The sequence below is a fragment of the Jaculus jaculus genome, chromosome 5 (genome assembly GCF_020740685.1).
Source record: "Jaculus jaculus isolate mJacJac1 chromosome 5, mJacJac1.mat.Y.cur, whole genome shotgun sequence".
Taxonomy (NCBI): Eukaryota; Metazoa; Chordata; class Mammalia; order Rodentia; family Dipodidae; genus Jaculus; species Jaculus jaculus.
In genome coordinates this window covers 58687617-58826809 of record NC_059106.1, presented here as the reverse complement: position 1 = coordinate 58826809, position 139193 = coordinate 58687617, and the positions used below count along the sequence as shown (strand labels likewise).

Sequence of the window (139193 nt, the reverse complement as noted above, 5' to 3'; positions counted from 1 at the left end):
GAGAGAGAATGACATAAAAATTATAGCATAGGAAAGCTAGGCGTGGTGGCTCACACCTTTAATTCCAGCACTCAGGAGACAGAGGTAGGAGGACCACTACGAGGCCACCTTGAGACTAAATAGTGAATTCCAGGTCAGCCTGGGCTAGAGTGAGACCCTACCTTGAAAAACAAAACAACAACAACAAAAAGTATAGCACAGGGCCAGGCATGGTGGTGCACACCTTTAATCCCAGCACTTGGGAGACAGAGGTAGGAGTACTGTTCTGAGTTTGAGTCCAGACTGGGACTACAAAGCAAATTCCACGTCAGTCTGGGCTACAGTGAGATCCTACATCAAATAAAAAAAAAAAAAAATCAATCATACTCCATGACTGAATAACTACCCTTATAATCATACTATAAATGACAATACACTTGGAATTCAATCCGAAAATGGCAGTATATGTTAGTAACCAGATCACCAATCCAACCTTACCCTCTGCAATGTCTGAGCACGATGTGCCAATGGCTGTGTCCCCACTGTCAGCTACACTTGAGCAACGGCTGTAATGGTTCCGAAAGGCATCTGAGATAACTGGTGTCTGCCATTCAGTGCCCAGAGAACTGCCTTTCTGAAGCACACTGGGACCTGTATGTAACAAGAGGCATTTTCTATCATTAGTATGCACAAGCTAATGTAATTCCATGAAGCAGTTTTTAAAAAATCATTTAACCCTACAAGAAAATAGTAGTAGTCTACATCCTCTCTCTCACACTCATTTTAGGTCAGCCTGGGCTAGAGTAAGACCCTACCTCAAAAAAAAAAAAAAATTTAGGTTGGTTTGAGAGGGCTGAAGAGATGGCTTAGCAGTTAAGGTGTTTGTCTGCGGAGCCTAAGTCCCAACATAAGCCAGACACAATGACGCAAGCACACAATATTGCACATGTGCACAGGGTACACACATCTAGAGTTCATTCACGGCAGCTAAAGGCCCTGGTGCACCTGCTTTCTCTCTCTGCCTCTTTCTCTCTCAAAATAAACAAACAAATAAATGAAAAAACATGCGTGTGTGTGTGTGTGTGTGTGTGTGTGTATATTTTTTTTTTTGCCAGGAGTGGTGGCACATGCCTTTAATCCCAGAACTCAGAAGGCAGAGGTAGGAGGATAAATTGGTATGAGACTTCGTAGTGAATTCCAGGTCAGCCTGGGCTACAGTGAGACCCTACCTCCAAAAATCAAAAAGAGCCAGATATGATGGCATACACCTTTAATCCTAGCACTCAGGAGACAGAGGTAGGATGATCACCATGAGTTTGGGGCCATCCTGAGACTACATAGTAAATTCCAGATCAGTCTGGGCTAGAGTGAGACCCTACCTAAAAAAACAAAAATAAATAATAAATAAATAAAATTTTTAGGGCTGGAGAGATGGCGTAGCGGTTAAGCGCTTGCCTGTGAAGCCTAAGGACCCCGGTTCGAGGCTCGGTTCCCCAGGTCCCACGTTAGCCAGATGCACGCGTCTGGAGTTCGTTTGCAAAGGCTGGAAGCCCTGGCGCGCCCATTCTCTCTCTCTCCCTCTACCTGTCTTTCTCTCTGTGTCTGTCGCTCTCAAATAAATAAATAATTAATTTAAAAAATAAAATAAAATTTTTAAAGTGCATGGTACATAGCAAACATCCAATTAACTACTTGCTGAATGATTACTAAATTTCTCTAAGAAATGCTTGCAACAGTGTATACTGTGTACAAGGCAGCAAGCCTAGGGAAATACCAGAAATACCAGGTGTCCACATGAATTAGGCAGTGAGAATTTAAAGTCAAATAAAATATGTTTACTTGTGGGCTGGAGAGATGGCTTAGCGGTTAAGCGCTTGCCTGTGAAGCCTAAGGACCCCGGTTTGAGGCTCGGTTCCCCAGGTCCCACGTTAGCCAGATGCACAAGGGGGGCGCACGCGTCTGGAGTTCGTTTGCAGAGGCTGGAAGCCCTGGCGCGCCCATTCTCTCTCTCTCCCTCTATCTGTCTTTCTCACAGGTCTGTCGCTCTCAAATAAATAAATAAATAATTTAAAAAATATGTTTACTTGAATAAAATGTCATTTATGGTCAAATATCTCAAAATTCAAAGTTACTTTGCTAAATGCTACTGATTTGAAATTTTCCTCCCCTACTAAATGTCTACATATATATTTATCTATGCTTAATATACATACTTAAAATGCCTATATTATGTATCTATTAAAAGTTTTCAAAAGCTTATCATTCTAAATTCCCAAGACTCTGAGACAGTGTTAAAGACTACTGGCATCCAAGATGACTAACCTATCCAGAGGACTATCAAAGACAAGACAGATCAAAGTCATTTACACTGTTTTGGGACTCCCTCCCACCCCCAATTTCAAAAAGACCCATATTCCAAAGTCACTAGGTCACCTCCCCCATCCTTTTTTCCTTTTGCTTTTTGCAGTGGTAGGGATTGAACCCAAGGTCCTGCCTATGCTAGGCAAATGATCTATCATTGAGGTACACCTCCAGCCTTACTGTTTTAATTATTTGTATGTTCTCCCTTCTAAAACACATCAACTTGATGGAAGCCACTGGGACTAAAGATATAGTTATTTCCTTCAAAAAGGACTATTTAGCCAGGCGTGGTGGCGCACGCCTTTAATCCCAGTACTCGGGAGGCAGAGGTAGGAAGATAGCCATGAGTTCAAAGCTACCCTGAGACTACATAGTGAATTCCAGGTCAGCCTGAGCTAGAGTGAGACCCTACCTCGAACCCCCCCCCCAAAAAAAAGGAATTAAAAAAAATAATAAGGGCTGGAGATGGCTTAGCAGTTAAGGCACTTGCCTGTGAAGCCTAAGGACCCAGGTTCAATTCTCCAGGTCCCACATAAGCCAGAAGCACAAGGTGGCACACGTGTCTGGAGTTTGTCTGCAGTGGCTAGGGGCCCTGGTGTCCCCATTCTCATCCTCTCTCTCTCCCTCTCTGTTTCTAATAAATAAAAAATAAATAAAATAAAAGGACTGTTTTTATATTCAATGTAGCTCCATGTTGTTTCTGTTCTTTTAGTATCAGCATTTCATATATTTTATTTATTTATTTAAGAGAAACAGAGAAGAGAGAAATAGGCAGAGAGAGAGAAAGAGAGAGAGAGAGAGAGATAGGTACAACAGGGCCTCCTGGCACCGCAAATAAATTTCAGGTACATGTGTCACTTTGTGTATCTGGCCTTTTGTGGATACTGGGGAACTGAACACAGGATGTCAGGCTTTGCAAGCAAGTGCCGTTAACTGCTAAGCCATCTCTCTAGCCTGGTGTATCAGCATTTCAGTGAATGCTTCTGTGCTCGGTATATCCTTTAAAGAATATCTAGTAGCTGGGCATGGTGGCACATGCCTTTAATCCTAGCACTCAGGAGGCTAAATTAAGAGGATCCCGGTGAGTCTGAGCTTAGCCTGGGCTACAGAGTAAGTTCCAGATTAGCATGGACTACAAAGAAGGAACTAGAAAGAAAAGAAGGGAGGAAAAAAAATAAATGGCAGAAGCCAGACTGTAATCCAGATGACTACTCACCTGGTGAAGTGGCATGAGAGGACCTCTCACTTGGGTATTTCTCTTGCATGGACATCACAAGTTATCTGAGACAATTACAGAACGAAGGAATAACCAGTCAGATCTCTCCAATACCTCTTAAAATTTTCTCTATAAGTCAGTTCCCCTTCAGTTAAAACTGTTAAATACTTTGATGTTGGATGATATAGGAATAAAAACTCGTTTCCTCCTACCATTCTTACTTAACAACATACTTCTGATACCAGATAGTTGGGAATTCCCCACATACATCAAGACAGCAATTCTGCAGAAGTTATTACCTGAGCGTTCTACAAGTGAATTCAATTCACACTATCTACATGGAGACAGCCTCATATTTTACAGGCTAAAGGTTCAATCCCATAAGAGCACCTCATCTCCAATGCTAATTGCAATCCCTTCTCTCTGTCTGCCTCTTTCTCCCTATCTCATGAATATGTAACTTTTTTAAAAAAGTAATCTCAGGGGCTGGAGAGATGGCTTAGTGGTTAAGGCTGTTGCCTGTGAAGCTTAAGAATGCATGTTCATTCGACTCTACAGTTATGCAAGTGTGCAATGTTGCACATGCACACAAGGGGCTCACATGTCTGGAGTTCGTTCACAGCGGCTGAAAGGCCCTAGTGTGCCCATTCTCTCTCTCTGCCTCTTTCTCTCTTAAAAATAAAATAGACCCAGGTGTGGTGGCACACGCCTATAATCCCAGCACTTGGGAGGCAGAGGTAGGAGGACTGCCGTGAGTTTGAGGCCATCCTGAGACTAGTGAATTCCAGGTCAGCCTGGCCTAGAGCAAGACCCTACCTCAAAAAAACATAATAATAATAATAAATAAATAAGTAAAATAACAATAAAAAATAATCTCGGGCCAAGGGTGGTGGCACATGCCTTTAATCCCAGCACTCAGGAGGCAGAGGTGGAATGATTGCTGTGAGTTGGAGAACAGTCTGAGACTACATAGTAAATTCCAGGTTGGTCAGGTCTAGAGACCCTACCTCAAAACAAAACAAAACAAAACAAAAAAACACAAGCCAGACATGATGGTGCACACCTTTAATCCCAACAATAGGAAGGTCAAAGCAGGAAGTTCATCATGAGTTCAAGGCCACCCAGAGAATAGTGAATTCCAGGTCAGTCTGAGCTAGAGTAAGACCCTACCTCAAAAACCAAAAATAAAAAGAAAAAAAAAAAAAGTAATCTCAGGTTAGAGAGGTGGTTTAGCAGTCAAGGCACTTGTCTGCGAAGCCTAAGGACCCAAGTTCAAATCTCCAGAGCCCACCCAAGTCAGATGCACATGGTGGTGCATGCATCTGGAGTTTGTTTGCAGTGGCTAGAGGCAGTGGTGTGCTCACTCTCTCTCTATATATATATTTAAAAAGTAATCTCGGGCTGGAGAGATGGCTTAGCGGTTAAGCGCTTGCCTGTGAAGCCTAAGGACCCCGGTTTGAGGACTGATTCCCCAGGACCCACCACGTTAGCCAGATGCACAAGGGGGCGCACATGTCTGGAGTTTGTTTGTAGTGGCTGGAGGCCCTGGTGTGCCCATTCTCTTTCTCTCTCTGTCTGTCGCTCTCAAATAAGTAAATAAAAATAAACCAAAAAATTTAAAAAGTAATCTCCTGGGCATGGTGGCACATGCCTTTAATCCCAGAACTTGGGAGGCAGAAGTAAGAGGATCATGGTGAGTTCAAGGCCACCCTGAGACTACACAGTGAATTCCAGGTCAGCCTGGACTAGAGTGAAACCCTACCTTGAAAAAAAAAAAGTCATCTCGAGCCCAGTATGGTGGCTCACACCTTTAATCCCAGCACTTGGGAGGTGGAAGTAGAAGGATTAATGTCAGTTTAAGGCCAGCCTGGGACTACAGAGTGAGTTCTAGGTCAGCCTGGGCTAGAGTGAAAACCAATTCTGAAAAAACAAAACAGACATAAACAATACAGAATAAGTCAATCTTTGACTTTTTCCTAATAAACCTAGATGAGCAACTGGTGAAATTTTTAGGTCAGGCATAGTGTGTACCTATATTCCTAGTACTCTGAATCCTGAAACAGAAAGATGCTTGGTTCAAGGCTGGTCTGGGCTACCTAGCGCAAATCTCATTTCAAAAAGCCAAACGAGGACTGGGATGTGGCTCAGTTGATACAGTGCTTGCCTTGCATGCAAAAATCCTTGGGTTCAATCCCAAGCACTACATAAACTGAATGAAAATGGTGTACAATTGTAATCCCAGCACTAGGGAGGTGCAAGCAGGAAGATTTGAAGATCATCTTTGATTATATAGTGAGTTCGATGTCAGCCTAGGCTCATCACGAGATACTGCCTCAAAGACAAAACAAAATGCCAAACCAAAACAAAAAGAAGCTGGGCATGGTGGCGCATGCCTCTAATCCCAGCACTTGGGAGGCAGAGTTAGGAAGATCACCATGAGTTCAAGGCCACTCTGAGACTACATAGTGAATTCTAGGTCAGCCTGGGCTAGAATGAGACCCTACCTCAAAAAACAAACAAAAAACAAGTTTGAGGGCTAAATGAAGGACATATAGATTCCCTAAAAGTGAGAGAAATATACAAGAAATAACACAAATGACCAGTTACAGGGTCAAAAATTAAAATAAAATGCAAGCAGACAAGAAATCAACCACATCCAGCATTGTTAATTATATCTAAAGCCCTTTCACATCACTAAAAACTTCATTTATTCAACAGATTTACTTTCTATTAAGCTCTGTGCTAACAGTCATTTTCTAGGTATCATATCTTATGTTCACTGCTCATATCAATTCTACAAGTTAGTTGCTATTATTATAGTTAAAAAAAATAAAGGTTTAGGGCTGGAGAGATGGCTTAGCAGTTATGGTGTATGCCTGAAAAACCTAAGGACCCAGGTTCAATTCCCCAGTATCCACGTAAGCCAGATACACAAGGTGGTGCATACCTCTGGAGTTTGTCTGCAGAGGCTAGCAGCCCTGGCATGCCCATACTCCCACTCCCCCCTCCTTTGTATGTATCTGCTTCTTTCTCTCTCTCAAATAAACAAACAAACAAACAAGCTAATTAATTAAAGGCTTATATTGGTGAAGATTATATTACCCAGAAAAAGCTTCACAGGCAAAACTGTGATCTATGCTTTAGTTTCAACAGCATTTTTCTGTGTGACAAAACACCAGAGGAATGAAAGAAGTTCCTAAGGTACTTCAACCTCAGACAGCTAGAACAGCAAGTCTCAAAACAGAAGCAGCCATGTAATTTCTTTTCTTTGCCCTTGTTCATCGCCCAGGCCCTATTTCTCAAGTTGCTACCCAAGAATTCAATTTTGACTGTTAGAAGAATGTCTCTCTTCAAGAATTACAATCTTGGTGTGGAATAGCACATTTAGCAACTGTTAAAAAGAACCACATCAAGACTGAGAGGATTTGGAGGGATATAGACAGCTGACACAGACACATTAAGAATCTCACACCATCACATTATATTCATGGCCCTGATCATTCATTATGCTAGACCTAGTGAAAGAGAAACCCAATCCTTGCCAAGAAGCTACCTTTAGAAAGAACAAGTCCTTCCCAGCACTCAAAAAGGCCGAGGCAGAAGAACTGCCACAAGTTCAAGACTAAGCTAGACAGTGAGTTGCAGGCCAGCCTGGACTGTGTAACAAGACTCTTTCATCTCCCACTCCTCACCCCTGGCAAAAAAAAAAAAAAAAAAAAAAAAAAAAAAAAAAAAAAAAAATCTACTCATGCCTTTAATCCCAGCACTCAAGAAGAGGAGGTAGGAAGATCACTGTGCTTTCGAGGCCAGCCTGAGACTACATACAGGCCAGCCTAGGCTAGATAGAACAAGACACTACCTCAAAAAATGGTGGGGGTGGAGAATGGAGATGGCTTAGTCGTTAAGGCACTTGCCTGCAAAGCCTAAGGAAATTCCCTAGGACCCACATAAGCCAGAGGTACAAGGTGGTACATGTGTCTGAAGTTCATTTGCAGCGGCTGGAGGCCCTAGCATGCCCATTCTCTTTTTCTCTCTCTCAAGTAATTTTTTTTTTTTTTTTTGTTTTGTTTTTTGGTAAGGTCTGACTCTAGCTAGCCAGGCTGACCTAGAATTCACTAGGGTACCTCAGGATGGCTTCGAACTCATGGTGATCCTCCTACCTCTGCCTTCCAAGTGCTGGGATTAGAGGGATGCACCACCACACCCAGCTAAATAAATAAAAATATTTTTTTAAAAATCTAGAAAATAAGTTCAAGATACTGTGTGCTACGTAAGGAGGAATTGGTGATAGAGGATTATGATTACTGGACCTTACTGTTTTCTCTTTCCTTAGGTCTAGTCTGCTTTAAGACTCAAGACTTGTTCTTTGTATTGTTTGATTTTTCAAGGTAGAGCCTCATTCTAGCTCAGGCTGACCTGGAACTCATTCTGTAGTCCTAGGCTGGCTCCAAACTCAAGACTGTCCTACCTTAGCCTCTTAAGTACTGGGACTAAAAGCGTGTACGACCATGCCTGGCTTGTTTTGTTTTCTTTCTTTAAATTAATGTGTTAATGATTTCTTGTCAGTAAAAGTTTGATTTTTGTACCTATATACTCAGGGTCTCAAAAAATTTCTCAGGTAAAAAAGGGCTGAGAGTAGAAAAGTTTAAAAAGCCCTGACTAGCACAGTGCATTTATTAAACCAAAATTTACAGAGCACCTATTATATGTCTGCTTCTGTGCCATGTCCTAGAAATATGCCAGTATAAAGAAGACACTGGGGATAGAGAGATGGCTTAGCTGTTAAGGCACTTGCCTGCAAGGTCCTAAGGACCTAGGTTCAATTCCCCCGAACCTATGTAAGCCAGATACACAAGGTGGCGCATGTGTCTGGAGTTTTTGTTGTTGTTTTGTTTTTTGCAGTGGCTAAATGCCCTGGCGTGCCCAAACTTCCTCTTCTTTATCTGCTCCTCCCCCCCCCAGTAAATAAAAATTCAAAAATACATATATAGTTTTTGCTTGTTTGTTTTTGTTTTTTAGGGGTAGGGTTTCACTTTCACTCTAGCCCAGGCTGACCTGGAATTGATTATGTAGTCTCAGGGTGGCCCTGAACTCATGGCAATCCTTCTACCTCTGCCTCCCAAGTGTTGGAATTAAAGGTGTGCACCACCACACCTGGCCCTAAAATATTTTTTTTTAAATAATACTTTCAATTAAGAAGAAAAAAGAAAGTACTGGTGGTATGGATGCTTGTATTCCCAGCACTTTGGAAGTTAATGCAGAAAGATCATGAATTCAAAGGCAGCCTGGGCTGTACATTTGAGTCCCCAGTCAGCCTGAACTATATAGCAAGACCAAAAATCAGAAAGGAAAAAAGGAAGAAAGGAAGTGATACAGTTTAGGGAGGGAGGGAGTACTTGCCTAGCGTGGAGTAAGGGCCTAGCTTTAATGGCCAGTACTAAATAGTTAAAAACAAAACAACAAAATAGACATGGCCTGACTCTCCTGCTTTATTGGGGTGAAGCTAAGTACTAAATATGCTCTGTTAGACAAACTTGTACACTGAATTTCCAATTCATGCAGATCCTCAATTAAAAAAAGAAAAAGTTGAGGGCTGAAAAGATGGCTCAGCAGTTAAGGTATGTTCCTGCAGTGTCTAATGACCCGAGTTCAATTCCCCAGTACTCATGTAAAGCAGCAGCTGGAGGCCCTGGCACATCTGTTCTCTGTCTCCTCTCACTACTCGCAATAAAATAAATATTTAAAAAAAAGGGGGGGACTGGAGAGGTGGCTTAGCGGTTAAGCGCTTGCCTGTGAAGCCCAAGGACCCTGGTTCGAGGCTCGATTCTCCAGGACCCACGTTAGCCAGATGCACAAGGGGGCGCACGCGTCTGGAGTTCGTTTGCAGTGGCTGGAGGACCTAGCGCGTCCATTCTCTCTCTCTCTCTCTGCCTCTTTCTCTGTCGGTTGCTCTCAAATAAATAAAAATAAATATTTTTTTTTTAAAAAAAAAGGTCTGAAGGGATGGCTTAGCAGTTAAGACATTTGCCTGAGAAACCTAAGGACCCAGGTTCAATTCCCCAGGACCCAAGTAAGCCAGATGCACAAGGGGGCACATGTGTCTGGAGTTCATTTGCAGTGGCTAGATGCTCTGGTGTGTCCATTCGATCTGCTTCTCTCTCACACTCAAAATGGATAAATAAGTAAAATTAATAAAATAAAATAATTAAAACTTTTTTAAAAAGGGGGCTGGAGTAAGCGCCATATGTTCTCTCTCATATGTGGATCCTAGCTACAGATGACTGGGCTTCTGCGTGAGAATGAAAATACTTAGTATCAGAGGCCAGTAAGTTGAAAAGGAGACATAAAGGGTGGAGAAAGGAAGGGAGGAGGATACTTAATAGGTTGATATTGTATATATGTAATTACAATAATTGTAATGGGGAGGTAATATGATGGAGAATGGAATTTCAAATGGGAAAGTGTGTGGGTGGGGAGGGAGGGAATTACCATGGGATATATTTTATAATCATGGAAAATGTTAATAAAAATTTTTAAAAAAAAGGAAAAAAAAGGGGGGCTGGAGAGATGGCTTAGTGGCTAAGGCATTTGCCTGCAAAACCAAAAGGACCCTGGTTTGATTCCCCAGGACCCATGTAATCAAGATGCACAAGGGGGCACAAGCGTCTGGAGTTGTTTGCAGTGGCTGGAAGCCCTGGCTCACCCATATTCCCTCTCTCTCCAATAGATAAATATTTAAAAAAATAAAAATAAAGAAAAAAAACTATTTGAGAGACGGGGTGGAGGGGTGGGGAGGGGGTTTTGCACACCAGGGCCTCCAGCAGCTGAAAATGAACTCCAGACACATGCGTCACTTTGTATATCTGGCTTTACATGGCTACTGGGGAGAAATGAACCTGGGTTGTTAGGCTTTAGAAGCAAGTACCTTTAACAGTTGAGCCATCGCTCCAGCCCCAGATTCTCAACTTAAAAAAATATATAATTTATTTATTTATTTATTTATTTGAAAGACAGAGAGAGAGAGAGAGAGAGCGCACGTGAGCGAGCGAGCCCCCACCTGGGCCCCCAGCCGCTGAAAATGAACTCCAGACAACGAACGCCACTATGAGCATCTGGCTTATGTGGGTACTGGGGAATCGAACCTCAGTCCTTGGGTTTTGCAGGCCAGTGCCTTCGCCGCTATATCAGCAAGTCCAGCCCTCAACTCTGGGCAGCAGTGACACTGCACCGGGGCTGCCCTGCCCACCTTGAGGGTGCTTCAGCCGCCTCTCTCCGTGTCTACAGGGATCCAGAGGGCAGCCCGGGTGTGGAGTCTCCAAGCGCCTGTGTACCCCTCAACCCTAATTCACACCCACCCTTCCCGGGTCAGCTCCCACTCCCTGCCCGCGGGGGTGGCTCTGGGGTCTCTCCGCGCACATCGGCGCCCGGTTCTGGGCTGCGTCGAACGCGTCCTCTCCTCCCGGACGGACGGGGCCAGATGCCCGCGCCGTGTCCCCCCCACCCCCCCGCAGCCCCGGCCACTGGCACAGCGCCGGGTACCCAAGTGTGACAAGCACCGTGGCCAGTGACAAGGGACGAGCGAGGCAAGAAGCGTGGGGTGAGGGCCCGCGACACGAGGGGGCGTGCGGGGACCATCACGTTGAGAAGCTGAGGCGATGAGATCAGGGTTGTTGGGGAAGAAGGGGTACGGCTTAGCCGGTCTACGCATGCGCTCCGCTCTCCCGGGGGAGGGGGTGTCCCCCCCACACACAAAGGTAGGACGCCGAAGCTTTCCCGGGACTACGGAAGGAGGGGCAAGGTCCGCCGTTTCCACGGCAGAGCCCTCCTCTCCTCCCCCCTCCACCCGCCCGTCCCCCAAAGAACTTACACGGGCGGAATCCCTCACTCTGAGGTACTGACTGCGGCCACCACGTCTCCCGCGAGCCAGCGAGCGAACGAGCGAACAACTCCGCTCGTCAGGTCCACCAACGGCCGTTACACGCCCGCCAGGCCGCACGCCTCCGAGCGCGCGCCGCCCGGCTCCGCCGCGGACCAATGACAAGTCAGGCCGCGTGGCTCTCCCGCCCCTTGCTTGCCCCAATTTGGACCAATCAAGAGTCGAGATGCGCCGGCGTCCCTCCCCGCCCCCTGCCCGCTGCCTCCAAGCGCTGGGCGGGAGGATTGTTGTGCGCATGTGCCAGCCGGTTTTTAGCGCCTGCGCCCCTGACGTGGGACCTGCCTGTAGGTGGCGTGGCGCTGTGGCGAGGCCTGGAGTGACCTGATGCAGGGGCCTTAGTGGAGCCCCAGACCCTACCCGACTTGTCAGGCATCCCTCCCCAAGCAGGAGTGACTGAGGCACCGCTAGTCAGGCATCCCTATCAGATTTAGTGGATAATTAAAAAAAATATATATATATATATATGTATGTATATGAATGCTTTAGGGGCTGGAGAGATGGCTCAACAGATAAAAGCACTTGCCTGAAAAGTCTAACGACCCAGGTTCAATTCTTCAATACCCACGTAAAGCCAGATTCACTAAGTGGCACGTGTGTCTGGAGTTTGCAGTGGCTAGAAGGGTCTGGGACACTCATTCTCTCTTCTCTCTCAAGTAAATAATAAATAAATAATAACATGTTGAATAATGAGCCTGGGAATGACATAATAGGTGAATTTAGGGTTTTATCTCTGAAATGAGTCCCGGAAGACTTCGTTCTTAAGTCTGCATGTTTAAATACATTTAGGACTAGAGAGATGGCTCCGTTAAAGGTGCTTGTTTCCAAATCAGAGGACCTGAGTTCCATCCCCAGCACATATCTCAAGCTAGACTTAAAGTGGCTCACACATCTGTTATCTTAACACCACAATGGGGATAATTTGGAAGCTCCTCAGCCAGCTAGCCTGGCCTTCCCAGTGGCAAAACAAAAGAAAACCTGTCCCAAACAAGGTGGAAAGAGAGGACCAACACTCTGGGGTGTACACACAAAGTTTATGGAGTTAATAGGGCAGAAAAATTTTTCTATATTTTGACATTTTGGGGGGAAGGGACAAGGACATGAGGAGGACTGAGAAAAAGAGCTGTTGGTGAGAAAGGAGGAAGAAACCTGAGTGGAAACTGAACTTGCTGAGATTTAAATTTACAAATGGCCCTGGGAGTGGTGGTGCACACCTTTAATCCCAGCACTTGGGAGGCAGAGGTAAGAGGATTGCTGTGAGTTTGAGGTCACCCTGAGAATTCACATAGTGAATTCCAGGTCTGCCTGGGCTAGAGCAAAACCCTACCTTGAAAAGCCAAAAAAAAAAAATTAATAATAATAAATAAAAGTGAAAAGGAGCAAGCAAAGCAATCCTCCTATCTCTGTCTCTCAACTGCTGGGATTAAAGGCATGCACCACCATGCCTGGCTCTGAACTCTTATTTTTTTAATTAAATATTTCTATTTATTTATTGGTGAGCAGAAAGAGGAAGAGAATAAGGGTGTCTGAACACTTCTTGCCACTGCAAATCATCCCAGATGCATGTGCCACTTTATGCATCTGGCTTTACATAGGTTCTGGGGAATTGAACCCTGGCCAGCAAGCCAAGTGCCTTTGACCACTGAGCCATCTCCTTAGTCCTGACCTCAAATTCTTGATCCTCCTGCTGCTTCCCATGTGCTGGGACTGCAGGTAAGCAATGGGCAGGGAACTCCAGGGATGTAGCTTTCATGAGTCACCCGGCGAAAGTGGGATATTTGGTGATGCAGCTGCCTTTGAGTCGCCATGGTCCTGCCAGTAACCCCAATAAACCCTTTTGTTCACCAAACTAGCTTGGGTGGAGACTTAATTTGGTTTGTAGTCGGTACCCTGTCTGGGGTAAATAGAAGGTTGCTCATGTCTCTCCAGGAAAAAATCATGCAAGAGTTATTGGTACTAACATTTTTCCTGGAAAATAAGTTTATGATCATGGATATCAATAAAAAAATAAAACATACTTCAAAAACTAAACATCAAGGTTGGGCATGGGGGTGTGTTGCAGTCAGCTTTGCTTTGCTGGCAGAAAACACCCAACCAGAGCAAAGGTTTATTTTGGCTTACAGACTCCACAGGAAGCTCCATGATGTCAGGGAAAACAATGGCATGAGTAGAGGGTGGACATCACCTCCTGGCAACAGTACAGTGTGACAAACATTGGCAAGGGCAAGTGGGCTATAACACCTATAAACTTACTCCTAACAATACACTGCCTCCAGGAGGCTCCAATTCCCAAATTGCCACCAGCTGGGGCCTTAGCATTCCAAACGCATAAGTTATGAGGGACACCTGAATCAAACCACCACAGGGTGCATGCCTTTAATTCCAGCACTCAGGAGTCAAAGGTAGGAGGATCATTGTGACTTCAAAGCCAGCCTAGGTCTACAGAGTGAGTTCCAAGTCAGCCTGGGCTACGGTGAGACCCTACCTCAAAAAAGGGGGGAGACTGGAGAGATGGCTTAGTGGTTAAGGTGCTTGCCAGTAAAGCCTGAAGACCCAAGTTCAATTCCCTGGTACCCATGTAAGCCATCTGCACAGGTGGCACATGTGTCTGGAGTTTGTTTGCAGTGGCTAGAGGCCCTGGTGCACCCATTCTTTCTCTCCTCTTTCTCTGTCTCTCTCTCTCTCTCAAATAAAAAAATGCACATATATTTTTTGGCTTTTCGAGGTAGAGTCTTGCTCTAGCCCAGGCTGTCCTGGAATTCACTATGTAGTCTCAAGGTGGCCTTGAACTCATGATGATCCTCCTACCTCTGCCTCCCGAGTGCTGGGATTAAAAGCATGTGCCACCACACCCAGCTGAAATATTTTTTAAAAAAGAAACATCAAGAAGTAAAGGCCCTTCCTATAAGCTTTTATTTTTATTTTAATTAATTAATTATTTATTTATTTTGTTTTTTGAGGTAGGGTCTCACTCTAGCTCAGGCTGACCTGCAATTCACTATGTAGTCTCAGGGTGGCCTTGAACTCATGGTGATCCTCCTACCTCTGCCTCCTGAGTGCTGGGATTAAAGGCGTGTGCCACCAGGCCTGGCTTTTTTGGCTTTTAAATTCCTTTTTTGTAATTTTTTTTATGTGAGTGAGATTGAATGAGAGAGAGAAAGAATTGGTGCACCAGGGTCCCCAGCCACTTTAATGAAACTTGTGCACCACCTTGTGCACATGTGCACAATTGCATGCTTTCATCACCTTGTGTGTCTGGCCTATATGGGACCTGGAGAGTCAAACATGGGTTCTTAGGCTTTGCAGGCAAGTGTCTTAACTGATAGGCCATCACTCCAGCCCTTCTTTTGTGTATTAAAAGATATTTTTATTGGGACTGGACAGATGGCTTAGTGGCTAAGCACTTGCCTGTGAAGCCCAAGGACCCCAGTTCAAGGCTTGATTCCCCAGGACCCACGTAAGCCAGATCCACAAGGTGGCACATGCATCTGGAGTTCGCTTGCAGTGGCTGGAGGCCTTGATGTGCCCATTCTACCCCCCCCCCCGCCTTTTTCTCTGTCTGTTGCTCTCAAATAAATAAATAAAAATAAACAAAAAAATGAAAAAAATATTTTTATTATCTGCAGCCCAGGCTAGCTGGCCTCAACATTACGGCAATCCTCCTGCTTTAGCTTCCTGAGTGCAGAAATTACAAGCATGTCCCATCATGCCCAGCACCTCTGCCAATTTTTAAAGGCTGTCCTACTTCACAACATCCACTCCCTGCAATCCCTGTCCTCTCTCTAAAGCTGAAGATTTTTGTGTACTGTACTGACACCTAAATTAGGAACAGGTGTGTAAGAGATTCTGGTTTGGGATGAATTGTTTTATTTTTTTAATATTTAATTAATTTATTTGCAAGGAGAGAGAGAGAGATAGAAGAGGCAGAGAGAATGGGTGTGTCAGGGTCACTAGCCACTGCAAATGAACTTCAGATGCATGCACCACTTTGTGCATCTGGCTTTATGTGGATATTGGGAAACTGAACCCAGGTAGTTAGGCTTTGCAGGCAAGTGCCTTAACCACTGAGCAATCTCTCCAACCCTGGGTTGAATAAATGATAGCAGTACAAATGTCATTCCTCATATTCATACTTTAATAGGAAGGCAAAGCTAATGAGGCCAAAATAAGGGGTAGAAGATGAAGGCTTGGATAATATGCTATAAAGACATTTAACCCTCCTTCTGTCATTGAATAGTTCTTGCCCATTTTGCAGAAAATAAAATGGAGAGGACTTGGGGTCAGCTGGCCAAGGGCCAAGAACTGCTTGGGAATGATTCCCATATTGAAGGTCTGGTGAAACTCTTTCACTTGACATGTAGGGAAACTAAGACCACAGAGGATAAAGTGTCTTTCATGCTACCCTCCACTACCAGTCCTTGAGCCCACTGACCTGAAGCACTGAAGCTTTATGATCAGACTATACAGAGAGCAACTGGAGAGAGCTGAGTAACTTGCTGTTTATTTCCACACATTCTGTACCTTCCACCCCACACCATATAAGCAATCTAACCCTATACCCCACCACCACAACTAAGAGTGCCAGAGATGGAAGAGAAGGCAGGTGAGTGGGTACAGCCCAACACTCAGCAGCCACATTCCTTCGAATGCTTGGGTGCTGCACTGGTCCCATGACCAGCCTCTCTGGGACCTAACAACACAGATCTTTGCCTCTCCCCAAATCTTCCTCCATTCTACTCTTGCCTCAGGTAAGTAGACTAGAAGCCAAGCGTTGGGGTGACGGGGTGGAGGTGGAGGTATCTGGACCCGATTTTATCCCAGCATCTGGCATATCACCATCAGGAAAAAGATGGTCATCCAGGCTCCTGTAGGAAAGTAAGAAATGAATATAAAACAGGATGAGGGGAGTTTGAAAGCCCGGGCAATTTTCTAGACTTCGATTCTTCACTTTGGGGAATTATTTAGAAAGCTATTCTTTATTTCTTTCTTGTCTTTTTAAATAGTTTTCTTGTAAAGATTTTTTTTTTTTTTTTTTTGGTTTTTCGAGATAGGGTCTCACTCTAGCTCAGGCTGACCTGGGATTCACTATGGAGTCTCAGGGTGGCCTTGAACTCATGATGATTCTCCTACCTCTGCCTCCCAAGTGCTGGGATTAAAGGCGTGTGCCACCACGCCTGGCTTCTTGTAAAGATTTTTATTATTTTTATTTATTTGAGAGAGAGAAAAAGAAAGTCAGATAGAGAAAGTGGGCATGCCAGGGCCTCTAGCCACTGCAAATGAACACCAGATGCATGTGCCACCTTGTGTATCTGGCTTACGTGAGTCCTAGAAAATTGAGCCTGGGTCCTTTGGCCTTGCAAGCAAGTCCTGTAACCACTGAGTCATCTCTCCAACCCTTTCTTGTCTTTTTATATTTTGATTTTTGAGATAGTCTTGCTGGACCTGGTGGCACACACCTTTAAATCCTAGCACTCAGGAGGCTGAGGTAAGAGGATCACTATGAGTTCAAGGCCAGCTTGGGCTACAGAACGAATACTAAGTCAGCCTGGCCTAAAGTGAAACCTTGCTTCAAAAAAGAAAGAAAGAAAAATAGGGCTGGAGAGATGCCTTAACGGTTAAGGTGCTTGCCTGTGAAGCCTCACTTATGTTTAAATCTCCAGGTCTCGTGCAGCCAGACACACAGTGATGCAAGCAGTGAACACTGCACATGTGCACAAGACAGCACAAGTGTCTGGAGTTTGTTTGCAGCAGGCTGAAGGTCCTGGCACACCCATTCTCTCTGTCTGCATGTCTGTCTCTCAAAATAAAAATAACAATTAAAAAAAATAATAATAATTTTAAGCTGGGAGTGGTGGTACATGCCTTTAATCCCAGCACTCAGGCGGCAGAGGTAGGAGGATTGCCATGAGTTTGAGGCCACCCTGAGACTCCATAGTGAATTCCAGGTCAGCCTGGGTTAGAGTGAGACCCTACCTTGAAAATCCAAATAATAAAAATAATAATGATAATAATTTTTAAAGTTAAAAAATAGCTAGGCATGGTGGTGCATGCCTTTAATCTCAGCACTTGGGAGGCAGAGGTAGGAGTATTGCTGTGAATTTGAAGCCACCCTGAGATTACATAGTGAATTCCAGGTCAGCTTGGACTAGGGCAAGACCCTACCTCAAAAAACAAACAATCGAACAAAACCTATAAGCTGAGATAAACCCTTTCCTTTCATAAGCTGCTTCTGGTCATTGTTTTGCCTCAGCAACAAAAAAGTAACTTCTACACCCCTATTCTAAATTATTTCTGGATAGTCTTGGATACTGAAGAGGGATAAACCATCAGTCCCACAATGACAGCACTGCCATGTACGCTGAGGAAGCTGAAGTTCAAAGAGGTTAGTTGACTCCTGGGTCACAGATAATCAGCACCTACCAGGCCTTAGCACGAGCCCCTAGACCTTAATGCAACCATCAGAACTTAGTTCATCTCAGCAGTTCCCTTGTACCAACCTGGTGAGCTCCTGCCGCTGGAGGCTTTGGACTCTGAAACCACAGAGAAATAAAGAATGAACTTAAGGTGTGATCCCCCCAGGATATGGCTAGCACTCTCCCATCATTTCATCAAGAGTGGGCAAGGAGTCCGGTTCTTTCTTGAAGCTGGGACTCAGAAGGTGGGAAGATGCGTCTCAATGCCATGGGAAGATGGGCTTTCCCATGAGGGTTAAAGCTTTGGAGGACTGCTACGGGACAGAAAAGAACAGAGTTCCAGGCCAGGAAGGGTGACAAAATAAATAAATAAATAAAATTGCTGGAGTGCTTTGGTGTAACAGCAAGGGGGATCATGCGAGGACAGAGGCTCAGATTTGAATGAAAAGGGTGAGCAGGAGGATCTCTCTGGCGCAGAGGAACAGAGAACGTGGGCTCCAGGAGGAGAGTGGGCTTGGGGGGTGGTGTGGTGGCTGAGGCTCTGGAAGAGGAGCCAGAGAGGCCTCACAAATGATCGGTCCAGTTACCGCTTAGGCGAAGAGGCCCGAACACTATCCACTCGCCTCGGCCGCCATGCTCTACACCGACCGGTGTTCGAATCTCCCAGGGCGAACTCCTCCGGAGCGGATTCTTCGCCTTACAAGTCTGTGGGCGACACAAGCCCAAAGACCCTCAGCCACTTAGTCCTGCCCTCCGGCCGAGTAAATTCACTAATCTACAAGAGCTAGACCTTCAAACTCCCGCCCTTGAGATCTGCCCCCAAGCCCCGCCCCCAGAAAGATAGGCCAATCCCCAGCAGCCGCAATCCTCAAGGCCCCGCCCACAAGACGCCTCCGCCCGCGGTCCGGCCTATCCGGAGCCGAGGGGAGGGCTTCCGGCTTGCTCACCGGTTGGCATGAACGTCCCTGCTGCTTGTCACATAGGCTCACTCGGGCGTGCAGGTAGAGCGTGTCACTATTCAAGAAGCGTTGCAGGGTGAAGGCAAGGGTCACCTGTAGAGAGACCCCGTTGCCCGCCAAGTCCTGGAGCAGCCGGCCGCCGACTGGGCAGCTGTAGGGAGAAGGCAGCCGCAGCCTCTGGTTAGCGGGCCTCCGCAGGGCCTGCAAGCTTTGCAAGCGAGATCTTTAACCACTGAGCCATCTCTCCCTGCCCAAGCACAAACTTTGATTCCACCCCCACCCCCAAATTACCTGTGCTATGGGATTGTAGGTGCCGGATCCGCTGCTGAGCTGCTTTACGTGAATTAGTTTTTTGTTTTTTTTTTTTTGTTTTGCTTTGCTTTTCGAGGTAGGGTGTCCCTCTACCCTAGGCTGACCTGGAATTCATGATGTAGTCTCAGGCTAGCCTCAAACTGCTGGGATCAAAGGCATGCACCACCACGCCTGGCTACATGAATTAGTTTATTTCATCCTAACACCAGTTTGTGTGTGTTTAACAAAAGTTTTTTAATGGGTTTTTGAGGTAGGGTCTCGCTCTAAGCTGGTTGGGTAACCAGGCTGACCTGGAATTCATAGCAGTTCTCCTACCTCTACCTCCCAAATGTTAAGATTAAAGGCGTAGCTGGGTGTGGTGTTGCATGCCATTAGTCCCAGCACTTGGGAGGCAGAAGTAGTAGGATTGTCATGAGTTCAAGACCACCCTGAGACTACATAGTGAATTCCAGGTCAGCCTGGACTAGAGTGAAAGCCTACCTTGAAAAGCCAAATTAAGATAAAATAAAATCAAAGTAAGATAAAATAAAGATTAAAGGTGTGAGCCACCATGCCCAGCTTTTAAAAAAAAGTTTAAAAAAATATTTTATTTATTTATTTGAGAGAGGAAGAGAGAAAGAGGCGGATAGAGAGAGAGAATGGGCATGCCAGGGCTTCTAACCACTGCAAATGAACTCCAGACACATGCTCCCCCTTGTGCATCTGGCTTACGTGGGTCCTGGGGGAATTGAACCAGGGTCCTTAGGCTTCTCAGGTATAAACACCCTAACTTCTAAGCCATTTCCCCAGTCCCCCTTTTTTGTGGTGTTTTATTTTTTGAGGTAGTGTCTCCCTCTAGCCCATACTAACCCGGAACCTTACTCTGCAACCCAGGCTGGCTCAAACTCACTGCGATCCTCCTACCTCACCCTCCGGAGTACTGTGATTATAGGCAGGAGCCAGAGCCACCCTGCTGGGCATCATCCTAACACCAATATTCTGAGGGAGGCAATACTTTTGTTCAGTAAATGGAGGCACAGAAAAGTTAGGTAGGTTACTCAACCAATGCTCTGCAGGCTGTGGCTGCCATGGCGCCAATGCTGGCCCATGCCATTCATTAACAGGTTCTTTTTCCCTGATAAAAGAGGAATTCCTGGCTGGGGGTGTAGCTGTGTGGTAGAGGTCTTAGAGGGCTTTCCTAGCAAGCTCCACACTCTGGGTTGGAACCCCAGCACTGTGGAAATAAAGGAGGAATTCCAGCTGGGCGTGGTGGTGCACACCTTTAGTCCCAGCACTCAGGAGGCAGAGTGAGTTCGAGGCCAGAGTGAATACCAGGTCAGCCTGGGACAGAGTGAGACTCTACCTCGAAAACCAAAAATAAAAAAGGGAATTCCAAGTTAGACCAAATTCAACAGTGGTGTGTTTCAGAACCTAGACTGAGCATGAGCAGCAGTCCTTGATGAAACTCAGAGCCCCTCTTGTTCTCTCATCTGTGAAGCGAGGAAGTAACCTCGTGAGATTGTTTGGAGTGCTAAGATAAAAAGCATGTGCCACCATGCCTGGCTGAGACCCAACTCTTCCTTAGACTGTTTGCAGTCCCTATACCTCAGGATTCTCAACACTTAGCAAAGCCTGCCACTTACTTACCAAGCATATGAACCAAGCCTTAGTTCTTCGTTTGTAAAATGCTAATGGAAACATAACTATGTCATAGAGTGTGTTGTGAAGCTTAAACAAGTTGATAAACATAAAGTAATTCAAACTGCCTGACATGGGATAAATACCATGTTAATATTAGCTGTCATTAGCTATTATATGTAATATGTGTTCAACATATAAGTGTATAGCACTCTGAAATGTTAGTGTTGTTTGTTTTTTCAACAAGTATGGTTTTGTTTGGTTTTTGTTTTGTTGGTTTTGGTTTTTGATTTTTTGAGGTAAGGTGTTAACTCTAGTCCAGGCTGACCTGGAATTTACTATGTAGTCTCAGGATGGCCTCGAACTCACGGTGATCCTCCTACCTCTGCCTCCTAAGTTCTGGGAGTACAGGCGTGTGCCACCATGCCTGGCTCAGCTGTTTGTTTTTGAAAGCTGTTTGGAGGTTCTAGCAGAGAAGCGCAGCTACTCCAATACCCTTAGCCAAAGTCCAGGTCCTCCTCTATTGGGGGAATGCCATCCTCTTTGACCGACTATATAGCTCCAGGAGGGACACAAATGGGAGGAAGGGGACACCCGCCTAGCCAGCCAGATCAGCTAAATCAACCCTGGCGATCAAAGGAGTGACAGATGTCACAGCTAGATCACCCTCACACCCTGTCTGTTTTTGAAGCAGAATCTCACTCTAACCCAGGCTGACCTAGAACTCACTCTGTGGCCTGGGCTAGCTTTGAGCTCATGGTGATCTTCCTACCTCAGACTCCTTAGTACCCACATTAGAGGTCTGAACTACCACATCTGGCTATAGTAGGTTCTTAATGGAGAAAAATGTTTTAAAACTGAAGTTGGGCGTGGTGGCTCACATCTTTAGTGTCAGTGCTTGGGAGGCTGAAGTGGAAGCCTGGTGTGAGTTTAAGGCCAGCCTAGGGCTCCAGAGTGCGCTCCAGGTTAGCGTGGGCTATGGTGAGACTCTGCCTCAGAACAAGAACAAAAAGCACCTGTATAAATAAGCCACAGTCCAGGAGCTGGACTAGCATGGGCAAGAGGTTGCTGGGGCCTGACAGACTCTTACCTGTCATTTACAAAATGGTAGGTGGCCTTAACCCCCGTCTTGGAGAGGTTGGTGCTGGCGAAGACCTCATTAGCCACCAAGGCAAACCTGCCGGGATCACTGTTTGTGGACTTGAGGACCACGTAGAGGGGTGTGCCAATGACAGCTGTTCTGTTCTTGAGTGAGGAGGAGAGCTGAGCATCTGTGAAGACGCTCAGGGTGACGATGGTTTCCCCAGTACTTGGAATGTGGATGGTGCTATATCCAGAGTGACAAAAGTGAGACCTCAGAGAGAAGGACTCTGACCTTCTGCACCACACCCAAAGTCACTGAGCACTGGTAGCCAAGTAAAACAAGGACAACAAATGAGGTGCCACCTTACAGAATCCCCAGACCCTGGAAGCTATTCTAACCCATGGTAATTTACATAAGTGATCCATAATGCATTGCTTCATAGAAACATCTTGGCCAGGTATGGTGGCACACGCCTTTAATCCCAATACTCGGAAGACCAAGGTAAGAGAATCACTGTGAGTTCAAGGCCAGCCTGGGCTAGAGTGATACTCTACCTCAAATCACAATCCTCCCCCTCCCCCCCAGAAGCCCAGAAACATCTTATTTCTCCCTCCAAGAGGTGTTTGTATATGGGGGTTGGACAAAGGGTGCTCAACTTCTTGAGGGTGTTGACCCTTTAGCCTGGATTATAGATAGCAGTGAGAACTCAAGGAGCCTCTCAGGGAGAGGGCGCCAGCAGAATACAACTCACGGACTGGAGTCCACCTGGTTGGAGAGAGTCTGGCTGACATTGACCGCCAGAGGATAGACACAGCTGAAGTTGAGCATTCTGGAGTCAGTGGTGTTGGAGCCAGGGAGCACCTGTTCAAGCTGCACCTCCACAGAGTACAGGGCATGGCTGGTGTTGGTCTAGAAAAGACAGGGAGGAGGCCACTGCTCTCAGTTCTCCAGGGCAATGCTTTCCCCCCTCCTAACTGGCTTCAAGATGTTTATTTAAATAAAAGTAATAGCTAAAGTTCATGGAGCCTGGAACTGTGTGCCAGGTACTCTGGCTTGATCACAGTTCTCTAAGAAGAGCTCCATTATTAGCTCAATTTTACAGAAGAGCAAATTAAAGGGCTGAGAAGATGGCTCAGCAGCTAAAGGTGCTTGTGTGCAAACCCTGCTTGGCCCAGTTCAGTTTCCTAGTACCCACGTAAAGCTAGATGCACCAAGTGGCCATGCCTCTGAAGTTCAAATACCACGGAAAAGAGGCTTGGCACACCCATACACACACATGTGCAAATACATAAATTCATTTAAAAACATTTTTTAATACCAGGCATGGTGGTGCACGCCTTTACTCCCAGCACTCAGGAGGCAGAGGTAGGAGGATTGCCACGAGTTCGAGGCCATGAGTGAATTCCAGGTCAGCCTGAGCTAAAGTGAGACCATACCTTGAAAAACCAAAAAACGAAAAACAACTTTTTAAAAAAAATTCCAAGTGCTTGTTCTCTCTCTCTCCCTCTCTCTCTTTCTGCTTGCAAATAAATAAAGTTAAGATGGGTGTGATGGTGCACAACTTTAATCCCAGCACTCAGGAGGCAGAGGTGGCAGATCACTGTGAGTTCGAGGCCACCCTGAGACTACATAGTGAATTCCAGGACAGCCTGGGCTAGAGCAAGACCCTACTCGAAAAACCAAAAAAAAAAAAAAAAAAAAAAAGTTGGGGGGGATGCTGGAGAGATGGCTTAGCAGTTAAGCGCTTGCTTGTGAAGCCTAAGGACCCTGATTCAAGGCTTGACTCCCCAGTACCCACGCAAGCTAGATGCACAAGGTGGCACATGCATCTGGAGTTCATTTGCAGTGGCTAGAGGCCCTGGTGCACCTATTCTGTCTGTCTCTCTGCCTCTTTCTCTGTCTGTCGCTCTCAAATAAATAAAAATAAACACAACAAAATAAAATAAAAAATAGAAAAAAGAGCAAGTGGGCATAGTGGCACATGCCTTTAATACCAACACCCAGGAGGCAGAGGTAAAAGGATCTCCATGAGTTTGAGTCCAGCCAGGACTACAGAGTAAATTCCAGGTCAGCCTGGGCTAGTGTGAGACCCTACCTCAAAAAATCACATAAACAAGCAAAAAAAGAGCAAACCAAGGCTTAGAAAGGGTCAAAGAGTTGCCCAAAGCAACAGTCCAAACTCAACATCTCTGCTCCAGGGTCTATGGTTTTAAGTTCTAAATCATTTTTTCTTTCTTCTTCTTCTTCTTCTTTTTTTTTTTTTTTTGGTTTTCCAATGTAGGGCCTCACTCTAGCAATCTTTCTATCTCTGGGTCCAGAGTGCTAAAATTAAAGGTGTACACCACCATGCATGGCTTCTAACCTGGTTCTTAATTTCTTTTTTCTTTCTGTCTTTTTCTTTCCTTTTTCCTTTCTTCGCTGTCTTCTTTTTGTGAAACAATGTCTGATATCCCAGGCTGGGCTCAAACTTACTATATAGCCAAACTCCTGATAGTCTTGAACTCCTGATTCTCCTGCCTCTACCTCCCAGGTGGTGGAATTGCAGCCAGCATATTTCATTTTGTTATTGTTTTTTTTACTTAAATTTTTAAAAATTTTTTTTGAGGTAGGGTTTTGCTCTAGCCAAGGTTGATCTGGAATTTATTATGTACTCTCAGGATGGCCTCGAACTCACAGCAATCTTCCTACCTCTGCCTCCTGAGTGCTGGGATTAAAGGCATGTGCCACCATGCCCAGCCTGTTGTTTTGAGAGAACAGATTGCTGGAGTTCCTTTGCAGAAGGTCCAGACATGTCCATACTTACTCTGTCTGCCACTCTTTCTAATCAATACAAATATTGCCAGGCATGGTGGCATATGCCTTTGATCCCAGCACTTGGGAGGCAGAGGTAGGAGGATTGTTGTGAGGGCTGAAGAGATGCCTTAGTGGTTAAGGCACTTGCCTGCAAAGCCAAAGGACCTGGGTTCAGTTTCCCAGTTCCCATGAAATGCCAGATGCACAAGGTGGCACAAGCCTCTGGAGTTCATTTACAGTGGCTAGAGGCCCTGGTGTGCCCATTCTCTATCTATTTGCCTCTCTCTCTCATAAAAAAAAAAAAAAGATTGTTGTGAGTTTGAGGCAAGCCTGGGACTACATGGTGAATTCCTGGTCAGCCCGGGCTAGAGTGAGATCCTACCTTGAAAGAAAAATTCTAAGTCCTGGAGCTGGAAAAATAGCTCAGCTGTTAAAGGTACTTGCTTGCAAAGCTTGTCAACCTGGCATCAACTTCTAAGCTACCCATATAAACCAGACACAAAAAGGGTACAAGCATCAGGTGTTCATTTGCATTGGCAAGAATCCCTAGTGCACCCACCCACACATACGTGTGCAAATTAATTAATTAAAATATATTTTTTAAAAATTCCAAGTTCTGGGCTGGAGAGATGGCTCATCAACTAAGGTGTTTGCAGACAAAACCTAATGACCTGAGTTTGATCTTCCAGTACCCACGTAGGGGAAGATGCACAAGTGGCTCATGCATCTGGCATTTGTTTGCAATAGCTAGAGGCCCTGGTATGCCCATTCTGTGTGTGTGTGTGTGTGTGTGTGTGTGTGTATGTCTCTCTCTCTCTCTGCTTGCAAATAAATAACTAAAATGTATACATTTTTAAATTCCAAGTTCTTCCAGGTGTGGTGGTGCATGCCTTTAATCCCAGCACTTGGGAGGCAGAGGTAGGAGGATCTCCAAGAGTTCGAGGCCACCCTGAGACTACAGAGTGAATTCCAGGTCAGCCTGAGATAGACTGATACCCAACCTCAAAAAACCACACACACGCGCGCGCGCACACACACACACACAATCCAAGTTCTTGGTTTAGGGATATAGTTTTTTTTTAATTTAAAAATTTTATTAATTAATTTAATTGTTTGAGCGAGAGAGAAGCATATAGAAAGGGGGAGAGAGAATGGGCATGCCAAGGCCTCTAGCCACTGAAAAAGAACTCCAGACGCATGCGCCCCTTTGTACATCTGGCTTACATGGGTCCTGGGGAATTGAACTTGGGTCTGTTAGCCTGGCAGGAAAGTGCCTTAACCATTAAGTCATCTTCCTAGCCCTGGGGATATAGTTAAATGGTAGAATGCTTGCCTAGGCTAGTTCCTAGGCTCAATCTCTAGCACTGCAAGAAAAAAAGGGGGAAAGGTTTGAGGGGGGGGGGAGAGAAAAAACAAGTTAGTTCTGGTCCCTGTCCTAAAAGGTATTTTTTGGCTGTTTTGTATTGTATTTTACTATTTACATGAATTTTTAAAAAGTTTGTTCATTTATTTGAGAAAGAGAGAGATGGAGAGAAAAACAGAGAGAATGAATATGGGCATACCTAGGCCTCCTGCCACTGCAAACAAACTCCAGACACATGTACCACTTAGTGCATCTGGCTTTATGTAGGCACTGGGTAATCAAACCTGGGCTGTCAGGCTTTGCAAACAAGCAGCTTTAACTGCTGAGCTTTCTCTCCAGCCCCCGAATAATTATTTTTAAGTCCTTTATATTTTATTTTAACTTTATTTAAAATTAAAGTAAATAATTTTAATTATTATTGCAGAGAGACAGAGAGAGAGAATGGGCACACCAGGGCCTCTAGCCACTGCAAATGAACTCCAGATACATGTGCTACCATGCATCTGGTTTATGTGGGTTCTGAGAAGTCAAACCTAGGTCCTTAGGCTTTGCAGGCACGCATTCTAGCTGCTAAGCTATCTCTCCAGCCCTGAGTTATTTTTGTAAATTTTTTTATGAGAGAGGAGAATTGTCATGTTAGATCCTCCAGCCACTGCAGTCAAATTCCAGATTCCACTTTGTGTGCATGTGCGACCTTGCACGCTTGCATAACCTTGTGCATCTGGTTTATGTGGGATCTGGAGCATCAAACGTGGGTCCTTAGGCTCGCTGGCAAGCTCTTTAATGGCTAAACCATCTTTTCAGAATTAATTTTTTATTTTAGAAATTAGACAAAGTCTGGTGTGGTGGTACAAGGCTTTAATCCCAGCACTCAGGAGGCAGAGTAGGATTGCTGTGAGTTCAAGGCCACCCTGAGACTATATAGTGAATTCCAGGTTAGCCTGGGCTAGAAAAAAAAAAAAAAGAAAAGAAACTAGTACAAGCATGGTAACATATGTCTATAGTTCTAGCATTGGAAGGCTGAGGCAGGAGGATTACCAAGAATTGAAGCTGTGCAGTTTTGGAAAATCCCTCAACTTTTCTGAACCTTAGATTTCAATGGCTTAAGGGAAATAAAAGCCAGGTGTGGTGGCACACACCTTTGATCCCAGTACTCTGGAGGCAGAGGTAGGAGGATCATCATGAGTTCTAGGCCAACTTGAGACTGCATAGTGAATTCCAGTTGAGCCTGGGATAGAGTGAGGCCCTATCTTGAAAAATTAAAGAAAAAAAGAAAAAAGAAAGATTTGATGTACATGGCACATAGTAATGCATAAATAAACACTACTTGTAGCTATTTCAAAGTGTTCATAGCTAACAGTTTGGAAACTAATGTCCTGATCTGTCAAAAATAGTGCCATTACAAAGGGGCAACAAGATGTTTTCCCTCAGCAAGACTGGTCTGATGGTTAAGATTTGAGTCCACCCAAGTTGTGACTTGCCCAACCCCTCCTTTCCCAGCCCCATCCGCAGCCCTCTCCTCCCACGCCCCATCAGGTGCTCTTCAGCTTACAGAAAGGTGGAGTCCACAGGTGTCCTTTTTCTTCTCCAGCCGGAAGCTGTGGACTCGGTGTCCCTGCTCTATCTTCCTGGTGCTGAAGCATCCCTTGAAGGCACCTTGCCTCAGTACCCAGTGGTGAGTCTCCAGGAAGCAGCTTCTCAGAGCCACCTCAATGTCCTGTGGCCAGCAGTGCAGGGTCATCAACTTGCTGGTTAGCTCTGTAGGGGTCAAGAGCCAGAGGAGGGGCCTCTGAGGCATCCTGATGATGCCATGGAGGGGGAACTAGTTCTCATGTGGGTAGAGGAGATTGGAGATAATGGTCCCATCTACAAAGACTCCCTTACTCACAGAGTCTCTCACAGGTAAGTCCCCATGGTCATCACTTGCACTGTGGGACCCTGATCCTTGGCCTTCACTGGCCCACTTAGAATCTCTTCCCAAGAGTTAGCCACTGGACCTCAAAGGAGCTGGCATGAAGCTTGGGAGGGGAGGGGCTCATCTTGTGCCAGGTAGGTTGAGAGGTAGAACAAGGCTGGTGTGAGGGAGAAGGAGCAGAGCAGGTGCAGGGATGGGATGGAAACTGAGAGGGAGTCCCTGCTTCATTCCATGTGCTGGTCCTTGGAGACCCCAGCTGGAACCTGCCCCTCGCCTTGCTGAGAAAATATTTTCTTTTAGTGAAGGCAGTTGGTTTCTGTTACTTGATTGGCAAAGTCAAGAGGCTTATTTGATTTATTCTCAATTTCTATCTCATTCCAAGCGAGAAGCCAAGTGCCACTAGGAATAGGGGAGAGAGTTAAACTGTTTGCATCAATTTTTTTTTTGGTTTTTCAAGGTAGGGTCTCACTCTGGTCCAGGCTGACCTGGAATTAACTCTGTCATCTCAGGGTGGCCTTGAACTCATGGCAATCCTCCTACCTCTGCCTCCCGAGTGCTGGGATTAAAGGCGTGTGCCACCATGCCCGGCTTCAATTATTCTTTTTAAAAATGTTTTATTTATTCATTGGCAAGAAGAGAGAAAGAGAGAATGGGCACACTGGAGTCTTTGCCACTGCAAATAAACTCTGTGCATCTGGCTTCATGTGAGTACTGGGGAGTCCAACCTGGACCAGCAGTCTTTGTAAGTAAGTGCCTTTAACTGCCGAGCCATTTCCCCAGCCCATAAAGTCAACGATTCTTTCTGTCTATAGAGCCTAAACTCATAAAAGACATATTTCTAAGGGAAGAAGGCATCCTCACAGGAGGAATTTTTTTTCTGTTTTTAAATTTTTTCTTTTGCATTTTTTTAAATAAGTGAGACAGAATTGGACCCCCAGGGCCTCCAGCCACTACAGTCGAACTCCAGATATGTGTGTCACCTTGTGCACATGTGTGACCTTGCATGCTTGCATCACCTTGTGCATCTGGCTTATGTGGAATCTGGAGAATTGAACATGAGTCCTTAGGCTTCATAAGCAAGTGCCTTAACTGTTAAGCCATCTCTCTAGCCCAGGAAGAACATTTTTAACTTGTGTGTGTGCATGCACACATTACTGTGAATCAAATGTAGGGCCTCAAGTCAGGTTTGGTGGTATATGTCTTTATTCCTAGCACTTAAAAGGTAACAGTAGGAGGACTGTTGTGAGTTCAAAGCCACCCTGAGACTACATAGTGAATTCCAGGTCAGCCTAGGCTAGAGCAAGACCCTAAATTCAAAACAACAACAAAAATCTAGGGTTTCATACATGCTAGGCAAGTACTTAAATCACATTACCAGCCTTTTTTTTTTTTTTTTTTTTTGAGTCAGTGTCTCACTCTAACCCAAGCTGACCTGGAATTCACTCTGTAGCCTTGTCTGGCCTCCAATTCATGGTGATCCTTCTACCTCAGCCTCCTGCATGAGCCACCATACCCATTTTTTTTTAATGCAAAAGAGAGAAAGGAGAGAGAGAGAGAGAGAGTTGGTGTGCCAGGGCCTCCAGTGCTACATTCAAACTCCAGACATGAGTGTCTCCTTGTGCTCATGTGTGACATTGTGTACTTGTGTCACTGTGCATCTGGCTTACGTGGGACCTGGAGAATCAAATAGTGGCCTTTAGGCTTTGCAGACAAGCACCTTAACTGCTAAGCCATCTTTCCAGCCCCCCCCCCCCCATAATATTTCTTTCTTTCTTTCTTTCCTTTTTTTTTGAGACAAGGTCTCATGTAGTGCAGGCTGACCTCCAACTCATTGTGTAGCCAGGGATGATACTGAACTTCTGATCCTCTTGCCTCTACCTCCTGAGTACAGGTATGTACTGTCATGTCTGTTTTGTGTGGTGCTAGTTATAGAAACTGGGGCTTTGTGTAGGCTAGTAAGCACTCTATGAATTGAACCATATCCCTAGCCCCCATTTCTTTTCTTTTTTTCATTTTTCTTTCTTTTTTGTTTTTAGACAGGTTCTAGTACTCTGCCTTATGAGTACTGTGATTTTATACATGAGTCACCCCATTCCAGCCTAGCCAATAATCTTTTTGTTTTGTTTTTTTGAGGTAGGGTCTCACTCTAACCCAGGCTGACCTGGAATTCACTAAGTAGACTTAGGGTGGCCTTGAACTCAGGGCAATCCTTCTGCCTCTGCCTCCTGAGTGCTGGGATCACAGCTATGTACCATCACGCCTGGTGCCAATAATTTTAATTGGCTTTATTTTTGATTCTAGAATCAGACCGCACTTTAGTTCATAAATTGAAATAAGTGGGGCTGTGATAGGCCATTCACTTAGATTTGATTCTTAGTGTGCATGCGCACACACACACACACACACACGAAAAAGTGTTTTGGATGGTCTAAGCAAAACAGCTTGGTTTTCTAGACAGAAGGACTTGAAATAAACAGAACAAAGATTGGCATTTCAAAGGTATTTTCCTTGTAAGAAAAGAACAGGAAGAAAAAACAATAGAAAAAAAATCTGCTTGGTTAAATCACCAGGTTACACTTTTAGCATATTGATTTAGGCAGAGAGAATTTCATTATTGAGCCCATTGAAACAGGCCTGTTTGGGAAATTTAAGTGTTGTCTCTCATGTCCTCTGGTTTGTAGGAATGTGAGATAGGTAACTTAGTTTCAGTATGGTGACATGAAACACTAGCCTGAGATGATTGCATTTTGAGTTTTAATCTGGTCTACTGGGGCCTTTTCAAAATAATGGCCTTCTATAATGCTTATTTAACAAGTGAATAAAAGCTCTGTGTGTGTGTGTGTGTGTGTGTGTGTGGTGTGCACATATGTGTTTGTATGTGTGTTTGTGCACACGTGTATATATGACTGTGGAGGCCAGTGGTCTTCCTCAATCACTCTCCACCTCCCTCTTTTTTTTTTTTTTTACTTGCTAGTGTCACATACCTGGTAAATTGTGGAATGAGATTCAATCTCAGGACTGTGTTGCCAAAGCCTGGGCATTGTTCATCCCACAGAGGCAGTGAGGTGTGGAAAGATCTAGGCATTTGGTTTGAGGCTGTGCGCTATTGAATGAACTGCCTACTCTCATTGAGCCTCAGTGTCCCCATCTATAAAATGGGAATGTTTGATTCACTGCTAAGGTTTCTTTAAGCTCCACCCACATCCCAGCCCTTCAGATAGAATGTGTAGGAAGGGCCTGGGCCTCATCCTTAAGCTGAAGTCTGTCGTTTGCTCTTCTGGGTGGGTATAGAAAGAAACCTGGGAGGTAGGGCCAGGGTGAGGCCAGTGCCCACCCTGCAGAAAGAGCCCCCATCCCTGATGCTGGATCTTGGGGACTGGAGCAGGATAGGTTGTCTCTCTCTACCTTATTTGCCCAGCTGTCTATTCTCTTACCATCCATCACTTTAATTTTATTTATTTATTTATTTATTTGAGAGCGACAGACACAGAGAGAAAGACAGATAGAGGGAGAGAGAGAGAGAATGGGCGCGCCAGGGCTTCCAGCCTCTGCAAACGAACCCCTGACGCGTGCGCCCCCTTGTGCATCTGGCTAACGTGGGACCTGGGGAACCGAGCCTTGAACCGGGGTCCTTAGGTTTCACAGGCAAGCACTTAACCGCTAAGCCATCTCTCCAGCCCCATCCATCACTTTAGACCAGTGAATGCTAAGGTCTTACCCATCCTCACCCACTCACCCAAGCCCTTTGGACTGGGTCCTTCTGAGCCCTCTCAGAGTTTGATGTTCACTCTGGCCCCTGTCTCTTCTTCAGTTTGTTCACACAGGTTACTCACACTTACCTGAGTGGGCGTAATAGCTGTGGTTGCACATACAACCTTCCGTGCCTGCTGCGTACTCATCCAAAGCACAGGCCTCAGCTTGAGGACTACTATTCTGGCTAGATTTGGGGGGTTTTGGACCAGTCTCAGCCATCGCAGAGGACTTGGTTGTCATTGAGGAACTAGGGACAAGGGCTGTGGGATGATGAGATGTTGCTTTAGGTGCCTGGGCTGTGTCAGTGCCAGCACTTGAGGCTGATTGTGTTGGTGGGGACAGGGTCTGCTGGGCTGTGCTGGGCTGTGAATCAGATGGTTTGCTCGAGGGGATTGTTGCTTGGGTTGGAGGGACACTTGTAGTTTCCACTTCTTGTGTCTTAGACATGGTTGCTTCAAGAACAGTTATCCCAAGAACTCTTGTCCCCAGGGTGGCTATGTTTGGTGAAGAGGTATGGATAACTGCCCTGGTTGTCGTGGATAAATATTCATTCATGTCTGTGACTTTGTCTATAGTTATTGAGGACAGAGTTAGAGCTGACTTCTCAGACCCTGTGGTGATCACAGACTCAGATGGTTTCAGATCATCATCTGATGGTCTTAATGCTGTAGGATCTGTGATCGTGACTACCTTCTCGGAGCCAGGGGACGCCAGTGATGCCATTGCACTGCTTGTGGGCTTTGATGCTGATGGCACTGGAACTGGACTTGTGCCAACAGCGGAAGCTGGTTGTGCTGGAGAGGCAGATGTTTGTTGGGTTATGCTGTGCTGTGCATCCGATGGCTTGCTTGTCACAGGGGTTGTTGCTGAGGTTGGAGGTACAGTTGTAATTTCCCCTTGTGTCTGGATCATGGCTGTACCAGCAATAGTGACCCCCAGCTCGGATGTGGCCTTTGATGCTGACGGAATGGCCGTGCTGGATGAGGTTGTGGCTCCAGACGTCGCTCCCTGCTCCTCCCGTGTAGAAGTGCTCGTGGGACTCAATGGTGGAGTGTCACTGCTGGTTGCAGTAGTAGGCTTTGGAGATGTGATTCTGGATGTCATTTCCAGAGTCTCAGGCCTTGGGGCTGTCTGCTCCGTGGACCCTGTTGAGCTGCTTGGTGGTGGTGATGTTGGAAGAGTAGCTGATGTTGTTTGCTCCTGGGAATTAGGTGTTGTCGATAAGCTGTTGGGTTTGTCTGTGGAGGTGTGGTCATGGGACAGAACTTTGCTTGCAGACGAACATGGTATAGCTTTGGTAGACACAGAACTGTGTGTGGAGTGTACAGGTGATGTGTCCCCACAGACTGCAACATTGCCTATAAAGACAAATGACAGGACACCAATTTACTATTCTTTCCACTTCTTGGATGCTCTGGCTCTCCCAGTATCCTTACTAGGAGAACCAATAGAAATAATAGCCATACTGAGTACACAAGTTCCAGCTCACCTTCATTTATGTACCAACCCTGTCCTGATAGATTTTAACAGCTCCATGCCAGAGAGGCTTTAAAACTAGTGTGAGCAACCATGTCTTGGTTAGCTCAATGTCTACTCTAGAGAGGGTGACAGTCAGCAAAGGATGAAAATCTGTTGTTTTGGTTTTGCATTGCTTAGGATTGAACTTGAGTCTTCTGTATTTTAGACCACTGCCCTACCACTGAGCTACATCCCTAGCCCCTTCATGTTTGCTTTCTTTTTTCTCTTCTCTTTCTTATAGTTTTTTTTTTTTTCCAGTTTTTTGAGGTAGTGTCTCACTCTAGTCCAGTCTGACCTGGAATTCACTACGGAGTCTCAGGGTGGCCTTGAACTCATGGCAATCCTCCTACCTCTGCCTCCCGAATGCTGGGATTAAAGGCAGGGTCTAACTGTGAACTCCTACCTGGCCTGGAATTTGCTAGGTAGACCAGGCTGGCTTTAAACATAAAGCAATCCTTCTGTCTCTGCTTCCCAATTGCTGGGTTACAAGTATGCACTACCATACTTAGCTTTTTCTTTCCATTGTAGCTCAGGTTGGCCTAAAACACTCCCTATGTAGCCAAGGACAACCTTGAACTCCTGATTCTCCTTTCTACATCTCCCAAGTACTGAGATTATAGGTCACCACCAGCTATGGTTCTTTTCATTTCCTTTTTGAGGAAAGAAAGTGAGAGAGAGAGAGAGAGAGAGAGAGAGAGAGAATTGGCACATCAGGACCTCCAGCCACTGCAAACAAACTTTAGACACACGTGCCACCTTGTGCATCAGGCTTATGTTGGATCTGTGGAGTTGAACATGGGTCCTTAGGCTTTGCAGGCAAGTGCCTTAACCACTAAGTAATCTCTCCAGCCCCAGCTATGCTTTTTTTAAAAAACAAAATTGTTTGTTAGCTGGGCTTGATGGCACATCCCAGCACTCTGGAGGCAGATAGGAGGTTGCTGTAAATTTGAGGCCACCCTGAGACTACATAGTGAATTCCAGGTCAGTTTGGACTAGAGTGAGACCTTATCTCAAAAAATAAAAATTTGCCGGGCGTGGTGGCTCACGCCTTTAATCCCAGCACTCGGGAGGCAGAGGTGGGAGGATTGCCGTGAGTTCGAGGCCACCCTGAGACTCCATAGTGAATTCCAGATCAGCCTGGGCTACAGTGAGACCCTACCTCGAAAACCCAAAATAAATAAATAAATAAATGAAAATTTATTTGTATATGTGTTTGTGTCTGTGTCTGGGTGTGCCAGGGTCTCTTGCCATTATAAATGAATGCCTCTATAACTTTATGTGGGAGGCTGGGGAATTGAACCTGGGCTGACAGGTATTGCAAGCAAGTGCCTCTGATTCATCTCCTGACACTGTTTTTGTGGTTCTTTTGTTTTGATTTTTGTTTGTTTGTTTTAGGAGGTAGGTTCTCGCCGTAGCCCAGGCTACCTGGAACATACTCTGTAGTCTCAGGGTGTCCCCAAATTCATGGCGATCCTCCTACCTCTGCCTCCAAGTGCTGGGACTAAAAGCATGAGCCACCATATCTGGCCTTTCATTCTTCTTCTTCTTTTTTCAATTATTTATTTATTTGAGAGAGAGAAACAGGCAAAGAGAGAGACATTGGGCACATCAGGGCCTTCAGTCTCTGCAAATGAACTCCAGATGCATGTGCCCCTTGTGAATCTGGCTTACGTGGGTCCTGGAGAATCTAACTGGGGTCCTTTGGCTTTGCAAGCAAATGCCTTAACCACTGAGCAATCTCTCCAGCCCTTGATTTTTTTTTTTTTTTTTTTGAGGTAGGTCTCCTAACCCAGGCCAACCTGGAATTTACTATGTAGTCTCAGGCTAGCCTTGAACTCACAGTACCAGGGGATTAAAGGGATACACCATTATGTCCAGCCAGCCACTGTTTTTTTGTTTTGTTTCTAAGACAGGGTCTCATACTGTGGTTCAAGCTTTCCTTGAGTTCACAATGTAGCCTAGGCTGGCATAGAACTCATAGAAATCCTCCTATTTCAGACTCCTAAGTGCTGAGATTACAGATGTTGCATCACCACACCTAGCTTTCAGTATTTGGTTTCTTCTTTTTTTTTTTTGGTTTTTCGAGGTAGGGTCTCACTCTAGCCCAAGCTGACCTGGAATTCACTATGGAGTCTCAGGGTGGCCTCGAACTCATGGCAATCCTCCTACCTCTGCCTCCCGAGTGCTGGGATTAAAGGTGTGTGCAACCACACCTGGCTCATATAGATTTTTTAAATGCTAGAAACAAGGGACTGGAGAGATGGCTCAGCAGTTAAGGCACTTGCCTACAAAGCCTAACAACCTGGATTCAATTCCCCAGTACCCATGTAAGCCAGATGCACAAGATGGCAAATGTGTCTGGAGTTTGTTTGCAGTAACTGAAGGCCTTGCTATGCCCATTCTCTCTCTCTCTCTTTCACACACACACACACTCATTGCAAATAAGTAAAATTTAAAACAATATATTAAAAAAAGAAGAACAGGGGCTGGAGAGATGGCTTAGCAGTTAAGTGCTGGCCTGTGAAGCCTAAGGACCCTGGTTCGAGGCTCGATTCCCCAGGACCCACGTTAGCCAGTTGCACAAGGGGGCGCACACGTCTGGGGTTCGTTTGCAGTGGCTAGAAGCCCTGGCGCACCCATTCTTTCTCTCTTTCTCTCTCTCTCTCTCTCTGCCTCTTTCTGTCACTCTCAAAACAAATAAATAAAAATGAACAAAAAATTTAAAAAAAAGAAGAACAAAATGGCAGCTCCCAGTTCAATGAGAGATTTCATCTCAAGGAAACCTGTGGATGAATAACAGCGCTCTGACCTCTGCATGCATGCGCACGCTGTGCACATTTTCACAAGCACTATATACAACACATGCACACACCCCACACAAAACAAACAAAACTAGCATAGCTTCATTTCCATGGTGGAGCCAGCCACTCTCTCTTGGGAGTAACGGCTGAACGGGATCCCTAGGAAACACTCATCCCTTGGGCAAAGAGCAGAAACAGGCCCATCACCTGGTGCCTTGTCATTGCATCCTTAGTCATCGCCAGAGCGCTGACTCATAAGACCGAAAGTGACCTAGCCCAGGTGACAGACTCCTTTGTTTAATTAGCTAGATCTAAAGAGGTGCTAACCTCTGTACTCACCAGCCCCTGCTTGCACCTGCTCCAGCCACACCCTACGTCTCCCTCCCTGTGCAGGGCAGCAGAGCTGGCCAGGGTACACCCGGCCTAGGGAACTGGTCCTGTCGCTGTCGCTGTCTTCTTGGTGACTTTGGGGAAGGCAGTCCCTTGCTCTGGCTTTCATATCCTAGTCAGCATAGTGAGGGACTTGAGCTCAGTATAGTGCAGGAGTCCTCTAAATTTGAACAATTTCTGAGTCTGTTTACAACAAAAACCTCGTCTCACAGAGCAGAGATCTTGATATATGGATTTCTATCTTTCAGCTTTTATTTTCAAGAAATAATATTTCCATAGGATTTGATTTTATAGTTTTTTTGGCTTTTTTTTTTTTTTGAGTTATGGTCTTGCTGTACCCCACACTAATCTGACATTCACTATGTAGTCTACAGCTGGCCTTGAACTCATGATGATCCTCCTACCTCTGCCTCCTGAGTGCTTATATTAAAGGTGGGTGCTACCACGCTGTCTATAGTTTTTTTTTATATATTTATTTATTTGCAAGCAGAGAGAGAGAGAGAGAGAGAGAGAGAATGGGCACACAAGGGGCTCCAGCTGCTGGAAATGAACTCCAAATTCATGCACCACTTTGTGCATCTGGCTTTACATGGGTACTGGGGAATTAAACTGGGGTCCTATGTCTTTGCAGGCAAGCACCTTAACCACTGAGCCATCTCCCCAGCCTTAGGTTTTCTTCAAATAAACTAAAATCTCCATTTATTTTTTATTTATTCATTTATTTTTGGTTTTTCGAGGTAGGGTCTCGCTCTTGCCCAGGCTGACCTGGAATTCACTATGTAGTCTCAGGTTGGCCTCAAACTCATGGAGTCTCCTACCTCTGCTTCCCGAGTGCTAGAATTAAAGGCATGTGCCACTACTCCTGGCTTCAGTTTATTTTTAATCTCTTTTATTTGTGTCTCATGTGAATGTCAGAGAACAACTTTCAGGCTGGTCCTCTCATGTCTTCCTCATGTGAGGCAGGGCTTCTTGCTCTGGATTCTTCCTGCTCTTCTTAGTTGGGCTTGGCATGGGATTCCAGGACATTCTCCTGCCTCTCTCTCCCGACTTGCCGCTGGTGTGAGCATGCTAGAATCACAGAAGCCCACCCCAGCTTCAAGCTTTTTGTGTAGGGTCTAGGGATTGATCACAGATATTCCCACTTGAGCAGCAAGCACTTTGTCTACCGAGCCGTCTCTCCAGCCCCTCTTTGTGTTTTGTAGCGAACCAATCATCTCCTTAGCCAAACAAAACTACTGAATATATCTTGGGTCTCTCACACATATGCCTGCTTTCTGTTTGGCTAAGAAAGAGGTATTTATGCCAGGTGTGGTGGCGCAAGTCTTTAATCCCAGCAATCAGGAGGCAGAGGTAGGAGGATCACTGTGAGTTTGAGTCTACCCTGAGACTACATAGTGAACTCCAGGTCAGCCTGGGCTAGAGTGAAACCCTACCTCAGAAAAAAAGATAGAAAGAGGTATTTAATGTGTCACAATTTATTTCCTACAAAGAAGATTTAAATATAAATATATAAATATATACATATATACATACATATATATATACATATATGTGTGTGTATGTGTGTGTATGTATATATATATATGTATATATATGTGTGTGTGTATATATATATATATATATATATATTTTATATATATATATAAAATTTGCAAGCAGAGAGAGAGGAAATGAGCACTACAGGGCCTTCTGTCATTGTAAATGGACTCCAGATGCATATGCCACTTTGTGCATCTGGCTTTACATGGATACTAGGGAATCAAACCCAAGCTCTTAGGCTTTGCAAACAAGCACCTTGAACCACTGAGCAATCTCTGTAGCCCTGTCCTTTGTTTTTTTTTTCAATGTGAGAGTGAGACCAAGAGAGAGAGAACGGGCATGCCAGGGCCTCCAGCCACTGCAGTAGAACTCCAGGTGTGTGCCCCACCTTGTGCACATGTGCGACCTTGCACACTTGTGTCACCTTGTGCATCTGGCTTATGTGGGATCTGGAGTTGAGCATGGGTCATTAGGCTTCACAGGAAAGTGCCTTAACCACTGAGTCATCTCTCCAGCCCTGCTTATTTATTTATTTATTTATTTATTTATTTATTTATTTATTTCAGAGGGAGTAAAACAGAGTAAAAGAGAGAGAGAGAGAGTGTGTGTGTGTGTGTTTATGTGTGTGTGCCAGGGCCTCTAGCCACCACAAACAAACTCCAGATGCATGTGTCCCTTTATGCATCCGGCTTATGTGGGTCCTGGAGAATCAAACTGGGGTCCTTTGGCTTTACAGGTAAATAACTTAACCACTGAGCAATCTCTCTAATCCTTGTTTTTTTTTTTTAATATTTTTTGTTCACTTTTTATTTATTTATTTGAGAGCGACAGACACAGAGAGAAGGACAGATAGAGGGAGAGAGAGAGAATGGGCGCGCCAGGGCTTCCAGCCTCTGCAAACGAACTCCAGACGCGTGCACCCCCTTGTGCATCTGGCTAACATGGGACCTGGGGAACCGAGCCTTGAGCCGGTGTCCTTCACAGGCAAGCGCTTAACCACTAAGCCATCTCTCCAGCCCTAATCCTTGTTTTTTTTTTGAGGTAGTTCTCACTCTAGTCCAGGCTAACCTGGAATTCACCATGTAATCTCAGGCTGGCCTCGTACTCACAGTAACAGAGGATTAAAAGGATACACCATTATGCCCAGCCAGCTGCTGTTTTTTTCTGTTGTTTGTTTGTTTTGTTTTGTTTTTGAGACAGGGTCTCACATTGTGGTTCAAGCTTTCCTTGAATTCATAATGTAGCATTGGTCCTTAGGCTTTGCGGGCAAGTGCTTTAACTGCTGAGCCATCTCCCCAGCCCTTCTTTGGTGTTTTGAGATAGGGTCTCATATTGTCCAGGTTGACATTGAGACCCTAACCCTTCATTGCCCCAGTGCTGGGCTTAGAGGTGTACAATAGCACATCTGATCTTTGTTTTTGCAAAGTGGTTAACCAGTTGTCTCTGGCCCATATGCCTCTTTCCTCTACTGATTTGTCTTGCTGTCTGTCATTCTGCATCCAGACTGAATTCCATGTTATCTTTTGTCCCACTGTTTTACTTATCTGTCTCTGCACTGAGACCACTTTATAGTAACTACCACTTCATAGTAAATGACAGTATTTGGTAGGGCGCATGTCTTCCCTATCCTTAGGCTCCCATCTTGCTTTTCAAAATTATCTTGGATATTGTTGTTCTTTCTTTATTTATTTAATTGACTTATGTATTTTGTTTTTTTTCAAGTAGGGTTTAACTGTAGCCCAGGCTGACCTGGAATTCACTATGTAGTCTCAGGGTGGCCTTGAACTCACAGTGATCCTCCTACCTCTGCCTCCTGAGTGCTGGGGATGAAAGGTGTGCACTACCACGCCCAGCTTTTTAAATTTATGTTAAAGAGTATGAGAGTGACAGAGACAGAGGCAGAGAGAGAGAATTGGTGTGCCAGGATCTCAGCCACTGAACTCGAATTCCAACTACTTGTACCACCTAGCAGGAATGTGCGACCTTGTGCATACCTCTCCTTTGTGTGTCTGGCTTATGTGGGATCTGGAGAGTTGAACATGGGTCCTTAGGCTTATCGGGCAAGCACCTTAACCACTAAGCCATCTCTCTAGCCCTGTTGTCCTTCCTTTCTTTCTTTCTTTCTTTCTTTTTTTTGTTTGTTTTTTGTTTTTTTGAGGTAGGGTTTCACTCTAGCTCAGGCTGACCTGGAATTCACTCTGTATTCTCAGGGTGGCCTTGAACTCATGGCGATCCTCCTACCTCTGCCCGAGTGCTGGGATTAAAGGCATTTGCCACTATGCCTGGCTCTTTTCTTTTCTTTCTTTCTTTCTTTCTTTTTTTTTTTTTTTTTTTTTTGAGGCAGAGGCAGAGGTGTATGTAGCCCAGGCTGGTCTTGTCTCCACCTCTCAAGTGCTGGGATGACAGGTATGAATCACCTTCTATGGCTCCCTTTTGTCCTTTCTTACATATGAGAATCAGTTTATCCCAGTCCATAAAGCCCAGTCTGGATTTTTGCTGGCAGCAGGTGGCAATTACAGATTTGATGAGAAGTCACATCTTCGTGATAATTGTCATTTTCTGCTCTCAATGGAGTATGACCTTTATGCTCTGGAGTCAGACCTGCGATGGAATCCCTACATTGTGACTGGGAACACGGATATCAGCACCTTGACTCTTCCCTCTACTGAAAAATAGAGATGTGTACAGCAGTCACTTCACTGCGATCCCAAGGATTGCCCAAGGTAACATGAGCCCTTGGGAATGCTTCACTCAGTGGCTGCCACAACCGCTCGTGGCAGAAACTGCTACTGGTTTGATGATCCCCCCTGTTGCTGTTCTTCAAATTTACTAAGGTCTGCTTTGCAAGGAGGCTCCTGTCCCTGGTCAAAGTCATAGACCCAGGGAAGTGATGACACCCACAATGACCTGCCAATATCTTCCTCTACACTGACCTAGGAGCTCAGAGCCTAAGGCTGCCCTCAGTCCTGTGAGGCTTCAGGCTGGTGGCTGCCTCTTGTTACGGAAGAGCAGGGGAAGGCAGCAGAGACCCAAGCCCCTGGACCCTTAGCCTGCTGCATCTTTAATTAGCCTGGCCGGGATGTGAAGGACAGATAGAAAGACATAACATTAAAGACAGAGCAGACAAAGCACCCTGGAAGAGATGAATGCCAGAGGCCAGGGCCATCTGGAGGTCATCTTTAAAATATTTTACTTATTTATTTATTGGAGGGGGGGCAAAGAGAGAGAGAGAGAGAGAATGGCTGTGCCAGGGCCTCTAGCCACTGCAGATGAATTCCAGACACCTGCATTACCTTGTGCAACTGGCTTATGTGGGTTCTGGGGAATCGAACCTGGGTCCTTAGCACAGGCAAGCACCTTAACTGCTAAGCCATCTCTCCAGCCCTGAAGGTCATCTTGCCTCCGATTCCAATGATGCCCATGCTCTCAGCCTTTTAGTCAATTTGGGAAGTTGTGTGTGGGGTGGCTGAGCTTAATTTATGAGACCTCCCTAGAGATACTCCCTGGCTTTCCACCACCTTCTCCCCTTTCTGCCCAGCCAGAAAGATTGCTGTAAACGGAGGAGGGTTGATGGAGGGGTGCATGTGGATACTCACCAGGCAGGTGGAGGGCTCCGTCCCCAATAAGGAGCAGTAGCAGCACAGGCCAGCAGCTGCCCATGTCTGTGCTATGGAAGGTCCTGGAGGGCGCTAAGAAGGAGCTCTGGCTTGAACAGAAAAACAGACGGCAGCTTCAAGACAGTAAGGCACTGCTGGCACCAGTATGGCACCTCCTCTGCCTGCTGAGTGCACCACCCACCCTGTTGTCCAGAGTCTCTGCAGGCCTCAGGGGGACTTTTCAGGGTTGGAACCAATGCTGATGGGAGGCGAGTGAAGCGGTTTCCCATCAGCTGCAATCAGTGGACCTCTGGAGACTGCCAGAGGTGACTATCCCCAAGGCCCCTAGTTGCTGAACAGCAGAGAAGAACTGGCCCATGCAGCCCTCCCTTCTTCCCTCCCTCCCTCCATGCCATCAGGACACCTGGGTCTCAGGGCTATGACTATCTCATCAGTCTCCCATATCCTGGCCAAGAGCTGACATTTGAGAATCCAGATCTTTTTCTTTTTTTTTTAATTTTTTATTTATTTATTTGAGAGCGACAGACACAGAGAGAAAGACAGATAGAGGGAGAGAGAGAGAATGGGCGCGCCGGGGCTTCCAGCCTCTGCAAACGTACTCCAGACACGTGCGCCCCCTTGTGCATCTGGCTAACGTGGGTCCCGGGGAGTGGAGCCTCGAACCGGGGTCCTTAGGCTTCACAGGCAAACGCTTAACCGCTAAGCCATCTCTCCAGCCCAGAATCCAGATCTTTTGTCACGACTTTTCCTAAGGGTCTAGGGGTTTGGACCTCTGCTGCCTTCCCCTGCTCTTCTGTAACAAGAGGCAGCCACCAGCCTGAAGCCTCACAGGGCTGGGGGCAGCCTCAGGTTCTGAGCTCCTAGGTCAGTATAGAGGGAGATATGGGCAGGAAACTGCGTGTCATCACTTCCCTGGGTCTATGACTTTGACCAGGGACAGGAGCCTCCTTGGCAAAGCAGACCTAAGCAAGTTTGAAAGAAACAGCAACAGGGCAAAAATCATTCCAATTTTAGTATATATGCTGCCAAAGTGAGCACCCCTCCATTTTTTTTTTTTTGTTTGTTTGTTTGTTTGTTTTTGAGACAAGATCTCACTACTATGAAGCCCAGGTTGACCTCCAACTCCCCTTGACATTCCTGACTCAGCCTCCTGAGTGCTGGGTTTCATCCTTCCATCATCACACCAGCATAAACAGGTTTTAAAGAGACAAGATCTGTCTTCTCAGGCTGGAGAGATGGTTTAGCGATTAAGGCATTTGTCTGCAAAGCCTAAGGACCTATGTTTGACTCCCCACGAGGACCCATGTAAGCCAGATACACAAGAGGGCACACGCACCTGGAGTTTATTTGCAGTGGCTGGAGGCGCTAGCATGCTCATAAATAAATAAATAAATAAAATTTAAAAAATCTGAATTTTCCATCAGGCTTGGGACAGGTACCCCCACCCAAGGGGTTGAAAACCACCAGTCAGACACACTGATCCCAACACAAAACTTTATTTTCAGTATACACATGTCTGGTGTCACCAGCTTTGCTGGGCTGGCTTTGTCTTCCCAATACTTGGGCCCACTCAGGCCTCATCCAGCACTGGGCTGGAGATAGGCGGTCAGGGCTGTCCATCTTCAGGCCAAAGCATTCTTGCACTGTCCATGGCCTGGTGCACCCACTCACTGAGGCTCTGCATAGCCTTTTGTGTGGTGGCCACAGACAGGCTTCACAGGTCCCTAGTTCCCCACCAGAATTCACTGGACTCACAATATTTTCCTGCTTTCTGCCAACAAACCTACGTGAGGCTTTCTTCCTGCAGACCTGCTGGGACCCACACTTTAACCAGTCACTCACTGTATCTTTTTATTTATTTATTTATTTATTTATTTATTTATTTATTTTTGAGGCAAGTCCAAAAGACTGGCCTTTTTAAAAAAAGTATATTTTATTTATTTATTTATTTATTTGAGAGCTATAAAGAGGCAGAGAGGGAGAGACTGGGTGTACCAGGACCTCCAGCCACTGCAAACAAACTCCATATGCATGTGGCCCTTGTGCATCTGGCTTACATGGATCTTGGAGAATCGAACTGGGATCCTTTGGCTTTGCAGGCAAATGCCTTAATTGCTAAGCCATCTTTCCAAAGACTGGCCTTTTTGTATGAGAGAAAGAGAGAGAGAGAGAGAGAGAGAGAGAATTGGTACACCAGTTTGTAATCAAACTCCAATTTATGTGCATGTCTGACCTTGTGCATGGGTCACCTTGTGTGTCTGACTTACATGGGATCTGGGGAGTCAAACATGGAACCTTGGGCTTTGCAGGCAAGCACCTGAACTACTAAGCCATCTCTCCAGCCCAGTCACTCTCTTTTGTCCAAGGGTAGAGCTGCCTATACCTGTCCATCTTGGTCAGCAACGATCCCATCAGACTAGGGCTCCCCTAGATCGAGGACCACCTTCAGACAGGAGACAGCAGAGCTTCCTTTAGCAGACAGGAACCTCCAACCTTGAGGCTCAGAATCCACTCTTTTCAAAAAAAAAAAAAAAAGTTTAGAACTCTAAGGACAGGAATTTTATCTCTACCACTAAGTCAGAAGTGTTCAGGGGAGAGTGGGCTGTGGTGGCACATGCCTTGAGTCCAAGAACTGGAGAGGTTGAGGTAGGAGGATTGCTATGAGTTCAAGTCCAGCCTGGGCTATGGAGTGAAGTTTAAGTTAGCCTGAGGCCATGCCTACAGAACAAAAAAGAAAGAAATTTTCAGGGAGATGGATGGCTTCTCTTCCACTACTGAACTGGAAACCCTTAAGAGCAGTCTCTCTTTTTCTTTCATTTTATTGTTTATTTATTTAAGAGTTGGGGAGAGAAAAAGAGAGAGCAAATGGGCATTCCAGGGCTTCTAGCTACTGCAAACAAATTCCAGATGCATGTGCCCCCTGTGCATCTGGTGAACATGGGTCCTGGGGAGTTGAACCTGGGTCCTTTGGCTTTGAAGGCAAATGCCTTAACTGCTAAGCCATCTCTCCAGCCCCTTTCTTTCTCATATAGCCCAGGCTGGCCTAGAACTCCCTATGTTGCCTGAGCATGACCTTTATCTGTCCACTTCTGTCTCCAGAGCACTGATACTACAGAATGTGAGAGTTTGAATGTGAAATGTTCAGTAACCTCACGTTGTATCCCAAGCTGGCCTCGAACTCACAGCCATCCTTGTACCTCAGCTTCCCAAGTGCTAGAATTAAAGACATGCACCACCTCACTCAGTCTCCTTATATGTTTTGAATACTTGTCCCAAGCTGGTGGCAATATGGGGAAGGTTGGGAAGCTTTTTGGAGATGGAGGCTTGCTGGAGGAGATGTTTTGCTGAGGGAGGGCCTGGAGGTTGGTTAGTCTAGCCCACTGGGTGTAGAGAGCTCACTCACCCAGACAACTTCCTTCCTGCAAGGGTGACAAGATGGAATGCCCTGGCTGCCAACTCTGCATGCTTTCCCTGTCAGGATGAAACTTCCCCTTGAAACTGTCAGCCAAAATCAACCCTTTCCTCCCACAAGCTGCTTCGGGTTGGGTGTTTTGTCCCAGCAGCCAGAAGGTGACTGCTACACCAGTGTAGATACGGTGCTCAGGATCAAGCCCAGGGCTTCCTGCATGCTAAGCAAGCTCGCAACTGAGCTTCATGGCTAAACATGCTCCTTTGCTGTTGGTATTTTTGCATTTCTTTCTTTCTTTTTTTTCTTTTTTTTTTTTTTTTTTTTGGTTTTTCAAGGTAGGGTCTCACTCTAGCCCAGGCTGACCTGGAATTCACTATGGAGTCTCAGGGTGGCCTTGAACTTGCAGCGATCCTCCTACCTCTGTCTCCCGAGTGCTGGGATTAAAGGTGTGCACCACCACGCCCGCTTCTTTCTTTCTTTTTTTGAGGTAGTGTCTCTGTTCCAGTTAGTTTTGAGAGTTGCTATACAAAGAACATGACCAAAAGCAGTTTATGGGAGGAAAGGGTTTATTTTGCCTTAGAGACTTGAGGGGAAGCTCCATGATGGCAGGGGCAAACATGGCATGAGCAGAGGAGTGGACATCACCTCCTGGCCAACATAAGGTAGACAACAGGAGCAGGAGAGTGTGCCAAACACTGGCAAGGGCAACCTGGCTATATGACACCTATCAATCCACCCCCAACAATACATCACTTTTAGGAGGCTCCAATTCCAAAATTGCCACCAGCTGGGGACCTCACATTCGGAACACATAAGTTTATGGGGGACACCTGAATCAAACCACCACAGTCTCCTTCTAGCCCCATGATGACCTGGAATTCATTATGTAGTATCAGGCTGGCCTCAAACTCACAGTGATCCTCTTACCTCTGACTCCTGAGTGGTAGGATTAAAGACCTGCACAACCATGCCTGGCTCCTTTAAAAAAAAAAAATTATTTGTAAGCAGAGAGACAGAGAGAATAAGCGCACCAGGGCCTCTAGCCACTGCAAAAAACTCCAGATGCACGCCATACTTTGTGCATCTAGTTTTATGTGGGTACTGGGGGATCAAACCCAGGTCATTAGGCTTTGAAGGCAAGGGCCTAACTACTGAGCAACCTCTTTTTTTCTTTCCGTACAGGACGCTTCATGAATTTGGGTGTCATCCTCATACAGGTGTCATGCTAATCCTCCCTGCATCATTCCAGTTTCAGTGTATGTACTGCCAAAGCGAGCACCATTCCTTTGTTGTTGTTGTTAGTTTTGTGTTTGAGACAAGAGCTCACTACCCTGAAGTCCAGGTTGACCTCCAGCTCTCCTTGACATTCCTGCCTCACCTCAGACTCCTGAGTGCTGGATTTCATCCTTGCATCATCACACCAGCACAAACAGTTTTGTTTGTTTTGTTTTTGTTTTTCGAGGTAGGCTCTCACTCTAGCTCAGGCTGACCTGGAGTTCACTATGTAGTCTCAGGGTGGCCTTGAACTCACGGTGATCCTCCTACCTCTGCCTCCCGAGTGCTGGGATTAAAGGCATGCGCCATCACGCCCAGCTGCATAAACAGGTTTTAAAGAGACAAGATCTGTCTTCTCCATCAGGCTTGGGACAGGTACCCCCACCCGAGGGGTTGAAAACCACCAGTCAGACACACTGATCCCAACACAAAACTTTATTTTCAGTACACACATGTCTGGTGTCACCAGCTTTGCTGGCCTGGCTTTGTCTTCTCAATATTTGGGCCCACTTAGGCCTCATCCACCTCTGGGCTGGAGACAGGAGGTCAGGGCTGTCCATCTTCAGGCCAAAGCGGCTGCCCCCTAGTCTCATCCTTACTGCTGGGGCTCTGGCGTTCATCCAGCACCCTTCTACATCCCGATTCCTCTGGACCTGGAGCTCACAGGCTTAGGTCCTGCAGATGTGGCCACCATTCCAGCCCCTGGCCTCTGCCCAGGTGTAAGGGCTCTAGCCAGGATGCAGGAAGATGCAACAGCTGGATTTGTGTGTGCAGACCCCTGGCCTCCCATCCTGCCTTCTCAGAGGCTGTACTTGTGTTTGCTCATCATCGTGCTTGTAGAATCATAAACCTGCAAACCAAGAGGTCGTTGTCATTCTGCTAGCCTCGGGCCCCTCCTCTCTCCCTGGAGCCTCAACAGCCATCCCATGGAAGCCTTCGGGGGGGAAGTAGTTGATGGGTCGAACTCTAGCCTGTTTGGAACCCACTCTGGGCTGGGGAGCTCAGACATTCACAAGGCTCAGTCTAGTCCATTCCTGTCCCAGGAGGTGGGAGTCAAAGAAAGAAACAACTTTTTCTTTCCAGAAGACTTCCTCTTTCAGGAGGAGAATGCAAGGATGCATCCCAGATGGGGTCTGAAGATCCTTTATCCACAGTGGGATAAGGAAGAAACTGAGTTGGCTCAAGCTGCACTTTTAAGAAAGCGGAGCTTTGTTGGGGGGGGGGGGGGAGTCCGGTTTCTAGGGAGGAGCATGATGGGAGGGGGCGGGGCTGAGAAGTGTGGCACTTGATTGGATTGGGCAGAGACAGCTACGGGGCGTGGGAATGAATTTAGGCGGAGGGCAGGTGTTGGAACAGACAGAATTCTTGGCAAATGGGCCAGCAGCTGGGCACCGCGGGTGGGAGCGGGAAGGCTCACCTTTTCCCTGCTCACGAGCGCAGAGATCAAGTCTTGCTGGGTAGCCACCTCGCGTATATCTGCCGAGGGCTCGCTCTCGAAAACCAGGCTGCGGGACTTGTGTCTGTGCAGCACCTCCTCCTCCTGCTCCTGGTTGAAGCGGATGGAGCGTACCTCCTCCAGGATCCTGGGGCGGAGCAGGCAGTGTGGTCGGGGAGGGGAGGCAGCCTCCCCACCTCTTCCCAGGTGTGCACCCTCTTTCCTCCTCTCCCATCACCAACCCCTCGCCGCAACAGCCCACCCACAAGGTGACTCTGGCCAAGCAGTGCGCTAAATGATATGGGAGGAACCCTAAGCTTGATTCCAGTTCCTAGTCAACAAGCTGGGGAACCCTGGGCCAGTGACTTGGCCTCCCTGGGCCCCAAGGGTGTACATTAGAAAATGCTAAACCAGGCTTGGTGGCGCACGCGCCTTCAATCCCAGCACTCGGGAGACAGAGGTAAGGAGGATCGCTGTGAGTTCAAGGCCACCCTGAGTCTACATTGTGAATTCCGGGTCAGTCTGGGCTAGAGAGAGTGAGACCCTACGTGGAAAAAACAAACAAACAAACAAATAAATAAAATAAAATAAAACTGTTCTAAGGTCACGAGGCTCCACTGAACCCTGAGTCACAGGACTGCCCGCCCCCCCTGCCCGGAGCCCTCCCTACGTGTCCATCTCCTCTCTGATCTCCTTGTATTTCACCACGTTCTCCTGTATGGCCTCAAGCACCAAGCAAAAATTGTCGCAGGTTTTTTCTGAGAGGTTTGGCAGGGGACCCCCCACCAGCGGTTCCTGGGGCAGCCCGGATTTCTCCATGCGAGCCACTGTAACGTGCACGACGGGCAGCTCCTCAGTCCAGTTCTCATCTTCTGCATTTCCCTGAGGATGGTGAATCGAGGGGACCCGTCAGCACAGGCCCATGGGGCTTCAGGGAGGATGTTTCTTAGGACGGCCACTTTTATTTTTATTTATGATGTGTTTCCATGCTGGGGATGGATCCCAGGTCCTCCAGCATGCCGGGTAAGCACTCTGAGTCCGGCTCAACCTCAAAGACACAAGTCTGTCAGCCACTTCTTTGGAAATTCCCCCTCCCCCTTTCTCCCTCACACGCACACACCATTTCATCTTACTCAGCAAACACCTACAGCCTCACCTGTTCTGAAGTGATGGCCCCAGCCCTTCACCCCTTCCACCTTAGTAAACTAGAGAATGAATAGCTAGCTAGCATTGACTGAGTGCTCACCAGGTCCCATGTCATCCTCATGAGAGTCCTGGTGGATATTATTACCGTTTTCATTTCACAGAAGAAGTTGGGGATTCGGTTGGTTCAATGCTCAGTGGTACTCAGGGGCGGTTCTGAGATTGCGAATAACATCTAAGAATCCACACGCCTGAGAAACCCCAACTAGGAAGTGGGCGCTCCAGATGTGGGGGTGGTGCCTCCAGGTCTTGGACTCTGCCTTCCGCAGGCATTTTGATGTGTGCGCGTGCACACACATCTGCTCAAGTACACACACACACACACACACACACACACACGCACGCTCCTCCTCCTCCCTCCTACCCCCCTCCATGCCATGCACCTCACTAAAAGTTATTTGAGTCTGCTGTCCCTGTTTTCCTGCTTTCATTGTTTGTTCCAGATTGGTGGTCACGACGACTACGAACAGGTTGATGCCAATGAAGGCACCGATGGTGATGAAGATGGCAAAGTAGATGGCGCCCCCGATCTCCATCGTATACACCCGGGACTCCTCCATCCTGGAGACGCAAGCAGAGGCCTCATCGTCTGCCTGGCCCTTGCAGCTTCGGTGTTCTCATCTATGAAGTGGGACGTTATTTCCCCTACTCTTCACTGAGCACCTGCTGTGTTGCCAGACAGAGCCGCATCGGGACTATCAAGTGTAATTATATAGTTATGCTTAAAAAATATATATTTATTTTATTTTCATTTATTTATTTGAGAGTGAGAGAGAAGTAGAGAAAGAGAGAGAGTGGGGGGAGAGGGAGAGAATGGGTATGTCAGGGCCTCCAGCCACTGCAAATGGATGTGCTTGTGCACCTGGCTGATGTGGGGAATCAAACCTGGGCCTTTTGGCTTTGCAGGCAAGCGCCTTAACTGCTAAGCCATCTCTCCAGCCTTTTTTTTTTATCCTGGAGAGATGCCTTAGCGGTTAAGGCACTTGCCTGCAAAGCCTAATGACCCGGGTTTAATTCCCCAGTACCCATGTAAAGCCAAATGCACAAAGTGGAACTTACATCTGGAGTTTGTCTGCAGTGACTGGAGGCCCTGGCACACCCATTTTTTTTCTCTATCTCTGCTTGCAAATAAATAAATACCATATTTATTTTTTTTTTTTTAAAAAAGCTTTTAGTCAGGTGTGGTGGCACATGCCTTTAATCCCAGTACTCCGGAGGCCAAGGGAGGAGGATCACTGTGAGTTTCACACAAGCCTCAGACTACATGGTGAATTCCAGGTCAGCCTGGGCAAGAGCAAATCCCTATCTTGAAAAACCAAAATAAATAAATAAATAAAGTCTTTGGGGAGAAGGCGTAAGCATGAATGAATGAGCCCTGAAGGTTCCAGGAGTCCAGGCAGTTTGATGAGCTCCTATGAAGCTGGAGGCATCCCAGTAACCTCAGGCACCATTATGGGCCTGCTCCCAGACCCAAGACTGAGCCAGCTAGCTGGGTTTCATGGTCGGAGAAGTCTCCATGAACAGGGTCTGGTGGCTCAGTAAATATGTGCAGTTTCGGCCTGGACAGATGGCTTAGCAGTTAAGGTGCTTGCAGGCAAACCCAAAGGATCCAGGTTTGATTACCCAGTACCCATGTATGGCCAAATGTACAAGGTGGTGCATGCATCCAGAGTTTGTTTTCAGTGGCAAAGAGGCCCTGGTGCTCCCATTCTCTATTTGCCTCTCCCTCTCTCAAATAATTTTTTTTTTTTAACGTGGAGTTTGGGGCTGGAGAGATGGCTTAGTGGTTAAGACATTTGCCTGCAAAGCCTAAGAACACAGGTTTGATTCCCCAGGACCCACATAAGCCAGATGCACAACGTGGCACATACATCTGGAGTTTGTTTGCAATGGCTAGAGGCCCTGGTGTGCCCATTTTCTCCCTCCCTTGCTCTCTCTCTCTCTCTCTGCCTTTCTCTCTCACACTCTCTAATAAATTAAAAAAAAAAAAACAACTTTTTTTTTAATGTGGAGTTTCTGCTAGATATGGTGACACATGCATTAATCCTAGCACTTAGGAGGCAGAGGTCAGAGGATTGGTACAAATTTGAGGCCACCCTGAGACTACATTGTCAATTCCAGGTTAGCCTGGATTAGAGAGAGGCACTACCTCGAAAAACAAAAGCAAACAAACAAGCAAAAATAAATAAATAAATAAAAGTGCAGTTTCTAGGACAATGTTCAAGTACTACAAATCCAGAGGCCCCACTGCCATGATTTCAGGCACCTGCTTCCTGTGACGACAGTCCTATCCCAGCCCCTGGAGCCCCAGCCCCATTATTCCCGTGCTTTGCAAGGAACTGCAGCCCTAATCTGGCCAGCCAGGGACGAGGCCTGAGAGCCCCAGCTGTACTCACTGGAAGTCGTTGTAGATGTCCAGCCAGCCATCCTGGGTGATGCAGATGAAGAGGGTATACAGGGCAACCCCCATGTTCTGGAAATGCATGGGCACGAACGCACCAAACAGCGTGACCCCAAACATAGAGAATACCTGCCAGAGAGATCAAAATCCCACTCCAATTTTACCTCACAGGCCTTGAAAACGGGCCGTGCAGATGAATGCAAATCAACGCTGCCAAGGGAACTGAATTCAGATCTGGGAGCCTCATTTCTGGGGCACCCGCCCCTTTCCATGGACCTAAAGGCCCTACTCAGGAAAAGAGGCAGGCCGGGGTGGGGAGGCACTGACCAGCATGAAGAAGAGGATGAGGGCCATGATGTTGGCCAAGTCAGGTAACGACTGCAGGATGACACGGATGATCCTGGCCAGGGGCTCCACCGCCATGCACACGTGCACCAGCCGAAGCGCCCTGTGGCAGAAGCGCTCAGTGGGGCCCCTTGACCCTTCCCAGTCCTCACGCTCTTCACTGTCTCCCCTCCCCAACTTCCCACAGAGGTCTAGCTGAGCCTCAGCTGGTAGCCACTTCCCTTCTCTGTCCTGGGATCCAGACAGGTCCCCTCTCCTTTCCCCGAAGCTCCCAGTTCACCTGAGGGTGTAGATAACTGCAATGACATCAAGTTGTTTGAAGAAGTACACCATGACCAAGGTGGACACGATCAGGAAGTTGAGGATGTTCCAGCCATCCTGGGGGGTGGGTAAGCCCCAGCGGGGTCTATCAAACTCAGCTTAGGGAAGGGGGCATCCTGAGCTTGCTGTCCCCACATACCAAGGAAAGAGCAGGGGGAGTTCACCCTCAAAATGTGACACGAAGCTGTGCCTCCCAGCACTCGGGAGGCAGAGGTAGGAGGATCGCCATGAGTTCGAGGCCACCCTGAGATGACATAGTGAATTCCAGGTCAGCCTGAGCTAGAGTGAGACCCTGCCTCGAAACTAAAAAAGAAAAAAAAAAAAGTGCCCCGACATGCACACAGTCACTGTCTCATAGCTGTGTTCACAGCCACTTTCAGAGAATCGCAGTGAAAACAGTACCTTCCACACATACAAGAGCAGACCCCTGGCAGGTGACTTGGCCTACAGTTAAGTTATCTGAAAATGTCTAGGCACTTTTGTGTGATCTACGCTTCAATTAATAAAATAAACATTAAAACTATGAGCTGGGGAATGTAGGCCAGTGGTCAAGTCCCTTGTTTAGCATAGGCAAGGTCCTGGGTTCCTCAGTACTGAAAAACAAACAAACACACAAACAAACAAACAAAATACAGTAAATCCTAATAAGCACATCAAGGAGCCCGGTCAGAGGTAAAATGTGTTCAGAGAACTAAGAAAGGAGACAAAAATTTCACAAGCTCTTTGTTTATTAAGGAACTTATTCATATAGAAACAGGAAGAAGTAGGGAAGCTCATTTGGGTGAAAAATATACTACTTTCGGAAATCTAGCACAAGCCAGGTATGGGGGCACATGGCTATAATCCCAGTACTGGGGAGACTAAGGTAGAAGGTTCACCATCAGTTTGAGGCCAGCCTGGACTACAGAGTGAGTTCTAGTTCTAGGCTACCCTGGGCTAGAATGACCCTGACTCAGAGAGAAGGAGGGAGAATGAGAAAAGAAGGAGGAACAGGACGAAGAAGAGAAGGAAAGGAGAAGTAGAAGGAGGAAGAGGAAAAGAGGGATGGAGGGAAGGAGGAAGGAAAAGAAAGACAAGACAAAACATGAAAAGAAAAGAAAGAAAGAAATCTGGTTGGGCATGGTGTTGCATGCCTTTCATCCCAGTACTTGGCAGGCTGAGGTAGGAGGATCGCTGTGAGTTCAAGGCCACCCTGAGACTACATAGTGGGTTACAGGTCAGCCTGGGCCAGTAGGACTCTACCTTGAAAAACCAAAGAAAGAAAGAAAGAGAGAGAGAGAGAGAGAGAGGGAGGGAGGGAGGGAGGGAGGGAGGGAAGGAAAGAAAGAAAGAAAGAAAGAAAGAAAGAAAGAAAGAAAGAAAGAAAGAAAGAAAGAGGGAAGGAAAGAGGGAAGGAAAGAAAGAAAGTTCTCTATGTGCTAATACAGAAAGATTGCCAGGATCTAATAAATACAAAGTGTTCACAGCCTGCTACTATAAAAAAAAAATGGTGGACTAAAAATACATACCTATTTGCTTAGGGTTACAAAAATAGCTACTAGATTAACAAGCGACTATAAATATAGAGGGTTCAGGGCAGAGCAAGAGGATGAGGGACCGGAGCAGACTCAAGGGTTCTGTGTGTACCTTTCAGTATAGTTTTTGCCAATATATATCTGCACTAAATATTCAAAATAAAATTATATATATGCACATATATAATTTTCTAATATATAATAAATATAACATATGTAATAAATGTTATATATATACATATATATTTGTTTGTTTTGGTTTTTTGGTTTTTAAAGGTATGGTCTCACTCTAGTCCAGGCTGACCTGGGATTCACTATGTAGTCTCAGCCTAGTCTCAAACTCACAGCGATCCTCCCACCTCTGCTTCCCAAGTGCTAGGATTGAAGGTGTGAGCCACTATATCCAGCAAAAATAATACTTTAGTGGGAAACTATTGTTAGATTTGGGGGACAGGCCAAATAAACACAACTTCCTTTCCCTACACAAATAAATCCGTCTGTCAACAAAGTTGATACCTTTCATACCAGCCACTCAGGAGGCTGAGATGGGCGGTTCATAAATTCATGGCCTTCATGGGTTATGGTGTGAATGCAAGTTCAGCCTGGGAAACTTAATGAGACACTGTCTCAAAATATAAAATAAGGGCTGGAGGGATTGCTTAGTGGTTAGGGCTTTTGCCTGAAAAGCCAAAGGACCCAGGTTAGATTCTCCAGGATCCACATTAGCCAGATGCACAAGGGGGTGCATGCATCTAGGAATTCATTTACAGTGGCTGGAGGCCCTGCTGCACCCATTCTCTGTCTCTCCCTCTTTCTCTGTCAAATAACTAAATAAATAAAAATAAAATATTTTTTAAAAATATTAAATAAAAACAGTCTGGTCTGGTGGTGCACTCTTTTAATCCCAGCACTCAGTAGGCAGAGGATTGCCATGAGTTTGAGGGCAGCTTGACACTACATAGTGAATTCTAGGTCAGCCTGGGCTACAGCAAGACCCTACCTCAAAAAAAAAAAAAAAGCATAAAATAAAAACAATACTCATGTGGCAGCACATATACTAATGCTTGTACACAAGTTCCACTCCTTTTAAGGAAAAAAATTGAAAAGTAAAATAAATAAATCAATAAATAAAAACAGTATGTGGGAACACACACCTTTAATTCCAACATTTGGAAGGCTGAGGCAGGAGAATCACTGTGAGTTCAAGGCTAGCGGGGCTACAGAATGAGTTCCAAGCTAACCCAAGTTACAGGGAAAGCCTGCCTCAAAGAAAAAAAAAAATTAAAAGTGAAACAGGTCTGGGATATAACTCAGTGGAAAAGTACATGAGTAGCATGTGTGGGATACTGGATTTAATGAGTACCCCCATAAAACAACACAAAACACACAATAAAACGAAACCCCAACCAGGTGTTATTGTCTAAAAATCTACTCCTGTACTATTCAGGATGGATGCCGTACTCTGAAGTTTTCCTCCCTGCTGGGCTTATTTTGAGGGAGAGACACATGTGCCACTTTGTGCATGTGATTTTACATGGGTACTGGGGAATCGAACTTAGACTATCAGGCTTTATAAGCAAGTGCCTTAACCCCTGAACCATCTCTCTGGCCCAAAAATACTTTTTAACATGTGAAAACTATATGAAACTCAAATTTCAATGCCCACACATACATATTTTTGTTTTCAGAGTTCCAATGAACTCCAGACACAAATGCCACCTCGTGCATTTGGCTTTGTATACATAGTAAGGAATCAAACCTGGGTCCTTTGGCTTTGCAGGCAAGTGCCTTAACTGCTAAGCCATCTCTCCAGCCCCATAATACTAAATAAAATAAAATGTCTATTATCTGGTACATTGTAGAAAAAAAGCTTGTGGGGCTGGAGAGATGGCTTAGCAGGTAAGGCGCTTGCCTGCGGAGCCTAAGAACTCATGTTCAAATCTCCAGGTTCCACGTGATCCAGACACACAGTGAAGCAAGTGCACAATGTTGCCAATGCGCACAAAGGGGCGCATGCATCTGGAGCTCATTTGCAGAGGCCGAAGGCCCTGGAGCATCCATTTTCTCTCTTTCCCTCTCTCTGTCTCTCTCTCTCTCTAATAAATAAAAAAAAAAAAAAAAGAAAGAAAAAGAAAAAGGCCTGTGAACCTCTGATACAGAATCCTGCAAAATTAAAGGTAGTTGTTCCTTTTGCTCTTTTTTCTAGGTAGGGTCTCTAGCCCAGGCTGACCTGTAACTCACTCTGTAGTCCCAGGCTGGCCTCAAACTCACAGCAATCCTTCTACCTCTGCCTCCAAAGAACTAGGATTAAAGGCATGCGCCACCATGCCCAACTAAAGGGTAGATGTTTTTGACTCCATTTCTCAGACACAGAAGTCAGGGTTCAGGGGGTAGAGCTCAGGGGTGGAGCATATGACTGCAGAAGTCAAGCTCTGCTTGCATACAGGAACTGGGGGAGACCTCAGCAGGGATTGGAACTGGGACCCAGGGAGGCAGCATTTTCAGAACAATTTATATGGTTACCTGTTCTATCACATGCATCTCAGAAGTCTCTCTCCCCTCCCCTCTCTCTACTTGCCCCCACAAACACACCCCTTGGTTTATAGGGCAGGCACTAGATGGGCTTTAGACCCCAGGAAGGGGGAGAGGTAATGGCAGGAGACCCCAAGATTTCACCTTCCAGAAAATCCAAAAGCCGTTGATCCAGCCAAGCAGAACCTCACAGACAAGGATGGTCAGCACAATGTCATCTAGGGTAGAGAACAGCTCATAGTGTCTCTACATGGAAGACAGAGAAAGAGGGGAGAGGCATCTGTGAGCAGCGCCCTGGCGAGGCTGGAGAGGGGGTACATCCGTGGCTGGGGGACGCCTGTATCCCTGTTGCTCTTCCTCAGCATCTCTGTGGCTTTCTTTACGGGACACTTTCAGTGTAATGTCAGGCACTGAGCTGTTCCATGTGACCACCAACGGTGTCATGAAAAGTAGCTTCCTTTCCCTTCTCACAGATGGAGAACTAAAGAGAAGACCCCCCCCCCCCACCCATGCACAAAGTTGGTTGATAGGCTGTCTTCCCCAGGCCTTTCCCCTAACTTCTAGAGTAGGGATGTAGAGGAAGGGCTGGACAGACTCTAGGATTGGAAGGAAAAGCCCTGACCCCTGAGGGTGCAGGCCATCGAGCTTCAGTGCCTGTCTCTGCTGGGCCAACACCCCAAGTCCTCTAGCTCAGGCCAGGGGTTTCCTCTCTCTTGTGGGTCCCGGACATGCATCCTAAGTAGATGACTGTGCGGATGAAATGGTGAGGGTCTGCCCAAAGTCTAACTTAACTTCTGTCCAACCTCATTTCTGCTCCTTCAGCGTCCTTGTAGCTGTGACCTCCTTCCCAACAGTCCCCAGTCCTCAGACAACACCCGGGGAAAACCAGCTACTTTGTCTCCTCCCTTTCTTTACCTAAATGGCCAACAGACTGACTACTACCCATATGAACCTTCTGCGCCCACACCTACCACCATCCTGTTCACAGCCCTCCAGGATTTCAGCTGCACAGACACAAATTTAATGCAAGTTTCTTCATTAAAATTTTTTTCACAGTTTTCCAAATGATTTTATTTATTTTCAAGTAAAGAGAGAGAGAGACAGACGAAAGAGAGACAGAACGGGCGTGCCAGGGCTTCCAGCCACTGCAAACGAACTCCAGACGCCTGCGCCACTTTGTGTGTCTAGCCAGTACATGGGTACTTGGAAATTGAACCCTGGTCTTTTGGCTTTGCTGGCAGGTGCCTTAATTGCTGAGCCATCCAGCCAGCCCTCAGCATTTTTTTAAATGTTCAGTTTTTAAAATTTTTATTTATTTGCATGTGTGTTGGAGCAGGGACACACAGGGATCTCTTGCCACTGCAAGAACACCAGACACTTGCACCCAGCTTATAAGAGTGGCTTAGAAAATGAACTTGGGCTGGCAGGCTTTGCAAGTAAGTGCTTTCAACCACAAAGCCATCTCCCAGCCATAGAACAGCAGTTAAAGACACTTGTTGGCCGGGCACGGAGGTACACGCCTTGAATCCCAGCAATTGAAAGGCAGAGATAGGAGGATTGTCGTGAGCTCGAGACCACCCTGAGACTACATAGTGAGTTCCAGGTCAGCCTGAGCTAGAGTGAAACCCTACCTAAAAAAAAAAAAAAAAAAAAAAAAAAAAAAAAAAAAAAGGCACTTGTTTGCAAAGCCTCCAGTCTGGGTTTGATTTCCTAGTATCCATGTAAAGCCAGATGCACGAAGTGACACATGCATCTGGAGTTTGTTTGCAGCAGCAAGAGGCCCAGGTGTGCCCATTCTCTCTGTCTCTTCTTTCTCTCTCAAATAAATAAATAAATAAAATACTTAAAAAATAAAAAGCTGACAGGGTGTGGTAGCACATACCTTTAATCTCAGCACTGGGAAGGGAGAGGTAGGGGGAATCACCGTGATTTCAAGGCCAGCCTCAGCCTATATAGTGAATTCCAGGCCAGCCTGGGCTAGAGCAAGACCCTACCTTAAAAAATAAAACAAACAAACAAAAGCTGATGAGCCATCTTCCAAGCCTCCATCCAGCATTTAATTTTTGATACAGGTGTCTCATGTAGCCCAGGCTGGCCTTGAACTTGGTAAGTTTCCAAGGATGACCTTGAATTTATGCTCCTTCTCCTGAATGCTTGGATTATAGTCCCCTTTCCCACAGTTTACACAGTCCTGGGGAAATAAATCCAGAGCCTTGGGCACATTAGGCAAGCACTTTACCAACTGAACTACATCCTCAGACCCAGCATTTTTTTTAAAATTTTTTATTAACATTTTCCATGATTATAAAATATATCCCATGGTAATTCTCTCCCTCCCCACCCACACACTTTCCCATTTGAAATTCCATTCTCCATCATATTACCTCCCCATTACAATCATTGTAATTACATATATACAATATCAACCTATTAAGTATCCTCCTCCCTTCCTTTCTCCACCCTTTATGTCTCCTTTTCAACTTACTGGCCTCTGCTACTAAGTATTTTCATTCTCACGCAGAAGCCCAGTCATCTGTAGCTAGGATCCACATATGAGAGAGAACATGTGGCGCTTGGCTTTCTGAGACCCAGCATTTTTAAAATATATTTTTATCTGTTTGTTACTTGCAAGCAGAGAGATAGAAGAGAGACAGACAGAAAGAATGGGTGCGCCAGGGCCTTCAACCACTGCAAATGAATTCCAGATTGATGTGCCACTTTGTGCATCTGGCTTTTTTATGTGGGTACTGGGGAATCGAACTCAGGTCCCTAGGCTTCAGAGGCAAGTGCCTTACCCACTGAGCCATCTCTCAAGCCCTCAGCCCCAGCATTTTGACTATGACCTGTAGCTATATTTTACATTTTATGTGACCTTTCGTCTTTTTTTGCCCTTCCTTCCTTTCTCCTTATCCTTCTTTCCTTCTGCCTCCCTCAGTTCTGTTTCATTCTCCATCAGTGGCTTGCGCTTGGGTCGCCAATCCTCTGCACTCTGCAAGTGGTGGAAGTAAGATGCTGCCTCAACACGAGAGCTGGATTTGGGGTACTAACATGCGCGAACGCAGAGGGGTGCATCAGGTCTCCTCTCACCACATCTAGCCCTGTCTCTTGGCCTTCCACAGGTCACTCTTTAGTCTTCTCTTCACAGCCTCCTCCACCTCACCTTTTTGTTTTGTTTTGTCTTGAGGTAGGGTCTCACATTAGCCCAGGCTGACCTGAAATTCACTATGTCATCTTAGGCTGGCCTCAAATTCACAGCAATCCTCTACCTTGGCCTCCTGAGCCCTGAAGCCCCCACCTCTTATTGGGAGCCTTTCTTTGGGGCCTGCCTTGGCTCTCTCCTGTCTTCACACACATGCATGCCACGTCCACTCTTTCTTTGTGATGCCCACCTCATGGATACTAGTCAGTGCTTTTGATTGTCTATGGCCCGGTACTCCCTGCAGTCTTTTGGATGTGACCACCAACTTCTCTTGAGATATCTCCACGCGGACCTCGCGCAGTTCCTCCAGGGCCTCGGACTGACTTCGGCATCCTTCGGCGCTTTTTCTCCTGTGTCCCCATGCCCCAACACACAGCTCAGCGCCTCACTGTTGCTCAAGCCAGAAAGTTAACTTCCTGCTATACCTTTGTCTACATGCGTAAGATGGTGGCATGTATTAACTTAAAGTAACGTTTAGTAAAGCTCACTAAATGTTAGCTAGCAATGCGATTAACCAGAAAAGATCAAGGGGCTGAGGATATAGCTCAATGTGACAGAATGTTTGCCTGGCATGTGCAAGGCTCTGGGCTTACCTCTAGATAGAGAAAAGGTGGGGGGGGGTGAGGAAAAGAAAGAGAAAAGAGACGAAAGGAAAGGAGAAAGAAAAGTGCATGTATGTGACTCAGTGAGTTGCAACTGACTTCTTATCATTGTCTTTGTCTTGGTCACGACATCTTTCACCTAGACACCTCTGACATGGTCCTGTGTGGCTTGCAAAGCCTGATGGCCCAGGTTTGATTCCCCAGTAACCATGTAAAGCCAGATGCACAAGTGGTGTATGCATCTTAAGTTAGTTTGTAATGGCAATAGGCCCTAGTGCACCCATTCTTGCTGTCTCTCTCCTTGCAAATAAATATTTGAGGGCTAGAGACGTGGCTTAGCAGTAAAGGTGCTTGCCTATAAAGCCTGAGGACCTAGGTTTGATTCCGCAGTACCTACACAAGCCAGACGCACATGGGGGCACATGTTTCTGGAATTCATTTGCAGTGGTTGGAGGCCCTGGTGTGCCCATTCTCTCTCTACCAATCTGCCAATCTCTCTCAAATAAATAAATTAAAATTTTTAAAAAATATATTTGAGGGCTGGAGAGATGGCTTAGCCGTTAAGCTCTTGCCTGTGATGCCTAAGGACTCCGGTTCGATGCTCGGTTCCCCAGGTCCCACGTTAGCCAGATGCACAAGGGGGCGCAGGCGTCTGGAGTTCATTTGCAGAGGCTGGAGGCCCTGGTGCGCCCATTCTCTCTCTCTCCCTCTATCTGTCTTTCTCTCTGTGTCTATCGTTCTCAAACAAACAAATAAATGAATAATAAATAAATAAATAATATATTTGATAGGGCTAGGGAGATGGCTTAGTGGTTAAGGCACTTTCCTGCAAAGCCTAAGGTCCCAGGTTCAATTCCCCAGTACCCATGTAAAGCCAGTGCACAAGCTAGTGCATGTGTCTGAGTTCAATTGCAGTGGCTAGAGGCCCTGGCATGCCAATTCTCTCCCTCTCTCTCTTTCTCCCCCTCTCTCTCTTTCTCCCTCTGTATCTGCCTCTTTCTTTCTCTCTCTCTCTCAAATAAATGAATAAAGTATTTAAAAACTAATTTTAAAAAATATTTAGCCAGGCATAGTGGCATACACCTTTAATTCCAGCACTTGGGAGGCAGATGTAGGAGGGTTGCTGTGAATCTGAGGCCAGCCTGAGACTACATAGTGAATTCTAGGTCAGCCTGGGCTAGAGTAAGACCCTACCTTGGAAAACCAAATTTAAAAAAATATGTTTTTGATAGACTTTAAAAAAAATCATCCCCCCCCCCCCGCCAGGCGTGGTGGCACACGCCTTTAATCCCAGCACTCGGGAGGCAGAGGTAGGAGGATCGCCATGAGTTCGAGGCCACCCTGAGATTACAGAGTTAATTCCAGGTCAGCCTGGACCACAGTGAGACCCAGCCTCGAAAAAAACAAAAAAACAAAAACAAACAAAAAAAAATCATCCCCCCAAAAAGAACACCAGAAATTAGAACATCAAGAGTAAAACCAAGCTGACATAGTGACACGCTTACAATCCCGGTACTGAGGATGCCAAGGCATGAAGGTCATGAGTTTGGTACCTGCCTAAGATAGATAGTAAAATCTGTATCAAGGGCTGGAGAGGTGGCTTAGCAGTTAAGGACCTTGCCTGCAAAACCTAAGGACCCATGTTGATCTCTCTCCAGATCCCATGTTAAGCCAGACACACAAAGGTGAGGCAAGTACAAGGTCACAAATGCCCACTAGGTAGCACAAGCATCTGGAGTTCGACTGCAGTGGCTGAGGCTATGGCGCACCAATTCTCTCTCTCTCTCTCTCTGTCTCTCTCTTAAAAAAAGAAGTTCCGTATCAACAAACAAACAAACAAACAGGCAGGGTGTGGTGGCACATGCCTTTATGGTGCGCTCCTTTAATCCCAGCACTTGGGAGGCAGAATTAGGAATTCCAGGTCAGCCTGAGCTAGTGTGAGACCCTACCTCGGAAAACTGAAAAAAACAAACAAAAACCAAAAACAAACCAGGACTAGAGAGATGGCTTAGTGGTTAAGGCGCTTGTGTGTGAAGCCTAAGAACTCATGTTTGACTCTCGAGGTCCCACGTAAGCCAGACACACAAGGTGACGCATGCCTGCAAGGTTGCACATGTACACAAGATGGTGCATGCCTCTGGAGTTTGATTATAGTGGCTGAAGGCTCTAGTGAGCCAATTCTCTTACTCTCTGATAAAAAATAATAAAAAGAGATTTAAAATGCCGGGTGTGGTGGGAGGCAGAGGTAGGAGGATCACCATGAGATCGAGGCCACACTGAGAATACATAGTGAATTCCTGGTCAGCCTAGGATGTGAGGGCGATCTGGCTGCGACATCTGTCACCCCATTGATTGCCAGGGTTGATTCGGCTGATCTGGCTGGCTAGGAAGGTGTCCCCTTCCTCCCTCACCGCTCCATGTGCCTCCCTCCCGAAGCTGTGCGCTCGGTCGAAGAGGACGACCTTCCCTGAATAGAGGAGGACCGGTCTTCGGTCAAGGGTCTATGAGTAGCTGCGCTCCCCTGCTAGAACCTCCAAACAAGCTCTCAAGGTCCAGGTCAGCCTAGGCTAGAATGAGATCCTACTTCAAAAGAAAACAAAACAAAACAAAAAGATTTTAAAACAAACAACTCAAAAGAGGGATTAGCAGTTAAAAGTGTTTGCTTGCAAAGACAGTAAACCTGGATTAGATTCCCCTGTACTCATGTAAAGCCAGGTGCCCTGAATGGATCTGCATCTGGGGTTTATTTGCAGCAGCAAGAGGCCCTATACATGCCTGATCTCACTTGCTCTCTCTCTCTCTTTCTCTCTCTGTCAAATAAAAAAATATTTTAAAGGGGAAAATGGCCTCCTGAAAGAAGTACTAATTACAATACAATTTTACTATTATATTAATACTGTTGTAAAAATGAAAAAATGGGCCGGGCATGGTGCACACACCTTTAATCCCAGCACTCGGGAGGCAGAGGTAGGAGGATTGCCATGAGTTCATGGCCACCATGAGAATACAGAGTGAATCCTAGGTCAGCCTGGGCTAGAGTATGACCCTATCTTGAAAAAAAAAGAAAAAGAAAAAGAAAAGTGGTTTGATTTTTTTATAAACAAATTTTCCTTGTATTAAAAAATAAATTCAGGCTAGAGAGATGGCTTAGTGATTAGGGTGCTTGCCTGCAAAGTCAAAGGACCCAGGTTCAATTCCCTAGGACCCATGTAAGCCAGATACACAAGGTGGGTCATGCGTCTGGAGTTCATTTGTAGTGGCTGGAGGCCATAGCATACCCAATCTCTCTCTCTCCCTCTGTTTCTCTCTAATAAATTAATAAAAATAAAATATTTTTTAAAAAAATCAAAGAAAAATAAGCAAACAAACAAACAAAAAGCTAAACATGATGACTCATGCTTATAATCCCAGTACTTGGGAGGCAGAAGCAGGAGGATCACCACAAGTTCAAGGCCAGCCTGGTCGACAGTGAGTTCCAGGTTAGCCAGGACTACATAGTGAGATACGTCTCAAAAGAACAAAAAAAATTTTTTTAAATAAATAAATTCAAAGCCAGGCATGATGGCATGAACCTTTAATCCCAGCACTCGGGGGGCAGAGGTAGGAGGATCACTGTGAGTTTGAGGCTACCCAGAGAATACACAGTGAATTCCAGGTCAGCCTGGGCTAGAGTGAAACCCTACCTCAAAAAAAATAAATGAAATAAATAAATAAACAAACAAATTCAGGGCTGGCGAGATGGCTTAGCAGTTAAGGCACTGGCCTGTGAAGCCTGACTGAGGACCCTATTCTCCAGGTCCCATGTAAGCCAGATGCACAAGGTGACACATGCACACAAGGTGGCCCATGTGCCTGGGGTTCGATGTGAGTGGTTGCAAGCCCTGGTGTGCCAGTTCTCTCTCTCTCTCTTTCTCTCTTAAAGAAAGGGGCAGTCTTTTGGGCTTGCCTCAAAAGAAAGAAAGGAAGGAAGGAAGGAAGGAAGAAGGAAGGAAGGAAGGAAGGAAGGAAGGAAGGAAGGAAGGAAGGAAGGGAGGGAGGGAGGGAAAGAAAGAAAGAAAGAAAGAAAGAAAGAAAGAAAGAAAGAAAGAAAGAAAGAAAGAAAGAAAGAAAGAAAGAAAGAGAAAGTCCAAACTCTGTCAGACCTGCACAGTAGACCTACCATGTTTGCAGCCTTGAGTAGAGGAGGGCTACACAAAACCTCCTCCAAGCCCCTTGAATATTCCAAACTGTCATTAGTCATACAAGAGCCACATGAATCTCCCACTGAATTTGTTAAGTAGTTACGAACTGTTCTAACAGAAGCTGCGCATATCCACCTTTCTCCTGATTCTCCATTGGAGAACTAGTAATTAATAGCTGATTTTTAACTCAGTTGGCCCCAGATTTTTTTTTTTTTTTTTTTTTGAGGTAGGGTCTCACTTTAGCTCAGGCTAACCTGGAATTCGCTATGTAGTCTCAGGGTGGCTTCCCCTCCAGCTCCAACTCAAGCCTTCATCACCTCCCAGGAGCCAAGGATAATGCTAACTATGGAGGGAGATCTCATTAATCTCCTTCCATCCACTAAAGCTTCAATATCCGCCCTAATCTCTAAAGCTGGCCAGCTCTCTTCCGAACAGTGACTGTGGCAAGGCATTTCTGGCCAGCCTGTGACCAGTCACTTCTCTGTGCCTCTCAGCTGTGACTAGGGAGGGTTATTTTTCTCTCATACCTTTCTTTTAATTTATTCATTTGACAGAGAAAGGGGGAGGGAGAGAGAGAGAGAAGGAGAGAACGGGTGCACCAGGACCTCCAGCCACTGTAAATGAACTCCAGACACGTGTGCCCCCTTGTGCATTTGGCTAACATGGGTCCTGGGGAATCGGACCTAGGTCCTTTGCAGACCACTAAGCCATTCCTCCAGCCCTCCCATGACTTTTTAATTATGCGAAAATCTCCCTGCCATTAGGGTGAGACCTCCTAGCTAAATCAGAGACTTCCATTTTCCTGTCCCCCATGGGCCAACGTTACGCTCACCTCTAATGGAAGTAAATATTAATTCCAAAATCTGGAACACTCAGAAAAAAATCAGTCCAGCTAAGACAGCCAAACCCATATAGATTCACCGTAAAGTCCTAGGCTTCCATCAAGAGGCTTCTTATGTGTCAGAACCCATTAAAAACAAAACAAAACAAAAACAACCTTTAAATTCCCTCAAAAAAAAAAAAACAGATTAGTCTTTCAATAGACATTTGCCCTGATGATCTTTGCTTAGCTTCCACTTAAATTTCTGCCTTGTTCCAACAGGACACTCCTTTAATCCCAGCACTCAGGAGGCAGAGGTAGGAGGATCGCCATGAGTTCACGGTCACCCTGAGACTGCATAGTGAATTTCAGGTCAGCCTGGGCTAGAGTGAGACCCTACCTCGGGGGGCGGGGGGAGTCCTACATACAGATGGGGATAAAACATCAGACTGGCTCATAAGTTTCTCCCTTGGGCTTCTAGAATAGTGTCCCCCTCTGAGAGAGACCCTGACTGCTGCATCCTGCAACCCCATTCAGCCTGAAGAAGTTAGAGTGGCCTGTGTCCTATTCCATCTAATAGCAATAAAGACTCATCTCGGGATGGAGGAGGAATGAAAGAGGATAGGAGAAAGCTAGTTTCTTTTAGGCAGTTTCAGTTAGACAGTGAGGCCGAGAGAGAACCAGGCATGAATGGAACTCTTGGCAGGAATGGAACTTGTGTCTGAGCAAGACTCATCTACAACAGGCTATGGTGCCCCTTGCTGCCCAGACATTACTACCTACTAGGTGGGCTGGTTCTGAGATCTGCCCTCCAAATCTACAAACTAATTGGGTCTTCCCCTTGCATACCTGAATCTGACAAAAGAATACATTTTTATACTGTAAAGGCTAGGCCCTTCTTCTTGTAATTCTCTCTGCCTGCGTTTCCTCATTCTGGCCACAGGGATATGTGTGAGTCTGGCCACCCCCCACCCACTACCCCCTGTGGCCTGGTTGGGTGGAGGGAGAGCATAACACCTTGGCTTGGTCTGAGGGAACTTTTCTGCTTGCCTCTGCTATATAGTTCGGGGTAAGTCCTCTGTGACTGTGAACAATCAGTTGAGATAATGTTGCATTTTGACTGCCTGCCTGCTTTCCCTCTGGTCTCTGCATCTACTGCTTGTGTGGTTCTCTTCTCTCCAGATCTGCCACATGGATGCTTTCACTAACTCTAGGCCTGTTAGCTGTGTAACTTCCCAAACCCCGGAGTAGCTGTGGATACAACTCCCTTTACCACTCATTTCTCATCTGAATTTCTTGGTCTCTTCCTGGAAATTTCCCTCTGCTATTCTTCCTTAAGCTCCCACCATTTGCCCTCTTAACTTACTTCATGAGGAAGCATGAGACAGATGCTCTGTTGTGTTTCTCCAAAATCTCCTTACATACCTAAGTCCTACCTTTCACATGCTTGTGGCTCTATTCTAATCTTTCCTTGAAAAACCTCAATTTCTTTTAAATAAATCTTGTGAGCTCTGCAGTGTTTTCCACCAGAGTGCATGTTTCTCACTTCTCACGTGCTTATTTACGGCTCTGTTCTAGCCTTCCTCCTAGATCCCAATTTCCCTTAGGCCCTACAATTTTTTATTTCTCCCTAAATAAGCTTAATGATTCATAATTAAAAAATAAAAATAAAAGGAGCCGGGTGTGGTGGTGCACACCTTTAATCCCAGTGTTTAGGAGGCAGAGGTAGGAGAATTGCCGTGAGTTCGAGGCCACCCTGAGACTACATTGTGAATTCCAGGTCAGCCTGGACTAGAGTGAGACCCTACCTCAGAAAAAAATAAATAAATAAGAGGGCTGGGAAGATTGCTCAATGGTTAAGGACGCTTGCTTGCAAAGCCTGCTAGCCCAGGTTCAATTCCCTATCCCCTACATACAGCCAGACACACAAAGTGGCATATGCATCTGGGGGATCATTTGTTCATTTGCAGCAAAAAGAGAATTTGGTGTGCCCCCTGCCCATGTACAAATAAATAAAGAGATAAATAATAGATAAATTAAAAAAATAATTCTTCCAGGTCTGGTGGGGCACACTTGCAGTACCAACACTTGGGTGGCTAAGGCAGAAGGATTGCCATAGGAGGGTGGTCATTTCAAGGTGAGCCTGTACACAGCAGGTTCCAGACAAGCTTGAACTATATAATGAAATGAAATGAAATAAAATAAAAGTGGGGCTGGATGTGAAATTACAGGGAGAGTTGAATGCCAGCCTGCGCTACAGTAAGACTTTACCTCAAAAAAAAACTTTTTAAAAAGTAGGGTTGGGGCTGGAGAGATGGCTTTATGGTTAAGGAACTTGCTTGCAAAACCTAAGGACCCAGGTTCTACTCTCCAGATCCCAGGTAAACCAGGCACACAAAGGTAAGGCAAGCACAAGGTCGCAAATGGCCACTAAGTGGCACAAGCGTCTGGAGTTTGATTGCAGTGGCTGAGGCCCTGGAGTGCCAATTCTCTGTCTCTCTTTAAAATAAAAAAAAATTGAAGCCAGGTGTGGTGGCACATGCCTTTAGTACCAGCACTTGGGAAGCAGACGTAGGAGGAGTTTGAGGCCACCCTGAGACTACATAGTGAATTCCAGGTCAGCCTGGGCTAAAGCCAAACCCTACCTTGAAAAAAAAAAAAATTGCCGGGCATGGTGGCGCACGCCTTTAATCCCAGCACTCAGGAGGCAGAGGTAGGAGGATCGCCGTGAGTTCAAGGCCACCCTGAGACTACAGAGTTAATTCCAGGTCAGCCTGGACCAGAGTGAGACCCTACCTCAAAAAACCAAAAAAAAAAAAGAAAGAAAAAAAATTGAAAAAGCAATTGAAAAAGAAATAGGACTGAAGACATAATTCACTGGGTAGAATGTTTGTCCAGCATGCCTAAAACACTGGGTTTGATCACCAGCACCACATACACCAGGTGTGGTGGCACACACTTGTAATCTCAGCACTTAGACACAGAAGGATCAGAAATTCAAGGTCATTCTTCCCTATACAGTGAGTTAAAAACAGCTTGGGGCTGACGGGATGGCTTAGCGGTTAAGGCGTTTGCCTGCAAAGCCAAAGGATCCTGGTTCAATCCTGCAGGACCCATGTGAGCCAGATGCACAAAGGGGCGCATGCATCTGGACTTCATTTGCAGTGGCTACATGCCCTGGCATGCCCATTCTCTCTCTCTCTCTGCCCCTTTCTCTCTCTCAAATAAATAAAGAAAGAAAATATATTTAAAAAAAAAACAGTTTGGTTGGTCCCTGCCACGTGTTTTATTTATCCCAGCATTCAGGAGGCAGAGGTAGGAGGATTTCCATGACTTTGTGGCCAGCTTGAGCCTGCTCAGTGAATTCCAGGTCAGCCTGGACTACCTGGAAAAACTTGAAAAAAAAAAAAAAAGTGGCTAAGGTTTTAACTCAATGGTAGAGTGTTTGCTGACCATGTGTAAAGCCCTGGGTTCAATCCTTAGCTGAGAAAAAAAGAGAGATCAAGGTCATACTGGACTTCAAGTTGTACAAAGAATTCCCTTTTTTTTTTTTTTTGAGGTAGGGTCTTACACTCTAGCTCCGGCTGACCTGGAATTCACTATGGAGTCTCAGGTCTCAGGGTGGCCTTGAACTCATGATGATCCTCCTACCTCTGCCTCCCAGGTGCTTGGATTAAAGGTGTGCACCACCACACCCGGCTTCTTTCTTTCTTTCTTTTTCTTTATAAAAATTATTATTTATTTATTTATTTCAGAGAGGGAGGCAGATAAAGAGAAAGAGCCAGAGACTCTAGCCACTGCAAATGAGCTCCAGTTGCATGTGCCACCTTGTGCATCTGGTTTACATGGGTACTGGGGAATTGAACCTAGGTCCTTAGGCTTTTCAGGCAAGCACCTTAACCGCTAAGTCATCTCTCCAGCCCTATTTTTCTTTCTTTCTTTCTTTCTTTTTTTTTTTTTTGAGGTAGGCTCTCACCCTAGCTCAGGCTGACCTGGAATTCACTATGGAGTCTCAGGGTGGCCTTGAACTCTTGGCGATCCTACCACCTCTGCCTCCCGAGTGCTGAGATTAAAGGCGTGCGCCACCACATCTGGCTCTCTTTTTCTTTCTGCATGTGTATGCATCTTTGTACATGTGGTAGTGTATATGTGTGCACATGTGAGCTCACTATGTAGCTCAGGCTGGTACCAGAGGCCAGGAATTGATGGTGTCTTCTTCTATTATTTTCCACATTACTATTACTATTTTGGGTTTTAAAATTAAATTTTATTTATTTGAGAGAGGGAGAGGGAGAGAGACTGGGCACACAACAGCCACTGCAAATGAACTCTATATACATGTGCCACCTTGTGCACGTGGCTTATATGGGTTCTGGGGAATTGAACTTGGGTCCTTTGTCTTTGCAGGCAAGTACCTTAACCGCTAAGCCATCTCTTCAGCTCCTTCACACTCATTTTAAGTGGAACTTTTTTTTTTTTTTCAAGATAAGGTCTTGCTCTCGCTCAGTCTGACCTGGAATTCACTATGTAGTCTCAGGGTGGCCTCGAACTCATGGTGATCCTCCTACCTCTGGGATTAAAGGCGTGCACCACCATGCCCAACAAGTGTAACCTTTTCCAGGGAGCTTTCTGTAACCTCCATTAGTCTCTGTTGTTGTCTTTGAGCTTCTGCACTCTATGGCACTCAGGCATTGGTATCAGCAAGTTTGTCTGTCTGAGACAGGAACGAGGACGGTGGTCTTCCTACCTGGAACCCTGACACTGAGCACAGTTAGCACCTGGCCCACAGTGACCCTCCCTTAGTGAACTGGATTAAGATTACACACCATTCCTCGCTTGGTACCCATGTGCCTGCCTCTGTGCACACCATCTTCTCCTGCCCCTCTGCCAATCCAGCACATTCCTCAAAGTTGGCGCCAGACTCCACCCCACCTCTATCATGTAATCTTTCCTGAACTCTAAGATCCCTTGCAAGGACCAAACTGAAGAGCATTCAATCCAACCATCATAGCTGTCTGAAGGGATTACTTCCTGAGAAAGAACTACCTTGACCCAGGACCCCATTAGTGGGGACAGAGGTTAGACCGACAGCCCACCTGGTTAAGGTAAGAGTTGGTGCGGAGAGCGATGGTGATGGCATTGGTCACCAGCAGCAAGGCCAGCAGCAGTTTGAAGATGGGATGTCTCAGGAGCTTCTTGATGTACATGTGAGTGATGAACTCCTGCATGTCCCAGACATCCTGGGGAGAGGGCACATGGCTTCCTTCAGGCAGGTGTCATCATAAGTAGCCTCTACCTGGACCTTTTGCTCCCTGTGAATGGGTGTTCTCTGGGGTGGGGGGGGTCTGGCTTAGAGGCAACTGTCACCTGAGATCATGTGATACAGGCATCAGTGCAGAGGTCACAGCCTAAATGGTCATTGAAACAAGATCACTGCTGGGGAGCACTGTGAGTCTCTTTGGGATCTCTGCTGATGACTATAATACTACAGGCGTTTTGTTGGGGATGAAAGCTTGCTTTAGGGGTCACTGATGAGGAGGGTCCAGCTACAGAGGGAGCCTGTGGGGTACAGGTCCAGCCTCGCCTATCCCTAGCCCCTGTCCGTACCTTCTTGCTGGTGATGTCCCCGCGGTTGATGAGCACTTGCTCCTCATGCCGGCCAAAGGGCTCAAAGATGTTTTTCTGCGGGAGAGAGTAAAGGGACCCTCAGTGCAGCCACTGCCCCTGTGCACTGCAGGATGCCAGCTCATGGGCAACACCAGACATGGGTCCCCTACCAAGGTGATCAATTTTTTGGTGTTTTCAGACATCATTACTCTGTCCCTTCCAACTCTTCAAAGACACAGCTACAGGCGCTCTGGCTCCCTCTGTGGTGAGGTCACACAGGCTGCTGTGACCCCCAGCCTTCCAGGTTCCACCAAGACATTCCAACCTGCGGCAAGCCCAAGGACCCTTCCAAGTGCTGTGGGACTGGGGTCAGAGGTCAGATCTCCATGCTGCTTGGATGGAGTGAATTGTATCCAGGTGTTGGAAGCAAGGCCAGTTGAAGGGGAACATCAGAGATGATTTACACCAGCCAGCCACCTACCTCACTGCCAAGGGCTGCCTACTTTGCCCCTCCAGCCAGGTATTTTATTTTTATTTATTTGAGAGACAAAGAGGCAGAGAGATAGAGTGGGTGCACCATGGCTTCCAGCCACTGTAAACAAACTCCACACACATACACCACCTTTTACATCTGGCTTATGTGGGTTCTGGGGAATTGAACCTGGGTCCTTTGGCTTTGCAGGCATGTGCCTTCACCACTAAGCCATCTCTCCAGCCCCAAGGTTAGATAAATTTTCTTATCTACTACTGACTGAAGTTCTTCCCCAGGGGTTAGATAGGGAAGCAGGTCTGACTTCCAAGGACTGGAGAAAGCTGGGCATGAGCAGACATGACCAGAGCCCAAGACCCTAATAGAACAGCTTTGTATGTAGACCATGGGCCAATGGGCTACAAAAGGAGCTCTGACACCCACTGTGGTATTCACCCTAGCCTGACAGAGGTCATCCCAGTTCCAGGGAGTTTGGTGGTGGTGGTGGTAAGATTTCCAATTCTAAAGTAAAGACACATAGATTCATTTTAGAGTAGTCAGCTTTATTCGTCGGAAAAACATCTTTTGTGTAAAACAGACACCTGCCCAAGACGGTTCTGGCGAACCCTGATGAGGGACCACAGTGGACAGGTATGTGCCAGATCTGAGGATGGGTGGGAGCATTTCTTGCTCTCAGAGATGAGGGTGGGGGCCCAGAGCTCCTTTTGCTCTGCTCCAAGGGAGACAAAATGAGAAATGGCATAAGCCCAGGCAGGATGTCAATTTGGGGGGACCAGCATTACTTTCAGCCTCCAATGAGCCCATGGACATGCATGCTGTCTACGACATGACGAGGCTGGGAATACTCAGGGACAGAGTACTAACCACGTCAGAGGTCAGGAGGTTGGAGGTTGTTTTCTGGGGTCAAAGAGGGGAGTTGGGAGGACTCCTCTGGATCAGAGGGCAGGGGCTGGGGGGACTGTCCCCTGGAGTCAGAGGAGAGGGCTGGGGAGCTGCCCTCAGCCTGCACCCCTCCCCAGGTGTACAGCTCCTGGTTCTGCTCTTTCCATCGGCGGAACTTCTCTCCGGTGAGCTCAGGATCACCCAGCACTTCCTCTAAGGCCTGAAGCTCCTGCAGCTTTGCCTGAGACGGGAACAGGGGGCAAAGGAGCCATGATCACCACAGGAGGGGTAGAGCCCAGAGCCAATTCGAGTCCTGCTAGATGCCAACACTAGACTTCCCTGGCCCAAGAGCCTGCATGAGTATTCAAATCCCAGCACAGAAAATTAGAACTTGGCCCAGGTCCCAAGTAAGGCCAGAATGGAGTATGGAGACTAGAAATGGGCCCCGGAGTCAGAGAAGCAGGGCTGGGGTCAAGTAGGGCCGGGACCTGACGCTAGGGCCCGAAGCCCAGAGCCTAGTCCCTCGCCCCGCGCGGTGCGCCCCGCTGACCTTGAGTGTGCTCTGCAGCGCCCGCACACGGTGCACCCGCTCGTTGAGGTGGGGGTCTCGATTGCGCCTCATGAAAGAGCTCCGCCACTGCTCATGGGTCAGGGGCTGTAGCTGACCCAGGAGGGACACTCCTCCCTGCCTCAGCCCCCTGACCATACCTTCCAGTTCCACCTCACTGTTGTCTGTGGGAGCAGGGAGGAGGAAGAGGATAAAGAGGTGCCCCCTTCAGTCCCAAGCCCAGCGCCCAGTTCCCAGAGCAGCACCTGCTGGCGAGCTGAAGGAAGTCCTTGGGCTCCGCTGCATGGGGGAGGTCACAGGCGATGTGTTGCCATGAAGTGGACTCCAAGTCTGAGCTGGGCTGGGCTGAGTCAGGATGGCACGAGAGGAGGGAGTCAGCCTGAGCCCCACGTCTTGTTGCCTCCACCGCTCGCTCCCGTGGGGAAGTGCTCCCCACTACTCACCGAAGAGGAGCGGGACCCCGCCTCATCGTCGGGATCTTCTGCTTCTGTCTCACTGTAGCAGTCTGGGGCAAGGAGGACAGGCGGGGAACCCACACAGTTGGTTTGGTGGGGGGGGGGGGAACGACACACAGAGAGTGGGCTATGGGATTTCAGTTCCAACACCCAGCCCAGGAACGGCGGTGAAACACGGACTCCTCCTACTCCTGCGAGACACTCACCTTCCTCCGGGGCTGAGGGAGCCCGGCCTGGAGACTGGTACTTGGAAATGCAAGTAATGAGATGGCGTACCCACCTGTGGAGGAGCACGTGGGTCTTGGAGGGCTGCGTTCACTGAGGCCTATTTAGTCTGAGGCTCTTCACCCACAGCTTCTAATTATATTTTCCTTTTTTTTGGAAACTCACTATGATGTAGCCCAGGCTGGCCTCATACCATCCATCATCCTGCCTCAGCCTCCCAGGTGGTGGGATTACAGGCCTGAGCCACCAAGCTCAGCTCCGCTAATGAACCCTCCAGACAACTCAGGTAGGAATGCATCCCTGCCTATTTTAGAGATGACAAGACAGAGGCTTTGAGAAGTAAGCACTTGGGGGCCTGGGGAGATGATTCAGTGGTCAAAGGCACTGGCTTACAAAGCTGCTAGCCTGGGTCCAATTCCTCAGCACCCACATAAGGCTGGATGCAAAGTGGCCCATGTGAATGTAGTTTGTTTGCAGCACCTAGAGACTCTGGTACACATGCATATACAAGCAAATAAATAATTCCTTTTTTTTTTTTTTGAGGTAAGGTCTCACTCTAGCCCACGTTGACCTGGAATTCAGTATGTAGTCTCAGGGTGGCCTCAAATTCATGGTGATCCTCCTACCTCTGCCTCCCAAGTGCTGGGATTAAAGGCATGCCACCATGCCCGGCTTATAATTTTTTTAAAAAGGAGAAGTGAGTACTTTGACCAAACACCTCTGGAGACCTGGGCTTGGGGTTTGGCTTCCAAGGCCCAATCCCAAGCATTCAAAGGCCAGGAGCCATGCGAGAGTAGGGGCAGGGAGGACGGTACTTACATGCTCAGATCTGACAGGGTATCCGCAGCAAAGACGAAGGGCTTGTACACGTCATGGGTGAGCTGGAACACACTGCCCAGGAGCAGAGGGGCCTCACTCACCCTCTTCCTGGGTATACCTATCCAGAACCCAGACAGGCCGGACCAGGAATGCCTGCCACCTGCCACCGTTCCCCCCCACCCTGCCCCTTCCTCTATCTTTTTCTCCCGTCCCCCGGCCCATCACACTTCAGGACTTAACTATTTTTTCTTCTGGTCATGTCCACTTTCCAGACTATAGTTGGAGACATTGATGAGGCCCTCAGCCTTTTCATCCTGGGGGACCACAAAATGGGGGTCAGCTTGGAGCCTCCATACCCTTGAGGCTTGGTCAGCTCCTTAGTTACCCCCTGGGCTCCTAAGGGCAAGGGAAGGGAGAGGGTATTTCCCAGCCTCTAAGCACAAGTCTCTTGTTTTCTGGGACTCAGGGCAGAAGGTGTGGCCGAGTGATGCCTCTGAGCCAGGAAAGGAAGAGTAAAGGTACCCAGAGAAACAGCCAGGAAGGAGGAGGCTATTCACGCATGCCCTCCAGGAGACTCAGTGAAGATCTCTCACGACTTGAAATTCACAAATGCTTTTTTTCTGCTTTTTAAAAAACATTTTTATGTAGCTGGAGAGATGGCTTAGTGGTTAAGGCATTTGCCTGCAAAGCCAAAGGACCTCAATTTGATTCCCCAGGACCCATGTAAGCCAGATGCACAAGGGGGTGCATGCATCTGGAGTTCGTTTGCAGTGGCTGGAGGCCCTGGTGCACCCATTCTCCCTCTCTCTCCCTCTGCCTCTTTCTCTCTCTCAAGTAAATAAATAAAAATAAAGTAAAAAAAAATCTTTAAAAACTATTTTTATGGATTTGCACATGTGCACACATTGATTGGATGTGTGTGTGTGTGCATGTGTGTGTGTGTGTGTGTGTGTGTGTGTGTATGGGCATGGTGGGGCCTCTTGCCACTGCAAACAAATGCCAGATGCTTAAGCCACTTTTTGCATCTGACTTTATATGAGGCCAGCAGGCTTTGCAAGCAAGTGCCTTTAACCACTTAGCCATGTCCCCAACTCCTGATTAAAAATATATATGTCCTTTTATTTATTTGCAAGAGAGAAAGAGAGAGCACATGGGCACACAGGCTCTCTTGCTATCAAAAAAACTCCAGACACATGCCATGGATGATGGGGAATTGAATCTGGGCTTACAGACTTTGCAAGCAAGCACTTTTAATTGTTGAACCATCTTGAGATCCCCCCCCCCCGCCCAGGTGGAGTCTTACTTTGTAGTCTCAGGGTGGCCTCGAACTCATGGTTATCCTCCTGCCTCTGCCTCCTGAGTGCTAGGATTAAAGGTGTGCGCTACCACGCCTGGCTGATTTTTGTTGTTTTCGAGGCAGGGTCTCACTCTAGCCCAGGCTGACATGCAACTTCTATCTCACCCTCCTAAGTGCTGAGATTAAGGTTGTGCACCACCATGCTTGACTTCTTTTCTTTTTAAAAATATTATTTGTCCTGCAAAGCCTAATAACCCAGGTTAGATTCCCTAGTACCAAAATAAAGCCAGATTTTCTAAAAGTTTTACAAATATATATTATTTATTTATTTGCAAGCAAAGAGAGAGCATGGGCATGCCATAGCTTCTTACCACTGCAAATGAGCTCCAGACACATGTGCATCTGGCTTTACATGGATACTGGGGAACTGAACCCAGGCCAGTGGGCTTTGCAAGCAAGTACCTTTAACCTCTGAGTCATCTTCCCAGCGCTCTTTTCCTTTTCTTTTTTGGTTTTTCAAGGTAGGGTCTCACTCTAGCTAGGCTGCCCTGGAATTGGACTCAGGCTTGCCTTGAACTCATAGTGATCCCCCTATCTCAGCCTCGCAAGTGCTGGGATTAAAAGCATGTACCATCGCTTCTCGGCTTTTGGCTAAGATCAAGTGTAAAGGCATGCACCCCTGTGCCTGGCTCTTTTCCTTTTCCTTCTTCTCTCTCTCTTTCTCTTTTTTTTTTTTTTTTTTTTCGAGGTAGGGTCTAGCTCTATCCCAGGCTGACCTGAAATAGTCCAGGCTGGCCTTGAATTCACAGCGGTCCTGCTACCTCTGCCTCCCAAGTGCTGGGATTAAAGGTGCTGCCACGCCCACCTTCTTTTCCTTTTTTTTTTTCTTGCTGGAGATCTAACCTAGGCCCTTGTGCATGCTAAGGACCTATTGTGCCACTGACCCATAAACTCGGATACGCCAAACCTTCTTTTACATATGTACACACTCATTTCTCTCCTAAAAATAACTCCTATTTTACTGATGGAGACATCAGAGTCTAGGAAGGTGTGGGGTCCCACTGTGACCACAGATGATGGCTAGAGACAAGAGCCATGGCCCTGAGGTGTCTCACCTGCTACCTGTGCAGGTGTGGGATCTTACCTGGGACTGACGGTACCAATACAACATGTGTCCCTTGAGCACAAACCAGCAGCGCCGCCAGCGTGGGCCCATGAAGCCGCCGGGGACCTTGCGCAGCAGAAGCCAGCCATCGCAGTCCGGCTGGCCCAGCTCCCGGCAGGATACTCGCCGGCGACTCAGCTTTGTGGCCACGCCTGCAGCAGCACAGCACATGTTGGCATAAGGGCTGGCAAGGCTCCTGGCCTCCCAGCCCTACTCCCTTGTTCCCTATGAGCAGACCCAATAGAGATAGCTCAACCCACACTTGAGCTCAGAAAGTGCTGTGTGTGTTCTCTGAGAGAAAGTGACTTGTTCCCCTTTAGGGATGCTGGACCTGTAGCTAAGTGATAGAGTGCTAGGCTCTAGGTTCCACCCTCAATAACACACACACACACACACACACACTCTCTCTCTCTCTCTCTCTCTCTCTCTCACACACACACACACACACACACACACACACACTCCCTGCTCCCGAGATGAAACCCAAAATCACAGGATAAGTCACAGAGCTGGGGCGAGGCCTGGGCTGGAAAAGGTTGTGTGGGGAGTGTAAGGCGGGGGGGGGGGGGCACCCTGCTCAGTACTATAAAGAGTTTTAAGAATTCGCCGGGCGTGGTGGCTCACGCCTTTAATCCCAGTACTTGGGAGGCAGAGGTGGGAGGATTGCAGTGAGTTCGAGGCCACCCTGAGACTCCATAGTGAATTCCAGGTCAGCCTGGGCTACAGTGAGACCCTACCTCGAAAAGCCAAAAAAAAAAAAAAAAAAAAAGAGTTCCTCACAGGGGAGACCCCCCCCCCACCCAGTCAGGGGCACTCATACCTTTTGATTTCTTCCGGCCTAGGACAGGACTCTAAAAGGACCATGTAAGACTTAGAGAAAGGTCAAGACTCAGAGTCCACACCCCTCCTTGCTGAGCCCCTGAGCTTACCTTGTCTCGATGTTCCTGTTCCGAGGGCCCCAGAGGCTCTGCTATTTCTGCTGGGAATGTGGCTGGGGGTTCAGAGGAGACGGGCAATGGCTCAGGGTCGGCGGAGGTAGACTCTGTCAGGAAGGGAAGAGAAGAGAAAGAAGGGAAGTCCATGACTCCAGGCCCAGGCCTGGAAGGTCAGCCAGGCACTTAGATGCCCTTCCTGGGGCATGTTGTCACCTGCTGAGGCTTTGAAACTATCGGTCCAGGCAGGGCTGGGCCCACGGCTTGGGTCTGCAGGCAGGTCAAAGGCAAAGAGACCTTCAGATGGGACCCTGAAGGAGCAAGGGAACACAAGATGAGCCGCGGTCGTCCCCCTCCTCCAAGACATACCCAGGGAGGAGCCCGTTACCTAGGAGACAGCGGGGCCACTGGCAGTGACTGGCTTTCCAGGTGTGGGGAGTCCAGGGGCGTCTGGGGAACATCAGAAACAGAGTGATGGGACTGTCAGCAGAGGGGTGAAGGCAGGTGTGGAGGATGTGGGGACAGATACCTGTGGGGGGGTCTCTGGCACCGGGATTTTCTTCAGCACTAAGCTGACTCCTACCGACTCCCGCAGCAGCTCTCTCACCACGTTCGGATGGGACCAGCCCACCTGGGGGACAGGGCACAGGAATGGCTTCAAGCCAGGTGGAATTATTCCCTGGCACCTGTATCCTCTCCGAGCTGACAGCTCTGTTTTACCTCAGGCCACCTCCTAGGGGCCTCCAGGAGCCCTTTATCTGGGCTCTGCAGGGGCGGGTGGAGAAGGTCTCAGGGTGAGCTGCTGAGATGGTGTGGGCTCCAGTCTGACCGTCCTGATATGATAGCTCCTTTTTTCCTGGTGTATGTGTGTGTGTTCATGTGTGCAAGTATGGGTGCATGGGTGTCACAGCACACATGTGGAGGTCAAAGGACAACTTCCAGGCATGGGTCCTCGCCTTCTAACTTCTTTGAGGCAGGATCTCGTGTTTACTGTTGCTTTCTGCCAGGCTAGCTGGTCCTTGAGCTTCCAGCAGATTCTATTTCCGCCTCCCTTCTCACCCATTGGTGTGGCTGGGATTACAGACACCTTCTTATTACACGAGTGTTGAGGTTCTGAACTCGGGTACTTAAGCTTGTGTGGCAAGTGCTGAGTTGGCTCACTTTATGCAAGGAAGCTCCCACAACCCTGGTCTCCTCGAAGGCCAGGACCCTTGGCTGCTCCCTTGCCCAACCCACTCAGCCCTCCCTCCCCTTCACCTCATTCTCTCCCCACCACTCACCACCACCTGCTCGTTGATCTGGACAACCTCATCTCCAGGCAGGATCTGCAGTCGGGAGTCAGTAGGAACCTGGTATAGGGAGTGAATGCGATGCAGGCAGTGAGCTCTTCTGGGACCTCAAACTGGCTTGACTGGCAGGTGGATGGCTGAGAAGGACTTGGGGACACTTACCTGGGCACTCACATGGGACACAAAGTGTAGGCAGTTGCTGGTGGTGTGGATTTCCAGGCCCTGAGAGGCAGAGGCTACAGTCACAGAGGGCTCAGGGGCAGCAAGGCCTGGGGCAGGACCCTCGCTGGGCACCAGGAGGGTAGAACTGGGAAAGATCAGGCCTCAAGTAATCATTGTCCCAACTGCAGGTGACTTTGTGTTGGCTTTTTTCTTGGTGCCTGCTGCAGCTGCTGATAAGGGCCATAGGGAAGCAGGGGCACTGATTTCCTATTTTGATTATTATTATTATTTTGGTTTTTCAAGGTAGGGTCTCTCTCTAGTCCAGGCTGACCTGGAGTTCATTATGTAGTCTCAGGGTGGCCTCGAACTCATGGTGATCCTCCTACCTCTGCCTCCTGAGTGCTCGGATTAAAGGCATGCGCTGCCATGCCTGGCTTTTTTTTGTGTGTGTTTGGTTGGTTTTTGAGGGAAGGTCTTGCTCTAGCCTAGGCTGACCTGGAATTCATTGTGTAGTCTCAGGCTGGCCTTGAACTCATAGCTATCCTCCTACCTCTGCCTGAGTGCTGGGATTAAAGGCATATGCTACCAGGCCAAACTCTTTATTTTATTTTATTTATTTGCAAGGAGAGAGAGGAGAGGAAAGGGAAAAGAGGAAGAGAGAGAGAGAGAGAGAGAGAATGGGTACAACAGGACCTCCTGCCAGTGAAAACAAATTCCAGACGCATGTGCCACTTTGTATATCTGGCTTCACATGAGTACTGAGGCATCGAACCAAGACTGTCAGGCTTTGCAAGCAAGCGCCTTAACTACTGAGCCATCTCCCCAACCCAGGGTCACTGATTTCTGAATACCAGATTCTCAGCAATTTCCCTGAAAGAAGAACAGGGCAAGACAAGGACAGGCCTGGGGTTCTAGTTTTCCCAATTGGCCACATTAAAACAGGAGGCTGTGGGGCAGGAGAGATGGCTTAGAGGTTAAGGTGTTTGCCTGCAAAGCCTAAGGACCCAGGTTATATTCCCCAATACCCATGTAAGCCAGATGAACAATGTGGCACATACATTTGGAATTTGTTTGCAGTGGCTAGAGGCTCTAATACACCCTTTCTCTCTCTCCCTCTCCCTCTCCAATAAATAATAAATAAATACATAAATACATAGACAAAACAAAACAGCCAGGCATGGTGGCACATGCCTTTAATCCTTGCACTGGGGAGGCACAGGTAAGAGGATCGCTGTGAGTTTGAGGCCACTCTGAAGCTACATAGTGAATTCCAGGTCAGCCCGGACTAGCGCGAGACCTTACCTGGAAAACAACAACCCCCCTCCCCACCCCCCAAAAAAAAGGAGGCTGGAAAGATGGCTTAGCAGTTAAAGGTGCTTCCTTGCAAAGCCTGCCAGCTGGGGTTCAATCTCCCAGCAGCAAAGTGGAACATGTATTGTGATCTCAGTGTGCCTGCCTACAGCAGAGCCATGAGAATAAGAAGCTGACAGGCCAGTCTCACTTGCAGCAGTAAGAAACCTCACCTCACAGGAAGTAAAGACACCTCAAGGCTGTCCCCTGATCTTCACATGCACAGTATGGCATGCACATGCACAGACACTCATACATACACACATACAAATAAAATAAAAAGGGCAGGGGAGATGGCTGTATGGTTTAAGGTGCTTGTTTGTAAAGCCTGCTGACTTAGGTTCAATTCCCCAGTACCCACGTAAAGCCACATGCACAAACTGGTGCGTGTGTCTGGAGTTTGTTTGCACCAAGATGACCTGGTGTGCCCATAATATGTGTCTCTCCTCCTCTCGCTCAAATATAAAATAAGTAAGTAAAAGATTGAAAGAGAAAAGTTCATGTTCTCTCCTCTGTCTCATAACCTGTCCCCAAGTTCCTGCCAGGTCTGGGTCACAGGGCTGTAACATGCCACCTGGGGCCGCCCTCATGCAACCCGTCAAGATGAGGGAAGGTGCTGAGTGATGGTAAGGCCCAGGTGGGTCATCTGGGCCTCATGTAAACCCCGGGACACAGCAGGCTCCCGGCCAGCGCTACAGGATGCTGGGGCTCCCATGTTTCAGGGTCCAGATAAGGTTTCCGGGGGCCTCACTGCAGTGAGAGGCAAGAGGTCAGGGCTCACCGAAGGATCGTCCAGCTGCACCTGCTCCAACACAGCCCTCTGCTCTAGCAGCTCCTCCGGACTGCAGCTCAGGATGTTGTGGCAGATCCCAGCCACGTGGTTGCACTGGGGATGGGGGGGGAGGGTGGCATGCCTAGCTGAATCTGATCTTGCCCTGTCCCCCCTCCGCCCCCGCCCCTTTCCTTACTCCCCAAGACTTACGATTCTCAGGACTCTGCTCTCCTTCTCAACTTCTGGGCAGTCCTGGAAGCAGAGTGAGAGAGCACAGGGGCCTCTCTTGAGTGAGGGTGCTGGGGTTCACGGGAGTCTCCTACCACTCTCCCAGCTCCCCCTAAGATAATCTTCTCCCCACAAGTATGGGGCCTTAGAGTTTTAACCTGAAGATCTCATCCCTTGACAACAGGCCCCAAAAGTCATCATACCTTCCCTCTCCCCATCACCCTCTCCTGAATGCCAAACTTCCCTGCCAGAAACCCCGTACCCCTGTTTCTTGCATTACCACACACCTACAGACAGGGCCTCCTCTCCTCTTGTGCCTGTTCACCCCCTCGCCTAGTCCTCACACCCGATCCTGGTCTGATTCACAGGTTATAAAAAGCCCTAGAGCCGGGGCCAGCCTGGCCCCTGTCCTCTTACCTCCTGCAAGACCTGGCCCAGCTCCCCACACAATACCCCGATCTCCTGGCAGGCAGAGAAGTCGTTTAAGTGGGAGAAGAGGTACCTGGCAGGGGAGGGATAGTTCAGAGACTGTACTGGCCCTGATTTCTTACCTGAGACTTAGGGATAATTCCTACTTTGGTGGATTTTGCTTTGGAGTAAAGTCAACTGATATATCTAAAAAAGCTTGGCCCAGGACATTTTGTCCTGCACGGACTATGTACCAGGCCCAGGCCCGGTTGTAGGTACTGGGGAACTATCCATTAAGCAGAGCGTTAAAACATTAATAATTTAACTTCAACCATAATGAACGGTGTAAATGAGCTCTGAGAGTGGATTAGGGGCTGGGGAGATGGCCCAGTGATTAAAGGCACTTGCATGGAAAGCCTGCCAGCTTGGGTTTAGTTTCCCAGTACTCACGGAAAGCCAAACGCAAAAAAGTGGCAAATCAGATGCACAAGGTGACACATGAGTCTCGAGTTCGTTTGTAGTGGCTGGAGGCCCTGGTGTGCCCATTCTCTATCTGCATCTTTCCCTCTCAAGTAGATAGATAGATAGATAGATAGATAAAAAATGGCACATGCTGGGGTGGTGGCGCACGCCTTTAATCCCAGCACTTGGGAGGCAGAGGTAGGAGGATCGCTATGAGTTCGAGGCCACCCTGAGACTACAGAGTGAATTCCAAGTCAGCCTGGGCTACAGCGAGACCCTACCTTGAAAAACCAAAAGAAAAAAACGTGGCACATGTGTTAGAGTTTGTTTGTGATGGCAAGAAGTCTTGCCATAACTCCCTGCCACATGAGCAAAGAAATAAATAAGTAAAGAGTGGATCACAGAAAAGGCTTCCCTGAGGAGGTGACATTAGAGGTGGGACCCGTAGGATAAGCAACAGCAGTGAAGAAGGCCGGGAGACTCCTTCCAACAACTGTAGGTAAGTCTGTTAAGACGATGAACTCAGGGCTGGGAGATGGCTTGTGGGCAGCGTTGTGGCTGTGCAAGCAGAAGGACCCTCGTTAACGGCTGGGCATGGAGGCACGTGTCTATAATCCCAGCACTAGGGAAGTAGAGACAGGGCATCCCTGAGGCTCCCTGGCTAGCTAGTCTAATTGAAGTGGTGAACTCTGCGTTCAGTGAGAGATCTTGTTTGAAAGAATAAGGTGGGGCTGGAGAGATGACTTAGCAGTAAAGGTGCTTGTCTGCAAAGCCAAAGAACCCAGGTTTGATTCCCCAGGAGCCACATAAGCCAGAGGCACAAGGAGGTGCATGTGTCTGGAGCTCATGTGCAGTGACTAGTAGCAGTGGTGTGCTCATTCTTTCTCTCTCTATCTCAAATAGATTTAAAAAATAAATAAATAAAATAAGGCTGGGCATGGTGGTGCACACCCTTAATCCCAGCACTTGGGAGGTAGACATAGGAGATTGCTGCGAGTTCGAGGCCTCCCTGAGACTATCTACATAGTGAATTCCAGGTCAGCCTGGGCTAGAGTGAGACCCCACCTCAAAAAAAAAAAAAAAAAAAAGAATAAAATGAAGCATTAAGGTGGAAAACAACTGAACTGAGGAAGACAGCCAATGTTGACCACTGGCCTTATGCATATGCACACATGTACAATCACATGCATGTGAAAACACATACACTCATGCATGCATGCATACCACAATGTATACAAACATAAATAGGGGCTGGGGAAATCGCTCCTTGCTACGTAAGCATGAGGGCCTGAGGCCATCTGAGTTGGAGGCCATCTGAGTTGGGTTCCCCAGCACACCCCCGCTGAGTAGGGCCACTCATGCCTGTACTCCCAGTCCTGTGGGGAGCAGAGAACAGAGAATTGTTGGGGCTGCAGTCCTAGGTTTGCAGACAGACTTGATCTTATGGAAATACATATGGATGGGTGATAGAGGAGGACATGTAATGTTCTCTTCTGGCACACGCACACACACACACACACACACACACACACGTGTGCATATATCACACCTACCTCACACCACAGCATACATATAATACATGCACATGCAAAAAAATTAAATTTAAAACATATTTTTAAAAGATATCAAGTTCCAGGGCCAGGTGAGAATCTAGACCAGTGGCCCTGCAGACACTCTTTGACCCTCTCTGCCATTGCTGAGCAAGAGCCAAGCTCTTTTTTCTCTCCCAGGCCCTGGAGGAGACTGAGGACTGGCCGTCCCCCATTAGTCAACATCCTGGTACCTGTTGAGCCAGGAGAGGAGGGCCCGGGCCTTGTGCACTAGCTCCACAGCAGCGCTGAGGACATCGGCGGGGGTCTCGGCACAGTCCCTCAGGCGGCCTTGCACTAAGCTCTGGAAGGCCTGGGTTCCTTCCAGCAGCCTCTTCGCCAGGCTCTGCAGGTTCTCTGTCTGTAGGTTGGAGCTCTGCACCAGAAAAGGGTGGGTCATTGCCCCCATGGCAGCTAGTGGGCAAAGGGCAACCCCAGGCTGGCGGATGGTGCAGCTAGTGTGGCCAGCGCTCACTCACCAGGGCCCGGAGCTGTTCCAGCGCATCCAGGATGAGCTCCTGGTGGCCCAGAGGCCACACGGTCAGAGCCTCGAGGCTACGGGGGCAGAGCTGCAACAGGTACTTGCCAGGCAGCCTCCAGTCCTCGAAGGGATAGTCCTGCAGGGAATCATCAATGCCTAGAGAAAGAGCAGAGGGGAGCATGGGGGGAAACTGAGGTTCCATAACCTTTGGGGCCAGTTCCTCACTCCCACAGGGTCTTTCCCTCCTACCTATCCCTAATGACAGCCTTGAAACCCGGGCTGGGTTCTGCCCATTTCCCAGCTAAGTTAAAGAACATATAGGAACAGCAGTGACCCTAAACGGTGGTCCCCAGACCACCAGCAGCAACTTCACTATTAGAAATGGAATATTTAAACTGGGTGTGGTGGCGCACGCCTTTAATCCCAGCACTCGGGAGGCAGAGGTAGGAGGATCGCCATGAGTTTGAGGCCACCCTGAGAGTACAGAGTTAATTCCAGGTCAGCCTGTACCACGGTGAGACCCTACCTCCAAAAAAAAAAAAAAAAAGGATTGCCATGAGTTTAAGGCCACCCTGAGACTACACAGTGAATTCCAGGTCAGCCTGGACTAGAGTGAGACCTTACCTCAAAAAACCAAAAGAAATGCAGTTCTTTTTTTTTTTTTTTTAATTTATTTATTTGAGAGTGACAGAGAGAGAGAGAGAGAGGGAGAGAATGGGCGTGCCAGGGCCTCCAGCCACTGCAGATGAACTCCAGACGAGTGCGCCCCCCTGTGCATCTGGCTAACGTGGGTCCTGGGGAATCGAGCCTCAAACCAGGGTCCTTAGGCTTTACAGGCAAGCGCTTAACCACCAAGCCATCTCTCCAGCCCGAAATGCAATTCTTAGGGTTGGAGAGATGACTTAGTTTGGTCAGAGCACTTGGTGCACAAGCACAAGAACGTGAGTTCAATCCCCAGCACCCAGGTCAAAAGCCAGATGTGGCCATGCATGCCTGTAATCCCAGGGCTGAGGGGGGAAGAGACGAGAAAAGAAGTCTGACCAAAACACGGCAGCTGCAGGTTCAGTGAGAGATTCCATCTCAAGGAATAAAGCGAACAATAGTGACAGAGGAGGACACCTGATGCTCTCCTCTGGCCTCCACCTAGAAGATGGGCACAGCCCCTTCTAACCCTGTGACTTGGATGATGTGATGCATGTCAAGCACGTGGTCCACTGTTTGGCATCCCCTCATTATTGTCAGGCGTGTCTGCGGTGATCTACAAGGCCCCGTGTGACCCAGCTGCTGTCTACCAGCATCCCAGCACCAACTCCTTGCAGTGGCTCGAATGGTCTTCTGCCTCACTGTCCTTACATATGCTATCCCTCTGCGGGCTCCCTCACAACCTCTTTCATCTAGTTCCCTCCAGGAAGCCTTCCATCCACTCCCCAGGCTGTACACCTCTCTTGCTCCCACTGCCTGGCTGAACTTCCACACATGCCCACAGTGGAGCACTGATTTATCGCAGGTTCTTAAATACCGCTGGTTTGTAACCCTATGCCTGGCACGTGGCAGACACCCAAAACAAGAGATATAACTATTGAACACTTACTGTGTGTGAGGTCAAGTTTTAAGGGCTTTGCACATACTGGCACATTGGACCTTTGTATTTCTAGAAGGGGATGGGGACTGTTCCTTGTCCCCTTCACAAAGCTGAGACAAGTGATACGGATGGATGACTGAGTGGCTGGGTCACTCTGAAGGAGTCCCTCCCATCTGCAGCCAGGCTTTGTCATGGTGTCATTAGCTGTTCCTCATTCCTCATGTGACATTAGGAGCACCTGACTGGAAGTTCGTGAACCTGTTGCTCACCAGCCACCGACCCTTGAGTAACTTCCACCTCGTGTTGGATGTGCTGGTTACCTCCTTTCCGTCCAGCACACCCCAACACTGAGCCATGCAGATTTGCCATGCCACCATGGTCTCATTTTTGTCTATCTCATGGGTAGACACAGGGACCCTTGGGGTCCCAGAGGTGGTGAGTGGTTAACTTCTGGCCTGACTGGGCTGCTCCTGCTGAACTTGTCCCCAGCTGTCCGTCTGAGAAGGGTGCCTTGGCTGGTCTTCCCCAAGCACCCACAGAAGGCCTTCGTCTCTGTCTGGTCTGTGTGTCTGGGGAGCAGGCCCTACCCGGATGGGAACTCCAGGGTGGAGCTATATCACCCCCTTTCGGTCTGACTGGGGCTTCTGCTTCTCCCACTAGGAGGCTAAGGAGTGGGGAACACGACACCGGGCCAGCCCTGTTCCAAGATTCTGCTTCCGAAAACTGGGCTTAATAACAGCGCACAGGGCCCTGCGGCACAGGGAAGATGAAAAGAGATAAAGGGGGCGTGGGCCGCGGGCCTCCCACGGCTCATCATCTCCACCTGCCCAACGCCACCTTGGAGGCAGCAATGGGCTGCAAGGATTTCGGGGAGCCCCTCGTGGGGTCCTCCTGTCCATCCCTCTGCCCAGCACAGTACCTGGCACAAGACAGATACTCTATAAATACTTGTTGACTAATACATCCGCCAGGCTCTTTTCTCCTCGTCTTACCGGAGATCTTCTACTCAAGGGACACCACACAACCCGCTAGGAGCCCACCTCTACCCCGGCCCCACCCACCTCTCAGCCAAGCGGCCACCTTCCCGGGGGTCCAGGCCTCCACCGGCTCCATGGCGAGCTCCGCCCGCTTCCCGGCGGCGCAGGAATTTCCGCTCCCGGAGCCCAGGCCGGGGCGGGCGGAGCGGGGCCGGGCCGGGGCGGGGCGCCGCATACCTGGGCCCACGTGGCCTCCCAGGTGAGGCCCAGCCACAGCCAGGCACGCCGCCCGCTCTCCCCGCCCCGCCCCTCTGGCATCCTAGGGCCCGGGCCACTTCGCGGTCGGCCACAGGGGTGTGACTGGCTTCATACTCCAAAAGGGCCCTGATCCTCAAAAATGGACCACAAGGGGACGGGCGTGGTGGCGCACGCCTTTAATCCCAGCACTGCGGAAGCAGAGGTAGATCACTGTGAGTTCGAGGCCAGCCTGGGTGAAGTGAGGTCCAGCTCAGCCTGGGCTAGAGTGAGACCCTACCTTGAAAACAACAACAAAAACATTGAGCAGGGAGCTGGGTAGCAGGTGATGGAACTCATGGCCCATCACTTGTGGTGCGGTTGGGATCCAACTCACACACATGCATGTGCTCCACCCTCGGCTTCGCCTGCAGCCTTCCTCTCACACAATGACCAGCAAACAACTGAAGGTAGGATATGCCGGAGTGATGGAGAAGCCTGACCAGCCAAGTGAGAAGAGGCCAGAGTTGAGTTTGGTCACAGCCTCTTGCAGGACAGAAGTGCCTGGGCAGCTACATCACCGGAGGGTCTGAAACAGGGGCCAGCAGATGTGGTTTAGCAGTGGACTCACTGCCATGGTTTTTAAATAGCTAGGAGGATGTTTCCCTTTTCTTTTTTGGTTTTTCAAGGTAGGGTCTCACTCTAGCCCAGGCTGACCTGGAATTCACTATATAATCTCAGGTTGGCCATAAACTCTTCGCGAGCCTCCTACCTCTGCTTCCACTCTTTTTCTTTTAAAATATATTTTATTTATTTGAGCCGGGCGTGGTGGCACACGCCTTTAATCCCAGCACTCGGGAGACAGAGGTAGGGAGGATCGCCGTGAGTTCAAGGCTACCCTGAGAATACATAGTGAATTCCAGGTCAGCCTGGGCTGGAGTAAGACCCTACCTCAGAAAAAAAAAAAATACAGATTTACACACACATATATATATATATATACATACATACATACATATATATATATATATATATATATATATATATAATTTATTTGAGAGGAAGAGGCAGATGAGAGAGAAAGAATGGGCATGCTAGGGCCTCGAGTCACTGCAAGCTCCAGACACAGGTACCTGGCTTATGTGGGTACTAGAAATTGAACCCAGAGTCAGGCTTCACAGACAAGCACCTTAACTGCTAAGCTATCTCTCCAGCCCTCACTTTTGTTTTCTTTTTGGAGACAAGATTCTCACCATGCAGTCAGTACAGCTGGCCTGGAACTCACAGAAATACTCCTGCCTCAGCTTCTCAATTGCCGGGATTTCTGGCATGCACTGTGATGCCCAGCCATATATGCTTTAATACTTGCAATAACTGTAATTGGATATATTTGATTTCTATTGCTGACAAGGCCAATGATAATGCTATTACTTCAATTCATGTAGAGGAAATGGTAATTTTTTAAAAACATATTTTATATGAGAGACAGAGAGAATGAGTGAGTGCGCCAGGGCCTCTAGCCACTGCCAATAAACTCTAGATGTATGCAACCTTGTGCATCTGGCTTATGTGGGTGCTTGGGAATCAAACCTGGGTCCTTAGGCTTCGTGGGCAAGCACCTTAACCACTAAGCCATCTCTCCAGCCTGGAAATGGTAAATTTTAGTTAGACATTAATGAAAATAAATGTTGCCCATCCAAGTTTATGAAGCCCTTAAATTATGAACCTCAGAGGCTGGAGAGATGACTCAGTGGTTAAAGGCACTTACTTGCAAAGCCTGCACTTACTTGTAAAGCCTGTTGCTACAAGTTTGATTCCCTAGTACCCACATAAACAAAGCAAGATGCAAAAAGTGGCACATACATCTGGAATTTCTGTGCAGTGGCAAGAGGCCCTAGCATGCCCATCCTCCTCTCTCAAATACCTACATGACTAATATTTTAAAAATTTGAGAGCTGGGCGTGGTGGTGCACGCCTTTAATCCCAGCACTCGGGAGGCAGAGGTAGGAGAATAGCTGTGAGTTCAAGGCCACCCTGAGACTACACAGTTAATTCCAGGTCAGCCTGGACCAGAGTGAGACCCTACCTCGAAAAACCAAAAAAATTAAAAAAAAATTGAAACTCAGGGGCTAGAGAGATTGCTAAATACTTAAGGCTCTTGCCTGTGAAACCTAACGACCCAGATTTGACTCCCCAGAATCCACGTAAGCAGAGGCACAAGGTGATATATGCACACAAGGCGATACATGTGCACAAAATGGTGCACACATCTGGAGTTCAACTGCAGTGGCTACAGGCCCTGGCGCCTATTCTCTCTCATAAAAATAAACAAAAATAGGACTGGAGAGATGGCTTAACAGTTAAAGCGCATGCCTACAAAGCCTAAGGACCCAGGTTTGATTCTCCAGGTCCTACAAAAGCCAGATGCACATGGTAGCACATACATCTGGAGTTCGTTTGCAGTGGGTAGAGGCCCTGGCGCACCCATTCTCACTCACTGTCTCTCTCCCTCTCATGTCTCTAATAAATAAATAAAAATTTTCAAAAAAGGCAAACAAGCTGGGCATGGTACCACATGCCTTTAATCCCAGCACTTGAGAGGCAGAGGTAGGATTGCTGTGAGTTCAAGGCCAGATTGGGACTTCATAGTGAATTCCAGGTCAGACTGGGCTAGGTCTAGACCCTACCTGGGGGTAAGGAGAGAAGGCAATCAAGCACACAAGGAACAACTCCTGAGGTTGTTCTCTGACACGTGTGCATGCATGCACACACACACAGGCAGGTAGGTAGATTATGAAGCTATAAGCATGTGCTTTAAGTACTTTCAAATCTATACCTGGGGCAAGTCTATGATTTTTGAGGTGAGGAGCCTGGGTGCCCATCTGTATCACCTACTTTGAAATCTCTCCCTATATTCCAACACCTGTCCCTGTAACTAACTCAATCAAATCTTGGGGTTTCTTGTGATGGTGCTATGATCTGAACTAGGATCTTGTGCATGCTAGGCAAGCACTCTACCACTGAGCTATACCCATACGCTGGATTTCACTGAAGCCGGATCTTATATAGCTCAGTCTGGCCCTTCAGTACCCTATGTAGCCAAGGCCAGCCTTGAATTCCTAGTCCTCCTACCTCTGCCTCCCAAGAGCTGGGATTACAAGCATGTGCTGTACACCCAGCTTGCTTGTGTGACACTGGGGACTGAACTGGGGCTCTGGGGATGACAGACAAGTACTCTACCACTGAGTTACACTCTCAGCCCTGTCAGTCTTTATATTTACAAATATTCTACAAATAATTCTACAGATTGTGCCTTTTTCATTTTAGGAGATAAAAACAACTAAAACACATGGAAACTGGGTTTGGGAGATGGCTCAATGGTTAAAGGTGCTTGCTTGCTTGTAAAGCCGCCTGCAGGGTTTGACTCGCCAATACATACATAAAGCTAGATGCACAAAGTGGCACATGTGTCTTGGAGTTTGTTTACAGTGGTGAGGGGCCCGGGCTCATCCATACTCACTCTCTCTCAAATAAGTAAATAAATAAAACTAGCTGTGCGTGGTGGTGCACACCTTTAATCCCAACACTCGGGAGGCAGAGGTAAGAGGATTGCCGAGTCTGTGACCACCCTGAGACCACATAGTGAATTCCTGGTCAGCCTGAGCTAGCAAGACATTACCTTGAAAAACAAAACTAAACAAACAAAAAATAAATAAATAAAGCTATATTTTATTTTTAAAAATATTTTTTATTTACTTGAAAGAGTGAGAGACAGAGTAGGGGCAAGACAGGCCTCTTGCCACTGCAAATGAACTCCAGATGCATGGACCACTTTGTTCATCTGGTTTTACGTGGGTACTGGAGAATGGAATCGAGTTGCTCAGACTTTGCAAACAAGTGCCTTTAACCACTGAGCCATCTCCCAGCCCAACAAAATACATAATTTTAAAACACAGAGGCTGGAGAGATGGCTTAGCAGTTAAAAGTATTTGCCGTGAAGCCTAAGACCCATGTTCTACCCTCCAGATCCCACATTAGCCAGATGACAAAGGAGAGGCAAGCGCAAGGCTGCACACGCCCACTAGGTGGAGCAGGCATCTGGCGTTCAAATTCAGTGGCTGAGGCCCTGGCATGCCAATTCTCTCTCTCCTTTCTCTTTCTAAAAAAAGGAAAGAAAAGAAAACAAAACAAAACAAAACAAACAAACAAACAAACAAACAAAAAACCCAGGAGCTGGAGAGATGTCTTAGTAGTTAACAGCACTTGTTGGCAAAGCCTGATGGCCCAGGTTCAATTCCCCAGTACCCACATAAAGCCAGATGCAGGAGTTTGTTTACAGTGGTATGAGACCCTGGAGTACTCATCCTCCCTAAAAATAAAAGAATAAAAATATTTGGAAATTACTTAGAATAATGACCAACACAGAGTACTACTTCTCAACATATTAGGAACTGCTTAATTGGTATATGCTGATATTTTTTTGTTCACCCCCAAGCTTAGGGTAGTTATGTCTTCGCAGGAACTCCACCATAGAGAAAAAGGTAGTTTTCAAAGAGGTTGTCGATGTCATAGAAACCAAATGGAAAAGGCACACTGCTGCTGAGAGGAAAGCTTATAAGGCACCCTGGCTCTCCTCTGCTGAATGCTCCCTGTTGGCAACCAGTCACCTAAGAAAAGGGTAGGATGTGGGCAGGGCTGAGAGAGGCGCCATGTACCTGACGCATGCCCGGGACTCCTGAGCACTGCCTGCCAACCAGCCAAGGCCTCTCCTGCTTACTGGGCCTGGCCTCTGTGGTAGATAGATGGGGGAGGTGCTGCTACTCTGCCCGATGCTGATCTCTCCTGACAGCTGCTTCTAAGGCTGGCAGGGCAGCAGGCAGTGGGGGAAGGGACCAGATTTAAAGATCCCGCTGCCCCGCCCCTTACCAGATCTGGGCAGGCCAACACGGGTGAGCATCCTCTGAGAGTGGCTCTCAGGCATACAGGTCGGGGATCCCAAACCTTGACTACCACTTCTTTGGTACCATGAATACCACTAATCTTTGTTTCTGCTCGGGTCCCACAGGCTGCCTGACAGAGCCGTGCTTCTACATCCCCACCATGCGATTACGGCGCCTGACCCCTGGCTACTTCCGTGTGTTACAGGTAAGTATGCCTAAATAATGGTTTTTGCCACCACGGACCCCTTTTCCCCTTACCACGGGTGGGATGACACCCCCAACAGCCAGGCTGTCACGTTCCCTGCCGCCTGACTAGCCAGGGCCCAGATGGGCAGTGGAGCGAAAGGGATTGGGGTGGAATCTCCCTGGAGCAGCAATGGTGTCCCTGTTTCCTTCACCCAGCTGCACCACCTCATTATCTCCCTTCCCGCTCAGAGTCTCAAATGCCCACTCCCGTACACCTTCTGTGTGTTCCCAGATGCAGGTAGCTGGGGAGCTGAAGGCGGAGCCCCGGAGTCCACTGGCTGGGATTGTGGCTACCCTGCTCGCTGTTCTTGGGCTGGGCAGTTCCTGCTACGGCGTGTGGAAAATGGTGGAGCAACGGCAGCCACCACCGGAGCCATAATGATGCGGGACTCTGGAGGTAGGTGACAGGGAGTGGGGTGGAGGGGGTGTTGGTGTTCACAGTCTCAGAAGCACACTTCTGGTCATCAGTCCCTGCCCTTACTAAAGTAGGGCAGAATGAAACAGACCCTATGCCCTTCTTTACCTGGGCTCCAGCTCAGATGTGGGGAACCAGAAGTAAGGCAGGGATCCAAGCTGGACCAAGTAGGGATTAGATACCCTGGCCCAGAAACCCTTGCAGGGCTGGAGTTTGCATCACTGGGCTAGAAGTTAGAGGTAAGCCCTCTTTGTCCAGTTCCTTTATTGGGGGCAGAGCACCTAGGTGAGGCCATCTCCCCAAATCCACACACTCTCTCCCAAACTAGCCCTTGTACCACTGTCCGTGGGCATCTCCTCCGCCCTATGTCCCCGGGCCATGTCACGTAGACGTGTCCATCTCAGGGACTTCAGTGGACACTTCTGTGGGCACTGCCAGACGTTGGGGGGACACATACGAGCCCATACCCGCCGCCCTCTCAGCCTCTTCTTGACTGTAGGGCTCGACACTCAACTGCTTCAGCCTGTGAGAAAGAAGAATTGGAGTTTGGAACGAGCAGGTGCTTGGCACCCACCCACTAACCCTCTCCTTTCTCCTGCATACCTTTTCTTGTGGTCTTTGGATCGGAAATGGGTTTTCAGGTTGGCCGAATCAATGAAACACCTCCTGAAGAGACAGGGAGGGGTGAAGAGAAGAGTCAGCCCATTTCCCTGACCCTAGACGCCGGGCCCAGAGCCCGAGATGGGAGGCGGGCGGACCCACGGGGTCGCTAACAGGAGACCCTGCGCGGCCGGGACCTCACCGCTCCGGGCTGGTAGCTCACACCCTGTCCCGCCCCGGGCACGACTCACGCGCAGGCCAGGCAGCGATGCAGGCCGCCCCCTGGCAGGTCCGGGTCGGGCTCGGCGTCCGGCTCCGGCCTGGGTCGCGTGGGCCCCTGCGGCCGCAGCTCGCGGTGAATCTCATCGAGGTCCGGCCGCCGCCGCCTGGCCTTCATCTGGCGGGCTAAGGAGTGAGCTCGATGCGCGCCAGTTCGGCGGGAGCGACCCATGGCCAGTGACAGGCCGACCGAGAAACTTGTAGCAAGGAAGGAAACCACGCGTGTGGACGCTTCCGGACCGCTCAATGACGTCACGAGCCGCCCTCCCGTGGGGCGGAGCTGGACTAGCCAGACCGCCTCTGATGACGTCACCGGTGGGAGCGCCGCTCGAGCGCCCCCAAGCAGCAGTGACTGTGCTAGAGGCTGGGAGGGAGGAAGTCTGCTTTCTCGTGACTAAGCGGGGGCTGGCCTAGGCGGGAGGGTCCTGCAGCTCATCCAGCTCCGTGATAGCTCATCATCACTCTGGTTTAATATGTATGATTTTAGCATCCCTAAAAGGCACTGACAATGTTTGTGACACGAATAAATTAATGCGTGAATGAGATTAAGTTTGCAATCACAGTCCCAACAGAGCCCCCTTGAGATACCTCCAGGCCCTGACAATGATAGCCTTATACCCTTTTTCACCGCACCCCAGTTATTCCCTTGGGTGTCCATCTTCCACCCTTCCTCCAACCTCAGTCAAATCTATGGGGTATAGATAGGGGTGATGAGAAAGGTTGGGAAGGAAGTATTCCTTCTCAGAGATCCCAGAACTCAGAATGTTGGTGAAACAGGGTCAGCTCCTCTTGAGAGGAGGCATTTTAATACACACACACACACACATAATTTAATTTATGAAAGAGAGAGAATGGGCATGCCAGGGTCTCTAGCCACTGCAAACAAACTCCAGGCATGCACCACCTTGTGCATCTGGCTTCACATGGGTACTGGGGAATTGAACCTAGGTTCTTAGGCTTTGCAGACAAGAGCACCTGAACCCCCGAGCCATCTCTCCTTTGGAGAGGAGGTATTTTTTGTTTGTTTTTGCGGTGGTAGTGGTGGTGCAGGGGTTTGAACCCAGAGTCTTGAATATTCTAGGTATGCACTCTGTCAGTAGAGGGTTTATGAAAAGACCCTCTCTACTCCTCTTCCCGCCAGGGAAGAGCTGGCAGGAAAGAGAGAAAATAACTAGGTGCTGTGTGCTCAGAGCGGAGAGAGGCCCTGAAGGGCCTTTCATCACCTCTCTGGACCTGGTGCCGCCTAGGCTAGCTAGAACTAAGTCTACTGTGTACAGCCAGAGGGGCTCAGCAATAATTCAGGGTTCCAGTTCTTTAGAGACTGTTGCCAGGAAACAGAGAGACAGGCACATGTATCCCTGGGGAGAGGAACTCATTTCTAGGTCAGACAAAGCAGTGAAATGTAAGCCCAGGGTGCCTACTGGGGGCCCGGGGACCTTCCTACTCCAGCTCGTGAAGGCTGAGTAGGGACACTGAGTGAGGCCCTGCTGAAGGCATAGCTGGTACAGCTACATTCACACAGTATATGGGTGTGGATTCTGGACCCAAGGGCTTTGAAAGGAAAAGGATTTCTTCTGGAACTATTCTGATACGTGGACAACCTCAGATAGTCCTAGGGCCAGGAAGGCAGCCTCTCCAGAGACATACCTCTATTGTGCTTGGCCAATATGGGTCAAGACAAGGGGCTGGGGTGGCAGAAACCTGCCCCTACCTCAGACTCCTTTGGATCAGGTTCATCTCCTGGGCACTGTGCCAGCTGGGCAGAATGGTGCATCTTTAATGAAGTCACCAGATCCCTTGGGCTGGTTCTTGGCCCTACCGAGTTCCTGAAGCCAGACCTACTGGTGCCCATTGAGCTACCACCTTCTGTGCCTGGGTGCCAGGCCCCTAGTCGCTGCAGCCATGAACCAAGCCTTCTGGAAAACCTACAAGTCCAAAGTGTTACAGACACTGAGTGGGGAATCCGAGGAGGACCTGGCAGAAGAGGTGGGTACCGTCTAATCCCTTTGGAAGGAGCACAGGTGGAGGGTCAGCAGGGGTGAGAGGTACAAACTGGTGTAAGAAATGGGCTCTGAGAAAGGCACATTCAAGAACATTCAAACAGCATGATGCAGTGTCGGAGAGCCTGGGCATTCAAGAACATGAGGAAGGGAAGACCTAGGCCCATGGGAGGAGTGACCACTGACTCCAGGGATCTCAAGGGCTGCCATATGGAAAAGACTGTTCTAGGACCACTAGCAGTAGCCACATGGGGACACTCAGCTTGACACAACTTTCTATTGGGCAGAGCTGAGCACAAGTAGAATGGATTTCCAGGAGAGGTGATGAGGCTTTGTTTGCGGGAGGCTCTAGGGAGTGGTCCTTGTGCTCTGTGGGTCACTGTGGCAGTGTCACGTCTAAGCCATACTTGGAATCATACTTATATAATATTCTAAGCAATACTTAGAATAAAGTGTGGGCTTTGTTCTGCCCCTAAAAAACAAAGATGTCAAAAAGGGCTTTGAAACTGCAAGTAGCCTTATGTCTAGAGACAGTGATAAGTGGCAGTCACACAAATAGATGTGGTAGGGACAGGAACTAGTCAGGTGGGTGTGGGTGCATGTGGATAAGCATATGTCTAGACAGGCTGGTGTCCAGAACTAGGCTTGTATGGAAGTTTCTATGGGCAAGTGCTAGGAGTGGTTATCTGTGTGGACTCCCCAGTGTAGGAATAAACTTTAATCTAGTAATTTTCAAGTATCCGCACTTTGAGCAGGATTTTATGCCTACATACCTGCATGCAGGGGTTAGGTATCTGTGGGTGGTGGAGACGTTTCGTATGCTGTGGGTGGGCCTCTGTGTAGTTGTCTGCACTTGGATAAGTGCACAGACATGAACAGTCTAAGTTTGTGAGTGTCCCTGTGTGGGCACTTTGCAGGACACATATCTGTACATACAAAGAGCTATAACTATGTGGAGGCACACTTGTGTACAGCATGTGTGCCCTTGTCCAACCTTTTGGTTATGCTTGGATGTGTGTGGGGGTGAACAGGTATATGTGTTTAAGGGTGTCTTCAAGGACTTAACATACAACTACATATATATGACCGGTGTGGTGTTATGTATGTAGGTGTACCTGTAAGCCTTACCATATGCCCTTGTGGCAGTGTGAGGTGTATGTTTGGCTCTGTGGGGCTTGGGGTGTCTGGTCTGTGTGTGCCAGTTAACAGTGGGGAGGGAAGTCCCACCCTTAGGGCCTCTCTCATATAGAGCCGGGGGTTTTGTGTCCCAGAGGGAGAGCCCAGCATTAGTGGAGGCTGAGAAGGCAGAACCCGCCGAGGAGGCCTTCAACCCCATGTCACAGCTGGCCCGCAGGGTGAGTCCTCCGGTCTCCCACCCAATCCTGGGAGCATAGGTTGAGGTGGAGCCCTGGGAGGCCAGGCTGGGTCCTTCCCTGACTTCCAGTTCCTTCCTCCCAGGTTCAGGGGGTCGGGGTGAAAGGCTGGCTGACAGTGTCATCTCTGTTCAACAAAGACGATGAGGACAAGCTGTTGCCTCCTGAGCCCTGTGCCGATCAGTATGTAGGGGTGGGGCTGTGTTTCCAGGGAGGTGCTGGAAGGCCTGGGGCCCCTCTTTTGCCATGTTGGCTTCCCTGGGTCTGCTCATCTGTCTTTCTAACTACAGGGGGTTGCAGAGGGGCAGCCCTTGGTGTCTAGGAAATGGGTTAGATCCGCTGGGATTGAGATCTGTGTGGGGAGATGCTCGTGGGTGTGGCTCCTCCCTCAACCGGAGTTGGGCCCAACTGTCTCCTAGAACCCAGCACAGCACAGAGGGCCTCCGGGTCTTCCCTCTTGTCATCCAACACAGCCATGACCAACAAGGAGCCCTCCTGAGTTACTTGGTGTGGGCAGAGTCCTGGGATTCCCAGAGGCCCCGGAAGCGCACCAGTGTGAGAAGCAGTTTCCCAAGGTCTTTGATGCCGAGGGTTAAGAGATCAGGCCCAAGGCCTCAATGTCTCCCCAAATCTATCTCTGGAGCACTTAGCATCTCTGCCCTTTCTCCAGCACGGTCACACCCTCCCATGCCATTCCTTCCTGCCCTACCTGCCTGCCTTCAGTGTCTCCTACTTCAAGGCTATCTTTCCTCCTCCTCCCTACATTCCTCCCCTCAGTCCTCCAAGGACTCTTCTAGATCTGAGGCTCACCCTTATGTACCTGCCCTTCCCCCCAATATCTTCCATCTACGTCCTTCCCAAAGACCCCTCTTCCCTAAAGTGTTCTTTTGTTTGTTTTGAGATGGTGGGTCACCCTAGCCCAGGCTGATCTCATGGCAATCCTCCAACCTCAGTCTCAAGGGTGCTGGGGTGTGCCACCATGCCTGGCTTCCCTAAAATTTATTTTTATTTTGTGTATTTTTTTTTTTGCTTTTTCGAGGTAGAGTCTCATTCTAGTCCAGGCTGACCTGGAATTCACTATGTCGTCTCAGAGTGTCCTCAAACTCACAGTGATCCTCCTATCTCTGCCTTCTGAGTGCTGGGATTAAAGGCGTGCGCCACCACGCCTGGCCTTCCTAAACTTTTGTGTTAGGATTTTCTCCAACTTTTCCTTTGTGTTCCTAGCCCCCCCCCCCCTTTTATTTTTTCCCAATCCGTGGACCTGACCACTTTTTTAACCCTCCTCTTTTCCCTGGGGGTTCCTATCCCTTGCATACCCGGGCCTCATCTCTTCCGGGCCCCCTCCTCGGGCTTCCCAGACCTGGTGCTGTCTCTTGCTGACTTCAGCTGGCCTTGCCTCTCTCTGTCAGCGTCTGTCCCGTCTCAAAACTCCTGACCCCGCTCTCTTCCCAGGAACCCCGATTTTCCTGTCATCCCGTCTCCTGATTCTGTCCCACCCCAGGTCCCTATTTCCCTGGGCCTCGGACCCTCCAGCTCTTCTTGCCTGCAGGTCCTGACCTCGCCCTGACTCCCCGGGTCTCCCTGCGTGTCCCCTGTCCCCGCCTCCTGTCCACTGACACCTGTCCTCCTCCCGCAGCCCGCTGGCCGCGAGGCCCCCTTCGCAGGCGGCGGCCGAAGCGGAGCCGCGCGGGGCGGGGTTCTGGGACGCGTTCGCCAGCAGGTGGCAGCAGCAGGCGGCGGCGGCGTCCGTGCTGCGCGGCGCCGAGCCCACCTCTGAGCCCGACCCGGAGGAGGCCGGGGACCAGGCCGCGGAAGAGGCCGTCGAGCGTTCCGAACCCCGGGAGACGGACCCCGCCGCCGGCTTCAAGTGGGGCTTCCTCACCCACAAACTGGCCGAGATGAGGGTGAAGGCTGCACTCAAGGGCGACTAGCTGGATGGCCAAACTGGAGCCTCCCTTCTTTACCTCCTAGTAAAACCTCTCAGCCCAGGGTTGGAGAGATGGCTCAAGGGTTGAAGGCACTTGCTTGCAAAGCCTGATAGCCTGGGTTCGAATCCCCAGTACCCATGAAAATCCAGATGCACAAAGTGGTGCATGCATCTGCAGTTCGTTTGCATTGGCAGGAGGCCCTGGTGCTCTCTCTCTCTCTCTCTCTCTCACTCTCTCTCCCTGCAAATACATAAAACATATAACATCGTTAAAAGAAGGGGGAAAAACAGCTGGAAAGATGGCTTAGCGGGTAAGGTGCTTGCCTGCAAAGCCTATCGACCAGAGTTCAATTCCCCAGTACCCATGTAAGTCAAGATGCACAAGGTGGTGCATGTGTCTGAAGTTCATTTGCAGTGGCTGGAGGCCCTGGTACACCCATTCTCTCTCTTTCTGTCTCTCAAATACATAAATAAAATATTTAAGAAAAAAACAACCAAACTCCTAGACCTACACCTAGTGTGACTGCAACTTTGTACGAACTGCAGGAAAAGCTACTTTGTTGGGGTGTCAGGTTCCACTTGGAGGGGGCTTTTATCTTCTTCCCCCGCAAACATCCCGGGTGTCAGATATAACTTTCCCAGAAGCTCGAGGACAGATGTCCAGACTTATTTCATACAACACACGGTGCCCTTGGTGTGATGGAAATGTTGGAGACATTAACAAGCAGATCCCATACTAGGGCACAAGTTGAGGCACCATCACAGGGCTGAGCAAAGGAGGTGAGGTCAACCTGGGATTTGAAGAATGTTCCTGAAGGAATGAATCTATGTGACCTTAGAAGGAAGAGTGCAATGGAAGAGAAGGAAAAGGAGGCCAAGGGAGGAGGAACATGAACAAGACTGAGAGGTGGAACCTGTGAGGAAAACAGGGGACTTTGAGTGCCCTGGAGAGAAAAGGAAGCAGAGGCAGGACGTGAGGTTCCGGCTGGAAAAATCCTGGTTTGAAGATCCTCCTTCTAGCGAGCTGATCCGGGTCCTCCAGTCTCAGCATCCAGGACCCGACTTCTGGGGCAGATTCCTGCTCAGGGCCCTGGACCCGCTCCTCCCAGCTCCAGTCTGGACCGACCTACTGGTCTGTGGCAGAGATGATCATATTCGAGTTATCAAAGCAAGTATGATTTATTGAGCACTTGATTTATTTGTCACTTCAGCCGCAGTGCTACTTCAGAATGTCAAAAATCAGTGCGTGTGTGCGTTCACGTGAGTGCCACACCACATGTGAAGGTCAGAGGACAGCTTTCTGGTCAGCTCCTTCCCATCTTGTTTTGGGGCTGGGGGGGGGGGTTGGTGTTGTGTTCTCTATCCCTTCCTGAGAAAGTATATGTATATTTTTATTAGCTGGGTGTGGTGATGCACGCCTTTAATCCCAGCACTTGAGGCAGAAGTAGGTGAATTAAAAAATATATTTGCAAATAGAGATGGATAGCAAGGAGACAAAATGGGCATCATGGCCTCCCACCACTGCAAAGAATTCCAGATGCATGTGCCACTGTGTATCTGGCTTTATGTGGGAATGGAACCAAGGCTGTCAGTCTTTGCAAGTAAGCGCCTTAACTGCTGAGCTATCTCTCTAGCCCCTCAAGTTTTTTGTTTGTTTGTTTTTTGTGGTAGGTCTCCCTCTAGCCCAGGTGACCTGGAATTCACTATGTAGTCTCAGGGTGGCCTTGAACTCACAGCGATCCTCCTACCTCTGCCTTCCCAGTGCTAGGATTAAAAGTCTGTATCACCATGCCTGGCACGCGCTTCTCTCTTCCTCTCTCTCTCTCTCTCTCTCTCTCTCTCTCTCTGTGTGTGTGTGTGTGTGTGTGTGTGTGTGTGTGTGTGTATTTACTTACTTAGTTATTTGAATGACAGAGAGACAGAGAATGGGCATGCCAGGGCCTGTAGCCACTGTAAACAAACTAGACGCATGCACTCTCTTGTGCATCTGACTTACGTGGGTCCCGGGGAATTGAACCTGGGTCTTTTGGTTTTGCAGGCTAAGCCATTTTTCCAGCCCTGCTCTTCTTTCTTTTGAGGTAGGGTCTAAGTCTAGCCCAGACTGACCTGGACTTCACTATGCAGTCTCAGGCTAGCCCAGAACTCACAGTGATCCTCCTATCTCTGCCTCTCAGTTCAAGTGGTGGGATTACCACACCTGGCTCCTCAAGATGTTTTTATGGGCTGCTTCTCCCACCTTTATTAACTTTAATAACTGAGGGGTCCCCGAGGACTTAAGTGCCCGAGGCCACGCTCAGCCAGGAATACACCCTCTAAACCAGCTCACCACCCCCGTCCCGCCCCCCGTCAACATCTGCTCCCTAAACCAAACTTTAAAAAATATCTTTTATTTGAGAGAAAGAAGCAGATGGAGAGAATGGGCGCGCCGGGGGCCTCTAGCGGCTGCAAAAGAATTCCAGATGCATGCGACCCCTAGTGCAGCTGGCGTAAGTGGGTCCTAGGGAATGGAACCGGAGTCCTTTGGCTTTGCAGACAAGCGCCTTAATCACTCCAGGCCTAAACCAAACTCTTGACCCGTTTAAATAACGCATTAGATTTATTCAGTAGGTTTGCGCATCTCCCACTCCCGTCACCACAGGTACGGCCTCCAATGGGGGGGGGTATAGCTTATGGGGGAGGACACCTACACTCGGTGGCCTTAGACCGCCTGCGCCAGGCCCGCGTGCAGCCTGCGGGCAGCCGGAGGTCCAGGGAAGGGGTCAGCCCGAGGGCGCGGTGAGCAGCAGAGGCGGGTCCAGCCGCGCTGCTCGGGGTGGTGGTGGCGGAGGGGGGGGCCCCCCCGGCGGCGACCGTCACACCTCGGACTCCCGCGGCGGGCAGCGTGCGCGCTGACATCCGTACAGCCACTGGATGACGCGCGCGTTGCGCTCCACCACCGACACCGGGGGTCGCCCTTCGCGGGCCGAGCCCGCCGCCTCCGAGCCGCCGCCGCCCGCGCCGTCCCCGGCGCCCCCGCCGCTCGATGTCCAGTCGCTCGTGTCCCCGGAGCCGGGTGGCGGCGGCGGCGGCGGCGGGGCTCCGGGCAGCGGGCTGGCGTCGGCGCCCCAGCTCTGCGGGGAGAAGCGCTCGGCGCCCAGCACCTCCACCAGCGCGCGCTCCAGGCCGCAGTAGTTGAAGAAGCGCTCCTTCTCCGACAGCGGCAGCGAGCACGACGGGCACAGCGCCCGCTTCCCCGCCGCCGCCGCCGCCGCCTCCGCGGCGACCTCGGGCGGAGCCGCGGCCGGTCGGTCGGCGGCGGGCGCCGGGTGACTCGGGGCAGTGTCCCGGGGGGCGCCCAGGAAGAGGCGCCTCACCAGCCCCTGGCCCTTGGCGTTCTCTTTGTTCACCACCGAAGCCTTGCAGTCCCGCTTCTGGCGGTAGAAGATGAGGGAGTCGGGCCTCGGGGGCCGTCGGCCGCTGCCCCGACGGGCGGGCCCGGGTGTCCTGGGCGAGGCCGGGGATCCCAGCTCGTTGCAGGGGTGCGGGGTGAGCGGCCCCGACCCGCCTCCGCGCAGGGCTGGCTCCTGGCGACGTACTATCACCTGGTGGGTCTTGACGTACTTGGCTTTGTCGGCCTCCAGCCTCTCCACGGCACTGGGGGTCCGTCCTCCAGACGGCGTGGAGGGAGAGGCCACCAGCATCTTGGAGCAGGGTGGGTCAGTGCCCCATGTGCTGTCGGAGGCGCAAAGGGAGCGGAGGAGTAGAGAAACAGTTGTCTGGAGATCTCCGGGGTCTGAAAGAGACGAATGGTCAGGGAGAGGGTAAGCTGTCACTGACCCTCTCCTGGATATAGGATGGGCCGGCTACCTCTCCCCTATCCAAGTCATCCAGTCCGTGCCCTTCAGAGGCACCGGGTGGCTCTTTGAGGGCGCCCCTATCTGGCCACAGGTCCATACACGCCAGTAGGACACTTGGAAAGGGAAATGGAGCTGGTCCCAGCCCAATTCCCGAAAGTGGCCTTGACCGGAAAAAATACCTCTTCCCAATCCAGCAGCTTTAAAGCCCAAAGACAAGGAGGTTCCCCAGCCACAGACTGGCTCCAGTAGGGCCCACCCTTCCCGCCCCTAAGCACCGAGGTCAGGAACATAACCACAGGGTAGAAGCCTCTAGAAACTGCAGCCAACTTTCCTGCCCAGCCAGGCCCAGCAAGACCGTCCAGGAAGGAGAAGGAAGTGGTCCCTGGGTCATGCCAACCAGATACTGCCAACTACTCTGTGCCCCTGCCAAGGGGATTCCAGAAACCCTACGTGTAAACATCACCTTGTCCAGACCCCACACTTCCATTTCTGAGGCCGGGAGGATCTTGCCTGGGTTCTTCTGAGGGTTAGGGGCTTGCTCTCTGGAACCCAGGTCTCTTGTCTTTCTGTCCAGAACAAGTTCAGCATAGACGCCCCCCACCCACCCACCCGCTCACCTTTCAGAACTTTCCTCTTGTATTTACTCAATTCCTGCTACAATAAAAGTGTGAGCCTCTGGCCTCACTAAATGTCTCCCATTGTTTCTTCCCAATAATCTAGACACCCAGCTATCTGCCCTCGGGGTCCCTGCCTCCTTCCCATCTTGAGACCTCTGACCCTTCCTTCTCCTCCAGCTCCCTGGTGCTGGGGAGAGGAGCAGGAGGGGCTGTAAATCAAAAGCTGACAGTTTCCTTGTCAGTTAACAGAATGGGCCACCCACATGGCTCAGCACAGCCACCCAGTCCTCATTCAGCTAGAAAGGGACACATTGGTCCTGGGGACTGAGAGAGGCAACAAAAGGACCAGCCAAGGAAGAGACCCCACCTCCCAGCCCTGTTCAGCTTGTCTCATCACCACTCCTCACCCCCATCTAGAACGTGCGGGAGGGATGGTACTGGTATGCATGCGGTCCACTACATTAACTAGGAGAAGAGAGGCAGTGCAGCAGATTCCGAGACCCCAGGAGGGCCCTGTCTGACCTTATGGGTGCCCTCTGTCCCTTCCTTCTTTCACCAGCCCTGAGTAGGGAAGCTATAAAAAGTCCCTAAACACAAGGACGAAAATAGTCTCCAGGCTTCTGCCTTCTGGGCTTGCTTTGATGCTAACCACAGATGAGCCAGCCTTGTCGCCTCTGCCCTGTGCTGGGCCTGCTCCCAGTCCTGGAGGTAGTGGTCCCAACTCTGCCCATTCAGAGGCTTGGGCTCTGGGCACTCTTGCTTCTAAGCTCAGGGGCTTGGCACCAGCCTTCTGGTTCCCTCCCGCCCAGCCCTGGCTTCTGAGGCACTCACCTTCGTGGGGGGAAGCTGAGTTGCAGGGGTCCCTGGTCAGGTCCAGACAGAAAGCAAGAGGGACAACAGTGACTGCAAGTGACTTTGGTGGAAGCCAAACCTCACTCTCCACAGGAAAAGCTAGGAGCCTCCACCCCCCCAGATTAACCCTTCCTGATCCAGAGCCTGGACTCAGTTAACTCCTTCCTGACCAGGCTCAGTGCTGAGAAGCTCCATGCATGTCCAGCTTCTTTATTCTACTCATGGTCAGACGGTCCCTGACAAGTCAAATAGTTGCCATGGAGATACCATAGCCAGGACCCGAAACAAGGCATCCTGATTCCCAGGCTCCCTCCAGAGTCCTAATACTCCCACATCAAATGGAAAAAGAGCAAGGCACTAGTTTACCTGTTTTATTCCCTTAGGTCAATTTAGGCCTCTCCTGATCCTGGTGTTGGGTCGTGATAAGCCTGCTCTCCCTAGGTTGGACCTAGGGATCTGTAGCCTAAGGGTGCGTGCGGTGGTGCTGCAGATGGGGGAGGGGATGCCTGGAAGATGGTCCCAGCAAAGCTTGGCATGGGAGTCCCAGTGGAGCAGCCCTGATAGCAAATGGGGCTGCCTGGAAAGAAGGTGATGAAGGGAGGTTTCTGGGGCCAAACCTGAATCTACTTGGGGATTCTTAGAGCCTGGCAGACTTTTCCCAGACACCTCCCTCTTATCTGAAGGCCTCGCCACGGGAGCTGTCATCCCGCTCAGCGGGTGAACTCTCCAGTACCCAAAGTTCAAAGGCCAGTGCTTGGCTTTGGCCTTCAGCAAAACTCCTTCGAGGCTAACCATTTAGCATAAGTCCCTTCCCTCCCTTCTAGCACCTCTAATGCTTTGGGTGTGGGGGTGGCACGTTTCCATCTGTGCTCTCTGATATCATCTGACCCCACCCCCCAGGGACCCTAGATGGGGCCCAGCAGGAATAGGAGCCTCACTCAGTGGGGAAGGAAATGAATAGAATGAGGGAGACGTGTGAGCAGACACCACCTCGAAATCCCCTTTCCTTTGTACCCACTGCCTGTGGGGGCAAAGTGAAAAATCTGAAAACCTCAGGCTGGGGTGATCTTGGTTGAAGGTGCCTGCCTGCTTGGATTTAATTTCTTAGCGACCCACATCAAGCTGGACAGGCATTCAGACAGCAGGAAGACACACACACATTTATTTATCTTTATTATTATTATTTTTGGTTTTTCAAGGTAGGGTCTCACTCTAGCCCAAGCTGACCTGGAATTCACTATTTCACTATGGACTCTCAGGGTGGCCTCGAACTCACGGCAATCCCCCTACCTCTGCCTCCCGAGTGCTGGGATTAAAGGTGTGCGCCACCACGCCTGGCAACACACACACACATTTATGACCTAACAGGAAATCACTATTACTGTACCTAGTGGGGCTGGTTGAGGGGTGTGGGGCTCAGGGGCCAAGGCTGTATCCCTTGGCCTCCCACCAGGGGTCTCCTAGAAATTTACTGCCTCTTACCTCTAGATATCCTAGCCACAGGGAAACCTTCTCCCCTCCACCCCCAAGTAGGTGAAGTCTGCAGCATCTGTCTTTCAAAGGCCACTCATCTTTGGCCTATACCCCACCACCACAGTCCCTGCTCTCTTGTGGTCCCTGTCACATTACTACAAAGGGAAGGGAAGTCCTTTTAAGTATATTAACAAAATCATTAGGACTGGGTTTTATTGTTTTACTCATTTGTAGCTGAAGAGACTGAGTGATGAAATGACTTCTCCAAGGTCACAAATGAGGAATAATAGCGAACTTTTGTTTTTAGGTTTCTTTTCGAGGTAGGTCTCACTCTAGCCCAGGCTGAACTAGAATAGTCTCAGGGTGGTATCGAACTCATGGTGATCCTCCTACCTCTGCCTCCTGAGTGCTGGGATTAAAGGCTTAATAGCTAACTTTTATTGAGAGATTAATATATGCCAAAGACTGTTTTGGTTAACGTCACACACACAGCAATGAACATATGCAATCTTAAAAGTAATCCAATGAAATGGTTCCTTCAATTTTTATCAGTGGGGCTGGAGAGATTGCTCAGCAGTTAAGTTGCTTGCCTGCAAGCCTAATGACCTGGGTTTGATTCCCCAGTGCCCACATAAAGCCAGATGCACAAAGTGGCTCATGCATCTGGAGTTGAGTTGCAGCAGCTGGAGGTCCAGATGCACCCATTCTGTCTCTGTTTCTTTCTCTCTGTGTGTGTGTGTCTCACTCTGCTTGCAAATAAATTTTTAAAAAAGTTTTTTTTTTTTTAAATTAGCATTGCAGGTGGGGTACAGGCAGGTTAGCCCTGTGGCCTAGGCATGAAGGGGTTAAGCAGGGATAGGTTGGGCAGAGCCCAGCTGGGAAGCTGTCAATGGCAGGAAACCTGGCCTGCCAGAGGGAGGATGGGGCTGCTGTCTGACTGAGGCAACCCCCACCGCTTTGGTCTTAAAGGAGCATCCGGGTTGGGTGGAAGGACTGTACTGGCAGGGGCCCCTTCACAGCTCTGTTCTGGAGACTGAGCACAGATGCTAGGCTACAGGAAGGGAGACCCGGGGGATCACAGGTGCTGCCCTCATGGGGTGACTTGTTTTCTGCAGCTTCACAAATGACCTGGTGCCCCGCCAGTCTTCAGTCACAGAGGAGACAGCGTCCCTTAGGGAGCCCAGTCAGAGGGCAGGGGCTCAGCTCTGTTCTCGAGGATCTTCAGTTGGGCGGGGGTGGGGGGGTGGTAGACAAAGGCTTGAGACCCTTGCTTTCAGGGCTCCTAGGATGAGCAGTGGCAGTGGCCTGTCCTAGAATGCCAGTGGACAGTCCTGAGAGACAGACAGGGCAGAGCTCAGACAGGAGAGCGAATGGGGAAGACTGTGTAAGGAGCCCTATGGGGAAGGCACAGAGGGTGGGAGGGTGGAGGGGCTACATCCATCTGACCGGAAAGAATGAGGGGGCTTCATCTATCTGTGCAGCTGTCCTAATCTCTCAGCTACACTTGCCAAGAGCCGGATCTTCTCTCTTTCTGGTCAGGGGTCCCCAGGGAGATCCTTAAAGTGGCTCCTTCCCTCCCAGCAGCCAAGACCAAGGGGACCGGGAGGCCGAGTCTGAGGGCTGCTTCCTTCCTATATCCGACCTCATTCCCGGATCACCTGAACTGGGAATGGGACTGAATCAGAATTGGCTCCTTGTAGGGAAAAGTCGGTGGGAGGAGGTGGGGAGCAACTCTGGTTAGTGTCGGGAATAATGAGATGGGGCAGGAAGACCCTTCCGATGTGGCCCAAAAACCTCATGCCCACATTGTCACAGAGGAGACTGGTGTGGTCCCTTCCTTTCCTCGCCTCCAGGCCTCAGCCAGCCACATACCTCAGCTATGTTAATTCTGGCTTCCCATTCATTGGCTGTGTTGCTTCCAGCAAGAACTTAACCTATCTGAGCAACCTTTCTTTCTTTTCTTTTCTTTTTTTTCTTTTTCTTTTCTTTTCCTTTTTTTTTTTTTTTTTGAGGTAGAGTCTCACTTTAGTCCAGGCTGACCTGGAATTCACTATGTAGTTTCAGGGTGGCCTTGAACTCTTGGCAATCCTCCTACCTCTGCCTCCCCAGTGCTGGTATTAAAGGCGTGTGCCACCACGCCCAGCTTCTGAGCAGCCTTTCTTGACAAATGGGCATGGTGAGAACTGCTTATATGTGGCAGATTCAAATGACGAGGTGTTTGGGAAATGGTGGATGAACCCGAAAGCACCTTTGGACACCCACCATCAGTCAATCCCTCAGACCTGACCTGATGCCTCTGGCCTCCGCCTTTTCTCGCTCAGCTGCGGGCAGCTGATCGTTTGTGGCACTTTGCCCTGGGGCTGTGTGGGGTCACGAGTTAGGGTCACTCGGGCTTGCGGAGCTGAGCCTGAGAGAGGGGCAGCCGCGCGGGACGGGGCGCAGCGAAGGAGGCGTCAGAACAGCGGCGGAGAAGAACAAAGCGGACGACCCGGGCTGGACGGCGCGATTCGTTCTGCCGCGCGGGGTGGGAGGCTTCAAAGAGCGCTCGGGAGCCTCGAGCGCCGCAGCCAGGGGGACAGCAGGGGCCGGGGTCTCTGCGAGGGCAGGAGGACGCGATGGAGAGGAGGGAGTCTCCGGAGGGGGCTGGGGGCTACGGCCAGACCGGGACCCGCCCCAGGAGGAGCCCCCTCGCTGGCTGGCAGCCTCCCAAGAGACCTAGAAAGAACGGGGCAGCGGCTCCCCTCTAGTTCAGAGCTTTCCGTTTGGGGAAAAAAAGAAAAAAGTCTCAGCCACAACAATAGCCTGGGCTCTGGCGCCTGTCCCTCTAAGGGGCGCGGCTCTGAAGACAGCCAGGCCCCCAGCGCCACCACCCAGGACACCCTGCAAGCGGGCAGTCGTGGAGGGCGAAACACCACTGGACCTGGTGTGCCGAGCATCGACGTGGCTACTGCGCACGGAATAAGACAGACGCGACGTAGAGCGGCAAAGTGACCTGCCCGCAGTGAACGCCTCCCGGCATAGGCAGTATGCAAAAGTGCTCCATACTCCTGTCTCTACCATGGGCAGCTTCCTATGTAGGGGCTGAGGAGATGGCTCAGTGGGTAAGAACATTGGCCCTGCAAGGGTGAGGACCTGAGCTTGATCCCCAAGGCCCACATAAGAAGTTGGGCCTGGGCGAGAGAGATTGCTCAGAGGTAACCACTGGCACCCATGTAAATGCCTAATGCACACGATGGCACATGCACCTGGAGTTCGTTTGCAGCGTCTGGAGTCTCTGGTGTGCCCATTCTCTCTGTCTCTCTTCTCCCTACCTCCCTCTCTCTGCTTGCAAATAAATACATAAAGTATTTTTTTAAATTGGTCTTTAGCTGTGAATTCGAGGCCACCCTGAGACTCCGTAGTGAATTCCAGGTCAGCCTGGGCTAGAGTGAAACCCTACCTTGAAAAAACAAAAATTGGTCTTGGCAACTTGTGGTGGCTCACAGCTTTAATCCCAGCATTTGGGAGGCTGAGGAAGGAGGGTTACCATGAGTTTGACTCCATCCTGAAACCAGAATGAATTCCAGGTCAGCCTGGAAAAACCAAAAAAAAAAAAAAGTTGGTCCTGAGGCTGGAGGGATGGCTTTACTGGTTAAGGAGTTTGTCTGCAAAGCCAAAGGACCCAGGTTTGATACTCCAGGACCCACATAAGCCAGATGCATAAGGGGGCACATGCTACTGCAAACAAACCCCAGACGCAAGTGCTACTTTGTGTATCTGCTTTATGTGGCCACTAGGGAATCGGACCGGTCATCAGGCTTTATAAGCAAGTACCTTTAACCAGGCAGGCTCAGCCCCAGGACTGGATTCCAAGGTACTAGCAGTGCAAGCAAGGGAGAGAAAGAATCTTCAACTCAACAGTTCCCAGCTGAAGTCTCCTTGACTACAATTGAGTTACATATCCCATCTGTGAAGGAGACACTGTAACCAGAGAAATGTGATGGTTTTTTTTTTTTTTTTTTTTGAGGTAGGGTGTCACTGTAGCTCAGGCTGACCTGGCATGCACTATGTAGTCTCAGGGTGGCCTCGAACTCATGGTGATCCTCCCACTTCTGCCTCCCCTGAATGCTGGGATTAAATGCTTGTGCCACCACGCCTGATTCAAATTGCCTTCTTTTTTTTTTTTTTAAGAATTTTTATTTATTTATTTATTTATTTATTTGAGAGCGACAGACAGAGAGAGAAAGACAGATAGAGGGAGAGAGAGAGAGAATGGGTGCGCCAGGGCTTCCAGCCTCTGCAAACGAACTCCAGACGCATGCACCCCCTTGTGCATCTGGCTAACGTGGGACCTGGGGAACCGAGCCTCGAACCGGGGTCCTTAGGCTTCACAGGCAAGCGCTTAACCGCTAAGCCATCTCTCCAGCCCTCAAATTGCCTTCTTAACAGTGCCTGCAACACTAAAGATGAGCAGCCTCATTCCTGATCATTCTGCCTCATTTCCTCAGTCATTTCTTTCTTTTTTCTTTTCTTTTCTTTTCTTTTTAGGCAGGCTCTCGCTCTAGCTCAGGCTGACCTGGAATTCACTATGTAGTCTCAGGGCCTCAGCCTCAAACTCATGGAGATCCTCCTACCTCTCTGCCTCCCAAGTGCTGGGATTAAAGGCATGTGCCACCATGCCAGGCTCTCATTTCTTCCCTCCTTCCTTCCTTCCTTCCTTCCTTCCTTCCTTCCTTCCTTCCTTCCTTCCTTTCTTTTTAAAAATATTTTATTGATTTATTTGAGAAAAAGAAAGAGGCAGATAGAGACAGAAGGGGTACACCAGGGCCTCCAGCCACTGCAAACGAACTCTAGAAATGTGTGCTACCTTGTGCATCTGGCTTATGTGGGTACTGGGGAATCAAACCTAGGTTCTTAGATTTTGCAGGCAAGTGCCTTAACCACTAAGACATCTTTTTAGCCCTCCTCAGTCATTGTTTAACTGTGCTCATCAACTATCTCCAGGTATGCTATGAAGCTGGCCCAAAAGAGTAGGTGTTCCCATAAGGACTCAGAAAAGCAAAATTCCAGCTCTGCTCTTCATTTTGCCATTAACTCACTCTTGGTCTGGAGAGGTAATTCTCCATTAAATTTCAGCTTCTTCCCTCCCTTCTCTCCCTTCCTTCTCCTCCCTCCCTCCCTTCCCTTCCCTTCCCTTCCCTTTCTTCTTTCCTTTCCCTTCCTTCCTACTTCTTTTCTTCCTTCCTTTTTTTAAAAAAAAATTTATTATTTATTTATTTACTTGAAAGAGAGGAAGAGGAAGAGGCAGAGAATGGGCACGCCAGAGCCTCTAGCCACTGCAAGCAAACTCCAGACGTGTGCGCCCCCTTGTGCATCGGCTTACATGGGTCCTGTGGAATCGAACCGGGCTCCTTAGGCTTCACAGGCAAATGCCTTAACTGCTAAGCTATTTCCTCAGCCCTCCTTTTTGTTTTTTGAAACAGGGTTCTGCTGTGTAGCCCAGTCTGGATTCAGTCTTGAGATAATCCTCCTGTCTCAGCCTCCTGAATGCTGGGATTGCCTATGGGTACCACTGTGTCTGGCTTTGAGCTTCTGGTGTGTCTGATATGATGAAAGGGAAAAGTGGATTAGACCAGTTGTCAAATGCCATTCCTAGGATGGATTCCAGTTGGCTACATCAAATTTACCTAGGGAGTTTGACGATGAGGCGGGCACTAGGCTCTCCCTCGTGGAGAACCTACTTCGGTAGCTCTGGGGTGAACTCGAGGAGGAAGGCAACACTGGGTCAGGCTGGGTTCACTGATGTGAGCTCCCTTGTTAGATTCTACACGGTGATTCTGAAGTTAGGCCCTACCTCTTGCTGCCAAAGGAATTCTGATAGTTCACTAGAGTGGTTGAGGGAGCCTAGTATTCAATGTGAGTCTGTGTCAGTGAGCTTCAGATACCTGCATTCCCCTGGCTGAGGTCCAAAAGCCTAAGAAGGAGAAGGAGAAAGGATTCAGAGAGCAGCATGAGGAACATGTTTTAAGGAAGACGGCTTCTGTAATATCACCAAGACCTCATGATTCCTGATCTCCTGGGGCTGATGGAACCCTAGAAGGTCAGAGGCCAAGGCTGAGCTGCTGGAGTCAAGGGTGGCTTGAGCTGTAACATGTGGCAGGATGAAGTTGTGAGCAAAAGTTGTGACTTGCAGTGATCTTTGAACAGAAATGAAATAGATGAGCAACTTATTGTACGACTATGAAGCAGCTGGGTTGAGTTAGGCTGGAGAGATAACTCAGCAAAGGCACTGCTCGCAAAACCTGATGGTCTGGGTTCAATTAGACCTCACTTCAATTCTCCACTACTCATATTAAGCCAGATGCACAAAATGGTGCATGCATCTGGAGTTCACTTGCAGTGGCAAGAAGCCCTGGTGTGTCCATTCTCATTCTCTTTGCTTGCATATAAATAATAAAAATATTTTTAATTAAAAATATCCAGGGGCTGGAGAGATGGCTTAGTGGTTAAGCACTTGCCTGAGAAGCCTAAGGACCCTGGTTTGAGGCTTGATTCCCCAGGACTCATGTTAGCCAGATGCACAAGGGGGCGCATGGCGTCTGGAGTTCATTTGCAGTGGCTGGAGGCCCTGGCACGCCATTCTATCTCTATCAATCTGCGTTTTCCTCTCTCTGTCTGCTGCTCTCAAATAAATAAATAAAAATAAACAAAAATTTAAAAAAATAGCCAGGTGTGGTGCCACATACTTTTAATCTCAGCACTCAGGTGTCAGAGGTAGGAGAATCACTGTGAGTTCGAGGCCTCCCTGAGACTACATAACGAATTCCAGGTCAGTCTGGGCTAGAGTGAAACTCCACCTCGAAAAAAAACAAAACAAAACAAATAAACAAACAAATAAATAAATACCATTGAGTTCTATATGACAGAGAACCTCGTCGTACAGCCAGAGCTTGATCATTGTCATAATGGATCATCTCAGCCTTCTGGCTGAGTTGCAGATCTAAGCCTGCTCAGAGACCTGAAGTCCTGAGGGACGAGGAGGCAGGCAGATCCCTTCAGGAAGGATACTGTAACACTGCCACCAGCACAGTTGCCTTCATGGAAGAGGGAATGGACAATCCCAATCTTGTAGGAGTTATCAGACATTGGCTTAGACTGGCTGTTAATATCTGGGAATCCAAGATCCTCATATTTAAAACTAACTCCTGCTGGGCGTGGTGGCGCACGCCTTTAGTCCCAGCACTTGGGAGGCAGAGGTAGGAGGATCACCATGAGTTTGAGGCCACCCTGAGACTACATAGTGAATTCCAGGTAAGTCTGAGCTAGAGTGAGACCCTACCTCAGGAAAAACAAAAACAGAACTTAAACTCCTGCCAAGCCTGCTTCTCAGGCATATAAACTCTCAGCTATTTGGGAGGCTGAGGCAGAGGGATTGAAAGTTCAAGGCCAGGGCTAGGGATGTGGTTTATTTGGGACAGTGCTTGCCTAGTATGCAAGAAGCCTAGGTTCATCCTCAACACTCTCAAAATCCCAGAATTTGGGAGGTGGAGGCAGGAAGATCAGAAGTTCAAGGTTATTCTCAACTATATAATAAATTTGAGGCTAAGCTTGGAATCAATGAGACCCTGCCTCAAAACAAACAAATAAGAACAAAACCCCAAAATAAACAAGAATGAATCCAGCCACAAGATCCATGGGTATCTTCAGAAGACATGAACATATATATGGCTTCTATTCTCCTGCATTCTCACCACCCCAGGCCAAGCTGCCATCATCTCTGGCCTGGGTTGCTGAGCTAGACTCTTGTAAATTTCTCTTCTAGCAACCTCATCCTCCCGGAGTCTCTTCTCAACACCACAGCTACATGAGTCTTTTAAAAAATGTACAGCACAGGGCTGGAGAGATGGCTCAGCAGTTAAAGTGCTTGCCTGCAAAGCCCAAGGACCCAGGTTCGATTTCCCAGTAACTACTTAAAAGCCAAATGCACAAGGTGATGCATGTGTTGGGAGTTTGTTTGCAGCAACTGGAGGCCCTACTGTGCCTTTCTCTCTCTCCCTCTCCACCCCCTTCTTTCCTTGCAAATAAATAAAAATGTATTTTAGAATTCCTGCCTGATACTGAAAACCTAAGCAAAAGCCTATGGCTGGGAAGGTCATAAGCCCTGGGAGGTGGGGGCGGGGGAACTACTGCTGTTGTCTGATTAAATGGATCTAATATATCCACCAAACTGCCCCTCTACATACTTAAGTTTATGCCCATATATTAATGCTACTCTCACTTTTGGTTAGAGAAGCTTCTCTTTTCAGATGACAGTGACCAGTGAGATGACTCAAAAGGCACCATAGTGCTGAGAAGTGACAAAGGAGGGTTAGCACTGAGACATCTTTACACACCCTCCAAGGCTCAGGGACCATTGCTGAAGAGGTGGTAGAAAAAAATGTGAGAGCCAAAGGAAGGGTAGGACTGCTTACAATGCACTCTTCCTGACACAAAATGGCCTGGACATCCATAACCTACCTCACAGTGATTCTCCTACCTCAATCTCCCAAGTGCTGAGATTAAGGGAGTGTGCCACCATGCCTAGCTTGCAATTGTTAATGTGCTGGAATTCTTGCTTCCCTGTTGGTGAGAGACATCAACCAGATTGCAGAATGAGAGGGCCCCTTTCCTTCCCATGTCCTCATAATTTTCCCTGTCCTGTCTCACACATATATACTTGACCTCCTGGCCTGCTCTTTTGAGTATGCCAACAATCACACTCACCTTAGGTCTCTGGCTCCTCTGCTTGGTATGATTTTTCACTCATTGTCTGATTATCTGGCTTCATTTGATCCTTTAAGGCTGTTTGCTTCTCCCCTTGAAGGCTGGGGGTTGAATTCAGGGGCAGGACTGTGGACTGGCGTGTGTGAAGAGCCGAGTTCTATTCCTAGCCCTCCCAGGTATGAAACCAGCTGTCACCTTCTTTAGGGTTTACCTCAGCCACTGAGAGCCACATAGCCTGAGCACATTCCCTTCCCAGGACAGCCCACAGCCCCACTGAGGGACTTGTGCAGGTGGGAGTCTGACCTTTGGGCCCAAAGAGGAACAGAGGTTCCAAAAGCACTGGTTGAGTTAAAGACCTTACTGAGGTACTGTGTCCTTCAAAAGAGAATACAGGAAGCCAGGCGGGGGGGGGGGGGGGGTAAGGGCACCCCGGTGGACTCCAGCAATCTTTACACTCTGGAGGGTTGGAGATGCTGATCCTCTGAGAATCGTGACACTTTTTTTTTTTTCCAAAAAATATATTTTTAGCTTGGTGTGGTGGCACACACCTTTAATCCTAGCACTCGGGAGGCAGAAGTAGGAGGATCACCATGAGTTCGAGACCACCCTGAGACTACATAGTGAATTCAACCTGGGCTAGAGTGAGACTGTACCTCTAAAATATATATAATGTATTTGCAAGCAGAGAGAGAATAGGTATGCCAGGGCCTCCAGCCACTGTAAATGAACTCCAGATGCACACGCCACTGCATCTGCCTTTAATGGGTACTAGGGAACTGAACCTGAGTCATTAGGCTTTGCAGGCAAGCACATTAACCACTGAGCAATCTCTCCAGCTCTCCTCACACCTTTGTCACAGGAGTTCTAAGCTGGTGTCACAGTTACTTTGTTGTGGCTGGCACAAAGCACCCAACCAAGGGCAGCCTGTGAGAGGAAAAGGTTTATTTTGGCTGACAGACACGAGGGAAAGCTCCATGATGGCAAGGGAAAATGTGGCAGGAACAGAGAGTGGACATCACTTCCTGGCCAACATCAGGTGGACAACAGAAGCACTGCCAAACACTGGCAAGAGGAAACTGGTATAAGCACCCATAAGCCTGCCTCCAACAACACATCCCCTCCAATAAGGCTCCAATTTCCAAATGGTCACTAGCTGGGGACCTGGCATTCAGAACACAAGAGTTTATTGGAGACACCTAATTCAAACTACCGCACTGGGCATGGTGGCTCATGCCCATAAACGCAGCACTCAGGAAGTAGAAGCAGACGGACCCAGAGTTCAAGGGCAGCCTCAGCTATATAGCAAATTTGAGGCTAACCTGGGCTACATGAAACCCTATCTCAAAAAAAAAACAATTACAATCATGGAAGTTGTTAATTATAAAAAATTTTTAAAAATGAAATGAAAACAAAACAAAACTATACTAAAAAGGCAGTGCAGTGAATTATTAGGTAGGCTGCCTCCAGGGTTCTTTGACCAGAGGCCAGCAGGGGAAAGAAGAGTCTTAGTGAGTCAGAATGGCACACGCCTCTAATTCCAGCACTCAAGAGGCAGAGGTAGGAGGATTACCATGAGTTTGAGCCCAGTCTGGGCCTACAGAGTGAATCTGGCATAGAGTACGACCCTACCTCAAGAAGAAAGAAAGTAAGCTGGGCATGGTGGCACATGCCTTTAATCCTAGCACTCAGGAGGCAGAGGTAGGAGGGTCGCCATGAGTTCGAGGCCACCCTGAGACTCCATAGTGAATTTCAGGTCATCCTGGGCTAGAGTGAGACCCTACCTCGAAAGGAAAGTAGAGTGAGACCTTACCTTGAAAAACTGAAAGAAAAAGGAAAAAAAAAAGAGAAGGAAGGAAAAGAAAGAGGGGAGGGATCTTGGCATCCCTGTCTTACCAGTGTGCTTGACTCTAATTTTATTTTATATTCATTCATTCATTTATTTGGGTTTTTTTTTTTTTGGTTTAGTTTTTTTGTTTTGCTCATTCTAGCCCTGGCTCACCTGAAACTCATTCTAGTCTCAGGCTGGCCTCAGACTCAGTGATCCTCCTACCTCTGCCTCCACAGTGCTGGGATTCAAGGAGTGTGTCACCACACCTGGCTGACTCTGATTTTAAGTAGGGGTACACAGTAAGCATGAGGAAGTTAACACGTGTGGAGCCTGGATGGTCTACCTGGGGGCTTCTTGGCATTCCTGTGTGCGTGTGTGATCATGAACAGACAGGATAAGCAGCCCTGTCCTGCGAGGGCACGTGGATGCGGTGCTCAGGCTCTGAGATCTTGAGGGTCTGTGCTATGGTGACACATGGGAGCCGGGAGGCCATAGACCTGGGAGAAGTGGGGAGGCCTCTCGCCCTAGCTGAGGGGGAGAGAGGAGGATTGGCAGCTCTGAGCCCCGTGGGAGCCCTGTAGCTGGCCCCGCTGACAGTTTCCTTCTGTTTCCTCAGGAAGAGGGCCAACAGACCGGAAGGAACTGCTCCTTCAGCATATGTGGTGGCATGAGACAGACATCAGGTTTCTTCCTTTATTCTTCCTTTTTTTTTTTTTTTTGAGATTGTATCTTTCTTTTAAAAAAAACATTTATTTTTATTTTATTTATTTATTTGAGAGCAACAGACAGTGAAAGAGGCAGAGAGAGAGAGAGAGAGAGAGAGAGAGAGAGAGAGAGAGAATATGGGTGCACCAGGGCCTCCAGCCACTACAAAGGAACTCCACATGCATATGCCCCCTTGTGCATCTGTCTTATGTGGGTCCTGGGAAATCGAGCCTTGAACCAGTGTCCTTAGGCTTCACAGGCAAGTGCTTAACCACTAAGCCATCTCTCCAAGTCACACATGCTCCATTTATTCAGGGCTGGGAATGGAACTCGCGCTTTGTGCATACTCAGTGGGACCCCTACCCACCAAGCCATATCCCCCTCCCACCACCAACTTTCAGGAATAGACTCACTGCCCACCTATGGCCAGTGCTGTTAGCAGACAACCTGCAGTGTCCCCTCCCTCAAGTCCACCTTAGCTGCTGCCGCACCCCACCCAAGGTCATGCCCTTCCCAGCACAGCCTGTGTCTGGTGATTGAGAATGGTCAGACAGCGTGATGTGTGACTCTTAAACAACAGTCACTCCAGCTTCTAGCCAGGTTGACAGAGCAAGCTTTTGCCAGGCAGCATGGGAGTTCAACTTCCATCTTAAAGTCTGCTTTCAAAGATCCCAGCCTGTGACATTAGCAGGACATAACCACTCCCCAGGGAAGCACCCAGTCTTTCCAGAAGTCAAAGGGACTTCTAGCCCTCCTCTAGCATGCCTACAATGGAAACACCTTTTCCCATATCTTCCTTCAACATTAATTCGACAAACAATTTAGCTCTTGCAGGTCATAGCACTTTGACCATTGTTAAATACTTCAGTTAAAAGCTGGGAATAGGGCTGGAGAGATGGGTTAGTGGCTAAGCGCTTGCCTGTGAAGCCTAAGGACCCCAGTTCGAGGCTCGATTCCGCAGGATCCACATAAGACAGATGCACAAGGGGGCACATGCATCTGGAGTTGGTTTGCAATGGCTGGAGGCCCTGGTGCCCCCATTCTCTCTCTCTCTTTCTCTCTGTCGCTCTCAAATAAATAAAAATAAACAAACAATAAAAATAAATAAGGAATAAAAATAAATAAGGGGGAGGGGGAAATTACCATGGGAATCATGGAAGTTGTCAAAAAACAAAAGCTGGGATTAAATCTTAGTGGCACAAATGATCTAGATCCAGAATGTGCTGCTCCTCTTTGGGCCCCTGAAGTTTGAGTCATAGCCAGAGAAGCCACCTTTGTCATCACTATCGATTTACAAGAGGACTGTTCATCAGAGGACAGGAGCCTCTCCCATGTCTTGGTTTGCCACAGTGTAGAACGCGTGATAAAATAACCACCCTTGCAGACATGCCCAATCTTCTCCCATGCATATGACTAAAGACAGCTGTATGAATGCGCCTCAACTCAAGATTGTAAACTTACTTAGGACATTATGAGGACTTGGTTTGTTTTGAGGCAGGGTCTCACACTAGCCCAGGCTAACCTGGAACTCACTCTGTAGCCCAAGCTGGCCTCAAACTCACAGTGATCCTCTTACCTTTTTAACCTTAAGAGTGCTAAGATTAAATTGGCTAATGAGTATTTTTGTGTGTGTGTGATATAAATGCATGTTCAAATGTATATGGGCACACGTGTGTATAGAACTCAGGGGTCAACATAGGGTGTCTTCCTCAATTGCTTTCCACCTTTTTTTTCCCCAAGGTAAAGTCTCACCCTAGCCCAGGCTGACCTAGAATTCATTACGTAGTCTCAGGGTGGCCTTGAACTCATGGCGATCCTCCTATCTCTGCCTTCCAAGTGTTGGGGTTAAAGGCGTGCACCCCCATGCCCAGTTTATTTTTAAAAAATATTTATTTATTTAAGCCAGGCATGGGGGTGCACGCCTTTAATCCCAGCAGAGGTAGGAGGATCGCTGTGAGTTCGAGGCCACCCTGAGACTCCATAGTGAATTCCAGGTCAGCCTGAATCAGAGTGAGACCCTACCTCGAAAACCAAAAATATTTATTTATTTATTTAAGAGAGGAATAAAGTGTGTATGGATGTACCAGGAGCTCTTGTTGCTGCATCTGGCTTTAATTGTATTTTTATTTTATTTATTTATTTTTATTATTTAATTTATTTTTTTACTTGTATTTACTTGTAAATCTTGTATGTTTGAATATTTCTTTTCTATGCTCGGTGCTACCTTTTGCATGTGAATATTCTATGCTATTATGGTTTGTTTTGTTTGGTTGGTTTGGTATTATTCCTCAGTTAAAAGACCTTGGACAGCCAGGCGTGGTAGTACAAACCTTTCATCCCAGCACTCAGGAGGCAGAGGTAGGAGGATTGACATGAGTTCGAGGCCACCCTGAGACTATATAGTGAATTCCAGGTCAGCCTGGGCTAGAGGGAGACCCTACCTTGGGAAAAAAAGAAAAAAATCAACTATGGGGACTGTTAAAGTTAGATGAATGCATTGCATTTTACATCATGGATGGTTATCAGTTTATGGGGACCAGGGACGAAATGTGATGATTTGATTCAGGTGTCCCCCATAAACTTAGGTGTTCTGAATGGAATGCCAGGTCCTTAGCTGGTGGCAATTTGGGAACTGGAGACTCCTAAAGGCAGTGTATTGCTAGGGGCAGGGTATGGGCACTTGTTTGGCACACTTTCCTGCTGCTGTGGTCCATCTGATGTTTGCTAGGAGATGATGTCCACCCTCTGCTCATGCCATCATTTTCCTCTGCCATTGTGGAGCTTCTCCTTGATCCTGTGAGCCAAAATAAACCCTTCCCTCCCACAAGCTTCTCTTAGCCAGGGGTTTTCTGTCAGCAACTTGAAGCTGACTGCAACACTCACTGAACCCAGACTGACCTAGCCAGTAGACAAGTAGCCAGCAAGGCCTGGGGAGCCTCCTGTCTCTGCCTCCTCAGGGCTGCAATCACAGGTACGTGGCCCCACTCCCAGCTTTTACATGGGTTTTGGGCATCCAAGCTCAGGTTCTCATGTTTGTGTAGCAAGCACTTTCCCCACTTTAGCCATCTCCCCAATCCCACAATTTTTTTCCTTGTAATTCAATTGCATAGTTCTCGAGTGTGAGCTTGTAGATGCAATGTCAAGAGGTTAGACAAGTCAGGTGTGGTAGTGAACACCTTTAATCCTAGCAGTCAACAGGCTGAGGTAGGATTGCAGTGAGTTCAAGGCCAGCCCAGGCTATAAAATGAGTTCCAGGTCAGCCTATGCTACGGTAAGCTCCTGCCTCAAAAAAAAAAAAAAAGTTAAAATTAAAAAAAAAAAATGTCGGGGGTAGTGGTGCATGCCTTTAATCCCAGCAGAGGTAGGAGGATTGCCATGAGTTTGTGGCCACCCTGAGAATACAGAGTGAAATCCAGGTCAGCCTGGGCTACTGTGAGATCCTACCTTGGAAAAAATTTTTTAAAAGTTAGATATGCCTGCAAGACTGCCATAATGATAATGCTGTTTCCAAAGTTGTCATACCTTACCTTACAAGAGCCACAAGAAACAAGTTGTTTTTCTGGTTTGTTCCATGACATCCAGGGGGTTCCGCACTGTCCAGTCTCATCCACCAGGGGGCAGGCTATGGACAGAGGAAGCGCTGGATCCCGCCTCGCCATCCCTCCTATCTGTGTCCTCATGGGTTCCCGCCCAGGACAACCTGGATGCTCTTGTTCTTCCCGGTGACAGCTCAGTTGGCTCTTTTCTTAAAAAAAAAAAAAAAAAAATTTGCACGCGTGTGTGCTCACATATATGTGAGTGCACCACGGTCTCCAGCCACTGCAAACGAACTCCAGATGCATGTGTCACTTTGTGCATCTGGCTTTATGTGGGCACTGGCGAATCGAACCCAGGCTGTTAGGCTTTGGGAGAAAGTGTTTTTAGCCACTGAGCCATCTCCCCAGACCCATTCAAATGGCTCTTTACCTCGACACTATGCTTCCTAATGCTGATTAGCAGTAAAAGCCTGCATTAATATTACTACATGTGGTTTTGAAACATTTTTACACACACTCCTCTTATTCAGTAAGTAAAACAACTTAGAAAGATGATTTATTATCATTATGGCCACTTTTGAGAGGATGTGAGGCTCACAGAGGTTAAGTGGCTGGACCAAAGTCACACAGTAAGTTATTACTATTGTCGTCACTGACAATTTAAGTACTTACTATATGCCAAAGTTGCTATTAAGAGCTAATGGAGCTGGGCCATTGTGGCACATACATTTAATCCCAGCATTTGGGAGGCAGAGGTAGGAGGATCACTATCAGTTTGAGGCCACCCTGAAACTACATAGTGAATTCCAGGTCAGCCTGGGCTAGAGGGAAGCCCTACCTCGAAAAAAATAATAAATTAGGGCTGGAGAGATGGCTTCGTGGTGAAGTGCTTGCCTGTGAATCCTAAGGACCCCGGTTCGAGGCTCGACTCCCCAGGACCCACATTAGCCAGGGGATGCACGCGTCTGGAGTTTGCAGTGGCTGGAGGCCCTGGCGCGCCCATTCTTTCTCTCTATCTGCCTCTTTCTCTGTCTGTTGCTGTCAAAGAAATAAATAAAAGTTAAAAAAAGATATATCTAAAAACTAGTTAAAAATAAAATAAAATAAATTATAAAAAATTAAATTAAATTAAAAAAAAAGAGCTAATGGACGAGCCAGGCATGGTGGTGCACACTTATGATACCATTACTTTTTGAGAGGCTGAGGCAAAAGAATTGTGAGTTTGAGGCCAGTCTGGGTTTGATAGTAAGACCCCATGAAAAGAAAAATGAAAGAAGGAGGGAGAGGGGAAAAGAGCTAGAAGGTAATAACTTTTACAGTAATTAAGACAGTGAAGGGCTAGAAAAATGGCTCAGTATTAAAGGCACTTGCTTGCAAAGACTGCCAGCCTGGATTCAATTCTCTAGCACTCAGGTAAAGCCAGGTGCAAAAAGTGGTGCGTAGCTGGGCACGGTGGCATACACCTTAAAGCTCATTAGGGTAGGAGGATTGGAGTGAGTTCAAGGCCAGCCTGGGAATAGAGTGAGTTCCAGGTCATCCTGAGTTAAAGTGAGATTGTACCTCAAAAACAAAAAAAAGGAAAAGAAAAAAGTGATAAATACATCTAGTGTTCATTAGCAGTAGCAAGATACCCTGACATACTATAGACACAGGCATGCATGCATGAGACGCCGGGCGTGGTGGCACATGCCTTTAATCCCAGTACTTGGGAGGCAGAGGTAGGAGGATCATCGTGAATTAAAGGCCAGCCTGAGAATACATAGTGAATTCCAGGTTAGCCTGGGCTAGAGTGAGACCCCTACTTCGGAAAAAAAAAAATTACAGAGGAGCCAGTTGTGGTGGTTCATGCCTTTAATCCAGCGGTTTGGGAGGCAGAAGTAGGATCGCCATGAGTTTGAAGCCACCCTTAGAAATTCCAGGTCAGCCCGGGCTAGACCAAGACCCTATCTTGGAAAAACCAAAATGAAAAAAAAAAAAATAAATAAAATAAATAAAAATTACAGCGGGGGCTGGAGAGATGACTTAGCAGTTAAGGCACGTGCCAGCAAAGCCTAAGGACCCAGGTTTGATTCTCCAGGTCCCACATAAGCCAGATGCACACGGTGGCACATGCATCTGGAGTTCATTTGCAGTGGTTAGATGCCCTGGTACACCCATTCTCACTTTCTCTTTCTCTCTCTCTCTCTGTCTCTAATAAATAAAAATTGAAAAATCTTTCAATTAAAAATTACAGCGGGGATGGAGAGATAGGTTTTATGGGCAAGCACCTTAACTCTGAGCTAACAGCCCAAGTTTGATTCCCTAGTACCCACGTAAGCCAGTTGCACAAGGGGCACATGCATCTGGAGTTTTTTTGCAGTGGCTAGAGGATCTGGTGTGCCCATTCTCTCTGTCTCTCTCTCTTTCTCTGCCTGACATGTTGACATATGTCTTTAATCCCAGCAATCAGGCTGAGGTAAGAGGATCACCATGAGTTCTAGGTCAGCCTGGGAAGACCATATCTTGAAAATCCAAAATAATAATAATAATAATAGGACCTGGAGAGATGGCTTAGTGGTTAAGGCACTTACCTGCAAAGCCTAATGACCCAAGTTTGATTTTCCCATTAGCCATATAAAGCCAGATGTACAGCATGGCACATGCATCTAGAGTGTTTGCAGCAGCTGGAGGCCCTGGCATACTCATTCTCTCTCTCTTCCTCTCTGCTTGCAAATAAATAAATATATATATTTTTTTTGGTTTTTCGAGGTAGGGTCTCACTCTGGTCCAGGCTGACCTGGAATTAACTCTGTAGTCTCAGGGTGGCCTTGAACTCATGGCGATCCTCCTACCTCTGCCTCCCGAGTGCTGGGATTAAAGGCATGCACCACCACACCCGGCTTAATAAATATTTTTAAACTTAAAAAAAATATTTTATTTTTATTCACTTATTTGACAAAAAAAGAGGGTGAGAGAGAGAATGGGAACGCCAGGGCCTCCAGCCAATGCAAATGAACTCCAGACGCATGCACCACCTTGTGCATTGGCTAACGTGGGTCCTGGGGAATCGAACCTGAGTCCTTTGGCTTTGTAGGCAAACACCTTAATCGCTAAGCCATCCCTCCAGCCCAATAAGTATTTTTTTAAAAAATAATTTTAAAAAAGGGGGGCTGGTCATGGGAGAGGGCACCTTTAATCCCAGGGCTCAGGAGGCAGAGGTAGAAGGATTGCTGTGATTTTGAGGCCAGCTTGGGACTACAGAGAAAGTTCCAGATCAGCCTGGGCTACAGCGAGATCCTACCTTGAAACAAACAAACAGGATGCACAGATGAGCAATGAGAAAAGGGCACATGTTCTCCAAAGTTCTCCTCTGGCCTCTGCACACACATATCCATACACCACATATCACACACACAGCATACATACTCTACACATACACACATATGTGTGTGAGACCTGCATACATGTGTGTATGTAAGTGCTCATGTGTGCATGTGCGCGTGTGCACAGAGGCCAGGCTCGATGTCTAGTGTCTCCCCAGTTGCTTTCCTTGTCATTCTTTGGCCCAGGGTGTCTTGCTGAACCTAGAGTTCACTGATCTGGCTGGACTAGCTGGCCGGGGAGCTGAGAGAGGCCCTGTCTCCTCTTGGGGTAACAGGCGCCTTACAAGGATCTGAACTCAGGTCCTCACGTTTGTGCAACAAGCACCTTGCTGTCGTCTTTTGTTGTTTTTGAGATTCTAGGAACAACACCATCATCTCACCGCGCTAAGCAGGTGCCTTCTGCTGCTACGTTCCCAACGAGGGTCTTTGTCTCTGCCTAGTTATGTCTTTTTCTTTTTCCAAATTTGATTTTTTTTTTTTTTTTTTTTAGGTGTGGACTCACTCTAGCTCTGGCTGACCTGAAATTCACTATGTAGTCTCAGGGTGGCCTTGAACTCATGGAGATCCTCCTACCTCTGCCTCCCGAGTGCTGAGATTAAAGGCGAGCGCCACCATGCCCGGCTAAATTTGATTTTTTTTAAAAAATTATTTATTTATTTATTTATTTATTTGAGAGCAACAGACTCAGAGAGAAAGACAGATAGAGGGAGAGAGAGAGAATGGGCGCGCCAGGGCTTCCAGCCTCTGCAAACGAACTCCAGACGCGTGTGCCCCCTTGTGCATCTGGCTAATGTGGGACCCGGGGAACCGAGCCTCGAACCGGGGTCCTTAGGCTTCACAGGCCAGCGCTTAAGTGCTAAGCCATCTCTCCAGCCCCTAAATTTGATTTTTTTAAAGCATATTTTATTATTATTTATTTATTTGACAGAGAAAGAGGGAGAGAGAGAGTGAGAGAATAGGCACGCCAGGGCCTCCAGCCACTGCAAATGACACATGTGCCCTCTTGTGCATCTAACATGGGTCCTGGGGAATTGAACCTGGGTCCTTTGACTTTGCAGGCAAACGCCTTAACTGCTAAGCCATCCCTCCAGCCCTAAATTAAATTTTTTAAAGATGTTTTAGATCTGACTTTTGGAAACTTAATCTAGCTGAGTTTTATTCTCAAATTTGGTCTGACATTGTTTAGCTTTGGAGAATGTAGCCTGTGGGCAGAGATTAGTATATTTTTAGTTCTCAAATCTTATGCAGTATGGTTTTTGGTGCTTCTGCTGGATTGAACCCAGGCAGGTTTATGCCAGGCAAGAGCTCTACCAATAAACTGCATTTCCACTCCTGTGCATAATGTACTTTTCTCCTTCTTTCTCTCTTTCTCTTTCCCCCCCATCCCTTCCTGGCTTCAAACTGGTTATGTAGGCCTTTTTTCTTTTCTTTTCTTTTCTTTTCTTTTCTTTTCTTTTTTTTCTTTTTTTTTTTTTTTTTTTTTTGTTTTGTTTTGTTTTGTTTTGTTTTTCCAGTCAGGGTCTTGCTCTAGTCCAGGCTGACCTCCTGGAATTCACTATGTAGTCTCACGGTGACCTTGAACTCACCGAGATCTTCCTGCTTCTGCCTTCTGAATGCTGGGATTAAAGAGGTGTACACCATACCCGGCCTTGTTTTTTGTTTTTGTCTTTATGTTTAGAGAGATTTTATTGGCTTAAGAAGAGCTCCTGTGCATGAAAAGGCAGGAGGCGGTAGAATCTACCTAGAGACCCAAATTGTGGTCATTTATAGGTTCTGAATGTGAGCTGAGCTAACCAACCCTGATGCCAGGCTGTCTTTTGAACTTGCAATCCTCCTGCCTCAGCCTCCCCAGTGCTGGGATAAGAGATGTGCACCACCACCACATGAGGGACTGTATACCCCTAGAGGGTGTGAGGTCCATTAAGAACTGAGCCAAGGCATATGTACATAGATACACACACACTGAGATTTCAGGGGAGCCTGTAGTTTTCGGAGATCCACCCATGTTTCCTGCAATCAGAACCCCTGTGATCTTGGCACTCAAAAGGCTGAGGCAAGAGGATCTGGAGCTTAAGACTACATAGTAAGGTTTTGTCTCAAAGAGCCAAATCAACCTTCCAGTGAGTTGTTGGCCAAGGAGGTCCCTGATGTCCCCAAAACATTACAGGCCATTGCGGAGGCCCTTGGTTTCCCACCAGGAATAGATGGTAAGACCCTAATGCTGAAGACTGCACATACTTGGGCTGCAAGGCCACTGAGAAATCCTGCTGGAACTGAGCTGATAACCTCCTCCATGTAGACCAGCTGACAGAAAGCTGGAAGAAGCCATTCTGCATGCAGTTCAATGGGAGAAACAGAAATCACCAGTGAAGATACTCAACAGTGGACACTGCAAGCCTTATATTTGGCCAGCCAGGCCAAATGAGCCAACAGTGCAATAGTGGCATGTCTGTCATGGTGGAAACCAACTGCCCTCTAATTGGACTGGAGGTCTGGGCCTCACAAGTGCCTGATACTACCTACACAAGACCATCATAATAGGAGGAAAAGATGACATCAAAATAAAAGAGAGACTGAGTGGGGGAGGGGATATGATGGAGAATGGAGTTTCAGAGGGGAAAGTGGGGAGAGGGAGGGCATTACCATGGGATATTGTTTACAATCATGAAAGTTGTTAAAAATAAATTTTAAAAAATTTAAAAACCACATCAAGGTCTGGAGAGAAGGCTCAGCAGTTAAGGTACTTGTCTGCAAAGCCAAATGACCTGGGTTCAATTCCCCAGTACCTATGTAAAGCCAGATGCACAAAGTGCTGCATATGTCTGGAGTCTGTTTGCAGTGGCTGGAGGCTCTGGTACACCCATTCTCTCTGTGTGTCTCTCTTCATTCTAGTTTTCTCTCTCTCTGCTTTCAAATAAATAAAAATATTAAAAACAAAACAAAACAACACTGGCTGGTTAGAGTGTCAAGAGGTTGAATAACAACAACAGCAAAAAAAAAAAAAAAAATTTCAATACAGGGCTTCACTATAGCCAAGGCTGACCTGGAATTTACTATGTAGTCTCAGGGTGGCCTTGAACTCATGGTGATTATCCTACCTTTGCCTTCCAAGTGCTGGGATTAAAGGCGTGCAGCACCACACCTAGCCCAAGAAACATTATTTTTTAGCTTTGGTCACAAACTCAGATTCCTCTACCTGTCCTGAAGACACTTTATTCATCCAACCTTTCTCCTGAGATAACACTCCCAAAAGCCATCGATCCAGGCCTCCCAAGCTCTCTCTTCAGCTCTAGGCTTGTTCCTGTCGGGCTCCAGGAAAATCGTTGAGTAGGACAGTGATTAAGATCACAGCTCCAAGGCCAAGACTGCAGGTTCCCTTTCAAACCGTAGACTCGGGCAGGTTACCTAAACTGCTTTACCCCCAAAGCAGTGAGGAACAGGAGCCTGCCCTGCAGGTTTGCAGGGATTGTGTAACTCAACCCACCGCAGCCTCAGGCAGGGAGGAATATCTGATAATGTGCTGGTTTGAATTAGGCGTCCCCCATAAACTCATGTGTTCTGGACACTTGATCCCGGGCTGGAGGCAGTTTGGAGGTGGGGCCTTGGTGGAGGAGGTGTGCTGCTGGGGGGGGGCGGGGCTTGATGGCTTATTTGCCCTAACTTGCCAGTGTTAGTTCTGGCTCACCCTCTCTGCTATTTATTTATTATTTTTTTTTTTTTTTTGGTTTTTCGAGGTAGGGTCTCACTCTGGCTTAGGCTGACCTGGAATTCACTATGTAGTCTCAGGGTGGCCTCGAACTCACGGCGATCCTCCTACCTCTGCCTCCCAAGTGCTGGGATTAAAGGTGTGCGCCCCCACGCCCGGCTACCCTCTCTACTATTGTCCACCCGCTGTGGCAGAGGTGATGTCCAGCCTCTGCTCATGCCACGCTGTCCCCTGCCGTCACGTAAGCCAAAATGAACAACTTTTCTCCCATTAGCCAGCTTTTAGTCCCGTGTCTTGTGTCAGCAACGTGAAGGTAACTGCAACAGATAACTTCTTTTTTCCCCCCTCCACTTTATCAGATACCTTGGTTATTATTATTATTTGTTTATTTTGGGGGAGTGCATGTGCTAGGGCGCATGTGTGGAGGTCAGAGGGCAACTCTGAGGTGTCTGTCCTCCACCTTCTTTGAGACAGGGTCTCCTGCCGCTGCAAATAAGCTGCTAGACTAAAATGAAGACCATCAGCTAGCTGGCCCTCGAGCTTCTGATTCTCCGAACTCCAGCTCCCATTGACACAGGTGGGTGAGGATCACAGATGAACCTGCCTCTTTGCATCTGGCTTTATGTGGCACTGTGGAATTGAACTTAGGTCAGCGGGTTCTGCAAGCAAGCTCCTTTAACTGCTGAGCCACCTTCCTAGCCTCTAGATACTTTCTTGTTTTGTTTTGTTTGAGGCAGGGTCTCACTGTAGCCCAGGCTAACCTGGAACTTACTCTGTAGCCCAGAGGGACCTTGAACTCATGGCAGTCTTCCTATCTCAGCCTCCGGAGTGCTGGGACTAAAGGTATTTATTACCATTCTTGATTTTTTTTTTTTTTTTTCCTGAGGTAGGGTCTCACTGTAGCCCAAGCTGACCTGGAATTCACTATGTAGTCTCAGAGTGGCCTCAAACTGACAGTGATCCTCCTACCTCTGCCTCCCGAGTGCTGGGATTAAAGGCATGTGCCACCACCCCCAGCTTTATTTTTTATTTGCAAATTTTTATTTATTTGCAAAGAGAGAGAGAGAGAGAGCATGCCAGGGACTCTTGCCACTGCAAACTCCAGATGCAAGTGCCACTTTGTGCATCTGGCTTTATGTGGCACTGAGGGATCCAATGTAAATCATTCATCAGGCTTTGCAAGCAAGCACCTTTAACAGCCGAGCCATCTCTCCAGCCCCTGTTACTGAGCAGGTCCTTATTTCATTCCTAAATCTCATCTGTAAACTGCGAGAGGATTGTGGTCAATAAAGCCGTTTTTAAAATTATGTAAAACAAAGTGCCTGGCATGTAGTAGGGTCAATTTTCCTTTGCCATAGCACTGGGCCTGAGGTTTTCTTGTTTGTTTTGGTGAGGCAGGGTCTCACTCTAGCCCAGACTGGTCTGGAACTTGGCCTCCCAAATGCTTGGATTACAGCTGTGAGCCACCGTGCCCTGCATGAGCTGGGATTTTTTTAGTTGTCCCAGCGAAAAGACAAACACTTTGCTTTTTAGTATGAGGGGTAATGAAATAGCTTAGTGCCGAAAGACAGGTCAGTGCTCTCTGTCCACATCAACAAAGGTGGCATCTCCTCAGATTGGAGGAAAAAGACAGTGGCTGATGGCATAAGAACTAAACTAGTGACTTTTTTTTTCTTTTTTGCTGGGTGTTTGTTTTTTTTTTTTTTTGGAGATAGAGTCTCACTCTGTAACTCAGGCTATCAGGAACTCACTATGTAGTCCAGCAGACTGGCCTTGAACTCATGGTGATGCAACTGTCTCGGCCTCCTGAGTGCTGGGATTATGGGTTTAAGACACCATACCCATCTCCACCAATGACCCTTGACAGCAATGCCTCTGATAGGACTAGGTGTGTTTGCCTCAGCACGAAGAGGGCACATGAATGGGACAGGCTGGGGCTGGCTCAGTGGATCAGGAGCTTGCTGCACAAAATTAGGACATGAGTGTGCCCCTACCCCCGGCTACATTTTAAATTTTTTTTTCATTTTTATTTATTTATTAGAGAGAGAGAATGGGCAAGTCAGGGCTTCTAGCCACTGCAAACAAACTCCAGACCCATGTGCCACTATGTGCATCTGGCTTATGTGTGTTCTGGGGAATCAAACCTGGGTCCTTAGGCTTCGCAGACAAGCACTTTAACCACTGATGCATTTCTCCAGCCCTATTTTTGTTTTCTCAAGGTAGGGTCTCACTCTAGTTCAGGCACTTACTTATTTTTGAGATAAAGTCTTAGTCAAGTTGGCCTTAAACTCAGATGATTCTCCTGCTGCAGCTTCCTGAGTGTAGGACTGAAATTACAGATTTTTTTTTTTTTTTAGGGGGGTAGGGTTTCACTCTAGTCCAGGCTGACCTGGAACTCACTATGTAGTCTCAGGGTGGCCTTGAACTCACAGCGATTCTCCTACCTCTGCCTCCCAAGTGTTGGGATGTTGGGATTAAAGACGTATCACCATGCCCGGCCTCAGATTTTTTTTTTTTTTTTCCTGAGGTAGGATATCACTCTAGCTCAGGCTGTCCTGGAATTCATAATGTAGTCTCAGGGTGGCCTTGAACTCATGGCAATCCCCTACCTCTGCCTCCCGAGTGCTGGGATTAAACCATGTGCCACCGTGCCTGGCTCTAAATAATATATTTTTAAAATCTGTAATCTTGTGCTGGAGAGATGGATTGGCAGCTAAGCACTTGCCTGTGAAGACTAAGGACCCTGGTTCAAGGTTCAATTCCCCAGGACCCAGGTAAGCCAGATACACAAGGTGGCACATGCGTCTGGAGTTTGCTTACAGTGGCTGGAGGCCCTGATGTGCCCATTTTCTCAGTCTTTCTCTACCCCTTTCTCTTTCTGTCTGTTGCTCTCAAATAAATAGATAAAAATAAACAAAAATTTTTAAAAGATTTGTAATCTCAAAAAGCCAGGCGTGGTGGTGCATGCCTTTATTAATCCCAGCACTCTGGGAGGCAGACGTAGGAGGATCACCATGAGTTCGAAGCCACCCTGAGACTACATAGTGAATTCCAGGTCAGCCTGAACTAGAGTGAGATACTACCTCGGAAAACCAAATATATATATATATATATATATATATATATATATATATATATATATATATATATATATATATTTGCAAGTAGAAAGAGAGAAAGAGGGGTGGGGAAGAGAATGGACAAACTGAGGCCTCTAGCCACTGCAAACAAACTCCAGATGCATGCGCCACCTGTGCATCTGCCTTTAGGTGGGTACTGGGGAATCAAACTCTGGTCATTAGGCTTTGCAGGCAAGCGCCTTGGCCACTATTACAGTCAGCCTTGTATTGCTGACAGAAAACATGGGACCAAAAGTACCTTGTGGGAACTGAGGAGATGGCTTAGCCCACCCCCAACAACACACTGCCTCCAGGAGGCTTCAATTTCCAAATTGCCACCAGCTAGGGACCTAAGCTTTATGGGGGACCCCTGAATCAAGCCACCACAATCATTAAACCATCTCCCTAGGCCATAAGATTACTGATTTTATGCCTTGCTATTTTACAGCAGATTTTATAATAAGACCACATATTAGTCTCTCCTATTTCTCTCTCCTCCTCCTCCATCCAAGGGCTGAACCTCCGACCCAGGTCCTTGGTCATGCTGGGAAAGTGCTCTACCCACTGACTTACATTCCAGCCCCCGCATTCTCTCTCTCTCTTTCATTTGTTCTTCCTTTATTTTTCTTTCAAACATTTTTACAATGTTTTTTGAGAGAGAGAGAGACAGAGTGAAAGAAGGAGAGAGAGAGGGGGAGAGAGAGAGGAAAAGAGAGAGGGGGAGAGAGGCATTTGGTTTTATGTGGGTAGTGGGGAATAAAGCCCAGGCTTTCATGCTTTGCAAACAAGGCCTTTAACTGCTGAGCCATCTCTCCAGCCCTCTTTTAAAAAATTGATTTACTTGAGGGATAGAGTGAGAGAGAAAGAGAGCGAGAGAGTGAGACAACAGGTGCGCCACGGCCTCTTGCTACTGCAAATGAACTCCAGGCACATGTGTCACTTTGGGCAACTGGCTTTATGTGGGTTCTGGTGAATTGAACCCCACCCCGTAGACTGCAAGCACACGCCTTTAAGTGCTGAATCAACTCCCCAGTCCTCCTCTTTTCTTTATTTTCTTTCTTTATTTTTTTGAGTTAGGGTCTCACTCTAGCTTAGCTGACTTGGCACTCGCTCTTCCACCCCAGGCTGGCCTTGAACTCACTGCAAGCCTTTTACCACTTACCTCTGCCTCCTTAGTGCTGGGCTTAAAGTCATATACCACCACACCTGCCTACTGCTTCTTCTTCTTCTTTTATTTATTACTATTTTATTTATTTGAGAGAAAAGCAGAGAGAAAGAGGCAAAGGGAGAGAGAGAGAGAGAGAGAGAAAGAGAGAGAGAGAATGGGTGCACCAGGGCCTCTAGCCACTGCAAACAAACTCCAGACTCACGAGACACCTTGTGCATCTGGTTTACATGGGTCCTGGGGAATGGAACCTGGCTCCTTTGTCTTTTCAGGCAAGTGCCTTAACCGCTGAGCCACCTCTTCAGGCCCATATTGCATTTTGAAATGCTGACAGTGGAACCCGGGGCTTTGTGCACACTAGGCAAGCACTCTGCCAGCTAACCACATCCCAGCCTCTCCCCCGCTTTCTTTCTGCGACCAGTCTTACTTCCTCAGCTGAGGGCAGGGGCAGGAGCTGAGAGTCTCCCTTTGCAACGCTCACAAGTAGTTTTCCACGAATGGGTAAAATCACTGAGTGTTATAGCTGGAATAGTTCTGAGATATTATACCTAGTTAATGCTGACAATGATTAATTATTACAAAGACCTTTTGAACTCTTTGGGTCCTGTGTCCCTAAAGGAAATCCTGAGGTCAGAAAGTTTCTCCTCTAATTTCTGGGCCTCACTAGAAGGTAGGCCTGTGTAAACATGTGACTTAGCATCAAAGAATGCATTCTTCCCCCAGCTCACTGCGACACAGTCACTATACTCCTTTGGGGAAGATTAGAAAGAGCCAAATGTGACCCCATCCTCTTGTGTTGATGTGATTACAGCCAAGGGGTGGAGGCCACTCTAGATCTCTCAGATCAGGATATCCTGCCCACTAAACTGGAAAAGATAGGGACAGGTTAAGAGCAGGCCGGTTAGCCTGTGAGCCAGCTGGAGACGGCCCAGCACCCTGGCCAACTGTGCTCTGATGTGTGGACTTAGACAGGAATGGTCGCCTCCCAGGAGACAGCCAATCAGCCCCAGGCTGGGGGAGGGGAAGTACATGTGACCATCTCCCTTTGATGTTCCTTCCAGTGCCATGTAGAGTGGCCTGTACCCAGAGCACCTTGTGAGGGATCCTTAGGCTCTTTCAGTGGTGGTTTGGAAGCATCTGAATCTTTTTAAAAAGCCTGCTGGGGGCTGGAGAGATGGCTTCAAAGCCAAAGAACACAGGTTCGATTCCCCAGTCTCCAAGCCAGCTGCACAAGGTGGTGTGCATGCATCTGGAGTTCAATTCCCTGGCACACCCATAAGTTTTTACTCACAAATAAATAAATGTGTTTTTTTTTTGTTGTTGTTGTTGTTTTGTTGTTTTTTTATGTGTACGAAAAGTGGCTCATGCTTTTACTCACAGGTTGAGATAGAAGAATCACCATGAGGCCGGGGCCAGCCTGGGATACATAGTGAGCTCCAGTCATCCTGGGCTTGAGTGAGACTCTGCTTCACACAAACAAGAAGCCTTCCAAAAGAGCCAGGCTGACACGGCTGATTCCAGAAGTCAGGAGGCGCAGGAGTCATGAATGCAAGGCCAGTCTGCACTACAGCCATGCACGGCTCAGCTTTTGCTTGCAATTTTGCAGCTTTGCTGACAGTCCTCGAGTCTCTCTCCTAGGAAGCCAGCTGGAGAAGTGCTGAGGTGAGACGCAGTCGGAGGGGTGAGGTGGACAAGAGCCGGTCAAAGGGGCAGGAATATGATAGAGTTACATTGTATATATGTGTAAAAGAGAATGTTATGGTGGGCTGGGGAGATGGCTCAGTGGTTAGGGCGCTTGCCTGTGAAGGCTAAGAACCTAAGTTCAATTCCCCAGTGCCCACGTAAAGCCAGATGCACAAGGTGGCACACATGTCTAGAATTCATTTGTAGGGGCTAAAGGCCTTGGAGCACTCATTCTTTATCTGCCTTTCTCTCTCTCTCTCTCCCTCTCTCAAATAAGTAAATAAATATTTAAAAATAAAATGTTGGGCCAGGGGCTGGAGAGATGGCTTAGCAGTTAAGGTGCTTGCCTGCAAAGCCTATGAACACATGTTCAAATCTCCAGGTCCCATGTAACCAGATGCACAGTGATGAGAGCGTGCAATGTGACAATGCACACAATGGGGCGCACGTGACTGGAGTTCATTCACAGCCACGGAAAAGTCCTGGTTCACCCAATCTCTCTCCCTCAAAAAATAAAATAATTTAAAAATATTTAAAAAAATTAAAAAGAATGGGCTAGAGAGATGGTTTAGCAGTTAAGCGCTTGCCTGTGAAGCCTACGGACCCCAGTTCGAGGCTCGATTCCCCAGGACCCATGTAAGCCAGATGTACAAGGTGGCGCATGCATTTGGGTTTGTTTGCAGTGGCTGGAGGCCCTGATGCACCCATTCTCTCTCTCTCTCTCTCTCTGCCTCTTTTTCTCTCTGTCTATTGCTCTCAAATAAATAAATAAAAATAATTTTTAAAAAAACAAGAAAAAAATTAAAAAAAAAAAAGTCAGGCCTGGTGTGGTGTCACACGCTTTTTACTCCCACCCAGCACTCTGGAGGCAGAGGCAGGAGGATCACCATGAGTTCGAGGACACCCTGAGACTACATAGTGAATTCCAGGTCAGCCTGGATCAGAGTGAGACCCTACATCGAAAAACCAAAAAAAAAGAAAAAAAAAAGCCATGAGCTGGGCAGGGTGGTGCACGTCTTTCGTTACCAGCACTAGAATAGCTGAGGTAGGAAGATGGACAAGAGTCTGAGGCCAGCTTGGGCTTCAGAGTGGATTCTAGGTTCTGTTTGTTTAGAATGAGACTGTCTCAAATCTACTGCCCCCAAATAAAGAAAGAAGGCTGGAGAGATAGCTTATAAGGCATTGCTTGCAAAGCCTCATTTTTCTGGGTTTGTTTCCCTAGTACCCACTTAAAGCCAGACGCACAAAGTGGCACATATGTCTGGAGTTTATTTGCAGCCTCAAGAGGTCCTGGTGTGTCCATACATACATTCTCTCTCTTTTTCTTTGCAAATAAATACGAATTTTAAAAAGAGAGAAAGAAGGGAAGGAAGGAAGGAAATGACATGAAACCCATTATTTCATACACTTGAAAAAAAATCTTGGAAAAAGAAAAAAAGTCCTGCCCTAGGGTCAACTATCTGAACATAGTTTATTGTATCACCTCTTATTGTGCCTCAAAACCAAAGCAAATTCTAACACAACATAGAAAGAGTCTGAGGGCGAAGATGGCCTCCAAACTGGGTTGAGGCGCGACCAAGGGACTTTGCTGATATTTTGTAGAAGTGAATCCCCAAGGTACTAACTACCGCTTATCCTCAGTCTAAAAGTGTTGATTCTCTCTCTCTCTCTCTCTCTCTCTCTTTTTTTTTTTTTTTTTTTTTTTTAGGTATAGTTTCACTCTAGTCCAGGGTGACCTGGAATTTACTCTGTATTCTCAGGGTGGCCTTGAACTCATGGCGATCCTCCTACCTCTGCCTCCCGAGTGCTGGGATTAAAGGCGTGCACCACCATGCCTGGCTTCTCTCTCGTTTTTTTATTTGAGGTGGGTCTCACTGTAGCTCAGGTTCACCTGGAGCTCATTCTACAGTCCAGGCTGTCCTAGAACTCACAGTGATTCTCCTACCTCAGCCTCCCAAGCATTTCACCAACTGAACTGTCTTCTCAGCTTGTTTCTGTAGACACCCTGTGTGTGGCTCAGGCTGATCCTTCTGCCTCCGCCTCTAGAGTGCTAGGAATACAGGCATGTACCCCCATGTCCAGTTCAACATGGTTTCAATTGAAATGTTTTTCTCCCCTTTCCATAACAGACTAATAGTTGAAAAATGTTAATGCAAGGGCTCCACCTACTGAAATGCTGAGATTCGCATCTAATTAATACCAGTTAGAACCTGAGCATCAGTATTTTGTTTATTTTTGTTTTTTTGAGGTAGGGTCTCACTTTAGCCCAGGCTAACCTGGAATTTACTACGTAGTCTCAGGCTGACTGCAAGCTCACTGTGATCCTCCTACCTGTGCCTCCCAAGTAGTCTCAGGGTGGCCTCGAACTCAGCATTCTCCTACCTCTGCATCCTAAGTGCTGGGATTAAAGATGTGTGCCACTGTGCCCAGACTAGTTTTATTTATTTTTTTATTTTATTTTTAAAGAATTTAAAAAAATAGTTTAGCTGGGCGTGGTGGCACACGCCTTTAATCCCAGCACTCGGGAGGCAGAGGTAGGAGGATCGCCTTGAGTTTGAGGCCACCCTGAGACTCCATAGTGAATTCCAGGTCAGCCTGAGCTAGAGTGAGACCCCACCTCGAAAAACCAAAAACAAACAAACAAAATATTTTATTTTTATTTATTTATTTATTTTTCTTTTCTTTTTCCTTTCCTTTCCTTTCTTTCTTTCTTTTTTTTTTTTTTTTGGTTTTTTGAGGTAGGGTCTCACGTTAGCCCAGGCTGACCTGGGATTCATTATGGAGTCTCAGGATGGCCTCGAACTCACTGGGATCCTCCTACCTCTGCCTCCCAAGTACTGGGATTAAAGGTGTGCGCCACCTCATCCTGCTATTTTTATTTATTTATTTGAGAGAGAGAGAGAGAGAATGGGTGCAACAGGGCCTCCAGCTACTGCAAACAAACTCCAGATGCATGTGCTACCTTGTGCATCTGGATTATGTGGGTCCTGGGGAGTCAAACCTGGGTTCTTTGGCCTTGTAGGCAAGCACCTTAACCATTAAGCCATCTCTCCAGACCTTTTTTTTTTTTTTTCTTGAGGTAGGGTTTTACTCTAGTCCAGACTAACCTGGAATTCACTATGTAGTCTCAGAGTGGCCTCAAACTCAAGGTGATCCTCCTACCTCTGCCTCCTGAGTTCTGGGACTAATGGCATGTGCCACTATACCTGGCCTCCAGCCCTATTTTTATTTTATTTATTTATTTATTTATTTTGTTTTTCAAGGTAGTGTCTCTCTCTAGCCCTAGCCTGACCTGAAATTCACTACGTAGTCTCAAGGTGGCCTTGAACTCATGGCGATCCTCCTGCCTCTGCCTCCCTAGTGCTGGGATTAAAGGTGTGCGCCAACACACCCGGCTTATTTTATTTTTTATGAGAGAGAGAATGAATTGGCATGCTAGGACCTCCAGCCACTGAAATTGAACTCGACACATGTGTCACCTTGTGTGCATGAGCAACCTTGCTTGTTTGCATCACCTTGTGTGGCTGGCTTCCATGGGACCTGAAGAATCAAACGTGGGTCCTTAGGCTTCACAGACAAGTACCTTAACTGCTAAGCCATCTCTCCAGCCCCCTGTTTTTGTTTGCTTGTTTGTTTTGTATTTTAGGTAGAGTCTCATTCTAGCCCAGGCTGACCTGGCACTCACTCTATAGACCAGGCTGGCCTTGAATTCACATGATCCTCCTACCTCAGCCTCCTGAGTGCTGTGATTAAAGGTGTGTGCTGCCACACCTGGCTTGTACTGCTCCATCCAATGTCTATCGCCGAGTTGTTTTAGACAGGAAGAGAAATCTAGTGGTTAAAACTTTAATATGAGGGCTGGAAAAGGCAGGTCGAGTTAACCAGGGATTAAAGGTGTGCGCCACCTCATCCTGCTATTTTTATTTATTTATTTGAGAGAGAGAGAGAGAGAATGGGCGCGACAGGGCCTCCAGCTACTGCAAACAAACTCCAGATGCATGTGCTACCTTGTGCATCTGGATTATGTGGGTCCTGGGGAGTCAAACCTGGTCCAGGCTGACCTGGAATTCACTATGTAGACTCAGGGAAGCCTCAAAGTCACAGTGATCCTCCTACCTCTGCCTTCCGAGTGCTGGGATTAAAGGTGTGTGCCACCACGCCTGGAAAAATAAATGCTTTAATAGTAACAGGGTAGAAGATACTTCCCTAATCATTGAGGTAAAAATGTAAGCAGAGGGCTGGAGGGATGGCTTAGCAGTTAAGATGTTTGCCTGCAAAGCCAAAGGATCCAGATTCAATTCCCCAGGACCCATGTTAGCCAGATGCACAAGGGGACACATGCATCTGGAGTTCATTTGCAGTGCCTGGAGGCCTTGGCACACTTATTCTCTCTCCCTCCCTCTTTCTCTATCAAATGAATAAGTAAGTAAATAAATAAAATATTTTTAAAAATGTGAGCAGAACTAAGTGAAAAGCAAGCCAACAAGTAAACAAGCTATCAGCAGTGCAAACAGGTAGTGAAAAGCAGCTGCCAGGCGCTTCCTTGGCAGTCCTTTTCACACAGAGCAGTAACATTTGCTGCCTATGCCATCCATGTCTACACACCTTAGCTCCTTGTCTAGCATCTTCATTTCTTAATTTTTTTTCTCTTAACTTTTTGTTTATTTTTTTGTTTGTTTTTATTTATTTATTTGAGAGCGACAAAGAGACAAAGAGGCAGATAGATAGAGAATGGGCACACCAGGTACTCCAGCCCCTGGATACGAACTCCAGATGCATGCGCCCCCTTGTGCATCTGGTTTATGTGGGTCCTGGACAGTTGAGCCTCGAACCGGGGTCCTTAGTCGTCACAGACAAGCAGTTAGCTGCTAAGCCATCTCTGCAGCACTCTCTTAAATTTTCATTTAGTTACTTGCACATGTGTGGGTATGCCTCACGGTTTCTTGCTGTTACAATAGAAAGCCTGTCTGGCTTTACATGGGTGTCTGGGGAATTGAACCCAGGTCAGCAGGCTTTGCAGGCAAAAGCTTTTAACTGCTGATCTATCTTTCCAATCCCTCTAGCATCATTTTTAATTAATTAATTAGTTTATTTATTTTATTAACAACTTCCATGACTGCAAATAATATACCATGGTAATGCCCTCTGTCCTTCCAATTTCCCCTTTGAAATTCCATTTTCCATCATATCCCCTTCCCCTCTCAATCAATCTCTCTTTTATTTTGATGTCATGATCTTTTCCTTCTATTATGACAGTCTTGTGTAGGTAGTGTCATGCACTGTGAGGTCATGGATATCCAGGCCATTTTGTGTCTGGAGGAGCATGTTGTAGGGAGTCCTACCCTTCCTTTGGCTCTTACAATCTTTCCACCACCTCTTCCTCAATGGACCCTGAGCCTTGGAAGGTGTGATAGAGATATTACAGTACTGAGCACTCCTGTCACTTCTTTCTAGCATCATGATGCCTTCTGAGCCATCCCAAGGTCACTGCCATCTGAAAAGAGAAGATTCTCTACCAAAAGTGAGAGTAGCATTAATATATGGGTATGAACATTAAGAGAGGTGCTTACTGGGCAGTTTGATAAGCATAGTATATACAATTAGCCAGACAGCAGCAGACGTTAACACCCCTAGGGCTCATGACTACCCCTGTTGTAAGTTTTCAGTATCAGGGATGTATTCCCTCCCATGGAGCGGGCCTCCAGTCCAATTAGAGGGCAGTTGGTTTTCACCATGACAAACATGCCTCTATTGCACCCTTTGGCTCACTGGGCCTGGCTGGCCAAATATAAGGCTTGCAGTGTCCACTGTTGAGTATCTTCACTGGTGATTTCTCTCTCTCCCATTGAACTGGATGCAGAATGGTTTCTTCCAGCTTTTTGTCAGCTGGTCTATATGGAGGAGGTTATCAGCTCAGATCCAGCAGGATTTTTTAGTGACCTTGTAGCCCAAGTAAAACATCTTTAAAAAATTTTTTTTAGCCTGGCATGGTAGTGCACTCCTTTAATACCAGAA

General features: G+C 47.9%; 8 protein-coding genes and 1 non-coding gene across 11 annotated transcripts in view; 2 read left to right on the top strand and 7 right to left on the bottom strand.

The window, feature by feature from the left end:
* Positions 1-11558, bottom strand: part of Cep85 (centrosomal protein 85) — a 47986-nt gene extending 36428 nt beyond the window's left edge. The window contains exons 1-3 of one of the 2 annotated variants that reach the window (XM_004657489.2): positions 11424-11558; positions 3557-3621; positions 478-630 (exon numbers count right to left, since the gene is read on the bottom strand). In XM_004657489.2, coding sequence (XP_004657546.1) covers positions 478-630; positions 3557-3611 — 208 coding nt within the window. In that variant the 5' untranslated portion in view covers positions 3612-3621; positions 11424-11558. The remainder of the gene's footprint in view (positions 1-477; positions 631-3556; positions 3622-11423) is intronic. The other variant, XM_045150183.1, reaches the window with a different exon arrangement.
* A 6396-nt stretch (positions 11559-17954) lies between these two features.
* On the bottom strand, positions 17955-32145 carry LOC101595138 (pancreatic secretory granule membrane major glycoprotein GP2-like). Its single transcript, XM_004657309.2, has 7 exons — positions 31785-32145; positions 27583-27788; positions 22626-22783; positions 21881-22117; positions 18850-19012; positions 18490-18607; positions 17955-18019 (listed from the first exon to the last, which is right to left on the bottom strand). Exons 1-7 carry the CDS (start codon positions 32143-32145, stop codon positions 17955-17957), a joined length of 1308 nt encoding a protein of 435 aa, XP_004657366.2.
* Positions 32146-46144: 13999 nt separating this feature from the next.
* Positions 46145-46251, bottom strand: LOC123461220. Its single transcript, XR_006637516.1, has one exon. It is a non-coding gene; the product is annotated as a U6 spliceosomal RNA (small nuclear RNA).
* Positions 46252-46978: 727 nt separating this feature from the next.
* On the bottom strand, positions 46979-70610 carry Catsper4 (cation channel sperm associated 4). The gene is made up of 11 exons (XM_004657310.2): positions 70578-70610; positions 70408-70482; positions 69897-70040; positions 56143-56244; positions 51912-52009; positions 51614-51734; positions 51282-51415; positions 49262-49446; positions 48353-48554; positions 47665-47830; positions 46979-47097 (listed from the first exon to the last, which is right to left on the bottom strand). The coding sequence occupies exons 1-11, from the start codon at positions 70608-70610 to the stop codon at positions 47047-47049; spliced, it is 1311 nt and encodes a 436-aa protein (XP_004657367.1). The 3' UTR covers positions 46979-47046.
* Positions 70611-71418: 808 nt separating this feature from the next.
* On the bottom strand, positions 71419-86719 carry Cnksr1 (connector enhancer of kinase suppressor of Ras 1). Of its 2 annotated transcripts, XM_004657311.2 has the most exons (21): positions 86625-86719; positions 83980-84137; positions 83695-83876; positions 81459-81543; positions 81024-81065; positions 80823-80927; positions 78692-78751; positions 78521-78589; positions 77770-77871; positions 77629-77690; positions 77457-77551; positions 77238-77350; positions 77129-77159; positions 76288-76460; positions 74087-74160; positions 73847-73918; positions 73009-73082; positions 72791-72852; positions 72593-72692; positions 72330-72511; positions 71419-72020 (listed from the first exon to the last, which is right to left on the bottom strand). In XM_004657311.2, the coding sequence occupies exons 1-21, from the start codon at positions 86674-86676 to the stop codon at positions 71766-71768; spliced, it is 2148 nt and encodes a 715-aa protein (XP_004657368.2). In that variant the 5' UTR covers positions 86677-86719; the 3' UTR covers positions 71419-71765. The 2 variants fall into 2 exon arrangements, with proteins under 2 accessions (XP_004657368.2, XP_045005822.1); XM_045149887.1 differs by lacking the exon at positions 77770-77871.
* A 5462-nt stretch (positions 86720-92181) lies between these two features.
* Positions 92182-92339, top strand: LOC123460764 (putative transmembrane protein ZNF593OS). The gene has a single exon (XM_045149836.1). It carries the CDS (start codon positions 92193-92195, stop codon positions 92337-92339), a length of 147 nt encoding a protein of 48 aa, XP_045005771.1. The 5' UTR covers positions 92182-92192.
* A 283-nt stretch (positions 92340-92622) lies between these two features.
* Znf593 (zinc finger protein 593) lies at positions 92623-93488 on the bottom strand. The gene is made up of 3 exons (XM_004657490.2): positions 93227-93488; positions 92979-93041; positions 92623-92898 (listed from the first exon to the last, which is right to left on the bottom strand). The coding sequence occupies exons 1-3, from the start codon at positions 93424-93426 to the stop codon at positions 92757-92759; spliced, it is 405 nt and encodes a 134-aa protein (XP_004657547.2). The 5' UTR covers positions 93427-93488; the 3' UTR covers positions 92623-92756.
* Positions 93489-95156: 1668 nt separating this feature from the next.
* C5H1orf232 (chromosome 5 C1orf232 homolog) lies at positions 95157-98558 on the top strand. Its single transcript, XM_045148789.1, has 4 exons — positions 95157-95240; positions 96526-96609; positions 96713-96810; positions 98264-98558. The coding sequence occupies exons 1-4, from the start codon at positions 95157-95159 to the stop codon at positions 98556-98558; spliced, it is 561 nt and encodes a 186-aa protein (XP_045004724.1).
* Positions 98559-101406: 2848 nt separating this feature from the next.
* On the bottom strand, positions 101407-103932 carry Fam110d (family with sequence similarity 110 member D). Its single transcript, XM_045150828.1, has 2 exons — positions 103839-103932; positions 101407-102326 (listed from the first exon to the last, which is right to left on the bottom strand). Exon 2 carries the CDS (start codon positions 102232-102234, stop codon positions 101407-101409), a length of 828 nt encoding a protein of 275 aa, XP_045006763.1. The 5' UTR covers positions 102235-102326; positions 103839-103932.
* Between the last annotated feature and the right edge of the window lie 35261 nt (positions 103933-139193).

Excerpts from the sequence above, each read along its gene's own strand:
- LOC101595138 (XM_004657309.2), bottom strand. The coding sequence starts at position 32,145 with ATGTCTAAGACACAAGAAGTGGAAACTACAAGTGTCCCTCCAACCCAA. Across the intron at positions 22,784-27,582 it reads CCTGTGGACTCCACCTTTCT|ACCAACACCAGCCATGCCCT; the intron begins GTAAGCTGAAGA and ends TGTCTTTTCTAG. Across the intron at positions 18,608-18,849 it reads AGGGACGTTCATGCCAACCG|ACTTGTAAGGCGAAGAATCC; the intron begins GTGAGCAAGCCG and ends TGTCGCCCACAG.
- Catsper4 (XM_004657310.2), bottom strand. The coding sequence starts at position 70,610 with ATGTCTGAAAACACCAAAAAATTGATCACCTTG. Across the intron at positions 70,041-70,407 it reads GGGACATCACCAGCAAGAAG|GATGTCTGGGACATGCAGGA; the intron begins GTACGGACAGGG and ends CCCTCTCCCCAG. Across the intron at positions 56,245-69,896 it reads CCAACTCTTACCTTAACCAG|AGACACTATGAGCTGTTCTC; the intron begins GTGGGCTGTCGG and ends TCTTCCATGTAG.
- Cnksr1 (XM_004657311.2), bottom strand. The coding sequence starts at position 86,676 with ATGGAGCCGGTGGAGGCCTGGACCCCCGGGAAGGTGGCCGCTTGGCTG. Across the intron at positions 78,752-80,822 it reads TGCAGCTGGACGATCCTTCG|GGCCTGGAAATCCACACCAC; the intron begins GTGAGCCCTGAC and ends TCTGCCTCTCAG. Across the intron at positions 73,083-73,846 it reads ACCCTGTCAGATCTGAGCAT|GTGGGTACGCCATCTCATTA; the intron begins GTAAGTACCGTC and ends GCTCCTCCACAG.
- LOC123460764 (XM_045149836.1), top strand. The coding sequence starts at position 92,193 with ATGCAGGTAGCTGGGGAGCTGAAGGCGGAGCCCCGGAGTCCACTGGCT.
- Znf593 (XM_004657490.2), bottom strand. The coding sequence starts at position 93,426 with ATGGGTCGCTCCCGCCGAACTGGCGCGCATCGAGCTCACTCCTTAGCC. Across the intron at positions 93,042-93,226 it reads CATCGCTGCCTGGCCTGCGC|GAGGTGTTTCATTGATTCGG; the intron begins GTGAGTCGTGCC and ends CTGTCTCTTCAG. Across the intron at positions 92,899-92,978 it reads TCCAAAGACCACAAGAAAAG|GCTGAAGCAGTTGAGTGTCG; the intron begins GTATGCAGGAGA and ends TCTTTCTCACAG.
- C5H1orf232 (XM_045148789.1), top strand. The coding sequence starts at position 95,157 with ATGAACCAAGCCTTCTGGAAAACCTACAAGTCCAAAGTGTTACAGACA. Across the intron at positions 95,241-96,525 it reads AGGAGGACCTGGCAGAAGAG|AGGGAGAGCCCAGCATTAGT; the intron begins GTGGGTACCGTC and ends TTTGTGTCCCAG. Across the intron at positions 96,811-98,263 it reads CCTGAGCCCTGTGCCGATCA|CCCGCTGGCCGCGAGGCCCC; the intron begins GTATGTAGGGGT and ends CTCCTCCCGCAG.
- Fam110d (XM_045150828.1), bottom strand. The coding sequence starts at position 102,234 with ATGCTGGTGGCCTCTCCCTCCACGCCGTCTGGAGGACGGACCCCCAGT.